General features: G+C 33.7%; 2 protein-coding genes across 2 annotated transcripts; one reads left to right on the plus strand and one right to left on the minus strand.

Annotated features, from left to right (window-relative positions):
• Window positions 1-15430: 15430 nt before the first annotated feature.
• Window positions 15431-54876, minus strand: LOC129219774 (deubiquitinating protein VCPIP1-like). Its single transcript, XM_054854073.1, has 13 exons — window positions 53905-54876; window positions 49169-49364; window positions 46854-46985; window positions 44940-45173; window positions 43914-44123; window positions 43084-43198; window positions 41149-41265; window positions 39618-39751; window positions 32327-32487; window positions 28214-28291; window positions 26385-26610; window positions 23975-24177; window positions 15431-17124 (listed from the first exon to the last, which is right to left on the minus strand). Exons 1-13 carry the CDS (start codon window positions 54556-54558, stop codon window positions 16816-16818), a joined length of 2769 nt encoding a protein of 922 aa, XP_054710048.1. The 5' UTR covers window positions 54559-54876; the 3' UTR covers window positions 15431-16815.
• A 7341-nt stretch (window positions 54877-62217) lies between these two features.
• On the plus strand, window positions 62218-105013 carry LOC129221173 (uncharacterized protein CG3556-like). Its single transcript, XM_054855625.1, has 11 exons — window positions 62218-62325; window positions 65183-65355; window positions 67802-67980; window positions 80898-81017; window positions 83041-83260; window positions 85959-86221; window positions 89022-89200; window positions 95056-95242; window positions 99940-100111; window positions 101858-101997; window positions 104905-105013. Exons 3-11 carry the CDS (start codon window positions 67911-67913, stop codon window positions 104970-104972), a joined length of 1419 nt encoding a protein of 472 aa, XP_054711600.1. The 5' UTR covers window positions 62218-62325; window positions 65183-65355; window positions 67802-67910; the 3' UTR covers window positions 104973-105013.
• Window positions 105014-144179: the final 39166 nt, after the last annotated feature.

The raw sequence follows: 144179 nt of genomic DNA on the forward strand, positions 1-144179 counted from the left end.
GTTGAAATTTCGAGTTGTGGAAAAATATATACATACAAGTTTTTTAAAGCATACCAAATACTTTTAGGCACTTATAAACACCCCTCAAACAGCTCTAAAGCATTCCTTAACCATTACAGTTTCTTCCATAAAGAACTGAACTTTTACTGTATTTAAAAAATAAAAAACTGTTATTCAACATGAAATACTTAAGATGCACAAAATGAATGACCAATGGGAATAAAAGGTATAGAATAAAATAACACGGTACGCACTGCATGCAGTAAAATTAAAATGATGCACAAAATAGTGCTGTACAGGAGATACAATAGCAATATTTACGAGTTAAAAAAAAGGATACTAGTGATGATTTATGCTCCAAGATTAAATCGTTATTCTTATCTAATACATTTTTAAATACGCTTCACCTTTTATTCGCAACTCCAACGAACTATAGGGGGCACTGAAGTTACTGTCTAATGGCGGACTTAAAAACTAAAACAAACGCACATGGTAACGAAGAAAATGCTAAATGTGTTGTGATTTTTGTTCGTACGTATGATTTTTTCGCTTTATTCTTTTTAAATTAATTTTCAAAGTCTTGTGGATATTCTGGCCCACGTAGAAAGAAATGAGAATTCAAGAAGCATTACTAAACGTCAAAGATTAATGCAAACTACGTAGTTCGTAGTTCTAAGCAGCTATTTCCACGATGTTCAATTCGATATTTATCAATTCTTGATAAAACTAAATAATAATTGTGGCCTGACAAGAATAACAATTAATTCTAGAAAATTCAATATGACATTACAAATTGTTATCGAAAGAAGATGATACTTTTTTGCTTTGCTTGGCTAGCGCTTATTGTTTCCATTTGTAGCTGAGTTATTTCTCTCGAATTCCCAAATCGGTTAATTTAAAAATTTTCTGTTTCGATTTTTCTAATTTCTGAGTTACGATTTAATTGTGTCATGTTATGCAAATCATCAACAAAATTCTCACGGATATATGGTGGTAGTTTTCTTTTCAGTTGATTGACCATTATTTCTTTTTACTTATCGAATTCTGTAATCTTACTACCATTTTATTCCATTCATGATAAAAATTAAAAATGGTTTAACTAAAAACGCGAAATCTCGCCAAGGCTACTTTGCTTGCACAATACTAAAGCTATAACCCTAAACAAATTTGGCGAAACCTTTCAGCTGAGAATAAAAGGAATAAAGTAAATTCTTTCTCGGTGAAACATTTTTCATTTTGTTCTACGATAATATATTCAAGAAAATATTTTGCATACCGTCCATTTCAACTAAATGCTGCTGTAAAAGATGGTTAATTAAATTAATTTAAGATTAAAAAAAACTCATATTCTTACAAATTCATACAAAACAATAAAATTTTTTACCTTGTATAACGTTATCCAAGTTTGTTAATCCAGTTTTCGCTTTCACCATTTTCAATCAACTCATATTTTAGAAGGAAATAAGGAAAACTAACATTATTTTGAGAAGCTCGAGAACACTACTAAGGGCAGTGGCGGATCATGTGATTGTGAGGCCCCAGGCGCAGCCTGAGCCTGAGGCCCTCACAACAAAAACGATAGAGTCTTACTAATATTAACAATGCTGGAAATCATAACTTTTTTTATTTTTTGAATAAACGAACAAGCTTGGGGGGGGGGGACAGTTACATTCTTATTTAAAAGGGAAAAAAACGACATTTCTGACCAAAAAAAAAAAAAAAAAACACACATTACAGTGAAAAATTTTGCCTCCTATCGTAATTTAGTCAGCACAGGGGGAGAGATCCTCCGAGCCCCGCTTTCTGGCATTTACAGGGGTCAGAGTGGTGATTTCAAAAATTTTAGGATACAATTTTGATAAAATTTTAGGACAACAGATATCAAGTTTTTTTTAACTTAAACGTAATGTATAAGCTTGATTTTCGCAGTGGATGATAAAACGTTTCAAATTCAATCTTGAAATTACAATACAAGGCATTCAATCTTTTATTCTTTACCACAGTGATCAGTAAAATAAATGTACATATTTCCAATTGCGTCTGTCAACTCGCTTTGTTGTTGTTGAAAAAATGTCCTTAAGAAGGAGGGATTTAAAGTAGAGTGCAAGGTGCAAGTCAAAAATTTATTGCATTTTTCTTTTTATCAGATAATCTGATACTCTTTGGTATCTCAGAATCATCAAAAATACCCCTGTAAATTCCAGATAAATCATTTAAAGACGCAAATGAATAATTGTTTTTTATGGCAACTAAAACTATAAGAAAACCTCCGCTTACGAAATTTTATCTTGGAGTGAATTTGAAACAAAAGCTTTGGATTGCTTCATTATAACCAATATGTTTTCAGTAAAAGACAAAGAACATGGAATTAAAAATACAGCTTGATTTTTCAAGCTACTTGTCAACCTCTTTGTCTCGCCGCATCAGCATGAGACAATACCTGTGAAAATAAAATGCTTTAAATTCATCCCTGTCTGCATGGCACCATGTGCTAATTTTGCATCTATTTCTCTCTGCCTTTTCAACTACAGGGAAGAGAATTTCGTTTCCCATGGCATTTAAATAAAACAAACTGTTATTCACATTTTTAAAACAAAAAGTTAGTGACTAAATTTAAAAATTATATGTGCAAGAAATAATCCAACTTCACTGAACAAAAACACAAATAAAAGAAACTTTGTATTGGAAGAACAAACTAATGCTCAGACTACAACGCAAGATAAGCATTATAAAAATAAATATTACTTCCCACCTGGGGACAAACCATTTAACTTTTGTTCTAAATAAGCTTTTTGAACCAAGTGCTTACATTTGGGTTCTTATTTTGTTGTATAGCTTTTTTGTAGAAGAGGAATGACTGCAAGATTTAGAAAGTATAGATAAAACAGTTTTATATTGAGCATTTGTTTTTGTTAACTGTCCCCCCCCCCTTCTTTAGAAAAAAAGTAGCAGCAGGATAGGTTTTTCTCTTTCTTAAAAAAAAAAAAAAATCTTAAGGTCTACGAAGTTCATTTTGTCTTAAAATACAGGCATATCAACATGAAAAGTTTCATTTTTCTGCACAAGTTGGGAACATAGTGTGAACATTATAGAAATTTTAGGACAATTCCTAACCTTGGGCATTTAGTAAAATCCCAGCTTTCCTCAGTTTACCAATGCAAGTATAATTCAGTTGTGCAATCAGAAAAAAGTCCAAGGAGAGCGATGCACTTAGCAAAAAGAAGAGAGAGAAAACTTGTGATCTGATACGGAAAGGGAGGTCCGGGGGTTCTCCCCCGGAAAATTTTTGAAACTTGAAAGTTTAAAAACGCCATTTTAGACTTCCTTTGCTGATGTTTATGGACAAAAAGGTGAAGTTGTCTCAGCGGAAAGTGGTAGAAATTGAAACTTTAAAAACGCGATTATAGACTATTTTATTAACGTTAAGATAAAGGGTGGAGCCCAGGGAGTTCCCCCAATATTAAAAAAAAAAAAAAAAATCGAAATCAATTCTCTGCCCCTCCCCCGAAATTGAACTTTTAACGAAAAATTTGGTGACAAAATTTACATGATAAACAGTTTTACGGGACAGAGGTGCTGGGGCTCTTCCATGAAATTTTTTTCTCAAAATTATGGTCCTAAAAACTTCAATAACATTTTATATTCAGGGGCTATACTATTTAAATTTTTTCTAAGTGTAGCTTAAAAAACTTAATTGTTTTATGATATTAAAGAAAGTCTGTTCAGGGACCTTGCTCGAGTATTTTCTGAAATTCAAAGAGTTCATCGGCTTTCGGAGTCCTGGGTGGTAATCCTAAGGCGTACGCTAAGAAGTGGGGTGATGAGGAGAAAAGTATAATGAGTTCGCAACTATGAACGAATCCAAGCGAAATTCTTACTCTCATATTTTTACTTTTCCTGACATTAATTATACACTTATGAAATTCAAAATTCGTAATTTAATTTCCTTTAATATTTGAAAATTCTGATTCTTCAGAAGTTTTCAAGCAAATCTTAAAGCCTATGTTTTTTTTTTATAATCATTACCATCATTTTTTTTTAAAGCAGTAAAACATGTTCTTTAGTACATGGCAAATATTGATGTACACTCCTGAAAATAAAACTGAAACACTTCAATAGTTTGGGGGAAACTAACCTGGCAGCATTAAGAAAGCTACGCAGATCTTAATTATAGCATTACGACGCTGTCAGGTTAGGTCTGCCGTTGTTTTTATATAAAACGTTTGTCTTTAATAAGTAAATCAATCTTGATGAAATTGAAATTGTAAAATATATTACAACAAATGGCACCAGTGAAAGAAGGAGAACACTCAAAATCAACTACTTTCGCAGCAGAGACATTTAAAATTTTTATACTAATTTTATAAAGCGTATTTGTAATGAATTGACAAATGGTTCTTTTCTCTGTAATGGAAATATAATTTAAAGAAGAATTAACAGTATATTCTTTTTTTCAAAAGCAATACCTTTGTACCACTTTAATTGTAGCCTATTATATTTCAAAATTTATCATTTAACACCAAGATTGCAGCATAACTCTAAAAATTAAATAGTTATTAAAACATATTAAACTTATCTCAAAAGGAATGGTCTTGTCGTTGATTGAAGACACAGAGCAAATGCAGCACGAGTAAATCAAAACAGCAAATGACATAACTTCTTCGTTCTTCCTCCAAAAAAAAAAAAAAGAAAGAAAGAAAAAAGAAAAGAAAAAAAATTCCCGCCTTTTCCAAACTGCTTATTTAGTTAAATACGTCATAAAACTACCTTCTTACGGGTTGGTCACTGGCAGGACTAGAGAATACAAGGGCTAGCTCGTTCCTTTGATCTTTTCATCCGCCGCGAAGTGGACAGCGAGAAGAGAAAACTCGTTTTTGACGTCATCGGGTACACTCCGCGGGACAATATCCACAGTGTATGCCCTAAGAACTGTGGTATGCCTTAGCTAAAATACAATTAAAGAATTTTTACTCTGTACAAGGATTGTTGAAGAGGCAGTTGAAGGGGCTGAGGCCGCTTCCAGACAAGGCTAAAAATCATTTATTATGAATAAGGATATGAATATTGTCTTCAAGGTTTGATTTCAATTTTCAAATGTCTCATAACATTTGACTACGGTTTCTTCAGAAATAAGCTCCTGCTCCTGCGCTAAATCTGTTGGCAGGTTATTTTCCCTTCACGTTATGCTAAAGTAAAGGTCACATTTTATAGAATCGAAAATATTTGTGGGTAATTATATTTGAAAGCATTGAAAATGCCTTCACGTGCTGATTTCCTAGTTGCTGAAAAAGTTCTGGAAACTTAAGCTTCCCTTCAAGATTTTCAAAGAGCTCAAAACACACCCAAAAATTTAGGAATACAACTTTTTTTTTTTCTGTTTTGAAATGCTTTTTATTTATTTGTTTATTTTTTTTATTGAATACTAACTTTGAAGCTGCTTCAATAAATAATTGGGGGAAGAATTTTAAAAAGTTAAGATAATGAGCAAGATAAATTTTATAAAATGTGGTGTACGAAGTTATTTTTTAATGTAGGATTTGGTTCAACCCTGTCACAATGCAAATTTATGATATTTAATTAGTTTAGTAACGGCACTGTGAGACCGTAATAAATTTCCTTCAACCGTAAAATTACAATGCATTTATATGTAATGCATGAAATTTCTTTGTAAATATTATTCAATAGATTTAACTCTACAATTTCTTGAACACTGTATCCCCATGCTTAAAATATATAATAATTCGCATTGATGCGACAATGACTTAAAGATGGGAGAAGAGAGATTGAAAATGAGTACTATATCGTGATTATCTCAATCGTGTATCTATTTTTGTAAAGAAGCTTTTTTTTTTTGTGATTATTTAAAGCTTTCAAATAAGATACATTAGTGTTTTTATGATTGTACAAAAGCTAGGCCATTTAATTGGTCTTCTGTATTGAAAGATCAATTGCCTGACCCATATAAAAAGGCTATTGAACTTTTTTCTTGAGTAAGAACATTTGGAAGAATCCGATATTTGAATGAAAAACTTTCTGAGGACAAAAGGTAAGCCGGCAGAAATATTTTTTTTTTTAAATGGATTTTATCACAGAAGAAAACTTTGTAGAATATTGGGAAATATTTCATTTATTACTGTTACGTAATGTTTTGGAGAATTCAGACATGAAGAAATTTTTCAGTCTACAAATAAGTTAGCTTTAGAAATTTGGTGATAATCATTGAAACTTTAAATTTGGTTTACGTTGCTAAATTTCAATATGTTATTTTTAAATTGAAGTGATTGAAATGCTGATTAACAATTTCAGTAAACACCTATTAATCTGGACTTCGCTTTATCCGGACAACCATTTGAATGTACATACGGTATAAAAAAAGAACGCGTTAGCGCAATAATGTATTTTTGTAAGGCTGTAACTTTATTTTTTTAACTTTTTCTAATGCAGTTTGATATTTCATTCTCTTTAATTCAAAATACAATTTTTACTGTGTTCAAGTATTTTACTTATGTACATTGGTTCAATTTATAGGTCATTTTGCTTAATTCGTTTTAAACAATCTAGATGACCTGGATCCTCAATTAGTCCAGGTTAATGAGGTTCTACTTCAGTTTTCAAATACAACGTTTGTTAAGATTCTTGGTCAGAGTTATAGTTACTTCGTGAAAAAAAACTTCCTCTAAAAATATCGGCAGTATTTAGATTCAAATGGGTTATCACGAAATTCCAATATGTTTTAGTTATTTCTTATACTGTTTGACATTTTAAACCGCAACCTTCCTCAAATTTGCGTAATGCGTCAGGTTGCTTCTGATTTTATCAAAATAGGGGAGATATTGATAAGAAAGATAACGAATGTGAGGGGGATTTTTTTTTTTTTTTTCCGTTGGATTCGTTTATTAGAAATGTTGGTTCGAGTTGAGGCTTTTTTTTTTTTTAGCAGAAATGCTACCATGGTGCATTCTCTTCAACAAGCTGTCACCCCTTTTTAAAATAGAACCGTTCAACGGTGCTAGTCGCGGCTTTCGAGATCAGACAGTATCTATCTTATCTCTTTCATTTTCTTTGAGACAAGGTTCAAATAACAATATTATTATTATTTTTTAAAGTCGAAACTGACAAAATTATGTACACACATGAGGAAACTTGACAAGCACAGTAAATTATTTTCATTTCTTTATAAGTTCAATTTTATTGCGCAGAATTTCCGCTTTCTATCCCTTTATAAAACATGCATATTGGATAAAGAATATCGAAAACTACACAATAGGAACTAAAAATTTGTATTGTAGATTTCTATTATGTTTATTGTTTTTGGTATCGCTTATTAACTTGTCGATAAGATTCAAAACATTTACCCTTGTATTTCATTTTTTTGAAGCTTAACCCTCAAGAAACTTTTAAACATAAAAACGGGGAAAGAGAGTGAAGAATTACGCACGCAAGCACTATACAAATGTCCCAGATCGAGTCTACCCAGTGACGTCACTGGCACTTTCCCCCTCGTTCCTACTTTCGCGGCGCTAAGAGCCAGCCCTTCTAACTTCTATAGTCCTGGTCACTGGTGGGAAATTTAGCAAAAAGTAAAGAAAGAAAACACGGGAAAACACAGCTGTGCGCTGTGCCCAGCGTGTGAAAACGACTTAAGTCTGGACCCCCCCACAGATCTGTCTCTTCTCCCTTCAGCATTCTAGATAAGGAAAGGGAATATAATTGTTAGTCAAGAAGAGTGACCATTCCAAGAGGTCGAGTTTTACAACCCATGTTGTAAATCCTGCTGCCTGCTCCCTTATTATTTAGAAAAACACCGATTCGGGCATAATCGCACAAATGACGATTGGTATATTTTGAGGACTGATATAATACTCACACAAAAATGACGACTGGTTATCATTTGTTTGGGAAGGGGGGGGGGGGGTCTCACCCCTCTCGACACTTCCTAGCTATATGGCTATTCCAATTAAAGCGAGTATCTTCATGTGTATATCAATAGTACTTTTTTGCATATTCCTTAATCAGACGAAGGCGACATGTAAGTGCTCAAAGAACTCACTGGAACGGAAAAAGTTCTTCTGGCAAGTAGGCCCGGATGTATAAATTTTGGGGCCCCCTGCCCTGCAAAAACTCTGTAGGGCCACTCCCCAGAGGCCAACAGTGTGTACATTCGTACAGTTAATAAGAACTTAGTGCTAGTGTTTTTTTTTTAAATTTATTACTATTTTTTCAATTTCTTGGGACATTGGGCCCTTTCAAGTCGTGTCCCCCCCCCTGCACTGCGTGGTTTGCGGGTATGCCGATCCGGGCCTGCTGGCAAGACTAACTGTGTATTTTATCAGAATAATTTTGTCGAGTATTTTACAAAGACAATTTTATGCTGAAATTGTAGGAAGAAAAAAGAAAATCCAAACTCTAGGGAAAATCCAAACAAAGGCACCTGAAGCCAGGGGCCCCCTAAGACTCAGGGGGCCCTATTGAAAGCAATCAGCCCGCGCCTAAAATTCATGATTAAATATCAATTTTCATGAGTTTTGAACATTTTCCACTCAAAATTATGGCTTTCCACGACAAATTCTCAAAACAAAAATTTTGGTTTTGAGGATAGACCAGTTCGCAGCTCCGAGGCCCCAGCTAGCGCCTCATGCGCCTATGCGGTGATCCGCCACTGACTAAGGGACGAATTAATTTCGGTAGCTGAAAGCAAACTAAGACTCATCGAATGCGTTAATAAATACTCAGAACAAACTGCCTGTGTTTACGTCAACAGACACATGTGGAACGCAACGTGGCAATGTTTTAGTTTCATCGGCAGTTTTGTAAATCACCGCAAGGTAGCGTATTCGAGCGCTGGAGTTCCGAATTCTTTGTCAACTCGTGTTTTTCTAAGGTTCGATGCATTTTCAAATATACTCGAAAAGCATCACGTTAACGAAATATTAAGGTTCTCGATGCTTCCTAGAAACGAGAGATATACATGTAAACACTTCATCAGCATTATAATCATTTCAGCTATAAGAAGCCAAAATAAAATAAGACGGCCAAGCAATAGTTTTGATTAAAAAAAAAAGCCTTACATCAACTTACATAGTGCGTTTGAATTTGTTTTTAGCCAAGTATGATTGAAATGAGCCAAAAGTGGCTAATATCAGCCAAGCCTGGCAACCCTAAGCAAGTTTAAAATTTTACAGCTAGAAGAAACAAATTTTCATTGTTATGGTTGCAAATCGTCTGCCTTATGTGTCAATTCACCATTTTTTTCAAGGCTTAACTCAATTAGACTTTATATTAAAAAACTCTTTTTTGTAAAAAACCGCGTTTTTACAGAAAAAACACTGATGTAGATGAACTTAAAATGCAAAACTACAATTAAATCCAAAATTTCATCCAAATCGTTAGAGCCGTTTCCGAGATAAGAAATATATATATACCCACAAGAATTTCTCGTTTAAAGATATAAGATATTAAAAAACTCTTTTTTATGAAAAACCACGTTTTTTACAGAAAAAACACTGATGTAGATGAACTTAAAATGCAAAACTACAATTAAATCCAAAATTTCATCCAAATCGTTAGAGCCGTTTCCGAGATAAGAAATATATATATACATACAAGAATTTCTCGTTTAAAGATATAAGATATTAAAAAACTCTTTTTTATAAAAAAAACCACGTTTTTTACAGAAAAAACACTGATGTAGATGAACTTAAAATGCAAAACTACAATTAAATCCAAAATTTCATCCAAATCGTTAGAGCCGTTTCCGAGATAAGAAATATATATATACCCACAAGAATTGCTCGTTTAAAGATATAACATAAAGAGAGAGGGCAGATTTCCGTGTGTTCTGTTCTCCATTTTTTTTTTGAATTAGTTTCACAAATTCATGTGTATATTATTGAAGCGTTTCTTTCCCTATTCCATGTATTTGTTGAATGTTAAAAATAAATTTTAAAAAATAATATTAATTTGAATTTGGCTGCTCGAGTTCGAATTAAGTTATTCACGATCATGAATTGCGATAGGATCCTACTCGTTGGGTTTCTTGTTTCTACAAATGGAATGAAATGGAAATGACCAAGAAATTTGCACCCGTCATAATATGACTGTTCATTTTCTAGAATAGGTAATACGAGGCCGTAAATAAGATAAATATTTTATGGCCGAATCCAATCTTTATCATAAAGATTATTTACTGCGTGAACACTTTATAACAATTGAAAAATATATTGAAGCAATAGCATCCGGGATGCTATAGGTAAGGTGGGAGCCTGGGGGTGGGGATAGAACCTGCACTAAAGTGAATGCTCTCTGATCTGTGTGCTTTCCGATCCGTGTGTGTACACCCAAACCTGTTTTTGTGCGGTCTTTTTTTTATTTCGTGTGAAATTTGCGGCGCTTGATATTTCGAAAAAATGCGGCGCTTGAAATTTCACAATTTACATGTTAGAACATGTAAATTGAAATTTCAAGCATTAACACAAAATTAATTTCAATGAGATTCCTTAACTTCACTGCATAAAAACAATAGTGACGTTACTTCTCTCTTACTATTTTTATGAAGAATACACAGGAAATGTGCCCTTTGATGTGCCGATTCTTACATCTGCAAAAGCTGGCATCCCTCAAATCTATCTTCTTCTTTTTCGGCACTACAGCCTAGGGCAGGCAAAGATCGTCTCAATCAGTTTCATCCATGTGGCCCAGTCAGAAACAGATTTCCTCCATCTACTGAGGCCAACAGTTTTTAAGTCTTTTTCGGCACAGTCAAGCTGTCTGGTTGGTGGGCAGCCCATTTTGCACGCACCATCTGGATTTGTGAAGGTTACTTTATGGGTTGGGTCCCTACTACCTAGTCTAAAGAGGTGCCCCAGTCATCTAATGCGATTGGCTTTAATAAAGTGGATAATATCTGGCTGTTTATAGAATTTTTTATAGATCTCAAAATTATAGAGAGTGTGCCACCTGTTGTTTTCCTGGACAGCACCAAATATTCTTCCCAAAATTTTCCTTTCAAAAACCATCTATCTTCTTCTGCTTTAGTTAAAGCCCAACATTCACTTCCATAAGTCAAGACGGGTCTTAAAAGGGTCTTGTATATGTTTATTTTTGTATTTTGGAGAAGAAATTTACTTTTTTTTCAAACTGTAGCAAGTAGCATATTTGTTTGCCATAGCCAGGTGACAATTGATTTCAACGCTAATATCATTGTTTCTAGTGATGACACTTCCAAGATATTTAAACTCCTCAACGGATTCAAATGAGTAGCCATTAACAAAGAATGGGGTAGAATCAAATGATTTATGGTTTATTTCCATATATTTGGTTTTGTCAGCATTAATGCTAAGGCCCATTTTTTAAAAAGCAGCCTCAATAGCGATGAAAGCATTCGTGACATCTCTTTTGGATCTTCCAATCATGTCGATGTCATCGGCATATGCAAGACTCTGTACTGTTCGTTGAAAAATAGTGCCTCAAGTGTTGATAACAGAAGATCTAATAACTTTCTCAAGGGCAAGGTTGAAAAGGATACATGCAAGAGAGAGTCCCCTTGCCTCAACCCTCTGTCGGTGTAGAAGGGCTCAGAGCATTCGTTCTGCATCTTCACCTGGCATTTGACTCTTCTTCTATCTATCTGACTCTTCTATCTATAAGGGTTGCTCTCGTAAGGTTAACAAGCTTTAATGGGATCCCAAGCTCTTCCATGGCAGCGAAGAGCCTGTCTCTTCTAATGCTGTCATATGTAGCCTTGTAATCGATAAAAAGGTGGGATGTACTGATATTAAATATCTAATCTCTTGTAAAGCTAAAACGTCTAATTTGTAGTCTTTACCAATTTTCAAATCCGTATTCGCTCCCGGTCGTTTCCGTAAGGGCAGTCCGGTTCTTACTTCTTTAGATTTCTGAACAATAGTAATTTTTTACGGGGCTGAGTAGTTAGCCCAGTGCCCAACCCCCCCAACCTGGAGGGTCAGTCCTATTTTAGTCGCCTTTTACGACACGCATAGGCTACGTTGGGACTATTCTGACCCCTTGGTTACGACATGGTAACGGTTGAGGTACCCCGGTCACCACACGGGGACTGAAGAATAATAGATGAGTCTATTTTCGCCTGCAAACCAGATGCTTACTTTGATATCTCATCAATGGTCACATTGTAGTGACGTAAATTTTCATTGTTATCATTTATATTTTAACAGCAATGAGGTGTTAACCCCCTTGCGGTTGAACAGTCCCAGAATTACATGATAAAAGGACGAGATATCTCGTCAAGAACAGCAAGGTGGTTAATAAAATAACTTGTATCGTTACTAAGTTGTATTTGTTTTCCAATTTTACTATACTCGACTGCAAGCTTACTTGGCAATGGAGAAATAAGTTGAGGCCAAGCAAAGAAAATAGTTCCTAGCGTCCTGTCCGATATTCGGGGGAAATTAAACACTTCAATTTAGAAATTGGATTAGTTAGCTAAACCCATTCAAACGTAACCTTTCCTTGTCATAACTTCTGTCAATCGTTAACTATTTTCAATTTTACGAGCAAAGCAGCGCAGAGCATTTCATCCATTTGAATCAAATGTGCCAGACATAAGCAGCTCATAGACAGTGGTGATCTCCTCTTATTCGCGAAGTAGGTAGGGGGTAGATAGCAACAGAAGTGTTATATTTTATCTGTTAACTCGCTTCCTCTTAACAATTAAGTAACTTTGCAAGCAAGTATAGGCTGAAATTGACAGCATTAATTTTCAAATGTTTTTATTCTTAAGGTAAAAATAAACCTTTTGTAATTGCCTATAGCCTAACAACCATTGTCATTATTTTCTACAGAACTTATTATTGAGTAAAGTCAACTGCTTTTCAATGATTGTAAAAAAAAACATTATTCAACAACAAGATCAAAATACTGCACACTTTATTATAAACATTTCAAAATTAATAGAATAATAAATATCGGAAATTCTGTACATATTTGACTAAATAACATTTGAAGATATGTACACTTAAATACAAAAAGCAAAAGAAATAGAATGAAAAATTCAAAATTTGAGTTTGTACGATTAAAAGCATAAAGCAGATTTCTAATATAAAAGATGCCAAAATTTCAAAAAAAAAAAAAAAAAAATCTGCTAAATTATTTTTAGCTGCAAGATCTTTTTCAAACAGCAAGAATGGTGTTCTTTGGTTTCCCTTTCTTACCAGAGCAAACAAAAAACATAGTAAACACACTATCTATTACCATAACATGGGAAGATTAATTTTGAACAATTCAAATATTTATGACTTTCAAAAACAGTATAGCTCACAACACTGGAAAAAATATGAATGATTTTTTTTTATGATGTCAAGTTCAAGCAAAAATAATAAACTAACTACAATATTTTAATTCTGATACTGGCATTTATATTAACAAATCTCCAGTTGGGCTTTGAAGTAATACTTAAGACTATATTTATGCTAAAAAACTACAAAAACATTTTGTTTGACCAGTTTCAGATCCTGTCAAGATGAACAATTATACATTTTAAGTAAATGTTAATATGTAGGGATGCACTGAATACCATAATTTGCCAAATACCAAGTACTTGATTGAAAAATTTCTAATCTTGATCTTTTCATACTAATTTAAAATAGCAAATGTTAATTTATTTTGGGCCTACTATGAAATGCAAATGCATTTTCATGCTTAACATTCTAAATTTACTTACATTAAGTAAAATTATTAATTTAAAATTGAAAAAAAATTAAATCATTCCAAAAGCAGATTAATATACTCAATGGCTAATTTGGCTTTGTTTTTTTTTCTGAAATTCTGTATTAGTTGATAATTAATTTTTTTCCAGACATATGACTTCGTACCCGATAATCATAGTAACATACATAAATATAAATAAAACATCTTGCATACAAATACAAATCCAGAAAATATCATTACAAATTACAATTTATGTAAACAATTTTCTGCTATCATAGACTGTTCAGTAACTGATAAATAATTTAATTAAAATTAAGGGGTCAAATTCAAGCATTACTTTGAATCTGATGTTATAAGTAGGGAACAATTCGAATTAATATTGTACCGTGGCTCTATCCCAGCGGTTCCCAACCTTTTTAGTTGTGCGGCCCACCAGTTTTGTAGAAAACACCATTGAGCTCAACTAACTACTACATACATTGGTGATAAAAAAAAAATGCATCACTCGCGCCGCAAAGGAGAGGAATATCATCCTGACTGCATTCAACTTACAGTCAAGTATCGCGTATCCCAGATGATTCGAGGATGTATTTCTGATCAAGGAGTTGGTGGGCTTCGCTTTGTGCAAGGAACAGTAAACGCTCGGGTTTATATTGGCATTTTGGAGGAGAAATTGCTTCTTACTATCCGGGATCACTTTACTTCAGTTTCAAACGTCATTTTCCAGGATAATTCTGCTCTGTGCCATAGGGCAAAACTGATAAGTAACAATTTAAAAACCTTTATTCTGGCATTAGACTTAAATTGACATGGGGTTAAGTAATCTCCAAACTCACACGCAGGTTCAGAAATGAAAAAATGAGCATGGGGTCAGCAGTTTGCCTTGGCCCGGAAACAACCTTAATCTATATAAACAACTAATTGGATTCCTGCTGTTAAGTGTTTATTTCATAAGTTTTGCAGACTTTCACATACATTTATCGGTAGACCAAAACTTCTCACATAATCCCATTGTTGTGAAAATGCGAGGGTGATGCAATTACTTTTACCAGCACTGTATATTATTTGTGAAGCCAAAATTTATTTACTTTCTGGTTATCTGCTCATATAACTCTCCTTAAGAGTAAAAGTCCTCAAAGTTAAAGCTGCATGAGATTTTTGACGCTGTTTTTCCTCTACGAGGGAGTTGATATCTGGATTGAAACTGGATAGTTTTAGTCTCAAATAACTTGCAACATTCAATGCATTTCTACATTATATAATATAAAAAATGCAATGAAAAGTCTCATTCAAATAGGTAGGTTGTTGAAAAGTCTCTCAAGTGTCTCAATCCACTGGTTAGTCATGCCAGTTCAACAAAAGAGGAGCATTTCTAATTTGAAGCCTAAAGCTAATATGCATTGGTTTCTGCAACAATTTTCTTTAAAGGAGTTTCTTATTCATTAGATTTTATCCTCATTTAAAGGGAAAGTTCATAAGAAATATGAAAAATCTTAACCTTAAAGTTCCTTATTGGCTATGGCTATGAGCCAGGAAGACCTCGAAGGAGAGTGATGGTACATCTAATTAGTGAATTTTTGCAAAAAAAAAAAAAAAAAACCAGAAATTAAGACCCCAAGATTTATTTTTATGTTTCATATCAATAAAAAAAATGTTTTTGTTAATCAATTGTTGAATATTTAAATTTGTTTACTATCTGGTTGTTTAGTATCCTATGTAACCACAATGTAACCCTTATGGAGTGATTCTCAAACAGAGTGCTATAGTTTCCCAGGGAGCCATGAAATCTTCTCTGGGGTGCAGAGAAATTTTGCAGTAACTTTATAATTAGAAACTTATAAAATCATATATTAAAGTTTAGCAATATTTTGCAGTACTTTTACAATTTAAATAAAGGCCATACAATGCAGTTAGTTACACAACTTTTTTACCTTTTTGTCCATATGATTAGCTGTACTTATGCTTACAGAAAGGCATAGAGGGAAAATCTTAAATTTCAAAAACTCGCAGCGAATGAACACTTTTTAAGAACCACTGTTTTAGGGGCTAAATATAAAAAATAGGCCATATACTGTGTCTTGGTGATATTGTAGGCAATCAAGTTTTCATGGTTGTGTACTTTGATGGTGTATAACTCCTTGATTTTTCTTGTAATGCATGTAAGTAAGCAATGATTCTACTAATATAATTTTCACAAAATGTTTCCTAGTAAGATGATTATCTTGAATTAATTACTATTCATCCACCAAGGTGCTCTTTAAATATGAGCCATACCAAAAAAATATGAATTTTACTTCCAACAGCAAACAGTTCCAAGTTTCATTTTTTTCCTTTTTTCTTCCTTTTTTTTTTTTGCTGTATTGCTATGATAATTTATTAGTTAAATGAAAATATAAGGATTGAAATGCACCTTAATGATTTTAATCCAAAGGTATTATTTTGTATATTAGTCTTATTTTACGAAGTAGCATTTTTACATTTACTACTTAGACATGTTAGAGGTTTAAAATCTTATCAATGCACAATTCATCCCTTATAATTCTATCATTTTACTCGTTAAGCAACTTTTTTTTTCCCCACTTTGTGTTTCAAGTGAAAATTACACTTTAATTTATTGGATTCAAATTCCTCATTTAATTGTAGTGAAAAGAAAAACTTCTTCAAATAGGAGCTAAATAGCTAACATTATCATGTTGTTGTTTCGTTGATTTACTTCTCTGCATGCGCATAGAAGTTATTTATCAATGGTTTTTCTCATTCTTTTAGTGAGTGTTTTTGAAGGATATGATTTATAGCTTGATTTTTGGGCTTAAACTAAAGTTAAATTGAGCTTATGAGTTGTCTTTCTAATATCTATTGATTACAAGACAACCCAATAAGTGATTAACTTACAGTCCCTAAAATATTTCTTTTGCAAAAATCTCACGGTTTAGGAGCATAACAATAAATATTAAAAATATCTACAATATATATACTCTATTGAAAAATATCACTAAATCTTTTCCATATAAAAATGAGAAAAACAAAATCAAAAATACGTAAATGTTTGAGATAATAATGAATTTAGCTACAGTCAAAAATATAACAGAAGATTTAAAGCTTTTGTACATATTAACATTTATTACAAAAATACTAATTAATATCCATTTTCTCAACATCAGATGGTTTTGGACTAGTCAAAATGGAGAAACCCGGTCCTTTCCGCAGATATGGAATCTCTTTTGTCTCAGCATTGGGAGATGGTATTGTCCTTCCAGGATTTTTATTTGACTTCTGTTCTTTTTGGCTACTCGTAAGTGGGCACTTGCTGAATCCTTCAACAGAAGTATCATTATGTTTTACTCTATCAATCCTATGTTCCAGATCTGGCACAATACGAAAATGGCCCAAGGACTTGATGCATATTTCAATTCTGTCCCCAACAGGATTGTAACAAAATCTCTGCAATGATAACAATCACAATCATTAGCAATAATCATTATTTTAAAAAACTGAGCCAAAAAAGGAAATACAAAATACACTTTGCATCCTAAGTAACGAAGTTTATATTAGAGTCATTTAGGGCAATAGTTCTGAATTGGCAGTGCACATAAAATTGCTTGGGGCATGCGAAAATCAGTAAGGGATAGCAGTAAACTACCAAAAAGTACACAAGACGACATTGATAAAGCTAGAATGTGACTGAGACAAAAAGTTTGCGAAAAAATTGTGTGATTCTACTTTGAAACAAAAATATTCCAAATAACTTCTGGGCTGGAATCAAAAAAGAACACAAATGAATAGCAGACATAAGCTGTGTTCACAACACGCTTTTCTACCTCATAAATAGTGGCTCGGGCTCTGAAAAAAAACCAGCTGAAAAATTCGTTGTTTACATGTAAAAAAACGTTTTCCAATTGTACCCAAGAAAGCGGTTATTACCCAGCATCCTTAGCGGCTAAACCCAGGAAGTAGACGAACTTGTTTCGCGTAATGCATTCTCGGTAAAAATTCTGCTTTTACTCCAGAAGGAAGCAGGAGCAGAAAAATTCCACATATACCTCGAAAATAACGGGAATGCAGTGAAAAGCAGGTTTTTTTTTCAGGGGTCGAAAGTGCCTATGGAAAATTTACTATTGATGTGAACAACCTTCCAGAGTCAGTCAACAGCTTACTTGCACGGAAAAGGGTTTTTGAGCTTAAAAACAAGCTGGAGACAAACATTTGAGAACTTTTTACACAAAAGCAAGCTTTTTTTTGTAAATTCCTTCAGTTTATGTCCGATCATAGAAATAAAATATCCATAACAAAAAAAAAAAAAAAACTATACTGTTTTAATTTAAACTATCTACAATTAGCCAATATTTAACAATTAACTAGTTTATGTTGAATTAATATAACAAATTTTAAGGAAATGAAAACACTTTTGCTGGGGTAAGCATAGGTATAATAATGCACAAATTAGTTATATCAGTTTAAAAATATAAATAACTTTTGCTTTAGTTGAGACTAGCAAAAATACCCGGCGTTGCCTGGGTTAGCAATAATTATCAGAAACAACCGTTACTTGCATTTGTTTTCTGTTTTAAGTGAAAGAACTTAAAACACACCTTTTTGACGTGACTTAAAATCTAGCTTCTTCCTTACTCATAAAACTAAAGTAGCAGTAAGTAAAAAGAGCAAAATAGTATTCATTTAGAAACGAAAACACGAAATTTAAGCGTATACAAATTTGAAGAATTTCTGAAATATGTGAAATTAAACTTCACGTGTTTAAAAAGATTTATCAGTTAATACTTATTATTATTTTTTTTTACACTGAGTCTTACCTTCTCTGTATGTCTATTGAAGAACGAACTGTTTAAAGAAAATGTAGCCGCGCGCCCGTGATCCCCTTAAACTTGCTTTAGTTATTTTGGAAAATCTTAATTATTGTGGGTTCTAGGTGCGATTTAAAATATTACCGAATTTGCGGGAATCGTTTTGGGATACCTTGGATAATGCTCCCCCTCCTTACTTTGTTAAACGGTATGTTACTAATTTTTGTTAAAGAGATATTGTCGCCATATGCTAAGATACTTTTGGTCACCATAAAATGGCGCTAAACAATTTCATCCGTAATGTTTCCAAAATAAGCAGTAAAATTTGGCGATAGTTTGAATTTGTGCACAAAGTCACATTAATGGAAGTTTTTGTGCTGTTTATGGATTTGCACAATTTAGTTGCTGGATTATTTTACAGTAAAAAAAGTTTTTAAAGATTCTTTGATTGACGATATTTTGTTTACATGGTGAAAGCTGACAAACATTATTACGTAGTCTTTGACTTCAAAAACCGTGACAGTTGAAAAAACTGCCAAATGCATCCGCTACTGAAATCTTTCTGCATAAATTTTGGCGAGGTTTCTGCTGTTAGATTGGATAATGATTAAAAAATCCAATCAGCACAAATAATAAAAAAACCCCATTAATTACACTAAAGTTTTGTTTAATTGGAAAATAATCAACCAAATCTATAGTTCTTATCAGCCAATCTTGGGGAAAAAACGTTACTTTAAGATTTGACTCGAGAAAAGCCTCAAACAGTCAGACGAAACACAAAAGCATTCAACAATTCTAACTATGAACTGGGAGTTGAGATGATACACTAAATAATGAATTGGGTTGAGGAAAGCCTTCGAACATGGAACAAAAAAAGCCCATAACTCGTTTTTCATACAACTTAGAACTTTCTAACAGATGCCATCTTCAGCAGAAAAATAAGCGCTTTCGATGGACACAATTTTAATATGTGCTCGTATTTTTTAACCGTCATATTAGGGCATTTATGCGAAAATTTGGACAGATTAGAATAAAAAAGGAACTATCAATCGGATTTTTATCGAACTGGTCTACAAACCTCCCCAGTACCAAAAAGAACAAACGGTGAAAGTTTCAGCCAAATGTGCCGGGTAGTTTCTGAGATCTTAGGGAACAAATTTACCAAAGTCCATTTTTATATATATAGATAAGCAGGTAGATTTTTAGAACAATTTACAAATTGAAAAACTAGATGGCCTAGTGTTTCACTTTCCAAGAAAAGTTACAAGATAATTTTTTCACTTTTTATCAAACAAAAAGAAAACAATTGGCGATATTGTACACAGCTCATTGCACCATTCAATGATCTTGAAATTACTGTTTGGGCAATTTTGAAGTTGTTGTAATTGCTCTTCTTAAATTATAATCAGGGTCTCCGCTCCTTGCTAGCTTCACTTGCTAACTCACGTAACAATGCAATTTTCTAAATACCTAAATTGGGTAAGTTTTAAGAGCCATATAACCAGGGCTGTGGAGTCGGAGTTTGACTGATTTTGGGGTAAAGGAGTCGGAGTCGGAGTCGTTCGAAAACATGCCGACCCCAACTCCGGGTTTCTTTTTTTTCTCTTTACTTTTCACTGACTCTCCTTGCATTAAAAAATATGACTACCAATTAATTTGATTACATGTATAAATACCTACTAGCATGAAAATCACTCATTGTGGCAACCAGCTGGCTTGATTGTTTATCGAACTTTCTTGTAACAGCTACCTACACTGATGCGCCGTCTCCTAGTTTTTTGTTGCCTACCATTTTCTAAATAATCACTTTCAAATAAAAATATATTTTTTACCTCGATCTCTGCTATAAAATAGTAAAAGGAATGTATGTATCGCTTGAGCAAGTCAGGAAACTTCTCAGGATGCTTGGTAAATTCAAAAGAGTGTTGGCACGAAAGCGCAAATCCAAAAGATCCGATAAAATATGTTTTTTTTTAGTTCTTAAAACTTTATCTAAGAAAGCTTGGTTAACACTGAAAAGTACAAAATAAAATTAGTACATGATTTATTGGTTACAACACTCAATAATTGTAGTTAATCCTAAAATCTTAATAATAAAGTTAATTCTGAAGCTGCCAATAACAAAAATAAAATTAAAAATTGAGACAAGATATGTAGGCCTATTCCTACAAAGCTGTATACCGCCGCATTTTGTGTAAAATTTGCTCCAGACGTACATTTACCCGACCTCTCTCCGCAATATAGTGCAATATTTTTCTTGAAATTTTTAAGATGAAATTTAAGGTTTATTATTGGGGAATTTTTTCAGAATTAAAGTATTTCAATTTTTATTAACTCTGAAATCAAGATGAGGTGTCACCCACCAGATGAGTGTCACCTGGGAGGGGGAGGGGCGCCCCCTCTCGAGAAAAGTTTTTCAAACTAGCAAAAAAGTTTTTTTTTATTCTCTCAAAACTCTTTCTCTCACTCTTCTATGTGCTTTCAAAAATTGAAAACACAGAAATTACCTTACCTTAGAAATCGCACCTATTGGATGATTCAATTTTCTAATTGAATTTCTAACGTTGTATGCACCTTAGGTTTACAATGAAATACAACATGAAAATTTCATAAAAAGGAATACCTATTTCAATCTCTGTTTAGGGGTTCCCCCCCCCCTCCCATGAGGAGGGTGAGTTGAAAAAATAAATTTAAAAAAATAAAAAGCCGGAGTCGGAAATTTCAAAATTCTGGAGTCAGAGTCGACCACTTTCCTTCCGACTCCGCAGCCCTGCATATAACCGATATAATGACTTTGAAAAAAGTATGATATGCACCTCTGAGACAAAACTATGCTATTCTTTTTAAATAAAATTTAGTATTATAAACATTCCTGTTGTAAGTAATTTACATGTATAAAGGTGCCTCCCTCCTCTCCTTAGATTTGTACCTCATATTACTGCAGTATAAACTTTCGCACTCATCAGAAGGAAGTTAAAATACAGATTAAAAAAATCTTTTCAATAATATTTTATATTGGAAATAAGTAAAACATTAAACAAATAAAGGCTTGTTACTTTGAAGTTGAGTACTTAAAAAAATAAATTAATAAAAGTATTAACTATTAATAACTTGATAATTGTTAATTTATAACTATAAAACTTATTTTATTATATTGAAAATAAATAAAAAATTAAACAATGAAATGCTTATTCCTTTGAGGCTTGATAAATGTTCAAATTTAAGATAAATTACAAATTAGTTATTAAACTAACTAATAAAATTAGTTAATCTAACGCAGTAGAAATTGAAATAACTTGAAACATTCAAAACACTTGGTAACATTTTAAGATGCAGAAGATTGAAATTACAACACAAAATGGCTATTTTTGGCTAAGCACATTATCCCGTCATTTCCAAATTTTAGACGGAACAATTGCATTTAAAAAAAAATAGAGTAAAATAAGTATTTTTTTTTAAACTCAAGGATATCAGGACAAAATATCTTTTATCAAGAATATCAGAACAACTACAAAGTCTGCATTGACTGAAAAATTCTAACTTGCCCTCCAAAACAAATTTTGAATAAATCCTGCCAAGTTTTACAAAATTGTATAGTTCAATGAATTTTGTAGTATGAATTCAATAGAATGAATTTTGTTGTTCAGGTATTGTCTAATTCAATTTAATGAGCTTGTTAGGGGCATTTCAAAATGCAGCAGCAGATTTTGAAATATCCTAAACAAGCTCATTAAACAATTTTATGAATTTAAAAAGAGAAGATGCTAATGATTTCAAATTCCAACAGATTGTATGTTACATTGACACATTTTCAGGGATGTGCAGACTGAAACTCGCTTTTCGAGCAAACTTGGGAGCAGGAAAATGTTAAATTTGGAGCAGTTCGATTGTTAACTTAGAACAGCAAAATTGTAAATCTGGAGCAGATTGCAAAAGTAAAAATTTAAATTTTGCATCAATTTGGACAACTATAAATATCTCACACACAGAAACATATCGTCACCTCAGAGCAAAAGTAAGGTATCTAATCCCAGAAATAACACTAAGATATCTTACTGTTGCTCTGAGATGACAATATATGAGACATAAGATAATAAAAAAAAGAGGTAAGAGTGCAAAAACACCATAATTCCAATTAAGAATTGAAGCTCTCTTAATCTCACTTTTTATTATTTTATTTGTCTAATATTCTTAAAAACTGATATGTTCTGTCCTGTTCTACTTTTTTGTAATTTAAATTAAGTTCACACATTTATTTACCTTGCTTAATACATTGCTGTTGTTATTACACTTCTATTTTTATAATTTGTATGCCTTTACACATAAAACTACATTAATCTATAACGTTTTTGGTTGGTGTATGTAATTTACTCCTCTTACCTAATATTTAGGCATATATCTTATACTGAACTACTTGATCAATAAATCTGAAGATCAAGAAAGGACACTATTAAAACCTTTTATTCTAACTCTTTCATATTTAATCATAACAAACAAATAATAATGACAGTACAATGAAAAAAAAATAATTTTAAGGAATGATGTCTCAAGAAAAGGAATTAAAAATTTAAAAAAAAAAGTAAAGTAAAAAAAAATGATGAAATAAAATTTTAAAAAATATTCACAACACAAAAATACTTTTTGAACTAGGTAATAGGAGTATTTTATAATTCAAATAATTGACATGATTGCAAAAATTTTAAGAAAGGCTAAAAATATGGCGAAAATGCTTGAATTTGAGAAATTTGCAATGTTTGCATGTTCATCACCAGAGAACATTAGAATTCCCCAATTTTGTACTCCTATCATATTAATTTTTACAGATGGCTTTGGCAAATTTGGATGCAACTGGATTCACATTTTCGAGTGGGAATGGCAAAAAAAACGAACTTATAAGTCCGCTCCTACCGAAAATAAAATACAAGGATGGTTAAAATAATGGTCAGTACAAAAATATTGATGTCAGAGGAGCAGAATCATACTGTAAATTAAAACAAACAAGTTTGCAAAAGTGGATGCAATTGGATTTTAAATTGCATAAAAAAATTGAAACACAAAAAATTGTAAACAAAAACAGCAATAATGCAAACTTTATGCAAATTTGCAAAAAAAACTGACAAATATGCCGATGGGACTGTAATTTTAAATGTAAAATTGCACTTTTGGGAGCAAGTTTGTTCGATTTGGACCAAAAAAGTAGATTTAGCACTTTGGCGCAGGATTGAGGATTGGAGCAGTTTGGCACAATTGGCACAGCAGGTACATTCGTGATAACTGTCTGACAATACTATAAAACTAAGTATTTAAAACTCGATTTTTCCCAATTCTTTAATATTTCACTTATCCTGAAATCACTGTAATGATAACAAAATCTACAGTTTAAATTCAAAAAGTTAGACCAACCTTGATCAAATCAAAAACTAATGTAAAAGGAAATTACTTTAAATCAGAGAATTTATATTAATACTACAAGACAAACAGTGAAGCTTTACCTTATTAGGAAAATCTTTCAAATCTGCATGTGTTTTAATGTGCAACATTGTAGATTGGGCTATTGTTTCATAATACATTCCACCCTTTTCAAAATCATGTGGATTCATTATTGCATGTGACCAAATCAATCCATACTGGAAATCTTCAATTCGTCCAGAATACCGGGATCCGAATATACTACGATTACTTTCTTGACTCATGCCTAGGAAAAAGGTACATTTAGAAGTATGTACGAAATGCAGTGAAGAATGAAAACAAGCAAAACAAATGCCATGCAATATCAGTAGTTAGTAACTTTGAAACCAGTAAAATTGGCTCATCCAATGGAACATAATACATCAGTTCTCTCCGTTTCATAAAACAGTTCCTTTGCTTATTACAAATGACTTTTCTTACTTATATATAGAAAATTTCAAACAAAAACTTTTAGTGAATCAAATGGTTTTTTGTATATAGCTTTAATCAAATCACCAAAAGTCACTGTTTCATATTTTACATAAATATATACTCTTGGAATAATCCACAGTTTCAAATGTTATTAGCAGTGGTCCGGAAAACTACATATATTTTGCACAACTACTTTATTATTTAACTACAATTACATTTACTTTTTAAAATGCAGTAACTACAAACTACTTTTGAAATGTAGACTCTACTTAACTACTTTTAGGAGATGAATTTGTCTGGAGTATTAAAAAAAAAGAACAAACTTGAAGATTTGAAGTAAAAAAAAGAAAAAAACACACACACACACACAAAACGGTAATAATAATAAATTAAGCTCATTTTAAAAGGGGAAATGATCAAGAATTAGCTACGCATGTTTTTGGAGCCAATTTGTTATCGATTAAAAGGTAATAGAAATTTATCAAATATTTGTGATTTGATTAAGTATTTACAGCTATTTAATTTCTTCAAAGAAGAAACAAACATTGAGAGTCAGAGTAAAATATATTTCGCTCATTAAAGTAATATGCCCATATTTTATCCATATAGATTTTAAATTAAATGTTATTAATAATGCTATAGTTTTACGAGCCTTGTTATTTATCATTGCCATACGGTGTAATACTCACTTAAGATTTACATCAGTAATATTCATTTGAACCTCATTTGTTTACTGAGCATTAAAAGTAGTTGTCAGGAATCACTACCAACTAGGCTCTTTTCTTTTTTCACTACTCACAACACTACTTTTTTTTAAGTAGCTACATTACTTTCGTAGTTGGACACTACAAACTATGGAAAAAATGTAGTGACTAGTTGTTTTAGTACTTGTAGCACCCTACATCCGCCACTGATTATTAGTTTTGTTTAGTGAAACAGAAGAAAACTTCTGTTTCAACAGAAAGGAAGTGGTTCTCAAACACTAAGTTAATGAATTTGAACTATTTAAAGTTTTCTTTAAATATACAATTAAAGAGTAAGAGATAAATTAATCATAGAAGAGCGGGCATCTCCTACTGCACTACTTTGAGCACAAAAATATTTTGTAATACAAGTACAGTAGACCCTTGTTTTACAAGGGTTTATTTTATGCGGTTTCGATTATACACGGTTTAAGATTTGACACCTTTATTTTATTTTACGCGGTTGAGGCAACGCAAACAGTTAACATTTTCCTCTCTTTCAAAATCCAAACTCCTAGAGATTGCAGATTACATGTAATAAACTGCATTTTGGCGTGCTTACAACCGAACTTGGGCCCCTGGAGACATTTTATGCGATTGATTCCAGAGCTATTTCCAGAAGTAAAGTTATAAAACTCACACAGTTCAGAACTCACTGGAAGAAGAGCTTTTAGGAGTGACGCCAAAATTAACGAGGATACCGATTTCAGTGACACACAACCAAAAACGTTCACATTGAAAATTTCGAGCTATTCCTAGACAATAGAAATAATTTTTCTGATTTGTTGGTAAAGGAAAATTTTATAACGGAAATGATGCAAGTGATCATGGATGCGTTTATGCTCTGCAAAGAATTACAGAGAAAGATTCTTAATGACTGCCAAAAGACTATCATAGCCAGCTCTTCTTTATAAACAGAACATGGAATTAGTTTATGTTTTCTTTATGCATGTTGTGCATACAAATCGATATATAAATACACATTAAATTTATTATACAATTAGTTCACTAGAATGAAGTATTTTTTTATCCAGGGAATCTAACCTCTATTTTAACACTATTAGGTCTCAATTTATGCGGTTTCGATTTACGTGGCATTTCCATGGAAGGAAACTCCCGCATAAAACGAGGGTCTACTGTATTTTAAGAATTATTCTTTTTTGACAGAAGGGTCATTAATGTTTTAAGGAGAAAAAAAGAAAGCAAAAAAAAAAAAAAAAAAATCAAAAGATTATGCAAAGACACTCTGCTTCTAAATAGAAAGTCATGTCCGACTTACTGTTTTCAATGTTCAAATCTTCTTCGCCTTTCTGAAGGATTTCAACAGTTAAACGATCTCCATGCTTAAGAGGTAAAGTTTGATTGTTGGAGCCAGAAGGTTGAAGCACCTTGGGCGGAAATCCATGCTTTATTCTCTGTCTTGATACAGGAATTTTGAACTGATTTTTAATCCATTCTTGCAACTGGGGGTAGGAAATGCTTTTTCCATGTAGCGCCAGATTAGCCTAAAACGAATGAAAAGAAAAATCACTGACTAATCAAACAATTTATGCATTTAGAAAAATTTTAAATATAGCGGGGTCGTCAATCTTAGAGCATAAACTTGTGGAGCAATTAGTAGTTTTGCAGAGCAGTTTGATATTTTGCATAAAAATTATAAAAAACTAAAACCCAATACCAAAAATCTGTGTTTGTAGTCAGAATAATTTAAATCATTAGCATAAAAAAAGAATGAGTTTTCATCAATAAACAATTTATAAAACTTCATCATACTTAGAGCTTTAAACACCCACAACCCGAAAGAAACTTGCTAAATTCTCAAGATGGAAATTTTTCAAATAAAAAGGGGGGGGGGCAAAATTAGGTTCTAAGCCAGAAAAAGGATAGAATACAGCACTTAATACTAAAAAACAAAATTTATTCTCTACAAAAATGTTCCAAAAACAGAAAATATCAACAAACACTGAAAAAATATGATTTTTAAGAATAATAATAACATAAGAAGAGTTTCACTTTTTTTAAGAACAATTTATTTTTCATCACTGGATAACAAGTAGCAATTTCTCTTAGATATGATGTTAAAATACAAATTAAATTAAAAACAAAATTCTAGCACAGATTATAAATGTTTAAGAATTGTTTTAAAAAGATGTTCATTTTCTTGAAAAACCTTACACGTTTAAACTGTAATTCTTGAATCCAAAATTGCTAAGTTCTTTCTTTCTTCCTTTTTTTTTTTGAATATGTTTGTGTTTTAAAAAATGTTTGAAGCAACAATTGAAATGTTTCACAACCCACAAAAACTTGAAAACTGCAATTGCAAACAAATATCATAACAAGATAAAAGGTTACACTTGGCAGTTAAAAAGAAAAACTTCTCAGAAAAAAAGCAGGACTTTACAACTGGAGCTTAATATGGTGTTCCTAATAGGAATGCGACTCTCCATCATTTACAAACCTAGGGCATTCCAGAGGGAAAACTGCAATAGTTCTTTTTTAAATTAAGAGGTAATATCTACTAGATATCTGCAAAGCATGAAAGTTAATACCTTAGGACAAATACTTAGTCACTTAGCATTTAAGCTTATGTCATAAATTTTGGACTTTGAAAAAGTTATGTGTCATACAGGTGTTAGGATAGCAAGGTATCAGCTGTATTTAGAGCTAATGCAATCTCCAAGAAATTATTTAAAAAATTAAATCCTGGGACATTGAAAACTAAACAAAACATTCCTCAAGGAGTGAGTGAGGTAGAGGACAGGACAGTAGAGGGCGGAGCTTAGATACTATTTAAAATGATGCTTATCGCAAAGTTAAAAAAAAAACTTATATTTATTTATTTATCATGATTATTACTTTTTTAACGAAAAAAATTCACGAAGATGAGTTTTGACAAATGTATACTGAAAAATTTAACTCTGCTACAATCTGGAAATAAGTTAAATCAAATTTGATAAAAACCTTAAAATGAAGTAAAAATGTAACTAGGTTTTTTTTTTTTTTTTTTTTGAGAGGGGGGGGGGGAGGGAGGTGAAGTTAAATGATAACAGTTTAAATTCATTACTATGCATTGAGCAAATAAAGCCTTAAAATATAAGAAAAGTTTACCTGGTCTCCATGGGAAGTACACACTTTTACATACTGAGGTTCAGTGACAGATATCTGTTCACGCTGAATTTCATTATTCTAGAAGAGAGGAAAAAGAAAAAAAAAACTATGTCAGTGATTTGGTACATAAAATTCAGATGGCTTTAGTGAGTTTCTGCATGAATTTTAGATCATGCAAAAACAAAAATCAAGTTGTACTCCATTATAATTACATTTAGATTCAGCTAAAAACACAAAATGAAAATTTTTTTTTGATGAGGTTGGAAATGAGAAAAAACAACAAAAGACTTTACAGCTGATTTGCAAAGCAAGTTCAATGTACAGAATAGTGGAATATGAATTTGTGAAAAATTGTACTTTGCATATGGACAGTAAAAATAGGGGACACAAACATATGCAGCATTTGAATTCAATATGGTTTGAAAAAAAAATTTTGATCCAAAACATAAAAGAAACACAAAAAAAAAAAAAAATAGACTTAACAGAAAAACATTTACTGATGAAACAATGTTCTTTGGAATACAAGACAAGTATTTTTCCTAATTTTACTTCATAATGCAAAAAAAAAAAAAAAAAAAAGAAAAAAAAGAAAGAAAAAAGGGAAAAAAAAAGAAGAAAAGGAAAGAAAAGAAAAGATAAAAGAAATAATATCAAGTCTATCCGTCAGTTCTTAAGACTCAAACCTGTTTTGTGCATAATGTTATTGCACAGCTGTCAACAATGAAAGATGAAAATTAAAGAGAGATGCATAAAATCAGGGAGACTTTTAAATTTAATGACAAAAGTTAGAGTGTAAGAGGAATTATAACAAAAAATGCAGGAATATCTTATAATAAGACTGCACAAGACGTTGGTGTTCAAAAACCCTGCATGTCTCGAAATTCAGAATCTTACTTTTTTGAAGTTGGTTTTGAAACAAAAATGTTTTAAAAGAGGCTTGCATTTCTTTTCTCTTATAAGTGATTACAAACATTCCTTGCATCAGGTAAAAATTCAGAAAAAAATGAGAAAGATTTACCACATCTTTTGGGAAATAAAAGTTTTAAACAGATTAAAAGTGAAATGAACATGATTAAAAAATGATCAGACATACACAATGTTCATACTCGTGTGGGAAAAGGTTTCGTTTTTACCAACTAGATTGTTTTAATGTAGGGTTCTTTCTCAAAATTCTAATCATTAAAAATTCTTTTTTTAGGGATTTTCATTGCTTTGGTGAAAGTTTGGAAGATATTTACTTCATTGGGAAGTTAGGTATCCAAACTTGGAAGTCTCCTGGAGGAATAATCGAGAGCGTAGGTAGATATGTTATCAAATGATTTCTTTTTAAAATAAAGTAAATAATTAAAGTACATGAATTAGCACATGAAAACTGCAGTTCAATCTAGTCACTAGACAGGGTTCGAAAATATCGGATATTTTGAAATACATCGGATATTTTGATATATATCTGATATTTTCAATAAGCACAAACTAAAGTCTTCCAAATAGTAACTTTATCCTCAAATCACTCTTTATTTTCTTAATTATAATTACAATATGTATACTTAAAATTAAGGCTTCTTTCATTACTTATATCTAATATTTCATTTTAAATTTATTTCAATTTTAATGTAGTTATTTAGCATTAGCTGTTTTATTCATTTTTCTTTCTGTTAGCTACTTTTACAGTTACATGATTCCGAAATAAAATATATATATTAGTCGGTGCACAGTCATAAGACATTTTCTTTTTTTCTGAGCAATGTTTAACATTTAACTAGGCACTTTTAATATGAATTCAAATTGTAGAATTACATAATAATTTTATGAATATAAAATACAAGTAAAATAGGAGTATTATATTACTTTATTACATTAATGATGAATTGATACATCATAAAACTATAGTACATAACTTTTTGGTTATTTTTAATACTAAATGAATACTTTTTATATTGAAAATACCGTAGTTGAAAAAATAAATATCGAAAATATCAAAATATCGTGATATTTTCAAAATAAATATTGGATATATATCGTGATATATATCATGATATCAGGGGTCTGGCCAGAGGATATTTGGGTCCGTTAACGGACCCTTCACAAAAATCCGATCAACCAAAACGGACCTTTCACAAAATCCCGATCAAACAAAACGGACCCTTCACAAAATTCTGATAAACAAGATCGGATCTTTCACAAATTGTTTATTGAAAGAGCAAATCTGAAAGCAAAATAACGCATATTTCTGTGTATAAACCGATAATTTTTGGAACCTTTTTGAAGTCAAATTAGAGGGATCAGCTTATACAAAATCGGCTAATTTTGAAAGAAAAAAATCGGCACTCTTGCGATGCTCCTGCAAGCGATAAATAATTGCTACTTCCAAAAATATAATGGTTGTTTGTTTGTTTTATTACAGCTAATTAGCAGCGGTGTTGTTGTAAACTTTTCTGAAACGGCATTGGTAAGCACTTTTCTCCCCGCTCATGATTTAATAAAAAATAATAACATATCTGCGAAATGAACTTAGAACTGCAAAAGGATAGTAAGGGTGGGGGGAAAAAAAGATCGCTTAAGCTAGATAGGGTTACCAACTTCAAAATTATTATCATTAAGCGTCTGGCGACCTTTATAATGACTTGATTAGATAATATTCTCATAATTTTACTAGCTTGTCAATATTTGCGTTTTTACGGTGCGGTGCGATGTTTAATTGTTATTTTGGGAGAAAATTATATGGGTTTTGATTTTTCGATGCTAACAAGGATGATTAACTTTAAATAAACTCTTTTAATTACCGTTTTTTTTTTTTTTTTTAGATGTCTACATTTTGAAAAATGCAATCTTTTAACATCCGATATGAGAATCATAATTTGTTCTTTTTTCAAGCTAACTTCGCTTTATTAGGATTCAAATAAATGAAAAGTCTCTTTATTTCTGTTAGAACTCTCATTTCAAGTTTTTAAAGCAAAATTCCATTTTCTGTTATGAGTCAAAAATTAAAATGCTGAATAGATGGTTTATTTTATTTATTTATTTATTTTTTTTTTTTTTGCTTCAACTATGTCCACAGATGTTAATGAAATGTTTATCATAGGACTCTAAAATTCAATTTTAAAATAATTTTATCAAAAATATTTCTTTTACAAGTCGTTTTTTGTACTTTTGATGCCTTCACTTTGAGAATTGCGATCTCTTTGCATCCGCTATCTGAATCCGATTTTTCGAATTTTTGATGTTTATTACGCTTTGTTAAGAGGTAAACAATTAAAATAACTTTTTATTTTTGTTAAAATCACGGAATTTATAAGTTTTAAACGAAATTCTGTGCTTCTTAAGAGTGTCTTGGGTCACAAAGTTAAATGCTGAACCCTATTCTGAATTTTATTTATTTATTTTTTTATTACAATTATTTTAAATACTGGACAGAAATATTTGTAGTATAATTTAACATAATGTAGAATGGTAGATAAATATTGATACTTGAGAGAGCGATGCCCCCCCCCCCCCCACCAAATATCAGAAAAACACTCCAGAATGATATTCTCGACATAGAAGAGGAAAACACTCAACTTAAAGTTTAATTGATGCAGTTTGTGCCATCTCTAAATTATAAAATTTCGTTTTAACAAAAAAAAAAATTTTTTTTTCGCGAAATTATTTGATTTTTCACAAAATTTATTCATTTTTCACAAAATTATTTAATTTTTCACAAAAAAACGGACCCTGTGAAAAATCCTGGATAGACCCCTGGATATATATCGACTGCTCGGAAAAAGCATGGAGGAGGAAGGAAACCTTCATTCATATTTCAAATGAATTTCAACTAAATTAACATATCGATTGATTATGTTAGTTTAGTTGAAATTCATTTGAAATATGAATGAAGGTTTCCTTCCTCTTTCAACTAAGGTGTTTTAACCGAACCAAAAGGGGAGGTTAAAAGATTAGTGCACAGCAAGGGTTCAGCAATGCACCAAAATTATGCATGACCATTTTACATGCGCAAGCAAAAGAAAGCGTAAAACCTGGCTACAACACATTTCAATACATAAAAATGACATTAATCAGATGTCATACTTAATAAATGAAAATTATATTATTTTTCACTTAAAACAATCAAATTACTTTAATTTCATTCAGTTTCTTCTTCAGTTTTTCAGAATTGCTTTTATCATAGTTACTGCTGTTAGAAGAACCAGCTTCTGCTGCACTAGCTTCAATTATGCCAATCAAAGAATGAATTTCTTTACACACAACATTCCATAAGTACTTATTTGCTGCTTCATCTACGAGAAATAGAAAACATGTTTACGGAAGAGAAGGTTTTCGGAAGTCAAATTAATATAAAATAGCAAGATCACTCACTGAATTATAAACAAGCATAACATTTCTACAGAAAACAGAAGGTTTAGGGGTCACAGTCAGATTTTTGTAGCAAAGGAAAATCACACTTAGTAGCAGAAAAAAACTTTCATAACAGTGAAAATTAAGTTTTCGAACAGAAAAGACCACTTTTGCAGAAGGAAAGATCAAGATTTTTAACAGAAAAAAACTTTTGCAACAAAGAAAATCAAGTTTTTTCAGTTGAAAAAAAAAAAAAATAAGGGATGTTGAAAAAAAAAACATCCAGCTATTGGCATTCATCTGAACTTTGATGTCATTAATTCAAATTATGTTTTTTGCAATCACGAATTGTGATAGGATCCTATTTGTTGCGTTTCTTGTATCTACAAATGTAATAGACTAGAATGAATATGGAGGAGAAATTCGCACCCATCATTATGACTGGTGATTTTCTAGATTGATTACGTAATCTGAGGCATATTCATAAAAAAAGAAATAGTGATTGGGATGTGGTAATAAAGATGTCGTTATTATGGTCAATTTGCACCTGTACACTTATCATAAATATTATATTCAGTGTATACTGTTACAGTATGTAAATTTAGCATCAATTTTAAATGATAGGAAATAGTAATCAGGAATTTTTGTACTTTGGAAAAGTTCTGCTATTTAAGTTCATCTATATAGGTGTTTTTCTGAAAATTCATAAATTTATGCAAAAAACTCCTGATTTTCAATGTAAACTGCTTAAGTTAAGCCTTGAAGGAACAAAAAATTGCAGATGATTTGTAATTATGATGAAGAAAATCAATCTAGACTTATTATTGTCACCATGGCAATCCAAAAAATCAAAGGAACATCAAAAACTCAAATGAGGATAAATAACGTTTTGTCATTGCTCAAAAAAGAAAAACAAAAAAGAATGAAAGCAAAGAAATTTGAAAAGTTACAAGCTTTGAAATCTGACCAGGCAACAGGGGCGCAACCAGAAAATATTTTTAGGGGGGGGGGGGAGCACAATTTTTTTTTTCACAACACTCTATTAGCGTTCTCTCTCTCTTTTTACATCAATATATATTTATTATTATTATTAATATTATTTAGTAAAATTCCTTAAAATTGTATAAGTTTTGCAATTTATTCAAAAACTATTGCAAAAACATTAATTGTTCTTATGCCAGAATTGAAATCACGTTAAGAATAAACTTTAAAGTAATTGAAACAACAGTATTGCAGTAAGATGTCCAAATTAATAAATGGAAATTAATACTTGCTATTACTTCATTTACTATATTAATGAAATAAATCAAAATGCACACGAATTTTTATCACCAAAAGCTTTAAACTATTCATATTTTTAAGATCACTCAAGGTAAGAAAAAAAAAAGGAACACGTTAAAATTGCATGAAATCACTTAAAAATACAACAAAATAATCAATAAAACTTGACAATGTGGATATTTAGGACACTTGATGAGTCCCAAATATCCGCATTGCATGTGTACACTTATAAAATTGTCTTATTGTCTACAATACAAAGTTTAACCGTCGTTGTTTCTTGGTTAGTTCTTCAATAACTTCATCTGGTTGTACAACTATATCTTTGTTGATACAAAGCTGTGCTAATCCATTTTAGCGTTCTTGCATCATTGTGCTTCTTAAATAGGACTTGAGATGGCGCAATGTTGAAAATGATCGCTCCGCGGTAGCAGAAGAAATAGGCAGTGTTATGAACGATTAGCTCCTAACTACAGAAAAAATAAATGCCGAAAAGGAGAGAGGGGGAAGTTTTAAATGACCTCTCGTCGTCGCTGCTTACTTTGGAACCACTTCGTTTTCTCAATCTTCATTCTAATTAAAAAAAAAAGAGTATTTTTGAAAATTGTTGAAATTAGTGTACTTGGGGGGGGGGGGGGCATAGGCCCTGTGGGCCCCCCTCTGATTGGGCCCCTGCCTGGCAAACAAACCTGATCAACATACATTTCAAATTAAAAGTCATTATTTTTGTTTTGGTTTCTAAACAAACAGGTAACACTAATCATTTAGTAAAATTCATTTAAGAAAAAGAAATGAAGCCTGCAATAACTGGATTTAGTGCAATAAGAACCTTAAAGAACTTTTTTTTTAATGTTAAAAAGTTCCGAATTGAAACAGGAATGAATATCAACGTTTCAAATCCCCCTGTTAAATTTATGTATCTAAAATTAAAAATGAACCAAAATTGATCTCAAAATGCAACCCACACATTTTTTTTTCAACAACAACTAGGGGGCTTCGCCCTGTTCACTGACGCTCAATAGCCACTTAAGTTTGCTTTTAAAAAAAAGCAAAGTTTTTTATTTTGGAGCAGAAAATGCCAAAATAACATTTATTTAGCAGCTTGTAGCAGATTGTTCAGTTTAGCGCTGCTCGGCGCAAGAGTGTGATCCCTGGAAGATTGGAAACCTTTTTAGGTGTGTCAGAGGCAAAAGACCTCAAATTAGAAAATAGTAAAACATAACAGAAATAACACAGCGTCTTGTTTTTCATTTACTTATTTATTTTTTAAACACTTTTATAAGCAACAAGCTTAAAAGACATTTTCTCATTAATTCAAATATTAGTTTCCTAACAGTTAAAACAGTCAACTTCACTCTAACCAAAAACAAAAGAGCAAAATTCTACACTCACCTGTACTTTTACTGAAGTACCAACAGTCAGTACATAGCAATAAAAGTTAATAAATAAATAACTTATCGCCAATCACATTCCTATCCATAAACCCAGGAAAAAAGAAATGTCAGATAATTTGAGAACTTATTCGATGAGAAAATATTTCTCATTCAAGATAATGGAAAATTAACTCATCAACTGGTAGGTTAGACCTACACATTCACTTCATCTTTTCAACAGCTACGGTATAAAATTACACAGTGGATTCCCTCTGTCTGAACACTCTCTAATGTGAACACACCTATATTCTGAACACATTTTGATGGTCCTGGTGAAACTCTATAGACTTAACAGGCTGACCTCTCTGTACTCTGAACACCCTATAATATGAACACCCCAGCATTATGAAAGCTTTTTTTTAACCCGGATCAGTTATTATTTCTCTATATACTGAGCGTGTTCACAATCGGTAAGTAGGAGATCCTATGAATCAAATTAGAAAGCCTGAAATACACTCATGATTTTATCCCAATAGTTGAATGGTATTAAAGACAAAATGAAGAAAGGGAAAAGAAAAATTATTTCCATGGATACTGCATCACATGAAATCATTCAGCTGAGCAATATGAGCCTGAAGTTCCTGCCACTGAACAGATTTCAAGAATCCAACCATTATGTCAAGTGGCATTCATTACCTTCAAAGTATGATTACCTTCAAGCAAAATGCGGCTGAGAATCACCCGGAAACTTTCCACTTGGATTACAACACGTACCATGCATGAGACTACACAACGCAAAAACAGATTAAAAATAACCTCCTTTTATTTTCCAGGTATTGTACCCCATAGCTGTATTGTAATATTTTATTGTTGAATGTATGTTAAACTTTTTAAATTAAAAAAGAAATAAATAAATGCAAGAACTAGCCACCAATCCAAAATTCAGCACCTCTATCTTCACTAACTGGTATAGCTCACTGGGCAACCGACTGAAAATGATCCACTAACACAATAGAATACATAAACATGCATTTTCCAGTCTCCCTCTATAATGAACACCCCCATAGTCTGAACACTTGTTCGGTCCCATGAGTGTTCAGAATAGAGAGAGTCCACTATACTTATATTGCATACCTGAGAAAATCCTACCTGTTTTCTGAAAAGGAGTAATTAATTGCTAATATTTTAAACCATTTATAGCACTCCAAATTCAGTTAATAAATATAACTAATTTAAATTTTACAAAAAAGGTCTCAGTTGCATTCTTTTAACTCTGAACACAATATTTGGATAAAGGAGTGCAACAGCAATCCTCTATAATATTAAAATCTGTTCGCGTCTGTCTGTCTGTCTGTCTGAAGATCTATCTTCTCGAGAACCGCTGCGAATCGAGAGTCAAACGAGATACCGATCAATTAGAAATTTTCCAAAGAAAACAATAGGACCAATCTCGTAATTGTGCGACTTTAATTAGCTGAGATATTAATTAAAACGTCAATTAACAACACGTTCTCGGGAATTCTTATTTCTTTCCTGTTGCCATTTTACTTATGGGTTAGAAAAAAAAAATTCGAATGATCGTTTTAAGAGCGCAGTTTTTTGGCTGTTATCCAAGTCTTAAAACAACTTTTTCGTCTAGAATTTTATTTTAAATTGGTTGGCCGGTTGCTCTATTCGAACTCAAACTTTATTTATCGTCTGCCGTTTTATTTTTTTAGTCAACGCTCTTTAATCTTTTTAGTATATGAAAGTTATTTCTTTCGCCGTGTTTGTTTTAGAAAGTGTGTTATTCCGAATCCCAATCGGCTGCATTATTTTTTCTTTCATTACCAACGCTCATATATTCGTTTTTGTGCGACTCATTATGTTTATTCTGTTGAACTTTTCTATTTTACGTTGTCACTTCTCTAGAATAGGTAAGTTTTCGAATTTAAACTCTTCTTGTCCCTCCTTTTTATACTTATGAAATACATTTTGTACAATTAAAAGAGCACGCTAAATTAAGACAGTTTAGATTTTTTAAAATGATCACGTTATTATTAAGATTGTTTAGATTTCTTTAAATAAACACGTTATTTTAAGACTGTTTAGATTTTTTTAAATAAACACGTTAAATTAAGATTGTTTAGATTTCGTTAAATGAAACAAAAGTTCGAGAACTAAGAAAGTTTACTCTTTTAATGATTTTAACTGAATAATAATCTGTTCAAATTAGTTCCGTGTAAAAGTATTTTTTTCTCTAAACAGTTGTTAATTTCAATAGACAAAATGTTGGTTAATGTTCGAAATAAACAAATTGGAAAATCGAAAATTTTAATAAATAAACATTGCACGGAATAAGAAATAAATTGATACCTTTATGCTTTTGGAGAAACGGAGCCCGAGATTGTGGTACTTTGGTCCGCATTAAGAAAACCTTTTGTTACAATTGCAATGATGAATATTATCAATATTGTAACAAACTTATACTTCATCACCATTTACGCCAGAACCATCTAAATTTTTGCAAGAATCAGCACAAGTCAGAGCTCAATATTTCTATCAACAGACTATTTCTTTTGAAGTCTTTAAAGAGTGGACAACGTACCTGAGTTCTTGGTTTTGAAAAAATGCTAACATATTTTTCTCTTTGTGACAAAAAAATAAAATAAAATAAAATAAATAAAAACATCTGTAATTAATTCTGAACTAAAAGAGCAGAGGAGTTCAATTTACTATACTAATCTTGATGTTAAAACCGGGGGAAAATAAAAGAGTTTTAGACACCTAAAAATTAACTCAGCATCCACTATAATATTAAAATCTGTTCGCGCCTGTCTGTCTGTCTGTCTGTCTGAAGATCTATCTTCTCGAGAACCGCTGCGAATCGAGAGTCAAATGAGGTACCGATCAATTCGAAATTTTCCAAAGATAACAATAGGACTAATCTCGTAATTGTGCGACTTAAATTAGCGGAGACATTAATTACAACGTTAATTAACATAACGTTATTCAGGAATTTTTATTTCTTTCCTGTTGCCATTTTGCATATTGGTGAGCAAGTAAAATTCTAATAATTCTTTTAAAAGAGATTTTTTGGCTGCTGTCCAAATCTTAAAACAACGTTTCCATCTAGAATTTTTATTTTAAATTAGTTTAAAATTGGTTGCACTATTCGGACATAGCCTTTATTTTATCGTCTTTTTTTTTAATTTTTACATTCAACACTCTTAACTTTTTTCAGCATAGGAAAGTTGTTTATTTAGCTATCTTTATTGATTGTAGTGTAAGTTTATTATTCGCCGGCTTCATATTTTGGTACATTTAGGAGATGTGACTAATTATGTTTATTTTGTTGGACCTTTTCCCGTCACATGGGTGAGTTTTCGAATTGTAATAACTCCTTTTCCTTCCTGTTTCTATTTTTGAAATACAGTTTGTATCGTTAAAAGAACATGTTAAATTAAGATTGTTTGGATTTCTTTAAGTGAAACAGAGTTGAACAAAAATATTGTTTTTAAGGATTTTAACTAAAGCTTAATTCGAATCTGATGACTTGGTATTAAATTAATGCTGATTGGTATTTATAAAGTCTTGGTGCTTTAGTTTCACGTAAGCAACCAAAAAGTATGTGTCATTTTATGTAAAAAGCTGATCTTAATTGTACATACAAATGTTTCAGGTATAGTCTATCATATTTCATTCAGTTTAAAGTGAGCACAGATTATAATTGATAATGCATATATTTTCATCTTTTGTGCTAACTGAAAATACTCATAACTTGCTTTATTGATAACTATGATTAACTTTAAAGAGATTTTTGCCAAAAATATGCTCTACTGGTGTTTTGCAAACCTTGCATTACGCGTATTTATTTACTCCTTAGCGCTTTAGAAACTGATGTCAGAGTAATACAAAAACGTCAATTGGACATCTCTTTCACTTTTTAAGTAGCCCGTGCAACGCCGGGCACGCAGCTAGTGTTTTTATTAAAATGTGTCCTCTCACTCTATTTTTAAAGGCACAAATTGTTTGATATTTTTGCATGAAGATTTAAAATGTATTGCTTCAAAAAAAAAAATAATAATAATAATACTGCAGCAATACAGTCAAGACCACTTACTAGAATATCAGTTTTAAGAACATCCAGCTAATGTAATAAAATTTTGCTGTGCAAAACCGTTGTAATTTTAGATTTTGATCTTAGATAATGGAACGATGGGCTTATTAGAATAATTTTTCCCGCAAATTGGCTATTCAATTAAGCAGGTTCGACAGTAGTACCAAGTAGAACTCATCAGTGATGCTAAAAGTTACACAGAAGCATTAATCAGTGAAGACATTGATTGGAGAAAACACTGTGAATGTAAATGGTAAATACTTTTGTCTCTCAATATTATCCAAAATAAATAAATGATATAATAAATAAAAAAATAAAGTACCTGGAAGATGCTTCTGTATTATATTTTCTCCAAGATCAGAAACACGTTTAATTAACTCCTCTCTTTCTGGATTAGCTTCAGGCAAAGGAGTTGTATCTTCCATGCGTTTCGCATCATAATCAAATTTTTTTCTACTAAAAGATGAAAAAAGTACATGAATAACAAGAAATTTGTTAACATAAAGAATATCTTTTTTAAATTATAATTTAAATCAAATTAGTGCATGAAATAAACAAAAGACTAAATTATTTGTATAGATGGCAGTTGGTAGGTAAAGGGTAGTAACTGCAAATTTTTAATTTTTTTCATCAATTGTACATGCGTTTTATTGTACAAGCTTGCTTATTTGGCTCCAGCTGTAAAAAAACTGCATAAAAATGTCTAATTCCAACATTTTCCTATTGTTATTACTAAACCCAAAACAAGTTTTTTTAAACATCCTGAAAACTCATTTATGCAGATACTGCTGTTTACCTGCTCTTTACAGTGAATTTGATCTAATCTGCCAAACAAAAGGGGGTGTCAGAAGAGCTCAAGTCGAGCATTGAAACAACCATTATTCTGTCCAATTCGTAACTATAACCGTATGGTATATGAAGAAAAATGAGCCAAAAAACAAATTTCTGAGTTTAAGGCCAATTTCTAAAATTCCTGGAAAATCTACACACAAAATAAGTACATATTTGAAAAGACAGATAAAATTCTATAAAATGACTTTTTCCATTGAGATAGTTACATTTTTTCAGCGAGCTACAGGCTTTGAGGCATTTGAACACTCAAAGTTGAATTGGCGCTAAAATCTGTAAATGGCATTTTCCGAAACAATCCTTTCAGCTACAATCGGTCAAATATACTAAAAACCTAGTCCACTCCACTAGCTTTTAAATAATATCAAAGCAAATCATTTTTGGGTTCAAGTCGGCAGAAATTAAGCCTTTTGTTTAAAAGATTAAAAATCAGCATTTGTCAAAAAAAAAAAAAAAAGGGGGGACTAGTAAACGTATCACTTCCCTTTAAGTACAAAATTCAAAGCCAAGTTCTTTTGTACATTTATAGCTTTAGATGCTCATACCTTACTTTTGTGTTTCACACACTCATATCACCAAACAATCTATGAAAAAATTGCTCAGGTTTCCACTAAGCAGAATATTGAAACATGCATATTATTGCACTTGAAAGAGATTGCTATGTTGAATTCACTCTGACCTAGGTGGAACTATTCGGAATTGATTGCAGAAAAATAAAATAATAAAAAATAAAGAAAAAACACTGTAAACATGGGAAAATAGCATATGAAAAATAATTTTTTGAAAAAGGAGAGTTGATTAATTAGATACAAATCTGCTGATAGCATCAATGATACTTTTTATACTTTTTCAATCCTTGTCTTGATAATTTATGATATGAACATTTTATTAATGCAGCATGATCAACAATTCAGTACTTTTTAATATTTCAAATCATTGATGACCTTGTCCAGAATAACAAAAAAATAGTTTACAAAAATATTTCATTGCTAAATGAAAATTACCTTTCACTTTGATCAACATAAGATGTAGATACTTCCTCCGCTTTTGAAAGATTACTTGGCTCTTCCTGGATTGCACCACCTACAGTAGATCCATCATACTTCAATCTTTTCAGATAGCTAAAATAAAAAAAAAAGAATTCTATTTCAACAAAATTTAAATATGAATCAAAAATTCAAAGAGACATAACCAGAAAACGCTATTTATAATACATGATTTTTTCGATATATATTTTTTTTCATGGACATTTTTTTTATTTATTTTTGTAATGTCCAAATCTAATGGGATATAGCCAGCCTTTGAGCAAAAATACAGAAAGTTACTCATCTTTTCAAATTAATATCCTTAATTTAACTATTTGTGGTACCATGATTGTTAAACGTCATATTTATTATTACATACATCATTCATAATGTTTGATGGAAATCAAATTCCAAGACAGTGGCATATAGCATGATCTTTTGCTGCAGGCTAGTAATTTAAATCTTATAGGGGAAAAAAAATGATAAAGATTATACCTTCATCAGTTACATAGTTAGTATTATATTTAGCGGGGTCCAACACAAAATACTTTAAGCAAGTATGCTTACAATGCAATACACTGCCTAAAATGTACAGAGGTCTCCTTTTGAAATACAGAAGAGAATGATATGAAAGAACAATATTTATTCTCTTGGTGATGAGGCTTTCTTTCCTACACAGACTCATGTCTTCAAATTGAAAAAAAGAATCCTTCAATTCTAAAACATGTGTGTATGCAATCATTTGCAAATTTTGTACTTTATTAACATTGTTTTTATTACTTTTTCTGGAAAATCACCTGTCAAGGTATGATGGGTGAAAATTATTTCTATTTTGAACAAAGCCTGTTAGGTCATATTTTGATAGTTGAAATTTTAACCCTAACTTCAGTGGATTAACCTATAACTCCAATAGATAGCGCTCATTGTTGAACACTTTTCCGTTTCTTCATTCTCCTAAAATTAGTCTTACCAATAAAACAGTTAAGTTTTCGGATCCAGTTCAGCCTTTACAAAAATAAAGCATTTCTCTGAATGTCAAACATTATCAAATTATCATGCTATGGCGCAAGTTTCATTGTCAGTGACGTCCAGAGTGTTACTCGATCAGTGAATTGGCTATTATAAAAATGAGGATTTGTTTAAGACATCAGACTAGTAGTCGGAGGATCCTGAACTCGATGTTGAACCCACTGAGTACACACAGAGTATAAGCTCGGTGAATCTGTGCGCCTGAAACTGGGGTGGATTGTAATGAAGTTTATTATGGGCTTCAGAGGATGGAGAAAATTTCCATCCCCTTCAACCTCATATCCGTATTGTGGAAACGGCGATGGCTGGTGATGCCATCTTTCAATGTTAAAACAGTTACCATTGAATTGTGTTAAATAAAATGACATACCGACTGGGCTCCCCTTTGTAAATGACTGTGAACTTCTTACTGTGAATGCCAATAAGCTGAAAGTACATCTCAAAAAAAAAAGTGTACAAAAGTTATGTTTTATTTACTATGTTTACAATGGTTTATAGAATTTAGAACTCAAATGAAAGAATAAAGTTTTTAAGAAAATAATTAAAGTAGCATAAAAGTTGGTTTCTACTTCTAGTCATTTACATGATTTATATCCATCACAATACGATGTATGTATGAAATTAATTGGCACATGTGTAACAGTAAGTTAACACACATTTTGATTTTTCTATATATTTCAATAATTTGATGTTTGAAAACAGTAAATACGTTTATCTCATCTTTGTAAAAAGAAACTAATAGAAAGTTAATTTCTTTAAGGGTATTACTTTATAGGGGGAAAAGAACAATGTTAATACTAGGTTGCTAAGTTTTCGAACAGTATAGAGTACTAATTTTTTTTGATCTATTACAAAACTAGGTGCTTGTTTTGAGAGAAAAATTACCTTCCACATTGAGGGCACTGTTCTGGTCTTGTTTCATTCATCTGAAGAACTAGTTTATTTGCAGCAGCATCATACTTGCACTTGATAGTTAAGACCAGATTACAAAGCTGATTTACTGTGAACAAAAAGATAATGTTAATACCAAAGAAAAAAAAATCAGTGAGTTTGTCATGCATAAATGCTACAAAAAATAAAATGTTTATCTTAATAGGATGAAATAATACATTATTAACAATCTTATAAAGCCAAAACTAAAAATTGATCTGCATACATGTAATGAAAGACTAAAGAAATCTTTTTCTCGTTGTTTAAAATGAGAACTCTAAAACAGTCAAAAAGGCATTTAGACAGATCGCAAAAAATTTTAATATGCAATAGCTCAACGTGAACAAATTTAAAAAAAAAAGAATCTTTAGCATTGAAAATCTGAGAAATATCAAGTTGTTACAAAATGGCACCATTCAATGTTTTTCCTCATTTTCTGCTATTTTGAAAAAAAAAAAAAAACATTTTTTCAAAAGTAATTTAAAACAAAATGCGTCTTCTTCGTAAAAACCAAGCATTATAAATCATCAATAATCTTAACACCCAATGCTGCTAGAAAAAATCAGTTTGAAAGTTTCACTTAAAAAAAGTTTTATCATATACTTGGTGGCAACATACATAACACACAACTTAGAAATTTAGCTTTTTAAAGCTGTTTATTTGTGAATCATAATTGGAAAATGGAAAAAAAATTGACCTTCTCTTCACTACAGCTGTTGAGTTATTTTGTTTTAACTGTATTAGAAAAATAGTTTTCAGATAATTTTCAAGCAAAATAAATATACCTTGTGCATTCAATTCATAAGTTTCTCCTGGTCTTAATGTGCCATATTTGCAAAGAGCTTGGTTATAAAGAATTCCACCATATCTAAGCCAATCTTGGGGAATTTGCCATTCACATAATGACTCACAAAATGTGCAGCGGTAGAGACGTCCTTCTTCTACAGCTGATCTCGTCCTTGCTATGATAGCTGACAAATCTGCATTTGGAAAAACTGCAAGAAATATTTTACATCATTAAAGCACTGCATTAAAGTTTACAGACTTTTAAAGACATAGAGTGAGAAAAAATTATTAGAAAAGATAAATAGGATTTATTATACAAAATATATTATAATTTTTACTATCATGAGCCTTCAAGGGTGTGTTTGCAATATTTATATCTTTGCTGTGGTATTATTCTAAATGTGCTTTATGCACCACAGCCAAGACATTCAATAAATATTTAGATAATGAAAAAAAAAAAACATCTGTTTGTCAAAACATTTTTTATATTTTGAGGACTGCAGATACACACTATTTCTTGAGAAAATAAAATCTTTATATAAAATTTTTAAAAAAATCTATTTTACTCAAACATAAATTCCTTCAAAACATCAATGAAACACGGTTGGCAAGGTTTGGACACATTGGAAGAAACTAGAAAATTCTTGGTTATAATTTAATTGTTTAATACTATATTGGCACAATTGCCTAAAACTATATTTTATTGCAAAATTCTGCTCTTTTGGAATTGCTTTTCAATGTTTATAAAAACTAAAGAAAGGGAATTTTAACAGTGAAAAATAAATATTTGATGAGAAGTTTTGACAACTATCAGAACTTTGAAACACTTTGACCTCCGCCACAAAAAGCTCTCAATTTCAGTTCTTATTTTAGACATTTTTTAAAAAAGTAACTTTAAAAAAAATTCATTAAGATAAGTCCTGCTTGCTCCATAAACCAAACTAAGTTTTCATGCTCCTTTTTTTTTCCTCTCTTCTCTCTGTGAAAATAATGTACATTATAAAAATTTAAAAAAAAAAACTTACAATTTTGACATAAATTATGCTTGAAATCATACACTAGGGATGGATGCACTCCACTTTTTTCACAAAACAAAACTTCCATAGCGCCGACTAAACGATGAATATATGCATCACTTAGAGGTCTTCCACCACCTATGGTACAGTTTCCATTTTCAAATTCTATGTACCGGCCACTTAAGTTTTGAGGAAGTCCCCAAACTGTTGGGACCAAAGCAGAAGGAAGGACAGGAAGTGGTCCTAATGTGGAAAAGAATAAATTAAAGCATGTTTAACTTTTAAACGCATAATTAAGCTTACCCAATAAATAATTTCATACATAAATAAATTCAACAAACACTTTAAGTTGGTCAAGGTATTAAAATACAAAAGTGGCAACAAGAAACAGACTCTGGGCTTAGCTAGGCCAGTCAAGTCATGGATACTCAATGCAGATCAAGAGCCCTTTTAAAACTATTTGTAGTAACAGCTGTTTTCATAAACTATTCCAAATGTCTACAACAGTGTTAAAGCAGTATTTTTGGTGGTTTTAAAAATTCATTCAAAATTTGCTTGGCGGCTTGAGATTTGAAAAACTTAAACAATGACCCCAGGTTTAGCTATCTGTGTAGAAATTTAGCTCCTGAACATCTTCCATTTTAATAAATTTAAATACCTGGATCATGTCCCCTCTTACTCCTTTGGGCAAGAAAATACATATTAAACATTCTATATTTTAAGTCTTAGATCACAAGCTAAATTTGATAGCCCCTTACTACCCAAGCAGCCCTTCTTTGAATTCTGTCCAATAAGCCCTTTTTACCCTTCTTAAGTTATGCAGACCAAAAATGAACAGCACACTCTAAAAGATATCTTACCAAAGTTCTGGTTAAAAGTAGAACTTCCTTAGCATATGGTGAAATAGACTAGATCTGTTAATATAACCCAACATTCTGTTGCTTTGTTACTTACAGTACTGCATTGCTGACTAACTGTCTGATAAAATCCTGTCTAATAAAGACAACAAGATCAACACTTGTTTCTTCTCTCATGAGGGATCCCTGTAAATTAATAGGTTGCATGCTTATTCCCAGGGCCGGATTTAGGGGAGGGCAGCTTAGAGGCTACTGCCCAGAGGGCCTCCACAACAAATGGGCCCCCACAATAAAATTTTTTTACAAAATATCCTAACTTTCACGGGTCGAAAATATCGGATATATACATATGTATCAAAATATTCATTGATATATATCAAAGTATCGGATATTTTCGAAAACATGATCTTTTCGAACCCTGATTAGGGGCCTTCACTCCTTCATTTCCCGGGGCCTCCACACATCCAAATACGGCCCTGCTTATTCCCATGACATTTTCCAACAGTGAAGAACTATCCCACTTACGGTCTGTCATTCACGAGAAAAGCTCCCGCTGTTAAATCTGAACCCAGCTACTGCCATACAAACGGACTTCGTTCATTTTCTGCGAAGATTAGCAAGAGGGGTTTTTGGCGGCATTTCCCCACTCCTTCTCTCATACGGGTTTTTCCAACATTAAGCTTGCCTCTGGGAAGATGAGATACACCTCATTGTTATAGCAACAGACAGGCCAAGACATATCGGCGGGGGCTTTTCTTGTGATGACCGGACAGTAACTACCCATTCAGAAATCTGATCTAAATTATTTTGAAGCTTCTTCACTTGCATTTTGCTCCTTTGCTGTCAACAATCCTCATAACCCTATGACATCATTCTGCAAAAATATTAATGCTTTAAGTGTCAAGGGCTTTTAGGGAAATGGGCAGCCCTGAATTATCAGTCTTTTTCATTTTTCAACATATTTACACTGGTTGTTTGTTTCACATTCATGTGTAAACATTAACAATAACTCTCATTTGTTGAAAAGATTGCAGGTTGAAAATTTTAAGTTAAAAAATGAACATACTATTTTTGATTCCAACTAATGGAATGTAATGGTTATGGCTGAAACTGCTCCAGGCTATACAAATTGGCTTGTTCAGCGAACCATCTTTGCTTTTACAATCATCAGGATCGACTAAACATGGAAGAAATATAGCTAAAAAAGAAAACATTTATAAGTACTATAAAGGACAACTAACGCAACTTCCAAACAACTATTGCATAAAAACATATCAAAAAATATTTACACAACTAAATGCACCATAAAAACAGCTATTTCATTGTTTATCTCTTTATAGTAAATAAAAGTAAGGTTTCAAAGAAATTCTGGAAGGAAGTCTGTGGCGGGCCTGCGTCCAGGAGAACCCATATCACCTACAGACTTATTTTGTACAAAATTACTTCGAGCCCCGCAGATGTGCACCTGGGGGTTTTTTTTTTTAATTTAAATTAGTTTTTTCATAATTATATTTTTAAGCTCAAATTCTGTGTAAATTGTCTATTATTGCCTATTAAAGGGGTGAAAAATTACTTGCACATATTAATATTATATATTGTTGGAAACGGTAGAATTTTCCATGTTCTACTCAATTTGTTTCAATGCTCTAACTTAAATATGACAGGAGTTATTTGCGTTTTTAGCTCGAACTTTTTTAGGCTTAGCTAAAATTTAGGCACTACTTTCTTCATTAAAACTATCAGTAAAAAGCAGGGTTTGGGACTTTTTTTAAAAAATCAAAAAAGTTGGATTTTTTTTTATTTAAATCAGATTATTTTTATTTATTTTTTTAATCTTCAAAAATTTGTAGACATTAATTGCTTTTACATTTATAAACATAATATAGTTCACACAATATATGAAAAAGTAACTTTTTAGCTATTTTCACTTCATGGTACGTAGTAGCTTTTTTTTTTTTTTTTTTTTTTTGATATAGAATAGCTGTGATACAAATGCATGAGATTCAAATTAAGTTTAACATTTACCCCCACCCCCAGCTACAACCACAAATCCTTCAATTATAATTTAAGGACACAGTGGTACCTCTACTTCCTAGAATTATATCTTTCGTACTTTTTAAAAGAAAAATTTGGCAGTTTTCTAAGTTTTCAGTGTAGAGCCAAAAAAAGTTCTAAAATGGAAAAGTTCTAAATGGAAGTGTTCAATTGGGATAAAGAAGGCAAAAAACCTTGAAAATAAAGCAATCTGAACTATTGAATCCATTCAGTTTACTCTTAAAATTAGGATAAGTTCTCTAAATATTCAACAAATATTTAAGATTTTTTGTTTTATGCTTTGCTTAATACAAATGGAGATAAGGTTTCCATCATCATGTTTGTTTTTAATGTTAAAATAATATGTTGAATAATTACTTTTCTTAACTTTATTAGTCATGGTGTACATGAAAAACTGCTAATTTATATTTGTTCTGAACTTATTTTGGAATAAAAGCAATATTGCATGAGCCTGAAAAATCTGTTACACACACAGAAGGAGGGCTCTATAAGTTTTGCCAGTTGAAGTTAAGATTGTATAATGCAGTATACTAAAATATAGAGCAACACATTGTAAAAATGCAAAATTCATTTATAAAAAATCTAATTTTAATCAATGATTTTATTTAAAAAATAACTTAATTCAAATCAATTGATTTAAATGAATGACATTTTTTTAAAAAATCACTTGATTTAAATCAAGTTTATTTAAATCAACGAACCCTGGTAAAAAGCGAAGGAATTGCCAGTTTTCTTTTTGACACCACTGAAAAGATCGGCTTTTTTTACTCCAGATCTAACTGTACTTATGGTCGAAAAATTTAGCTTCTATCTCCAAAGAAAAAAGTTACAAGCAGTTTTAATCAAGTTCTTAAAATCTCATTTCTATTAAATTGATATTTTATTTGGCATTGCCATAGTTACGTCTTTTCGATTCTTTTTTTTTTTCTTCTTCTTTCTTATTCACAAATTTGAAGGGTTTCGATTTTAAAGGAAAATCTTAGGCTCAACTCAATTCAAGCTAAAGAGCAAAATACATTACTAGAGACCACGAATATGAAAGCGACTTTTCAAACGTACTAAACTGTAGTTTCGCAATGCCTTACGGCTCTGCAAGTTGGTACCAGTTGTTTTGAAACCCGGGGAAGGGATGCTTTTTGCTCCAAAGGGAGCTCATAATTTGTTTTTAATCTGTTTTTTTTTTTCTAATATACCATTTAAATCTTTGTGAATCAATTAAGATTGCGAAGCCATCTTCGGGGGTTGGTGAGCGACAGCGAGCAGGGGGCAGAGGCCCCTAGTTAAAAAAAAAAATAATGAAATAATAAAGAATTTTGAAATGCTTACCAGAATAATCAGCACTCTTTTTCATGCATTCATATGAATCTAACAGAATAATAGGTCTTCTTAAAATATTAGCAAAACCAAATATATGAATGTTTCTCAAACCATGAAATTCCCCTTCTGGCGGCTTGAAATCAGGATCACATTCATTTATTATTGAATCCCATTCATCACTATCAACAAAATCTTTAAACAGCTCCTAACAAAATATACAGGTATTCAAATAAATTCTACAGACAAAAAGAGAAAAACAAGTAATAAAACAAATTTACAGCTTATCTATATATATAAAAATGGAGTTTGGTAAATTTGTTCCCTAAGATCTCAGAACCTACAAGGCAGATTTGGCTGGAACTGTCACCGTTTGTTCAGTTTGGTACTGGGAAGGTTTATAGACCAGTTCGAAAAAAATCCGATTGATAGTTCCCTTCTATTCCAATTTTTGTCCCAATTTTCGCATAAATGCCCCAATATGGGGGTGGAAAAAAACGTGCACATACTAACATTATATGTCCATCGAAAGCGCCAATTTTTCTGCTGAAGATAGCATCTGTTCGAAGTTTCTAAGTTGTATAAAAAACGAGTTATGAGCTTTTTTGTTCCCTGTTCGAAGGCTTTCATCAACCCAAGTCATTATTTAGTGTGTCATCTCAACTCCCAAGAACTGTTGTATTGTTGAATATTTTTGCGTTTCATCTGACTTTTTGAGGCTTTTCTCAAGTCAAATTTTAAAGTAACGTTTTTCCACAAGATTGGCTAAAAATAAATGGATTTGGCTGATCATTTTACTTTTAAATGGAACTTATGTAATTAATGGTTTATTATTATTATTTATGCTGATTGGACACTTGTTCGCCAGAATTTTTTCAGAAAGATTTCAGTAGCTGATGCATTTGGCAGTTTTTTCTACTGTCGCTGTTTTTGAGCCCACAGACTACGTAATAATATTTCTCAGCTTTCACCATATAAACAAAATATCGCCAATCAAAGATACTTTAACAAAAAAAAAAAAATACTGTGCAAAATAATTCAACAACTAAATTAGCCAAATCCATAAACCGCACAAAAACTTCCATTAATTTTTCTTTTTGCACGATTTCAAACAATCGCCAAATTTTACTACTTATTTTGGAAACATTTCGGATGAAACCATTTAGCGCCATTTTTTTCACCAACAGTATCTCAGCATCTGGCAACAATATTTCTATAATAAAAACTAATAAGGAGGGGGAGTATTATCGAAAGAGTCCCAAAATGATTCTCGCAAATTTGGTAAGATTTTAAACCGCACCAAGTGTTCACAAAAATTGAAATTTCCCAAAATAACTAAAGCAAGTGTAAGGGGAACACGGGCGGCTACATTTTTTAAAACGGTTCGTACATCAATAACCATACAGAGAAGGTTTTAGATTTTAAAAAAAAGTACTAACAGATAAATCTTTTTAAACATGTAAAGTTTAATTTCATATTTCGGAAATTCTTCGAATTTGTATATGCTTAAATGTTGTGCTTTCGTTTCAAATTGAATACTATTTTGTTCTTTATACTTATTGCTATTTTAGTTTAATGAGTAAGGAAGAAGCTCGATTTTTAATCACGTCAAAAAGGTTTGTTTTAAATTCTTTCACTTAAAACAGCAAACAAGGGCAAGTAACGATTGTCTCTCATAATTATTAGAGACCCAGGCAACGCCGGGTATTTTTGCTAGTATTATTATAAATATTGAAAATGTAACTTCTCAAAAGTGATCACTTGCAGTACTGAGGAAAGTCAGTCATTAAGAGGAGTGATTGACAAAAGAAAAGTCAAAATTAAATTTCGTAAACACATAAGGTGAAATTTAGTGATTCAAGTTTAAAAAAGTGAATAATCAACAAAAAGTCATAGATCAAAACCCAATGGATGTTTTGCAGTCTCCCTGCATCCGTTTCAAAAATTGATTTTTTTTTCATTTAAACACTTCATTGCACTCTATTACAAAATAAAAAATAAAATACTTTTATTTTCGTTAAAAATTCATTAAGTTTAACACATTCCCTAAAGTGTTTACAGATGAGCTTTCAAACGCTATAAAATTAAACTTTCAATGTCAAATTTGTTAGCCTTTATTCTGTTAGGTGATACCACACATGATTTTGTTTTACAATAGACTTTTAAACAAAATTATAAGTTTCATGAAAGTAGAAAAGAATCTGTCTAACAATTAAGACATTAAAAGTAAAAAAAAATAAGCTAAATATAATGAATAATCCCATTAAAATAATTCTCCAACTGAATAAATAATAGAGCTTTAAAGCCTCCAGTAAGATGTAAAATACCTAATTAGCAAATTAAATAAATCCAGAGACCAACAAATATTAAAATACCATTGAAATGTATAAAACAAACTTGGGTGAATGATTTTTCTATTTTGGTTTTTCGCCATGGTAGAAATTTAAGTAGCAAAACCAAGTGATATGTGAAAATAGTTAATTTGAACATTAAAAGTTTTGAATTTTGAAACATTTTAGTAAGTTAATGAACTTAGTTTTAAACAAACTTTGAGTTATTATATCAACATAGTAAGTCAAGAAAAAACCAAGAGAGGAATCATTGAGGAATAGTATTTTTAGAACTGCCGAAGTTAAAGTATTAAAATTAAGGAAACTGAGCAAGAATAAATTTAATGCCAAACATTCAAGTGTGATAAAGATTTTCAAAATACAGGTGGAGATTTCTAAAATTGAGCAAATTACCTGAGATTCTGAAATTTAGTCTACTACTATTATTTTTTAAAGTTTAAAAAGAAATTAAAAAAAAAGACTTTTAGGTTTGAAAAGAAGTGTTTCAAAAGAGACATATAGGTTTTTTTTTTCTTTACAACCAGACTAACAGGAAAATTTAAAACTCTCTGTAAACTAAAACACAGTATACTCCCGATTATCCGTGCTAATCACCGGGCGGCGTAGCACGGATAATCCGAAAAATCATTTTAAGAATATGCAGGGTAACTATTTAAGGGGAAATTTGAAAAAACTTACACAAACTAGGAACTTTTCTTCGAAATTTATTGCTTAAAAAAATCGGTGATGCATTTTTGTTTTCTTTGTTTGTCTAAATTGTTGCGTATGTCCGTACGAACTTTTCTTACTGCAATTATTTCTCCGTAATCGTAACCTCTTTCACTCATATAATATAATAAACGTTCCACAGATCGTAGAGCAGTACTTACAGATCCTTCAAAACGTTTCCGTCATTAACGAATGCCTGAATTTTTGGAACTTGCAAAACTTCTGTTTGAGCTGTTTTTTCCCTTAGTTGCACTTATCGGTCACAAATTCCCTCAAACAACTGCTCTCGTGGAAACCCGAGGATTTCATTGAACTCACTTTTGGAATACCTGACGATAAACTGAAATGTTCACTTCGTTTTTGTACACTTTCCGGACATCGACTATCATTTCCAGGCCACTTGAAACGGCATGCCGTGTAGAGGTACAACAAGCAAACGAACTGTCGTTTTACTTGGTTAAACAACTTAAAATAGCAGGTATTTCGCTTAAAATTGTAAGACAACCGAAAAACAATACATAAAATAGGTAATATATTGTAAATTATTTCCTTATAAAGTGAGAAACAAAAATAAATTAGGTACTCATTAAAATAAAACTACCCTCCTTCCATTCTATGATACAATTTTTGTCCGATATTTTTTTATGTGCCGTGCTAAGCAAACAAGGGGACTTCGCAGTTGGGCTCAAGCTGAGATATTGTATTTTAAAGTGTGGCTCTTCCATATATTTGATTCAGATGTCTTTTTTTTTTAAAGAATTTTTCAAAACAATAGCTCCTGATCAAATGAACCTAAAACATTTTTTTACTAAGTAAAATACGGAACAGAGGACAACTTGGTTATAATATCTCAAATTTGTTCAAAAGGGCTGGTATGACTACTTTTACTAATGTGCTTAGCACGGCCATATGAATAAACTCCAGTTTAATTTTGGTTCAGCTTAAGAAAAACCAATTTAGTTTCGATTTGGACTTAGACTTGATTGCAAAAAATCAAAACTCAATAGCTTTCATTTTCAGACAGTAATAACATTGTATTATTTTCTTCCAAAAAAAAAATCAATCATGTTTGAAAGTCGAAAATTTCAGAAGTTTCAAAGGCAATCTAAAATAGAAAATGTAATTGTTATGATTAGACACACATTACCCAATATTATTGGTTGAGTGACGACTTGACTTATTTCTGAGTTTAACCATGAAAGCCCTCCACTCAGTTATAAAACAAAAAGGTTTTTTCTTCTAATTAATCTTATCTTTATGTGTATTTCTGTCAAGCAGAAAAAGAAGATGAGTAGAGAGCATATATTTTTTAATACTTAACCCTTTATATGTTACAAGAAACACAGAGCTATTAAGAAACCCAAATTTTATTCATAAAAAAATCAAATTTTCCATTTTTCCCCGAAAAAAAAACGGTAAAAAAAGTTTTTTTCCACCACTTCAAAATTTCCGGAAATTTTACATCTATATCCAAGACACTAATCACTGAAAACTCCCCTTTTGGGAAATTTCATTGCTTCAATGAAAATTCCAGAAGACATTTTCTTTGCTGAGGAGTTTAGGAGAAGATATCAAAATTCAGGAGTCTTCCATACGAATGGGGAGAGTTGGCTGCTATGGAAAAGGATTCACTATGAATTGTATTTTAAGGTAACGTTTCAGAAAAGTGTAAAAACTGAAGTATATTACCTTGTATTTCATCAAGTTAGCCTGGAAATGTTTCTTCAAACAACATCTTAATGGGTGCCAAAATAACTCCCTTCCAACCAATGCACGAGAAATTGCATGAACAAGACAATGACCATCTCCATCTGTATAAATTGGGACGAGGCGCTCTTCATTTCCATTAGCTGCTTTAATGAGTTTCAATGTTTCAGCCAAATAAATCATGCTGCCAGTATCATCCCTACCATAACCAGAAATGGATACATGCTCTGGTTCGATTAAAAAAGCTCTGTCGCCAAACAAACTGCAATCGAAAATTTCGCCTTGGTTCATCTCCGTTAGAAGTTTCGCTTTCCCAGTTCCTTTGTCCATCCCATATCTTGTTAACAGCGGGGACAACATTTTGCAGTAAAAGTTAGATAATCCCAGGACTTTTAACATCTCCGACCCGCGAGGCCTATTTAACTGAATTCTTTGAACTATAATATTCGTAAGTAACTCTTTCGGAGATGCAGTTTGCTCCATACTTTTCAGAGAACTGCTTTCTTGCTTTCGTCCACATTTTGCGCAGACAACGAATGGGTCGTTTGTGTTGTAGGTAATCACAGAATTGCAATAATTATCACAGCAAAACCCTTGAGAAATAACAGGATTCTGATTTTCATTCGATAACGACATGTTCAATATTTTAACTTTTCAACGTTTTCAAATAAAATAGTTTTATATTGATGAAATAACAGCGGTTGCTAACTGTTAATACTATGTCATTTTGACGAAAGTAGAAGTAAACAAAAGGTAAATAACAAGAAAAACTTTCTGACAAAGGAGTCAAATCATTGTGAACACGATGTTCCGCTATCTTTCGAGGTTAAAACTATTAAATAAAATCTTGATTTTTCGATCACATTAAAATAGTAATATAACAATTTACATTTTCCTAGAGCAATGCAATTTTACACAACACTGGCCGTGACGAGCAGTAATAAATACACAAGTGATCATTTCACTTCAAATCTTATCGCTGAGCTAAGGAAAACATCTTGACTCTGGAGTAGTAAAGACTAAGCGTTCGAGCCACATAACATCTAGTTTCAGTCATCATGGCTACAGTCCATGTATGAAAATGCAGTTTTATACAAATACAAAACTGACGACCAGCAGCAGGCTCTGGTCCTAGTCAATTTACTATTACCAGTGAAGATCAATGGCCCTCTTAAAACTATCTACTCCCTTGCTCATTATCACCTCTTCCGGTAAGCTGTTCCAAGGTTCCACTACCCTGTTAAAATAATAATTTTTCCTAATATCCATGTTAGCCTGAGATTTAAATAGTTTAAAACACTGAAACTTTGTCCTGTTTTCAGTGCTAAACTTTAGCCCGTATCATCTTTCATTTTCATAAATTTAAACAACTGAATCATGTCCCCTCGGTCTCTTACATTCTTTGCTCAAGACTACATTTTTAGCATTCTAAACCTGGAATCATAGTCTAAATAAGAGTCCATTTATTAGCCTTGTAGCCCGCCTTGGAACCTTTGCCAATACATTAATATCTTTCTCAAGATAAGGCGACCAAAACTGAACAAACTTTTATAGGGACTCTAAACATGGCAAGCTCTAGAGTACTTAATTATTATCTGAAATTTTGTGAGGTTTATATTCCCAACTCCAGAGCTCGAATACGCTACCTTGCGGTGATTAATAATACTAAGGAAAAAGGTAAAATATTCCATTCCACGGGTTTCCTTTGGGGTAAATTACAGGCTTCAGACAGTTTGTGGTGTAATGTAATTTCAGAAGAATGGAAAAGAAAACTTCCCACAAACTCGATGAAAAATTACTGTCATTCACTGAGCGTCAAAGCAAGTTATAAGTTCCAGCATTTGTTTGTTTCATCTTTTTCATCCGTCATTAGATAGTGGCTGTAGCGCCCCCTATTCGAGTTGCGAATTGCAATTTTTGAAGTACAATAATTTAAAGTTTCATGCGGTAAGTTCGAAAAGTACTAATTCGAGCAGCAAATGATCCTGAATTAAAGAACTCTTTCCTAATTTTAGGAGAAAAAGTAGTACTTCGTACTTGAAGTTTTTTCGAAAATGTTTAATGGTAAGTAGATTGTTGCTCTTGTTGAAGGTACAAAATTGGATCGTGTTTCTAATAAACTATTTTAGCTCGTACAAAATCCCATAAAACATTATGTAGAATATTTTGGATTGCGAAACTTTCTACGCAACGATTCATTAAAAACGTGCAAGACTTTTTTGCTTTTGATGAGCTAAGCTTTCATCTTGAAAACAAGTGTTACGATTTGTAAAGACATTAAAATCGATCTTCATCCATAAGAGACGAAAAACGGCTCTCTCAAGCTTTCTCAGAGGACACATCTAATCCTCCGCTTTCCAACAGGAGGAAAAACGATTTTCGGAGTGTCATTGGTGCAGTGTCGATCAAGTCTCTCCTTGTCATATACTCAAGTGCTTAAATTTCGCAGTGCATGAGATTTTAAGAAACCTACATTTTTTTTTTCTGGACTTTTCGGAGATTTTTGATTTTGTGGATATGGTATAGCTAAGCTATTCACAACTCCAATAAACTATAGGGGACACTGCAGACACCGTCCAAATGGCGGATGAAAAAGGTAAAACAAACGCATGCTGTAGTGCATAAAATGCTAGTAAGCAAGGTAATTTTTGGTTGTATGCATTTTTTTTTTTAATTCTTTTGAATTCTTTTGTTTAATTCTTAAGTCCTATGGATATTCTGGTTCACGAAGAAAGAAATGAGAAATCAAGAAGTATTACTAAACGTCAGAAATTAATGCAAAACGTAGTTCGTAGTTCACAAGCAGCCATTTCCACGGTGTTAAATCCGATATTTATATCAATTCTTGACGGAACTACATTGTGACCATAAGACTGACAAGAATAACATTTAATACTAGATAATTTAATTATATTGATTATCAAAAGAGGATTCTCTTTTGATAATCAATCATTCGATTAATTATCAAAAGAGGAAGATGGTACTTCTTTGTTTTGTTTGTCTAGCGCTAACTGTTTTACATTTGCAGCTGAGTTGTTTAGATACTTGCCGAATCGGTTAATTTTAATTATTTCTGTTTCACATGTTCCTAATTTTTGAATTAAATGATTTAATTTAGTCATGCTGAGCAAATCATCAATAAAATTCTCACGGATGTGTGGTGGTGGTTTTCTTTTTAATTTATCTTCCATAATTCTTTAAACTTTTAAATTCTGTAATCTTTCTACCTTTTTAATAAGTGAAATCTCGCCTCTTTGCTTGCACAATACTAAAACTATAACCCTAAACAAATTTTTGGCGAAATTCTTCCGCCAAAATGCAAGCAATAAAGTAAAGTTGGAGCACTATTTTGGTGATTAAAATTCTCAGTTTTGTTTTTGCTAGTTTAAAAAAAAAACGTTCTTTCTCGGTTAGAACATTTTTAATTTCGTTCTGCGATAATATTTTCAATAAATATTTTGCTTAGTGTCCATTCGAATTAAATGCTGCAGGGAAATAAGATTAGTTAAATTAATTATTTTTAAATTAGACGGAGATGAAAGTCTTATTCTTCAGCTAATATTTTCAAATCCTCCTTTCGAGCTTTAAATTATTAAAAAAAAAAAAAAAAAAAACTCATACGTACACAAATTCACACAAAACAATAAAAAAAATTATTTGATAACCTTTTTCCTCTTTCAAAAAAAAAAAAAAAAAGCTTTGAACAGACGAGCATATTCGTTGTTAATTTCATGCCGATCCAGCTCCGATTTAATGTTAATCCAGAGTTTTCTTCTTCATATTTATGCTTTCGATATTTAGGACAAATCAACTCACTTTTTAGAGGGAAATAATGGAAACTAACATTATTTTGAGAAACTCGAGAATACCATTATGGGATAAAACAATTTCTGTTGCTGAAAACAATCTAAGAAACATCCAATGCGTAAATAAATACTGATAACAAATTACCTATGTTTACTTCAACAGACACACGTGGAACGCAATGTTTTACCCTTTTCTGTAATTTTGAAAATCACCGCAAGGTAGCGTATTCGAGCGCTGGAGTCACACATACCATCTGCAATTATTAAAAACAACAACTTGATCTTTCAATGGACCAATATCGGCCAGTGGGTCAAACTAATATGTGTAATTTTCCTATTCAAGAGGGGTGCCCATATGACGCACTCCCTAAATATTACGAAGAACCCTCAAAATCGGTGTCCCCCCCCCCCAAAAAAAAAGAAAAAAAAAATCCCTTGAAACAACCTTCCTAAAAATTTCAATGACGCAGTTTTCACCATGATCCCCCCCTCCCCCACCTTCCTATAGATGGCACCCATGACTATTCAACAAGGCCCAAGGAGCATAAAAGTGTATTTGTCAGTTTTTCCCTAAATCGTAAACAAATTACAAACACGATTTTTTTTTTAATTACACTATTATTGCGACGTCCAGTGTTTTTGAATGGACAATTTTTAATGTAGCAAGTAGGATTCGTTCATTTGACTGTTTGGAATTTAATAATTCTAACGGCAGAGGTCAAGGAAACTTACTCAATAATAAGATAAATAAATACCTTTGTGCTGAATAGTAAAGTCAGAACAAACAACGTAAGTAGAAGCAAATTTACAAATTTGTGCTTCTACTTACGTTGTTTGTTCTGACTTTATTACTCAATAATATTAAACTTTTTAAGAGAAATGTGTTCATGCAGAAGTTTTAGGTATAATCTGAGTTTTGCGGCATCATTTCATTCGGGAAGATTTCGACAATTGTTAAATTGGCGGACGCTCTTCATCTATTGGCGTCAAATGTTTGGCACGAATTGCAGCGCGAGAAATGTTTTTACTTTGCATACGAAAACAAAGAGTAGGGAAATGTATATTTGCAAACAATTGCCACAAAATAGGGGCTGTCCAAGGAATGAAGTCCCGGTTTAAGGTGGGGTTCACGAATTAGTAGCAGTTTGTGACAAGGGATATGACAAGAGGAGCATACAAATGGGGTGAAAGTGACAACAAGCCTTTTTTTTAATAGGAACGTTTTTGAAAAACAGCGTGACATGTGACAACGGGAAGAGGGGGTATAGAGAAGTGAAAACTTTGTGACAAAGGGGGGAGAGGGTCGAAAATGTTGAAAAGTGTGACATCAGTTATGCACCGCCCTTAACCATAAACAAATCACAAAGTCGACCTTTTTAAAAAATTGTACTATTTTTACGACGCCCAGTGTTTTTGAATGGACAGTTATATGTTGCACTAGTAGAGTTCGTTCATTTGATACTTGGAAATTTATATTTCTAATGACGAAAAAGCAACTTACTCAATAATAGTAGACGTTTTATAAGTAACATTGTTCACACAGAAGTTTTACGTATAAATTGAGTTTTAATGCTTCATTTCATACGGGAAGATTTCGAAAATTGGATAATTGATTTTTATCCATTGGCGTCAATCTTTTTGTTTCCAATGCCAGCGCGAAAAATGTTTTTCCTTTGCATACGTAAACAAAAAGTAGGGAAATATTTATTTGCATAGGGTTAGCACAAAGCAACATGATATCCAAAATTAAATTATTCAAGCCAGCAATTTGTCGACCGCACCAATTACTCAATGGGGTTGTTTCCTTCAATCAAAAGTACTACTTTTAGTCACTGAAATAGATAGAATAAGAAAAAAAAAATGTTGAGCCAAAAAAAAACTTTTATTTTCTCAACAGTTGTTTTTTAAAACTTTTTGTTTGTCCGATTTTGGAAATAAGAAGTGGTCTTTATGACATTATAATTGATGTACTTTGGTGCGCGACTCCATTGCCACGCTAAATATTTACGGTTTGCTCTCAACCGCATTTTCGGGTTATAATAATTTGCGTTGTGCGCTAATGGCATCAATGAGTGGCATTTTATCGCTTTTAATTTCAATCTGCACACCAATTAAAATAGTTGTTAAAAAATATTATTTTTTTTTCAAATTATTTAAAAATGGTTAAAACCTTTGTTTTTAAGCATCCTCTTTCAGTAAAAAATAATTTGAAAATTTCGGAAACGACCCCATTACCGAAATATCCCCTTGCATCCATTTATTTTGAGATAAACAGATAAAAAGCAAAATTGGAATAAATTATTACTGTGGTATTGTGTGTCCATATAAAAATGGTATGTTTTCAGAAATGCAGTAAACATGAGTAAGAGTAGAAATAAAAATGTTGAAAATAGTTAAATTCATATAAATTTTCTTAAAAATTCATTCATGAATATGGTCGAATTTCGACCACTGGGCGAACACCAGTATACATAAATGGCTACTTCTGTATGTAAAGATGTCCGGGGTAAACTTCAAAACTACTGGACCGATTTTAACAATTTTTTCACCCCAGATAGCTACATTATCAGGAAGCAACATAGACTATAATTTATTTCTAAAAAACTTAGTTTAAAAGAGTTATGATGGAAAAAAGTAAATTTCATGTAATTTCCCCATTAAATTATTAAAAATAAAATCCATTGTTACAAAAATTCGTTGCCTTACAACATCAATATTTATAGTAATCATATTGAAAGTTTTGAATCAAGGCTTCTCCGGAACAAACATGAGTTTAAAGTCATTTAAACATTTGGAAACTACTTTTTGCACACTTGGGAAAACATGGTAGAGTTTTTTTCCTTTTTTTGTGTGTGTGTACTATTTAATTAAATAAAGCGCACGGTATATGAGCGCACGGTTTATGAATGACATCAATGAAAATATTTCTGGAAGCATGAATTGTTTTGCTGACGATGTAAAAGTTATGGGGATTGTCGAAAATGAAGAACAAGTAAAACAGCTGCAAGAGGATTTAGATCATATTACTAAGTGGGCAGATAAATGGGGTATGGCAGTTAATGTAGGGAAATGTCAAGTGCTACACTTAGGTCATGGAAATAAGCGTATGAGATATCGTTTACAGGGTTCAGTCATAAATCAGGCAGAAAATGTTATGGATCTGGGTGTCTTTATAAATCAGGACTTCAAGTTTAGTCAACAGTGCAGTATTGCTAGTAACAAAGCCAACAAAATGCTTGGGTTCATCAATAGATCTATTTCAAACAAATCTAAGAAAGTTCTTCTGCCTTTATATAGGAGTTTAGTAAGACCTCATTTGGAGTATGCTGTTCAGTTTTGGTCGCCTTATCTGAAGAAAGATATTTTTGTATTGGAAAGGGTTCAAAGAAGGGTAACTAAATTAGTAAGGGGACTCTCAGATTTAGATTATGATACCAGACTTAATGGGCTTAACATGTATAGCCTGGAGCAAAGGAGAGTCAGAGGGGACATGATTCAGTTATTTAAATTTATCAAAATGAAAGATGTAAATGGTTTAAATTTTTGCGGGGAAAGCAGGACAAGGGGTCATTGTTTTAAGCTATTTAAATCTCAGGCTAACTTGGAAATCAGGAAAAACTACTACTTTAGCAGGGTCGTGGGCACTTGGAATAGCTTACCGGAAGAGGCGGTAATGAGCAAGGGAGTGGATAGCTTTAAGAGGGCCATTGATCTTCATTGGGGACTAATTAATTGACCAGGACCAGCCTAGCTGGGCCCAGAGCCTGTTGCTGGTCGTCACATTTGTATTTGTATTGTATTTGTATTTGTATTTTTAGTTATCTTTTTTTTTTTTTGTTAGTTCATATTTTAGAAATTCTTCAAATTTTTATACGCTTAAATGTCGTGCTTTCATTTCTAATTGAATAATATTTCGCTCTTTATATTTATTGCTATTTTACTTTTATGGGTAAGGAAGAAGCTCGATTTTTAATCACGTCAAAGCGGTGTGTTTCGACTTCTTTCAGTTAACATAGAAAACGAATGAAAGTAGCGATTGTTTCTCACAATTATTACTGACCCAGGCAACACCGGGTATTTTTGCTAGTTGAATCATAAATTGTTGGCCATGAACTTTTGTGTTGCTTCATTTGGCGCACTTACCTTGCTTGTTTCGTTGTTTCGGCTTCGGATTGACACGATGAATTTGAAATCGGAGCAGAGCTGGGTGAAGTAGCAATTAGTAAATACGAAAGTATGACTAAAATATATAAAACCCCATCTGTTGGCTTTAAAAATAATACCTGTTGATTGATATTTCTTTAATTGAATTGTAAGACTTCTATAGGTTATTCAATTTTATATGGTAGCACATTTTTTAGAGTATCAAAGTTCAAGCAGCAGTGGCTCTTCTGAAATGTATAAATCTCAGTTACAGTACTTCGAATTTCTAATCTTATCAGATTACAAGTTCAGAAGTTCATATAAACATCAGATTGTAGAAATGTATAAAATAAAGAGTATCAAATAACATACGAAACTTTCCCTGAGCATAGAATTACAATAATGCTGCGTTCAGTTTTTCGTGTCGCCATTGTCATAATATGTTTCAAAACATGTAAGTTTAATTCTTTTCCCTTTTCATTTCCTTTCTTTTTCAACAATCACGATTTGCTTATTATTATCCTTACTTAACTAAAGTTGATATCGATCTGATTTTTCAAATTACCATGACAACGAGTATAAGTTAGGTCGTTGTTTTAATATATACTACGAGGACAAATTTTCATCGCCGTGGTTAAAAATCGTTTGCGTTCATTCAACTCTTAACTTAAGCAGATTTTACTTTTGAAAAGAGTGGAGGTGTAAAACTACGTTTTTCCATTAAAAACACCAACATAGATGAACTTAAAACGCAAAACTTCATCCAAAATTTCCAGATTACTGTAGATTGTATGGGAGACTGGTGCTGGTTTGGCAATAGTGGCTAACGAAATGGCGCTACAGTAAAACTGAATATAGACAAACGGTGATGCTACGAACGAACAGGTACGCATCCAGCACCAGTCACACATCACACAAGCACTTTTATGAGGGAAGTCCGCGGAAAGTGCATGTTGGTGACATTTTTAATTTTTTAGTAATACAGTGGCCGCCGCGTATAAAAATCAGATTCATTCTGAGGACATTTGATTTTATACAGTCGCTGATTTTATAAACCGACATTCATGCACTTTGAAAAAAAAAAAAGTTTAAATACTATAACGAAAAAATGAATTATTGTTTATATGCATGTTGACATTTTAACTAAACAGGATTTGGGCAATTCCATGAAACTAGGGACATCATAGTAAAAAAAAAAATTCATTGTATCTGTAATTTTTTTCTTTCATATGAGGTAAGAAAGACTATTTTTATAAAACTATGCGAAGTGTCATTGTTCAGATTGTTACAGAGGATGCCAATGGAACTAAGTAAATAGGAATATCTAACATATAAAAGGACTTGTGTTACTCAATAAAACAATGATATCAAACAGCAGCTACCTTGTTTATTACCCTTTAGTGTTTTCGCCGTAGTCGGGTTTTAGTTTTTTAAACTTTTTTTTTTTTTTTTGTTTTATTTCGAATGAAATATTTTCTCGTTGATTATTTAAAGTATTTTTCTCTAATTTAGTGAATAAATGAACTATTAAATGAATGAATACAAAAATAAATCGACTAATGAGTAGTTAAATAAAGGAATTAATAAGAAATTATTAAAAATTTCCTCTCACCAACAGGGAAATCCTCATCCGTTTATCATTCGTGGGTCATGGCGCTGACTGTGCCAAAGAAATTTTTTTGGGTATTTTGCTCCTTTTTGGGGGTCTTGTTTTTGGATGTATGCTCCGTGGTATTTGAAGAGATGTGTCATCGCTTTTGGGGGTTGGACTCCCCAAGTTATTATGTAAAACTGTATCAAACAAGCTTCAAGAAAAACCTTTTTGCAGATGTTGTAGATGTCACAAATTCATATCTTACTTAATTTTAAACGGTATGTGAACAAAAAAGTATCTTTGTGGTATATCTTTGTCCAATTTCATTTGCAAAATTCCACTAAATTGCTTCTCTCGAGAAGCAAGTTTCAAAGCAAAGCATCACTGGCATGATGAGTCACAGAAAATGCTTCACCTCATTTAGCAAAATAGCGATGAAAGAAGTACAAATAAACGGCTCAGTCATCGTTTTATTTTAAACAAAGAGCTAAGTAAAGAGTTGTTTTCGAAAAAGAAATGATGCGAAAATCGTTGTCCTTCAATTTATTTCTAAATCTGGTGCGATTTGGTGAATAAAGGGAAACCAATGCGGTTTCCTTCCTTTTTTTTTTCCTGTTCGTAACTCCTTGACCGTGAAAAAAGCAGGTTCAGAACAGGTCAAGTTATGTCTTGATTATAGAGCTCTCCTGGGAAACAGTTGGACAGAAAACTCTCATGAAAATTTGAATAGAATTCAATCACCAGATTTCTGAAAGTTTTCTTCTTATTAGCCGTTTTGCTTCAGTTTCGGTAAGGTTGAGAGTTTTAATGCAATCACGAATGGAATCATGTATGAAAAAAAAATTGTTTTCCTATTTACCTCATACGTATTTCGAGAATTCATCTGTAATTATTTAAAGCTGTTTTCCAAATAAATGTGGTAGACAGTGCTTCATGCGTTAACACGTGGCTACCCATAAATGATGTCAAGCTTTGAGGGGGTAGGGGGTTGATGAATCTTGACAGAAAGTGACTAGAGGGGGAGTGGTAACAAGAAGTGCGATAAATATACAATCTTATTGCAAAAAATATGTGCTTTGCTTAGTGTATTGAAGTGATTGAGAAGTGTAATAATCAGAAAAGTAATTTATTATTTGTTTGAGTGAATCAAGAGCATGCACAGAAGTTTTGGCGCCCGTAACAAATGATTTTTACGGACCCCTCCACATTGTTTAGCCCTACGTTGTCACATACATTTCTACCCTCATTAAACAAATCTCGGGTCCCCTTCTGGCTCGGTCCCGGGACAACAAGTGTACCTTCTCCCCTCCTGTGCACGCCCCTGGTTAGTAATAATCCTCAAATATACCAGTAATGTTAAAAAGATGCACCAATACTGGGACATTTGGTTCATTACTCGATCTGATGACAAATTGAAATTAAGACATGAGAAAAGTTTAACCAAAGCAGAATGTAAACAGCAAATCAAAATAAGTTTGCCTTCTGGTAATGACCTAACCATCAGTGGAAACTATACATGTCAACAAAATCAGTCACCATTTAAGTACTATAACAAGGCTATGGATAGCTGTTCAAAAAATGACAAGAAGAAATGAGATTTTATTTATTTATTTATTTATTTTTTTGTTGGTTTGGGATCTTTTTATATTTACATTGATACTTTAAGACAATAAATAATAACAGTGCTAATCTAAATGCAGTGAATTTTTTTTCAAAGGTTTCTGTGAAAATTGTGAACTGCTGAAAAAGGGTCCTGCAAAATTAACATTTCAAGAACGAAGGAGCCAATACTCATACTACAGAGAAGAAAAAAACCTCTGTTGGATGCTACAAGTTCCACCAAATTCAGTTGCAATTTTGAGATTCGACAGACTTGAATTTTCTTCCAGCGTAAGTTTGTTCATATTCTTTATTTTGCGCAGGCCCGGATCAAAACATTTTTGGGCCCCCTGCAAAAAATCATCTGGACCCTAAATGCATATTGCATTGCCCCCTCCCCATGTTACTAAAATTTGAAACGAGTGATTTTTGCTTGTTTTTAACTGCTTCAATATTTTTACATTTATTTTGAAATCATTTACTTAAATGTTTTTATTTATATATTTGTTATTATTCCTTCTGAGGTTTTTATTAGTGATTTGCGGTTTTAAATCCTGATTTTCGGGTACTCATTTTATTTATATCAGCAAATAGACAAGTTTTTCAGGACTTAACACGAGCAACGCCATTCAATCTTTTAATTCAATTCAATTTAAGTTTTAAAGAAATTCAAAACTGTTCTCTGCTATACATCTTGGTTTTGAAAAGGGTTTTCCAATTACACGGAATCGGCGTAATTTTGAAAATAATTCAGCTTTTCTTTTGTATTCCCTAAAAGTTTAGGTCATGTTTTTGTGTATTAGGGTTGTTCTTTTTATATTCTTAGTTTTGACTGCTTTTTAACTTTTTACACTTTTTTACGAATACCAATTTTTGCTTCATTTTAATTTTATTTCATTTGTGTTGCTGTTAAAGCCATTTTAGATTTTGTTCTGTGATGAACTAAAATTCGCAGGATTTCTTTTGGAACTGAACTGGTCAAAACATTTTCTCGGAAAATGCTTTTGACCAATTTTCATAGCGTTTCTGGTTAATTTTTTGAATGCTTTGAATGTCATGTTATTCCTCTATTAACCGTTGTTAATTTTTAGGTGTAGCATGCTTTTAAAAATTGCTTTATTTGCTATTTGTGCTATAATTTAGATACAGTACATGAACTTCAATCTTTTGTTCAAGTTAAATTATTGTTTTCACACTTCAAATGTTTATAATTGATGTAAATTTCCTTTATATATTTTAAAACTTTGAGGATTTTTCATGCGTTTCGTATATATATATATATAATATATATATTATATATATATATATATATATAGTATATATTATATATATATATATATACCCTATTATTCATTAATTCCAATACATCCCATGTTTTTCAGTTTTTCATGAAATACATAAAGAAGTAAACAATCGCATAAATATAATCTTTTATTAGAGGCATACTTCACTACATATTTAAGCATAAGTATCATAAATTTGTCTTCTTCCTTTCACTTTAGAAGCGATCACCGCCATATATACGGTGGACATTATATTATTTAGTACAGTTCATGCACATACGTGCAGTATATGCAGTATTTGATCATATCCTCCACCTGACCCTTCGGTGATTTAATGAAGACACCGGAGTCCTAATTATGCCAATCATTGCCTTATTAAGTTACAATCTACTTTTACAGAGCTATCAAATCACAGGAAAACATTACGATTATCAGCTGCATTTCTTTTTGAATTCGTCAACTACATAAATTAGGCTTTCTAGAACAACTAACAACTTTTTTATACTAGTAAGCTACTGTAAAACACGATGATGCTAAATTTACTAAAAAATAAGATTGTGCAATTTTGACAAGATATCTTTTGTTGCAACATTTTTGCCTGTTGTTTAACAAATTGCTTGTTCAAAACGCTGTATCACCAGATAGATTTTTCTGATGACGACAAAATCACGATCTATAAAACTTTTGCTGTTCTGCATTGAAAAAAAAGGGGGGGGGGGCAACTTTTTTGGTTTGTATGGTCTTGTTTGACGCATCCACCCTACAATTTGTGCTTAAACTCCCGTAAATGAAGAATATGTCAAAACTACTTGCAACAGCAACATACCAAACATCCGGTTATTATATACAGAGACTGCAGTTTCGGTTTCCTATTGGAACTCGTCAGTGTGGAATAGTGAATATGGCAGATGTTATCTCATTGAAGCAGAGATGCTGAGAGCGCCAATAAACTAGTAGATTTATTTTATCTAGCAGCCTGAAAGGTTGAACACCGCTGCTGTAAACCAATTTTATTTCTATTGATAATAAAATTATATTCTGTTGTTTGCTAAACATAAAAATTCAACTATTTAGTTGGTTGACTATTGTCTATTAGACACATTTAGTATGCCATCGACTTTTTTTACCATTAATAGCAATTTAATTTAAAATATTTGATACCATGTACAATTTTAATGCAGACGTTTTTTTTTTCTTTTTTTTCAGAAATTAAAATTACTCTGTTTATGTACAGTAAAATCCCTCTAATGCGGAACACTAACGGGACAATTTTTTTCGTCCACAATAAAGAGGTGTCCGCAGGAGACGGGTTTGATAATGTTATTTGCATTGGAGCTGGGGAATTAAAAATTGACCGCATAAGAGGGGTGTCCGTTAGGAGGGGTTTTTACTGTATTTTTATAGGGTTGCAGGTGTGCAATGCAATAAATAATGACTATACTTCTATATTTTAGTCTTGTTCCGAATCTTTTGTTAAAGTTTCTGAATGGGGTGTTGCCAAATCCACAAAAGTATCTTCTTTCTGCACTACCACTTCAAATCTACCCGTGATAATCTCTCCTCATGATGTTTTTAATTCAAGTATTTCTTCATGCATCGCATTCAGGAGCATTTACAATCACTTATTACACAGGTAAGAAGAAGGAAAAATCTGATTTTTTTTTCAGTAACATTTTTTATATATACATCAGATATGTACATATAAGTGCAATATTAAAGTCAAGGAATTGCTTCCATGGAGTCAATATTACTCTCTTGAATACATAGTAATTATAGAGAGGTGGATCACCTCTCCGGCTGTTCCGCAGTGTCAATGTACGAGTGCTGTCCTTGGGAGAAATCTGGACTAGGTAACAAGAAATTTCATCATAAATTTAATACGCCGATATTATCTTTAAAAGGCATTTACTTATAAAATCTTACATTAAACAATGTTGCTTGTTTAGAGCCCAGTAGCATAATTTTTTTCTGCACTTTGAGATCAAAAATCAAAATCTGAGGTTAAAAATCAAAAATAGTCAGCAAGATTGATCGGCATTAGATTTAGGATAAAGCCTACATAAATAGGCACCAAAAAATGCTGAAAACTAAGATGCTAATACAAGTTCATTCTTAACTTTATTTTATTCATTAAGAATTAATCCCAGAAAACACGATACAAATCTTGGTTAGCTAAAAATTTAAAGATTTTCTCTTCCTTTAAAAATTTTCGTTCCTTCCCCGAGCCCAAAATACTAAGAAATAGTCTGCAGACTTTCTCAAGAGTCAACGATGCACGTCGTAGTTTTTCGCTGTTTCTGCAACTGGGATTTAATACTTTGCATGGTTCTGTCGGAGTTATTATTCTTTAGAAATTGATATGTCTTTTGTTCATACATTTTTATGCATCAATTGACGTTAATTGCTTACTTTCTAGGTAGCTATAAGTAATTATTCTTTGAATCATATCTATCTTTAGAATTTCTTTGTATCAAATACATTTCGTAGATTCCTTTATAATTAGAACTTTTCCTTTTCCTCGCTTAAAATAATTTGTGTTTAAAATTAATTTTACAGTTTTGGCTAATGTTTAACATTGATATTGTAAACATAACAGAGGGTGGTTTGCCAGTGGTTGACCACAAGCAGTAATTGACCACTCGAGAACTAAAATGTACAAAACAAGAATAAAAAAGTAGATATTTTTTATCTGATTGCTGGAACTAATTTCTAGCATCCCGTGAACTGCTCGGTTATAATTTATAGTTGTAACTCAAGTTTTAATTGGAGGTTAGGACGGTACACTTACAAAGATATCTGCATTTCAAGAAAGTCACTTTTCTCTCTACTGAGAATTGTCACGAGATGAAATGTTTAATCTCATTTTCGGAAGTTAAATTTAACTCTGTAGACTTTTGCTGAGATATGCTGATCATCCACGTGTGTTCTAAGTAGGGGTGCGACATCGATGTCGATGTTTTGGAAACATTGATGTTTTTGTTAAAACATCGATGTTTGCTTGTTTTACTTTCGATGTTTTTGAACCATCGATGTTTTTTCGATGTTGATGTTTTTGCATTTTAATTGAAAATTATCATAAAATTTGCTCCAATTTTCTCGCTAGATAAAGTTTACTTATGGAGTTGCAAAAAAAAAAAAAAAAAAAAATCATTTTTTGCACCCACTTTATAAGATTAATTTTCCTGTGTAGAGGATCATTTTTGGGAAGATTACTACAAGATAGTAGAAGATTAACTAGAGAGTGAGGAAGAGGTCTCAAAGCTATTGGAAGAACCTGACACTGGTAGTCTGGTGCCAAAACTTGCAGTCTATTTCAAGGCTCCAGTTCCTAAACCAATGGAAAATCCTATATGTTACTAGGGTGAAAATTATAGCTTTAAAATTTCAAAGCTGATAAAAGTTGCTTTAAAGTATTTGATAGTGATGGCAACTTATGTTCCATCGGACAGAGATGTCCGATTGGTGGGACAGTCTGCAATAAGAGAAATGCGCTTCTGGGGGACAAAGTTAACAAACTTCTTTTTCTCCAAACTTTCAGCACCAATATTTGGGGTTACTTATTGAATTCCCCCAACAAGTCATCCCTCTACTACTGGAAATTTGTGTTTAATTATTAGCAAACAGTGCAGCACATACTGTCCACCTCTGGCAAGTTGAGCTCCGCTGCCCGTCCGATTCATCGATTCCATTACTTGAAATAGGGGTGAGAAAAAACAGTATATAAATTTGTGGATTTAGTTGGTAGTGTATTGCCCATTTGGCGAACAATATTAATATACCTAACTATTAGCAAGCGGTACAGGATTTTCTCGCCAATAAAAGGGTTACAATGGTTGCCCAACCACGCCTTAACAATGCCTCTTCCTACCGATTGCTCTCCCTTGAAAGAAGCGATGTTGACAGGTGCCGCCCCTGGTCTATATGTATTTTTATCTTAAATCATCGAGCATACTCTCATGTACTGCTGATTTTGAGCTACAGGGAAAAAAAGGAACTAATTTGAATTTTTCACTTTCCCCCTTATTTTTTTGCCTCTTTACATTTTGCCATTATGAAATTGGTCGCATCTAAACTCTGCCGCCCTAGGCGGTGGCATAGGTCGACAACCCCAAGAGCCGGCCCTGGTTAGAATTAATTTTATATTTTTAAAATAATTAACACAACTTTTTCTCATCATTAAACTGACGGTAAGTGCTATGATACATTTTTTCTTAGATTCTTTTATGATGTAAATTTACTTTTAGTTTCATTTAGTTTGAAAATATTTCCCTATTACTATAGCTAGTTTGTATTAATCAGCGCTTGTCTTATATTATCAGTTTTTGTCCTGCTATAATACCAAGATGTTGCGAATTTATTCTTATTAAATTATATTCATGGTTTGAGATTCAGTATTTTCAATATATTCGCCAGGTACGTATTCTGTATTGCTTAAATTAGTGTAGTATACTCAAAAATGTATGTTATATATTAATAAAAAGATCGATGTTTTAAAACATCGATGTTTTGCCATCGATGTCGCACCACTAGTTCTAAGTAAATAAAAAAAATGCATTTAATAACTAACCTCTTATGCTGCGATTAAAGGGTGATCAATTACTGGTTGTCTAAAATGCTATCAATGCCTGTAATTGACAAGAACGGTGAAGTAATGAACTTATATGATTTTAATATGTTTTTCTCAAAACCAAAGTGATTACAAACATACTTGTGCTTAAGATAAAATATAACAGGTCTTTATCCAGAAAGAAAGTATTTTTACCAGTAAGTGGGGCTCGCCCTGTGTAGAGGCTCTGCTCGGAATTGGAGTAGTGTGGATTCGAGAGGATAAGGTTATGGAAAAGGGGTTTGGCGTTAAAACTGACATGTTATGACCTGTGCATCACTACTGTTAAATATTATATGTATAAAAAAATGTTGATATGTATATATATATATATACGGGGTGCTAAATGAGGAAGTTTTCATACTTACGAAGCCCTAGAGACAATCCTTCGAATCAATCGAACTATAATTTTAGATACGGTATCTGAACATATGAACTCGATACTGGGATGATTTTAAACAGCGATGTACTCAAGGTTACGTTACAGTAATAGAGTTTCGATGTGCATCACCCACTTTTTTGGCGCAAATTGATCAGCGGATTGAAAAACCTCGAAGGGCGTTGGAACGAGTGGCGTGTGACGAAAATTTCAAGCTTAAAGCATTTGCAAAGATGATAAATTTCAGTCCTAGTTACAATATAAAAAAGGAGGATTTTCGACATACTTTTCATAGCTCACGCAGTTAGACAGCAGTAGAAGTATAACCAATCACTAAACACAACGGGCAAATCATTGCTTGAGGAAAAAAGAATTGAAAATACAGAGTGAAAAGAGTTTCTTCAGTGGGTGCTCGAATTTGCTAACGCGCAAATTTTGTCACACGCCAATAGCTCCATTGCCATTTGTGGGACTTCAATACGATGATCAGTTTGCGTAAGTTGATTGTGGGTGTTGTCTTTTGAAAATGTGGGTATTAGTTCTTTGTAACCGTAAACTTGAATACTGTGTTGTTTAAAATCATCATAAACTCGAGCGCTTACTTTCAAATAACCACAGCTAAAATATTTGCTCAATTGCTTCAGCGGATAGGCCATAGCGCTACGTACATAGGGAAAGTTACTTGTTGGCCCCCTTGTCTATGTTATCAAATATTCTATTTATAATTAGTATTTAAAAGTGATATTTCAAAATTTAGGCATTATTCTTTCACCTATGATAACTAGATTCGGGTCCTGTGGCGGCTCACATAGTGATAACGTCATATCTGTTAGAAGTCTATAGGCTAGGCAAGAAGTTGAAGAGATCGCTGAGTTTTTGGCGAAAATTTGTTAAATGTCGCCAAATTTGGCGACATTTGGCAATTTGTTTTTATCACTGTCATGTAATCATCATAATCAAGGTCACGTGACGTTTGTGATGACACCACACAACAGACAATCAGAGGCGGCTTTTAGGTGAACCTTACATAGATACATGCATACAGTCGGGTTTTAATAGCATAGATTTTAGCTTTTATTCTGTTTAAAAAAATGGTCAATTACTGGCGGGCGCTGGTTAATTACTGGAGGTAAGTATTCAGTTACTGGCGAAATCTCCCTTTTAAACTACTATTGAAAATAATTTGAGAAATAGTAACTAAAACAGAAAAATAACAAGCAATCGTTTATCCTGATAATTTTATTAACACGTAGAAAAATTTCCAAATGTTTTCCTGGTTTCCTTCCTGTGAAATTATTTACAACTTGTAGAGACTTCCACTAAATGGTCAATTACTGGCGAATCACCCTGCTACAGATAAGGAAAAAAAGATCGTATTATTGTGACTTAACTTTTAACCAACCCAAAATGCAGAAAATGTTTTTCAGGGTTGTAAGTAGGGATTGCAGTACCGGACAAAAAAAATTCAGTACCGGTATTCGGTATTTTTAAAACGTGATACCGGTATTAATACCGGTATTTGAAATTTCTCAAAAAATGCTTGAAAACATATTGTTTCATAGCTACTCTTTTTGTATAAAAATTATATTAGTATTTATGAAAACGTATTGTGAACATGTATAAAATGAAGGAATAAATATCATAATAAAAAATCAATAATAGTAAAAAATATAATGCATCTATTCAATTGTATCTAAGCCGGGAACTCATTTCAGTGCTCAACTTTCCTACAGTTGAAAGTACTCTTTCTGAATTGACGCAGATCAGTGGTACTGTCAACAATGCGCGATACACCTCCTTTAAGTGTCTGGAAGTCTTTCATCTTCAAATAATTCGGTCTCTTGCGTGTTATTTTTGGATACATCCTTTTTTGTGTGTGTTTGTTTTGTATTGTGTATTGTTGTTATTATTATTATTATTTTTATACACTCCTGTTTGTGAAAATTGACACTACGAAGGACTTACGCGAGTGAGTTGAAAATTGCAGGAGATGTAAAGTAGGGCATGATATGCAAATGATTAGAATTGCATACCGGTAGCGCATGCGTATGCTGAGCAGACGGAACGGTGGATCGAACCGAAAATAAATAGAGGGCTGTAGCGAGGCGTGTATGATTATCGGTGGTTATATGTAGTGATGTTCCGGATATCCATATCCGTATCCGCGGATATCCGAGGGAAAATAATGATCCGTATCCGCTACTTTTTTGGCGGATCTTTTCTACTCTAAAAATTCTAAAATATTTGAATTAAACACTCTTAAATTCCGTTTTAGTTAGGTTTTATTCCCTATCTAAATTATAAGTTATAATTTTCGAAGCCAATTTACCCCCCGTCGCAAAAAGGAAGGAGTAATAAGTTTTAAAAGTGTGCATGTGTGTGTCTATTTGTTGCATCGTAGCTCCTAAACAGATGAACCGATTTTGATAGTTATTTTTTTCGTTCAAAGGTGACTTGATCAAAAGTGTTCTTAGCTTGACCTCGTTTTTGTAGAACTTTAACTACCGGAGATATCCTATTCCTATTCAGAGTCACAACTGACTACAACTGTATTTATGTCGAGGACTGCATACTAAGTGCCTTGCCTCCATTATTTTATATACCGATAGATGGCAGCACCATCACCGAAACGAACAGTTAATGAGAATTTAGAACTAGTCCAGGAGCTAATAGCTGCCTAGTACTAGCATCCCCAGAGGTATCGTTTCACTTGGAGGACATTGAGACCACGAGCATATTTAACGTCGCCCAGTCCCCTTTAATGACGACGGTGGGTCTTCGACCATCAAGGTTCGAACCCAGGACCCTCCGGCCCCGAATCCGACACTCTACCGATCGGGCTATCACGACCCGTACCAGAGATATCAATTAAAAACCGTCTTAATGTTTTTACAATTATGGTAGTAAAAAATGACCCGTAGTTTAAAAATATTGGCCCTAATTGAAAGAACGAAGTTTTCTGTGCTTGTGTTTGATATTTATTTGGAACTTCCAAGTTATACACAGTAGGAGCTATAATCTTGTTAAGTAAATTTTAATGCTATTCTAAGCCTTTATACGCGTGATTGGTAGCGATTTCATAGTCGGAAGATAAAGAGAAAAAGCTCGACGATTTAAAATTTCTATCTCTAATGTTGTGTTTTTTTTTTTTTTTAATTTAATATTGGTTTTTGTGATTGACCTGGGGTTTGTGTAATTCTTCATTTTGGTTTTTCTCGGCATCCTTCAAAGAAAGTGAGACTAAATTATCTATTTACTAGTTATAAAAGTGTTCTCGGCTCTGTTATTTCGTCGGTTGGGGTAAGTTGGGTGGAATGGGTCAGCGCTGCATATACATTGAAATAAAATGCGAAAAATTATTTCTAGCCTGTCCAGAAGCAGCTTTACACTCTTGCTCCTGTATCCTACATCTACCAGTCTATCTAGAATTATTTTTTCATATTCTATCTAAGCTTTAATGTAGCGCTGACCCATTCCTTTCAATTCCACCTCAATTTTAACGGAGATTTAAAGAGTAAATAATTGAGTCTTGTTTATATTTTCGCCGTAAGTGACATTTTTTGAAGAAACTGCCATTACCCTAACGGGAATACTTTCCGTGGCAAATTTTACACTTGAATAGTTAATTTGGGTTAAAAAAAATTTCGAGATCCGTATCCGTATCCGCGGATCTTGACACTAATGATCCGGGTCCGTATCCGTATCCGCGGATCTACTTTTTTAACGATCCGGCACATCACTAGTTATATGCTACAGTAAACGTTAACTGAATCTTTATTACGCCTCTTCGACGAAAGAAAACGAAATTTGAGCAAATTTCGGAGTTTGAACGGGGCAGAATCGTCGGCCTTCGTGAAGCTGGATTGTCTTATCGTGCAGTAGCCGCTCTTGTGCAGCGTAACAGTAGCACAATCACGCGTGTTTGGAAGCAGTGGACGGACGAGAGTCGGACAGCTCGGAAATCCGGGAGTGGACTCCGAAATGTGACGTCAGCTCGCGATGATAGACACCTGGTGCGTATGGTGCTGACGGATCGCACAGCTTCTTCTAGACAATTGGCAGCACAGTGGTCAACAGCTACAGGTGTTTCATTGTGTGCTTCATCAATTCGGAGACGTCTGCTGCAGCGTGGGCTGCGGTCAAGGATTCCTTTATACAGGATTCTTCTCTGGCAAAACCATCGCCGCCTGCGGCTACAGTGGGCCAATGTGCATAGGAGCTTGCGTGCTGATTGGCAGCAGGTCGTCTTTTCTGACGAATCCCTCATTAATTTGTGCAACCATGATGGCCGAATTCGTGTCAGGCGCTATGCCGGTGAACGGCACATTCCGGAGTGCATTATCGAACGCCACAGTGGACGAACACCCGGAGGTGACATAGCATATCATGGACGATCACAATTGCTACGAATTGTGGGCAATTTGAACAGTACCCGATACATAAACGAAGTTTTACAGCTCCAAACTATTCCTTTCCTGCAAGGATTCCCAGGGGCTGTATTCCAGCAAGATAATGCCCGTCCACATGTCGCCAGGACTGTCAAATCCTACCTTGATTCGCAGCAAGTACAGCTTTTTTCTTAGCCTGCCTATTCCCCGGATATGTCACCGATTGAACATGTGTGGGATTTCGTTGGGCGGCGTCTCGCTCGTGATCCTCGTCCTGTTGCTTCGACAGAAGAACTTTTGGTTGGTTTACAAACAATATGGAATACTCTTCCGCAGGCAGATATTCAAACTTCGTTTCACTCCATGCCAACGTTTATCGCACATTTTGAAGCACAAAAAATGCTAAGTGATGCAGACACGTGTTTCGGTGTTACAAGGAACACCTTTTTCAGTGCAAAGAAGTATGAGCTTCTGGATGAAAAGTCATCGGAGAAAAGCAACACGGTGGAACAGAAGACAACATAAATACCAAAATATAGAAATTGAACAAAACAAAAAAGACAAAATGCCGCCTAAAGACGATATTTATTCTATAATTCCATCAGGAAAAAAACTGTTAAGTAATAAACATCCAAGAAAACCCATAAACAATGCAAACAGTCAAAAAAATGAAACCACTCTGAATAAATTAGCAATAAATTTACGAGCGGGAAAAACTATGTATGGAAGCGATGTACCAAATGGAGAAATGCAGGAAAAAACAGAGTGAATGATTAACAAATTGGAATTAGTTGATCACAAAACGAAATAAGAAAGCAAAAAATTAAAGTAAGAAATGTACGACAATTTTTACATAAAAATAATAGAAAAACTAAACCAATTTTAATAAAGAAGTCCACACAGAAGAAAAATATACGGAATTGCAGTAGATCGTTAACTAAATTAAACCGGTTCCTCAGGATGTGGAAATATTCCCCAAAATCTTTCCACACTTTTTGTACTTTTTCAGCACAAAGGTATTTATTTTTTATTTAATTGGCTTAAACGGACAGTACGTTTGCATTCTATTTTCTTTTTTCATACTTCTTGCTTTGAATTTTGGTTTTATTTGTTGCATCTGAAATTTTGAATTTTGCTTTATTTTTCTTATTTTGCCTTGTTATTGTTTTAATTTGATTTCTATTTTTAATAATAATTTGTTCTTATGTGCTTCGATTTTTTTTTTTGTAATGTCTCAAATTAATAGGTTTTGCAATCTTCGTATTAAGAAGTCTCGCTTTCTGAATCATTTAAAATTTCTTCAAGAATGTAGGCGCTGGAAAATTATTCCGAATTTTATTTTTTTGAAATGTAACTTACCATTTCTGTAAAAATTGATAAATTTATCTTTCAATTGAAATTGGCTCTACTTAGAGCTTAGATCCAAGAAACTAGGAAACGCCTCTCGTTCATTGAACGTGAGCTATATGATTTGCATCTCTCTATTTCAAATTCTATATCTGACTTTGATTATGTTGATAGAACTTCTTGGTCTAGAATCCTTCGTTTGTCGGAGAATCATCAAGTTGTTTTGAAAAAGAAATTAGCTAAACTTTGTAAAAATTTGAAAGTTGTTCCTTCGGAAAATCTACCAGTGGTAAATAAAAATGTTGTCGTTAATATGTTTAGTGTTCCTTTAAACAGCTCTCAAATTAATGCTCTAAAATTCAATGATAATTTTGCTCTGGCCAGCAAACTTTCTTTTTCTAAGCTTATTGCTCCTATGAAGAAAGCCTTTAAATTTTATGCCTTATCATCCACTCAAAAAGATTGCGTTATGCATCTTATTTCTTCTAATGTGGACTTTAATTCTAGAATTTCCAATCCCGTCTTTACTAATACTCTTAGTCGTACTGCAAAGAATTTAACTTCTAATTCTTATCTGGTTGTTACCAAAGCTGACAAGGGTGGTCAAATTGTTGATCTTGACAAATCATCTTATGTTGACAAAACTAATTATTTGATTTCTTCTGGTTTATACTTAGAGATTTCTAAATATCCTAGTGATATTGAGTTAAAGACTATTTCTTCTGCTGTCAAGTCTGTCCAGTTCATTCCATTTAGTATTAAACGCTCTGTTATTCCTTCTATTGCTAATTGTGCTAGATTTTATGCTTTACCCAAGGTACATAAAGCTGGCATTCCTTTCAGGCCGAATGTTTCCAATATTGGTACGACTTCTTATAAACTTGCTAAATATTTAGTCTCTGTGTTTCACCTCTTATGAGTCATAATGTATTTACTGTAAAAAATTCAATCGATTTTGTGAAAACAATTCAGAATAGCGTTCCAAATAATTCTTTTATGGCTTCTTTTCATGTGAAATCATTATTTACGAACGTTCCGGTCGATTGTTCATTGTTATCCCTTCAGAGCAGACTTTCTTAATTTCTTTTACCTCTAAGGAAATTGAGGCATTAGTTTTCCTCACACATACTTGTCTAAAACAATGTTCCTTTGTTTTTAATGATAAATTTTATACTATATCATATGGTCTGGCTATGGGAAACACACTTAGCCCAATACTTAGTGATATTTATTAGCATTACTTTGAGGCCAAGTTGTTTCAAAAACTATAGTTTCAGTTCTATGTTCGCTATGTTGACGACTGTTTTGTTCTTATGAACACGATCAACTTAATATTGATGAAGCTTTATCTATTTTAAATTCCATTGATCCTCATATTCAATTCTCTAGTGAAAAAGAACAGAATAATTGCCTTCCATTTCTGGATGTTCTCGTTTCTCGAACTGAGTCTGGTTTTGAAACCACGGTTTAACGCAAACCTTTTGTTGTTTCCTTACCCCCACATCGATCACCCTCCTGATCAAAAATACTCAGCTTTCAACACATTTGTGTATCGTGTAATGAATATTTGTTCTTCACCTGGGCTTCTTAATGCGGAACTTAACTATTTAAGAGCTGTGACTGTTGATAGAGACTATCCGCCCACCTTTCCATTAATAAAAAACTTTGCAAAAAATCTCAAAATATTGTTCTTAATAACACTTTGACCACTACGAATTTAGTTGTTCTGCCTTTCTTCCCTGGTATTGGTTCTCAGGTTGCTAAGATTCTGAAGCGATTCCAATTCCAAGTGGTGTTTTCTACCATTAATAAACTTTCGTTCGCTTCTCTTAAAGATTCTATTCACCCTCTTAATTGTTGTGGGATTTATAAAATTGTTTGCAATTGTGGTCTCGGATACATCGGGCAGACCCGCCGTTCTTTGAAATTTCGCTTAAAAGAACATCAAAACTATGTGAAAAAACAACAGCTGAATAAATCCAGTATTGCTCAACACTGTTGGGATTCTAATCGCTCTTTTGATTTTAACTCTTAGGAAATTATCCAAAAATGCCCGAAATTTATTATATAATTCCTGATGGAATTATGTAATAAATTTCTGCTCCAAGCGACATTTTGTCTGTCGAAGCAACAGGACGGAGATCACGAGCCAGACGCCGCCCAACGAAATCCCACACATGTTCAATCGGTGACATATCCGGGGAATATGCAGGCCAAGGAAGAAGCTATACCTGCTACGAATCAAGGTAGGATTTGACAGTCCTGGCGACATGTGGACGGGCATTATCCTGCTGTAATACAGCCCCTGGCAATCCTTGCAGGAAAGGAATAGCTTGGGGCTGTAAAACTTCGTTTATGTATCGAGTACTTCTCAAATTGCCCACAATTCGTAGCAATTGTGATCTTCCATGATATGCTATGGCACCCTAGACCCTTAATCCGAGTGTTCGTCCACTGTGGCGTTCGATAATGCACTCCGGAATGTGCTGTTCACTGGCATAGCGCCTGACACGAATTCGGCCATCATGGGGGCACAAAGTGAAGCGAGATACGTCAGAAAAGACGACCTGCTGTCAATCAGAACGCCAGCTCCTATGCACATTGGCCCATTGTATCCGCAGACGGCGATGGTTTTGCGTGAGAGGAATCCTGTATAAAGGAATCCTTGCGTGCAGCCTACGCTGCAGCAGACGTCTCCGAATTGATGGAGCACACAATGAAACACCTGTAGCTGTTGACCACTGTGCTGCCAATTGTCTAGAAGAAGCTGTGCGGTCCGTCAGCGCCATACGCATCAGGTGTCTGTCATCACGAGCTGACGTCACATTTCGGGGTCCACTCCCGGATTTCCGAGCTGTCCGACCCTCGTCCGTCCACTGCTTCCAAACACGCATGATTGTGCTGCTGTTACGCTGCACACGAGCGACCACTGCACGATAACACAATCCAGCTTCACGAAGGCCGACGATTCTGCCCCGTTCGAACTCCGAAATTTGCTCAAATTTCGCTCTCTTTCGTCGAAGAGGCATATTAAAGATTCAGTTAACGTTAACTCTAGCATATAACCACCGATAATCATACACGCCCCGCTACAGCCGTCTATTTATATTTGGTTCGATCCGCCCTTCAGAGAGCGCTGCTCAGCGTAAGCATGCGCTAGCGGTCTGCAATTCTAATCATTTGCAAACCATGCCCTACTTTACATTTCCTGCAATTTCCATCTCACTCGCGTAAGTCCTTCGTGGTGTTGCAATTTTTACAAACATGAGTGTATATTACTAGAGACCACGAATATGAAAGCTACTTTTCAAACGTAAAAAACTGCAGTTTTGCAATGCTCAGGAGCCCCTTAGCTCTTACGGCTCTGCAAGTTGGTAGAAGTTATTTTGAAACCCGGGGAGGGGTCGCTTTTTGATCCAAAGGGAGTTCATAATGCGCTTTTAATCTGTTTCTTTCTAATTGACGATTTAAATCTTTGCGAATCAAACAAGATTGCGAAGCAATCTTCAGGGGTTGGTGAGAGTCAGCGAGCAGGGGGCAAAGCCCCCTAGTGTAATAAAAGATATTTTTGATCTGCCTCACAATATTACTATAACTGTGTCCAATATTGAAAATGATTTGTTTTATGGTATACTTTGATCTTCTGATGTAACTATTTCCTGACTAGAATCCACTAATTGTTCATTAACATAGTTCACTTATTGCCAGATAAGTGGTGCCACAATCAGTAAAAAAAAATTCCATTTCACTTTGGCCCACATTTGCCTATTTTTTCAAAAATGCATCAGAAAATTCCTAATATTTTTTCTTATAGTTTATGTGTTTTACAGAAAGCTCTGCGTGCTTTAAGGAAGATGTGTTTTATTGCTCGAATACAGTTTGCATACCAAGTCATAAAGTTTGTGATGGCATCAAGGATTGTGAAAATGGATCGGATGAAAAGTCATGCAGTAAGATACTAAGCTGTTTTTACTGCTCTAAAGCTACGAAGTAAAATTTTAGTGTGTCGGCAAACCTTTCAAAACTAATCACTTCCACTTGAATAAGTTTTACTAAATATTGAAGTTAATCAATGTTTTTGGAGAAAGAATAAAAATATGAACATTATTTTAATGACTCAAAACTGCTGAACGGATTATTTCCTTAATTACTTCCTTTTACAAGAAAGGAAGTATTGTATTCGCGAAAAAAATTTCACTCAAAAATCGACCCTAATTTCCATTTCACTCACCCCTGAATGAATGTTGAGGTTTTTTTTTCCGACTCGACCAGACGTGGATAAGTGCCTAAGAACGTATAGACACGCGAAATATCCGTAATGACGATTCCCGAGGAAAAACAACGAATTTTCTCGTGACGTCTGTATGTACGTATGTGCGGATGTATGTTGCATAACTCAAGAACGGTAAGTCCTAGAAAGTGTAAATTTGGTAGTAGACTCCTGGTGGGGTCTAGTTGTGCACCTCCCCTTTTGGTTGCATTCGGGTGTTTCTAAAGGGGTCTTTTCCCCTTTTTGGGTGGAAATCATTGTTACTTTTGATGTAAACTCAAGGGTTGTTATAATTTGGCGGACACTTAGCGATATATCGCTAACATATACATCGCCTGTCTTTTGGTCGCCAAGTTTTGCAGCCAAAAAAAATTCCATTTCACTTTGCCCCACATTTGCCTATTTTTCCAAAAATGCATCAAAAAATTCCTAATATTTTTTCTATAGTTTATGTATTTTACAGAAAGCTCTACGTGCTTTAAAGAAAAAAAAAAAAAAAAATTGGCGATTTTTTTAAAAAATCTGTTTTAATTTGGCCACTGTTGGTGATATTTAGAGAGTAAACTATTGAATCACAATAAAATTGCCAGTAATGGGGAAATGAAATTAAATTGGAGTAAAAGGAAGTCATGTGATGCACACATCAGCTTGTTTTATTTCGTAAACTACCCGGAAACCTAAAAGTAAGTTGTGGATTCGCAATTTTTAACATGATACATTAAAAAACCCGCGGTTGGTGCTTTAACGAAACCATAAAGTATTAGGGAAAATTAATAAGTCGGTTAGATTACCGAAAGCAACACATTCGAATGGCCCAACTTTCGGAGTTTAATTTTAAATGTATCTCTATTTGTATTTCAAATTCAGTTTCTTAAACTAATTGCAAACGAAAAAAGAGGGTTCTCTAATAATTCACATCAAACTAATAAAAATATCATTGACGATTGTTTTACACTTCGTAATGCATGAGCTGCGATGTGGGAAAGATTTCTTAACTATCCATACTTTTATGGAAATTGCACATTTTTCTGTTTTTTATTCCATAAATCCTACAAAATCTATAATGAAATTTCATCAACGTTTACTTTGAACACTATAGTGAGTTCATTACGATGTGTACAATAATCTCTATTGCCAATATAATCAGAGCTTTTATCAAAATTACATATTTTCGACATTCTTTCAAACCAAAAATCCTATAAAATTTCCATTGAGATGTGGTTAACAATTATTTTTTTGTACATCATAATCAGTGAGATGCTATTTCTTAAAACGAAGTTTAATCTCTTTTTTTTTTTTTTTAAATTTTATCAAAGATAAATTAGCTGTCAAATGTCTGTTGACTTTTTGCTATTCATTGAGAAAATAATCTCTGTTTTTAGTAATTTTATCATACCTTGTAACTTGAAATGCTTTTGAGCAGCTGTGATGCTTGACATTTAACTTTAATTCTGAGTTCCGATGACAGTTTATCGTTTAAAATGGTTTAATTACTGTTAAGTTCAGTCTATATCGTAGAATGGACGTTACAAGCTGAAAGTGTTGACTATGCATTAGAGAGAAATAAAAAGCGGTCAAAAAATTTTTTTTTAATTGAAAATAAAGAATCATATATATTTTCAAGTTGTGTTCAAATTAAATAAATAGGTTATCAATATGCTCATTTAGCTAAAATTTCACAATGTTTTTTTTTTTTTTTTCAGAGACAGGAATTTTTTCCGTTGAAGGTTTTGATGTGAGCCGTGATAAAGCTGCTGCTTGGTTGGAGAAAAACCTGACTGATGGTTCTGGTTGGGAAAGCAATCTTCATCGAGGAATAGTGGCATTATATTTATCGGGTAAAATAAACCTCTCCAAGAACTACTCTAATCATGAGTTAATGGTGAAACAGTTGCAAGTTCAAACAACAATGGCATTATTGAGGTAAATTCAAATTTCTTCACTAACTCCACTTGCAGATTCATTATTGAATATTCCTTAGTCCTCCCTTTTTTGGAACACCATTGCACCAACCAATGCCCAGAATCTTTTTTTTTTTCGCTTTTGCTTCACATAGTAAAATCTAACAACGAAAGAATTGGTCGACTCAATTAAATTTTTTATATAGGAGTTTAGTAAGACCCCATTTGGAGTATGTTGTTCAGTTTTGGTTGCCTTATCTGAGGAAAGATATTTTTGTATTGGAAAGGGTTCAAAGAAGGGTAACTAGACTATAGTAGGGGGACTTTCAGATTTAGATTATGATACCAGACTTAATAGGCTTAATATGCATAGCCTGAAGCAAAAGAGGATCAGAGGAGACAAGATTCAGTTTAAATTTATCAAAATGAATGATGTTAATGGATTAAATTTTTGCACCGAAAGCAGGACGCGGGGTCATTGTTTTAAGCTATTCAAATCTCAGGCTAACCTGGAAATAAGGAAAAACTACTACTTTAGTAGGGTTGTGGACACTTCGAACAGCTTACTAGAAGAGGTGGTAATGAGCAAGGGGTTGGATAGCTTTAAGAGGGCCATTAATCTTCATTGGGGACCAATAAATTGACGAGGACTAGCCCAGCTGGGCCAAGAGCCTGTTGCTGGTCGTCACATTTGTATTTGTATTTGTAAATGTGCCACAGTCTCAGCAGAGAAACCGCCATCTGTGGAGTGTCTCTCCTAACTCAGCAGCTTCAGCTATTGAAAACTGAAAAACTACTATATTACTTAAAACATATTGTATTTTTGTTTTAACGTTACTTTCTCATATTTTTGAAAGAATGTTGCCGGAAAGTGAGAAAACACTGGCAATGAACACACTTTTGAAAATGTGATACTGTAAAACCTGTGAAGTTGACCACCCTTGTAAGTTGGCCACCTGTCTAAGTTGACCGCTATTTTCATGCACGTAATCAGATCTATATCACACAATTCAACCTCTATAAGTTGCGCACCTGTTTAAGTTGATCATTAAAGTAGTGCACCACAAGTGGTCAACTTACACAGGTTTCTCCGTAATGTGTTTCACACTGAATCCCTTTCATCAATGTTTAGGTTTTTTACAAACCTTTCAGTCTGCTTCGATTCTTTTTCCTTCATTCCTTTATAGTTAATGAAAAATGCAAAGTAAGAAACCCAAATTTCTTAAAACAGCTCCAACAGAAAACCAGCAACAGTTGCTTGTGATTAATCTCACTAAGAATCTTGGTAGATTCTTAAATAATAAAAAGAGCTAAAACCTGTTTTAATGAGGAAAGAGACAGTGAGTAAGTTGGCAATGAACAAATTGTTTAAAACGTAATAATGTGTTTCATACTGTATCCCTTTCATCCTTGTTCAGGTGACCTACAAACCCATCAGTTTGATTCTTTTTCCTTCATTCGTCTGTAGTTAATGAAAAATGCAAAGTGAACTAAGTTTCTTAAAACAGTTTCAACAGAAAACCATTAACATTTGCTTGCAATTTAATTTACTAAGAATCCTTTAAGATTCATGAATATTTAAAAGAGCTAAGACTTGGTATGGATAGAGAGAGACAACAAGAGTAAGAAAGTTGGCAATGAATAATCTGTTGCAAACGTAATAACGTGTTTCACACTGAATCCCTTTCATCTTTGTTTAGGTGACCTGTAAACCTTTCAGTCTGCTTCAATTCTTTTTCAATTCTTCCAATTCTTTCTTCAACAGAAAAACCAGTAGCATTTGCTTGAAATTAAATTCACTAAGAATCTTTTAAGATTCATGACTATTTAAAAGAGCTAAGACTTAGTATGGAAGGAGAGAGACAGACAGAGAGAGTGAGAAAGTTGGCAATGAATAATCTGTTGGAAACGTAATAACGTGTTTCACACTGAATCCCTTTCATCTTTGTTTAGGTGACCTACAAACCTTTCAGTCTGCTTCGATTCTTTTTCCTTCATTCCTTTATAGTCAATGAAAAATGTAAAGTAAGTAAATCAAGTTTCTTAAAATAGCTCCAACAGATAACCAGCAACAATTGCTTGCGATTAATCTCACTAAGAATCATAGAAGACCTAGGACCCGTTTTAGTGAGGGAAGAGAGAGACAGAGAGTGAGAAAGCTAGCAATGAACAAACTGCTGAAAACGTAATAATGTGTTTCACGCTGAATCCCATTCGTCGTTGTTTTGGTGATCTACAAACCTATCAATCTGCTTTGATTATTTTTCCTTCATTTCTTTCTCGCCCGGATCAATAAATTTTGGGCCTCCCTGCAGCAAAATCTGTTGGGCATCTCCTCAGAGGCCAGTAATGTATATTTGCAACGTTAATAAGTCTTAGTGCTAGTATTTTTCTCAACTTGTTTCCGACTTCTTGGGTCATTTGGCCCCTTAAGGACGTGCCTCCCTCCCCGCGATGCGGGGTCGGATTCCTTTGTACTTGCAAAATATAAAGTAAGTGAACCAAGTTTCTTAAAACAGCTTCAATAGAAAACCAGTAACATTTGCTTGCGATTAAACTCACTAAGAATCTTGGAAAATTCATAAACATCAAAAAGAACCGAGATCCGTTTTAGTGAGGACAGAGACAAAGTGAGGAGAGAAACAAAGTGATAGTGAATGCGACAGACGGAGCGAGAGAGATAGATTGCCATGTTTATATTATGTTTTTTTCTCTTTCAGAAATTCTACGGAACCATTATCTATTAACAAACTAAGCATGATTGTGAACGCTCTTCTGGTAGTCTGCCACAATCCAAGGAACTTTTATGGGTTTGATTTGGTGCAACTTTTGATGGATGCCATAAAAAACTCCGAAGATCTCATCAGCCCAGTTGCCTATCTTGCGCTTTGCAACGCTCATGAACCTTTGCCTCAAGATGGAATTGCTCAACTTATACAAGTATTGGAGAACGCTACAGATGCGGAATATCTTTTTGTTTCTGGTAATGTTTTAAGTTTATTACTTTGGAATGAAATTTCGAAAAGCATTTTGAATATGTGTAAACGTATTGCCACATGAATCGCGCTTTCTGAATAAGAGTGAGAATTTTGCCAAGAACTTTAAAGTGAGAAAGAAACATCAATTTTACACTAACTCCAGATTTTCTTAATACACGAAGAGTCATTTTTTGCAAGCGAGGTACACTTCTTCTGAGGATGTTATAGTTGAAATACATTGACCTATTGATCTTCATGAAATTTACCCAAGATATCGTCCTTAGAGTCTAGCAAAAAGTCAATCAGTTTTTTGAAAATATTTTTTGACGACGTTACGTTGGGGGGAAATACAGACTACCATTTTAAGGGAGGGGGTCATGCAAAAGAATGACACGCCCCTCTCCCCAACGTGGGGTGCGGAACAATTCTGAAACTGCTCTTATATGTCCATAAAAAGCATCACATCGGCCAGGAACAATGCACCTAATAGGTGTAAACGTTAGTAATTAGTTTTATAAGCAAAGAAAAGAAGTTGTGTTTTAAACCTTTACTTTTAAAATTAATTAAAAATTGAAATTATTATTGCATTTGTTTTCATTCTATTCATAAGTTATTTGTACACAATAATGGATTCATAATATTGTAGACGCTATAGGGGAGGGGGGGTCATGACCCCCATGACCCTCTTCATGAATCCGCACCTTACGTTACGGTTACTTTTTGTTAGGTAAAATGAATGTTTTTGTGTTGCAGTCAAAATACCGTTGTCGCAAATTTGAATTATCAATTTCTAAAAAACTTGAGACTAAAGTGTGTGCGTGGGTGTGTTTTTTTTTTTTAGTTTTGGTGTGCGGAATGCTACAAGGAAGTTTTAGACATGATAAATTCTTGGCACCTTTCTAAAATTGTTTTTGAATCCTTAAATGAAGGTTTCATGAGCAATTTTCTGGAGTTTGAGGCTAAACTTTTTCTGTCTTCAGATAAGTGCCAAATTTTTACGGTACAGTATTTTAAAGAGCATGTAAAGATTATTAATACAAAAAAAAAAAAAAAAATATGGCACTCTGAGCATTCAGAAATAGTAAGAAAGAACCTAGTTTTCACAAGAATTGCCATTTTGGAAGTAAATTATCTCAAAACTTCAGAGTCCAACATTAATCTTTAAGTGCCATTAAACAAGCATCCATGTATCAGTTCTTCGACAATCTTCAGAATAATTGAACTTCAGGACTAATAATTATTTCAGTTTGTTCACCGGTTATGAAAGCACAATTCAGAAACTTATTTTGTGTTAAAGATAAATTTCTGTTATTTTTCCTCTTCTTTAAAAAGCCTAACCCACGAAAGCGTAGATTATATCTGAAGCAGAAGTAATAAGTTGTATGGACTCTTTGTGCGAAAATGTTGGTGGTAAAAATGAGTTTCCATTATTCAGCCTCTTGACACACATCATATCGTCGCCTTAGAGCAACAGTAAGACATCTAATCCCAGAAATAACACTAAGGTATCTTATGGTTGCTCTGAGTCGACGATATGTACAGTGGTAGTAAAAAAAAAAATGCATCACCCGCGCCGCAAAGGAGAGGAATATCATCCCGACTGCATTCAACACACAGTCAAGCATCCCGTATCCCAGATGATTTAGGGATGTATTTCTGATCAAGGAGTTGGTAGGCTTCACTTTGTGCAAGGAACGGTAAACGCTCAGGTGTATATTGGCATTTTGGAGGAGAAATTGCTTCCTACTATCCGGGATCACTTTATTTCAGTTCCAAACGTCATTTTTCAGGACGATTCTGCTCCGTGCCATAGGGCAAAACTGATAAGTAACAATTTAGAAACCTTTATCCTGCCATTAGACTTAAATTGATATGGGGTTAAGTAATTTTTTTTTTCTCTAAACTCACATGCAGGTTCAGAAATGGAAAAATGAGCATGGGGTCAGCAGTTTGTCTTGGCCCGGAAACAGCCCCGATCTACGTAAACAAATATCGGATTTCTGCTGTTAAATGTTTATTTCATAAGTTTTGCAGAATTTCACATACATTCGTCGTTAATCGGTCGACCAAAACTTCTCACATAATCCCATTGTTGTGAAAATGCGAAGTTGATGCAATTTTTTTTAACCAGCACTGATCTTATGCAATAGTGTGCTTTCCGTCAAACTTTTCAAATGTCTTGAATAATGATGTACACAGGGGTCGATTAACTTCTGAAGTTAGGGGAAGCTTAAGACTTATTTCATGACCCCACCTTTTGTTTCCGGTATATATTTTCTAAAAATTCTACGTTCTTTGAAATCAAACTCACTAATGCTATCTGTATTACATGTATTTCTAAAAACGGCCAAGTAGACTTCCAATTAAAGTTTCACCCCCCCCCCCCACAGACATATTGAACTTTTGTACATTACATATTTTCGTACAACCATTCGCAGCAGATAAGGATGGTTAGTTGTTGTGTGAGATTTATCATTTCGTAAAATTTATCAAGTGTGATAAAAGTATATTGTAGCACGTTGGGGTAAATTCCACAAATGAAAATAGCTTGCCACTACATTTCATGAACTGTGTCCTCTCTTTTTAAAATTCTTCCAAATTTTTTATTTAGCGATTTCTAATGTTTGAATACTTTAAAAAAATACATTCAAAAGCAGAAACTAAACATTTTAAGTCATTTTTTGGGCCCCCTGTTAATTCTCAGGCCCTCGATGTACGATCCATTTGGGACAGAAAAGAGTTGGCACTTGTGTTGATCCTGAGGATGATAGTATAAAATACTTTTTTTTTTTCTTCTCTTTCTAGAAATTAAAGCCATAGCTGTTATGACTTTGTCTTGTGTTTTGAATAATGGACAGAAAGCTGCGTTGAATGAAAGCGATTTAGAAATTTATGATGATGCTGTCGAGCAACTGAAACAGCTTCAGCGTCAGCGTCAAGACGGAAGTTTTGGAAACGTTTATACGACAGCTCTGATTATTCAGGTACATTTTTTGCATGAATAATGGTATAAAAATAATCTGGTAAAAATATTATTGAATCACTTGGTTACGTCACTTGTTTTAAAAAATGTGGAAGCATATTGATTAAATAATGAGTTAAATATGAAGAAAAATTTTCATTTTAAAACGACTTTACACGAACATAATAAATATGCAGTCACATTTTTCTGTAACGTAAGAGGTGAGGTGTTTGTAGAGCTGCACGTTATATTTCCTTTGTACTTTACAAAAGTTAGAATTTAAAGTAGGAAATTTTGAAAGGATTTGCGTGTATTATTTGTTTTAGGAATGCGTCGATATGCATCATAATGATTAATACTACGAATTTCTTCCTTATAAATTCGACTTTAGAAATAGTTAATAGTTTATTTCTGGCAGATGATTTATTTTCTAAATTTTCTTAACTTTCCCAAAGTAATTTTAAAATTTAATCCAATTTCTTTGCACCAATTTTCATTTTATTGTTAAAAAAATAACTTTATGTTAACTGGATATGAAAAATTAAAATTATTACGGGGTAGCCTGTGGTCAGCAGGCCAGTTTAGGAGAACTTTCAATTTAAGTTTATTTTTTAATTATTAGTAGCCATTTAATCCCAGACTTTTATTCTTTGTAAAAGTTATAACGTTATCTAAAAGCACTATGTCAAAGATAAAATGTATCGATACATGAAAATTTTACAATGTTGTATACATGTGCATATTTATTTCAAATATAAAAAATAAATTAAAAAAAAAAACATTACTTTAACCATCAGTTTGTAAAAAAAATAATAAAGTGCAGGTATACATATTTTTTTTTTCAACTAAATGGTATTGAAAAATAATTAATTCTTTATTGTTAACAAATGTATTCATCATAGTTTTTTGTTGAAGGAGTGCTTAAAACAATTACTTTGGAAATTATTTTTTCTTACAATATATAATCGGCAAATTGGTCGATTAATTATACTGCCGATTAATTGGCGCATCCCTAATTTCTTTACATAAATATTGTAAGCAGTCCTCTAAGTGACATAGATATATATGCATAAAGATAAATATGTAAGCATTAGGGGAGAGTGTTGTACCTTGGGACGTTTGTACCTAGGGACACTGCTAGTTTGTAAGAATCTATTTTTGGCAACCATGTTTTTGCAATCTCTAATGGTAACCTTCACCCCTAAATGGTGCTATTGTAAAAATCAGCACCAAATGAGTAAAATTGACGATTTTGTGAGAGAAAGAAAATTTCATGGCTCCAAAGTATGTATTTTTTCCATTTTTATTTCATTTTCTGCCTTTGTATTTGTAAAACCAATCAACAGAATTCATTTTGTTGTGAAAGAGAAGTGCTTTAAATATTTTGGTTATGAAAAAATACTGATAGTGCATCTAGAATTACCACCATTACGTTTTTTTTTTTTGAGCAATCACGATTGCTTATTGTTCTCACTTGACTGTTTTTGGTGTCCTCTATCATTTTATTTTCCCACCGCCACCCGCTGCACCATCACCGTCGACCGGGTCCTCACGATGCTGCTCCTATAGCGAAAGCAGTCTCCAAGTTGCATCCATATGCTACACACACGCGCATACATACACAACTACACACACATAAACACATATACACACGCATACATACAGACACCTACACATACACATACATACACCTACACACATACACACACGCAAACATATACACACATACACACAACTATCCACACATTCATGCCTGCACACAGACGCAAACACATGTGCCTACACACACATACACATGCCCCCCACACACACATACACATGCCCCCCATACACACACATTCATACACACAACTACCCACACACTTATGCCAGCACACAGACACAAACACACATGCCTACACGCACATACACATACCCCCCCCCCCCCACATACACACACACAACTACTCACACATTTATGCCTCCACACAGACACAAACACACATGCCTACACACACATACACATATCCCTACACGCGACACACATATCCAGGGGCGGCATTTCAACATTTCATTTGGGGGGTCGAGTTTTTTAAACATGAATTTTCTCAGTGTGGAATAAAATGCGAGTACATTTTTTTTAAAGTAAAGTCATTAAAGAAATTCAAATTTTAATATCCACATTTTTAATTTATTTTATAGTCAGCTATAACAGAAAAGATCTTGATACTACCGTCTCTAAAGTAAATTTTTAATGCACGATTTTCGGAATCCAGAAGAAGAGGAAATCTTGGTACTATATTCCGTCAATATCCAGCGGCATGCTCTTGGCAGTATAGCTGAAGATGAAAGTCTCGCTTGTCCCATCACGCACCAAAAAAAAAAAAAAAAATTCTCTAACCTTCTGAGACACGAAAATGATCTTTCACAGTTAGCTGAGTTGATTGGAATCGGTGAAAAAATAATTGAAGCTACAAAGTTATGTTAGAAAACGCGTCTTTAAAATTTTTCTCTTTAAAAAAAAAATCATGCAAGTTTAAAATTTGTGTTCTAGTCTTCATTTTTCATCATTGAAGTACACTGGCTCTTCGCAAAACAATTCTTTTTGATTCGTTCAACAACTTTTACTTGTAACTGAAATATTTTATTTATCTTGTTCACTAACCTGCACATATAATATTGAACTTAGATTTATCACTAAATCTTGTGTTAATTTCATTAGAAACTGAATGAATCTATTATTTGATACAAAATATTGAGTCAATCATTTGACTTTGCATCATCATCATGTGGATTTTTGTCACTTTTTTATCTATTTATTTTTTAATATGTCCAATAAATCCAAATTAACAAGAATTTCTTAATAGGAGCTCGATCAAGAGTTCTAGCTTCAACTTTTGAAGACCATTTTGTACCTCATCCAGCAAAAGTATCTGTTGATGCACGAATTGTTTTCAAAAATAGCGTGTCTTTTGTAAGAAGTTTCCATGAAAGTATACAATATATTGAACTGCTCAAATATGCCTCTTAACAGAAGGAATCAATGTTCACTCACTAACTAAACGTATATTTAAAATATAAGCTCAACAATGAACTCAAAATACCAAGAAACTTCTCGTAAAAATCGGGCCAGTCACACTGCACTGCCCTTTCACATTAGAAGCAGAAGCATCATCTTAACACTGCACTTACAAGTAGTATGAGGCATTTAAACCATATGAGGAAATTTCTTCTTTAGTTGAAACAAACTTATTCTCCATCTATTTTTTTATTATGAAAGTTCTGAAAATGATTCATGAATTTCAAAGTTTTATCCAAATAGCGAAAAACACTTGCTCGTGGCTGGACAGGTCTCGAGTTTCATCAACTTTTACTAAAGATCATCTGCAGATTTTTTTTTTTTTTAACTTCCTATTGCATATGATCACTGATTTGCGCGTTAGGTAAATTGAATTTCCTGATTTCTTAATATTCTGCGCAAAATATTTGGGGGTGCAACCGCCCCCTCTTGCTCCCCTTATTTGCCGCCCCTGCACATACCCCTACACACAACACACATACCCCCCACACACACAAACACACACGCCTACATACACACACTCGTGATTGAGAAAAACATAATTTAAATTCAAGATGTCAAAATTCAAATTATTTTTTTTTTTAAACAACGTGATGATTGTACCTTGGTACAGCCAAACATATTGTACCTTAAGATACTTTTCAAGCTACAACATATGCATGGTTCTTCATAATCAAGATATGTTTATGACTTTTGTTGAAAAGCAAGAAGATAGATTTTGTTTTAAAAACTAAGTGTGGTTATTGTGAATTCTCACCTCCGTGAACCTGAATTTCAGGGATGTATATTAATGTGAAAAAAGAAGTGGATATGATTTCATATGCTTAACATGTGCAGATTGTAGCAACGAAGAAAAACAATATTTTCCTGAAAAATGTATCCATAAGGCCAATATTATTGGAAAATTCATTACCTCCGTGACAGACCTGACTCCGTGAAATACATCAATTTTAGGCAGTCTACCAAAATTATAAATTGCCAGTATATTCTCAAATTTACTAATTTGGAAAAATATTAATATTATACTATTTGTAAGACACGTTTGAACTAAAAGGATAACTAAAAACAAACCCACACTTTAATTAAGAGAGCTTACTATTAGATTCACACTAATCATTAAAATAGATCATTGTTTGCCCAATTAACAAAATTGCTACTTTAATATTAAATTGGCCTCGGTTTTCAAACAATTACAGTTTTTTTTTTTAACATTTCCGTGAATAGGCATTTTTTTAATTATTATTTTTATTTATGAGTAAAATAATTGGTATTTAGCTGGGCCATTGTTTATGGTTACTTTTAGTAGGTAACACTTTCATGTAAGAATGAAAAGAAAAAAAAAACAAAAGATTTAGAAATTGAAAAATATTTTCTTTCAAAAGTTACACTTTCTGGAGAATGACCCATTAGATAAATATACCAGCTATTTGATATCCACTGAAATTTACGTTATGAATCCACTAAAATATATCAGTGCATGGCTTCCTTCTTTGCAAAGTTTTACTGTGGCAAATATTATTAAGGGAGTTTGACTGAAAAATTGCATGGAAGAAGGAAAAGTCTGACACATTCATTGGATTGTAAAAATGAAAAAAGAAAATGGTAGAAACAACAGAAAATCTTAAACATTACAATAGCTTCGTCATCTCGGGCGATTATTGCTCGTCTGGAGAAAGACTGATGGTTGATGAGCAACAAAAAGGACGACAGAAGGTTTTATTTATTTTTTCAACATTTTGACAAAATCGATAATGTAGTAAAGCATATAAATTATCCATTTTTCAGAAACGCAAAGGCATTACTTGATAAAAGATTAAGCATTTTACCCCATTTTAAAAAAGCCAAGAACATAAATTGGAAATTTGGATGAAAATATCATAAACGGTGTTACAGATTTACCCGGAACTAATTTGGGGGTCCAAATAATGAATCTGTGCAGGAAACAAAACTTTTCCTCGGTCAAAGGTTCATCAGCACTTGCGAGTGCTTTCCGAGTTTGTGACATAAGGCCTTTTAACACATTGCCTGCTAGGAACGAGATAACTCGTCCTCCAGAATTATGGTGTATGCGCTAGGGACGAGATAACTCGTCCTCCAGTCAACACGTTGCTATATTTTTTCAGCGGGTTCCATTGGCTTTCCTGGCTGTTCTGCCGCGCATAGACGAACATTTAGACAAGGTTCAAAAAGAGAACACAAGACGTTGCCACTACTGCATTTGCTGTGAAAACATTTTCTGATGAAAGCAGGCGTGTGCGCGATCAAATGAGATAGCGCGTGAGTTTTTTGTGCTGTAGTCTGTGAGTAAATAAAAACGTAAAATGAGCAAACGTAAGTATATATCGCTCAAAGATGCAGTGAAATATGTTACTTTATCGGATGATGAACTAGTTGACGATGATGACAGTGACAGGGACAGTTGCAACTTAAGCGACAGGGAGATCGACAACGAAGAGACTAATTTCACCAATCCTAAACCTGCTCTTGTAGACCTTCATTATATGCTGTATTATTCATGAAAAAGTCCAATAAAACTTTTCTTTCAAATTGTTTCAAATAATTAGCTTAGCGCAGGGAGTCCATATATAGGCTGTCGACGACGCAGTCAATGTGTTAAGACGCTTCGTGAAATTATTGGTAGTATTACTGTCAATTTCAAAGTACCAGAGGCAAAGCATTGATGCTTTTCCGATTGTTAAAGCCGAAGAACAAACAAAATGGTTTATGCGCAGAAAGAAAAGCAATTTTTATACCAGAAATAAACAGCACTTTTGCATCATATGAACCTTTATAAAAGGTTTTTTTTTTTTTTTTCCTAGGCATTGTTTTCAAGAGGAGAAGAAAGTGCTTCTGACTGGAATTTAAAAGATGCTGTCAAATATTTAATGAAGAATTTGGATTCACAGGATTTCCTTTCTACCTATATGATATTACCAGTTCTCAACAGGAAAAGCTTAGCAGATATTGCTAGCATAAACTGTACTGGATATCCAGGATATAAGAAAGGTAAAAATGTTACAGTCCATCAGTTAACATTAAGTATTCAACTAGTATTTTAACTATGCTTCCAAAATTGTATCATTTAAATAATAGTATTAAGTCCTTTGTTTAAATACTTTTTATGTGTTAAACTAGTCGACTTGGTGTCTTTGAACACGTTATTTTGAATTTCACTTGGCACCCTCCGCTCACACTTGGTGTCTTTGAACACGTTATTTTGAATTTTTTACTTCCGGGTTTCCCTCCCTATTTTGATAAAATCACAGCACACCTGACGCATGCGCAAATTGGTGCTAAGTCTCGGCTTAGGAAAACGAACAGTACTTTTAACTTTTCTATAAACTTAAACAAAGCAAGGAAAGTAAAAGAGAAATTATTCGAAAGTTGAACCTGAGGTCCGAACTCGGAACCTCTTTGTCCGCAGCCCAGCGCTTTAACCGTTTTATTGAATGGATCTTGAAGACAGAGTTGTATATGTAAGAAACAATGCAAGTCACTTCTAGTTTTGCATTAAATGGAAGTTGAAAGTTTTTCAATGTTAATGAACCTGCATTGTGAATTAAGAATTTATCCAAGTATTGAGTATTCTGATTAAGTGATGAAATGAGAAGTAAATGTAAGGGGCAATTTTGTGTTTTATGTTCGTGGTATAAAATATCAACAATAGTTTCGAAAGTGCTTACTTATAAGAAAAATCTGATTTGCCAGAAGCTTTGGTTAAGTGACTTCTTGGTGGATATTTTTGGTTATAATGAAGCATCCTTAAAGCCTTCTTTATTATAAGTTTTTTATCATACGTTCTGATTCGTTGTCGTTATAATTTCCCAGATAGGCTGCTTGAACAGTTATTTCATAGATGGCAGCACTTGTTCTTCTTTAAGGCGAATGTGTAAAATGTAAAAGCAGTTGAACCGAATCCGTTTTTAAGCGTTGTTTTTCCAACATAGCCCAAATGTGACTGCTGTATATTTTTCGTCGAAAGTAGAAGGAAAAAAAAGTGATATCTAACTTATGAAGTTGATAGTAATTTTTATGCTTTCCTGGGTAAAAAGTGTAATTTCAATTTGCGATAGTAATTTTTTATTTATACAAAAGGTAAAAGCTTGTCTTTAGGGAAAAAAAACTACATTTCAGTATTCAAAGGAAAATATTTTTTCTGCACAAAAAGGATTCTCGTAAAGAAATAGAATTTTTTGACCTGATGCTTCTTCTCCTGAATTCTGCTGAAGAAAAAGATACATTAAAACAAAAGTTTCCAAACGGAATCGAACTTGCACCCTTCGCGTTATAAGCACTACGCTCCAACCAACTGAGCAGTTGTATCGTTAGTTTCCAATGCTTTTCATGGATGTGATGTGCAATATAAAAAACAGAAAAGCTAATTTTTAGACCGTGGGTCTATTTTTTGTCATTAGACGATCCGATATGCTTTAAAAGGAGGGTTTAATCATGAAATTTGATTAAGAACAGGCAGTGATTTCGCGTAGCGACAAAAAACTGGCTACAGAAATAAAACAGAAGATAAGGTATTGAAGAGAATTGTTTTATTTTTGAAAACTTATACAATTTGCCATAGCAGGCTGCTTGAACCGTTACGGCTTAGAAGGCAGCACGTGCTTACCCTTTAACCGAACGGTTAAATACAAAATCAATTGAATTAAGTGCTATTTTAATCGTAATTTTTCGAATGCAGTCAAAATGTGACTTTTTCTTTGTGATGTGTTTTTTTCTTTGCTTTCCTACGTATTGTAATAAATATTCATAGGTTAACTAAATGAATAGCGGAATTTCAATTAGGGGTAGTAATTTTTTTATTATTACAAAAGGTCGAAAACCATCATTAGAAGAATCTGCATTTAAGCATGTAAAGAAAAATGTTTTTCATTGCAAAACAGGATTCCCATGAAGTCTGAAATGCTAAACCTGAACCCTTCATCTAAAACCTTTACTTTTTTTATGCTGACATTATGCTTTGGTTTTCTGAGCGGCACCAATGCTAAAAAAAATTTTAAAAAACTTACAATTTAGAGTCAATTTAGCTACAGGTTGCATCAAGCTTTCGTAACAGCGAGGAGCGCTCCCGTCTGATTGATTTTATTGCCTTACTTTTGTTATTTATAGTATGTGAAGTGTACATGTCATGCATGATAAATTGGTCCAATTTTTCGATTCCTGCAGATCGTCCGGGGCAGACTCGAACACTCTACCAATTGAGCTATTGAGATCTATCGATCACAGCGCAAGTTAAACTTATAAATTTAACCGGAAAACCCAGTCTGGTGCTTTCAACAGGGGTTTTCTGACAAAAAAAAAAAAAAAAAAAATAGAACGTGGGTATATATATGTCGTTATTAGTCTGCACGATAAGTTTTAAAATGAGGGGTAAATCAAGGAAATTGATATAGAATTGAGGAAGAATTAGCGTAGCGACAGAAAAACATGCTACATAAATAATATATAAAGATAGATTAACTAAATAAAAAGCATAATTTCAATTTGGGGTAGTGATTTCTTATTTGTACAAAGGTCAAAAACTCGTTAGAAGAATCTACATTTCAGTATAGATGATTTTTTTTCTGAACAAAAAGCTATTCCATTTTGGTCTGAAATCTTAAAACGGATACTTATATTTTCGCTTACATTATGCTTTAGTTTTCTGACCGGGGTCAGAGCTTTAAAAACAAACAAAAAGAACCATACAACTTAGCTACAGGTTGCGTCAAGTTTTCGTTCTAGCAAGGAGCGTTTCAACCGCATTTCTTTTATTACCTCACTTGGGTTATTTGTTATTTTCACGTGTTGATGCTATGCGCGATATTCGTCTAATTTTTTTTTCTTTGATGCAGACCGTCCGGGCCGAGGCCCGAACACTCATTCTTGTGGTTACCATTCGAACGCTCTGCCGATCAAGCTTTTCAGCTCTGTCGGTCTCAGCGCAAGTTAAACTTATAATTTTAACCGAAAACCTCAGTCCGGTGCTTTAAAACAGGTTTTTTTGACAGAATTTTTTTTTTAGACCGGGTGGGTCTATTTTTCGTCATTAGCCAGCAGGATAAACTTTAAAATGAGGGGTAATACAAAGAAATCGATCAAAAAATGAGGAAGATCTCGCGTAGAAACAAAGAGGCTACAGAAATAATATAAGATTTTAAGGATAAAAAAATAAATAAAAGAGTCCTTTTCTTCTGCTGGGAATCGATCGACATAAGTTCTACTCATGGTGGTACACGCTGAATAGCTACATACATAGCCTCAACTGAGCAGCAACTATAACGTACTGATAAGACATATCCTTTGGAAAATCGCTGTCTGCAGAGCGAGAACCTTATTCATTTTTAACCGACTTCAAAAAGGAGGCGGTTATCAGTTCATACCGTATGTATGTTTTTTTTTTTTTTTTTGTATGTCCACTCACAGCGTCTCACCTAGTGAACCGGTTTTGATGATTCTTTTTTTAATGGATAGGGGATGGCTCAACTTAGGTCCCATTACTTTGTTTGACCATATTTGTTCCTTAGAAAAAAAGTTATGGGCAAGAAACAGTAAATTTTATGCAATTTCCCTATTAAATGATTAAAATAATATTGTAGCGAAGTTTGCAATTTTCATCCGTGGATAATGGTGGCACAGTGGTAGAATTCTCGCCTCCTACACGAGCGACCCGGGTTCAAATCCCAACTAGGACAAAGTGAATTTTACTAAAATTTCGTTTCTACTTTTTCCCGTATTTTCTCGAATATTCTATTAATTTCTGTATCTTTCAAAGTCTGGAAAGTTCCAGCACTTTCTCAAGTTGTATATAAGGAGATGTAACGTTCATTCGTGGTTCTGAATAAAGATCTCGAGTTGAGACTAACGAGTATTCGCTTCATTTGGCTTTTACATTGTCTTCGCTATCTTCATCTACGCGACAATATTAAACTCATTGTTATAAAAGTTTGGTGCCATATAACAGTAACATTAATAGTAATTGAAATGATAATTTTGAATAAAGGCTTTTCTAAAGCAATACAGTGATATAGAGCCGAACTTCTTACTAGGTAACTTCTTACTTTTACTGAAATATCTACATTTACACTAAAAAGAATGAAATAAAAAATTTTTGAAAAGAAAATAGAACCGACTTCAAAATTACTCTAAAGAGTGAAAAATAATTTATTCTTTAAACACCATCGATAATACATTTAAACATAATTTTTGAAGTTGGCGCAAAAACGATAGATAAGATCATTCACAGCCAATACTCAACTACAACTATAAGTTTAACCAGACCTAGTTTCTTCACTACCACATACATAATGCTTTGATAACAGCACATTTGAGTAACGATATAAATGTTTCGTTCCTAACTTTGGATGATTTTCTGAAAAAAATATGAACGAAGCATCGTTACTCTGGATTTTACTTTTTGTTTTTGCGCCAACTTCAAAAATTATGTTTAAAAGTATTATCGATGGTGTTTAAAGAATAAATTATTTTTCATTTTTTAGAGCAATTTTGAAGTCGGTTCTATTTTCTTTTCAAAAATTTTTTATTATTTCATTACTGTTATTATGTCCTACTGCTTCTGTTACACATACTAATAAGACCTATCCTGTTTTTGTTAGAAATGTATTGTAACAAAAATTTGAACAGTTTTTTACGTTTAACTTTTTTTAGTATCAAGAACATTCTTCTCATGTTTTTTTAATCTTCTTGTTTAGGGAATGCAGTGTCAGACGTAGCCTTCAATCGTGGACCGAAAGTGAGAGTTCAGTACTCACTGTATTTAGGAAAAAACAGAGATATTATCCATACAATTTATTTAACAGTTCCTGTAAACAGTTCAGCCTATGAAATAATGGAAATTGCTGCAGTTGCTGATTCAAAGTATAAGTAAGCTTACACTTATATATTGTATTTCTGCTTTAGCCCTGGCTACTGGGCGGTAATTTACTGAATATACCTGCCTCGCGTTCAATCTTCGAGTTGAACCGAACCATTGCTTCGGTCACTCGTCTGGTCTGCTAGTTCTATATTAGCTACCAGTTTGTTTCGCACTCTTGGCTTCCTTAAGAGGTTTTCCATCTCCAGCTCAGTCACTTTCTTATGCCGGGCTGATGAGTGCTAATAAGCACGAAACTGCAGTCCTCGGCTGGAAATGACTGAGCTGGCGGTGTATTTCCCGTATTTCTGCTTTAGCCCTGGCTACTGGGCGGTAATTTACTGAATATATAAGTAAGCTTGTTTTATATTTCATGATTATTTAAATTTTCAATCAAAATCCATTTCCTATGAATTCTATGTTTTCTTTACCCCGATAAAAAAACGAACAGTAATGGAAAAATTTCCAATTTCTTTTTAAAAACTTTATGATAGTTATAGTAAGGGAACCGAAAGAATGGAAATATCAAAAAAAGAAAAAGTAGTAACATATACAAAAGAACTAGTAAAACAATGAAAGAGGAATGGCTGCATTTATTGCCTTAAAAGTTCTCTCGCATGCCAGTAAAACGCCGTATCTGAATCACCAATTGCTGGTGTCCAGGCTTATCACTTCAAGTTTTTCTATGGAAGGGGGGAGGGGGTCAAAGGGTGTATATTCAATACACATTTTATCGGGAAACAACAAAACCTGTGTCCAATTATATGTAGGAACATAAATTTTTCAATACCAGAGGGATTTGAACGACGGGCCTGGTGGTCTATTTATTAGATCATCCAAATCACTCAGTAGATAGCTAGGGACTGTAAAAATTGCTGTTATGGAGATACTCTGCCAGTCATGTCACGAATTGTCAGAAGATGGAACTGAGAGACACTCTTTTATGGAGAACTATTAGGAATTTCTGGAAAATCTGCAGCTCTCCAAAGAGTCGTCCACAAATGATGTTATGATTTGAGCAGGAGAGGGGTTGTTACAGTTTGTGACAAGGGGGAGTAAGGAGGTACCAAAAAGTGTGACAGTACACATTTCTTAATAACAATACGCTTATGAAAAACAGCGTGGCTGGTGACAAAGGGAGGGGAGAGGGTAAGGAGAAGTGTGACACTTAGTTCCACAGGGAGAGCAGAGTCAAATTTGTTGAAAAAAAAGTGTTATTCATGATCAGTTTCCAATACTTCGATATTAGATCATCTAGAATTTGTAACTTATACTTCTTATTTATTATTTGTAAGAAATATAACTTTTTGAACAGAGTGAAAGTGACAAAGATCTCAATTAAAACAGAAAGCAATGTCGTGTAATTAAAATATGCGTATGTATTAAAAAGCAGGGACGAATCTAGGGCAAATGTCAGGGCCAGTGCCCCACGGGGAAACCGCTGAGGTATGGTAAATCCTAGTATAGGGCTCTAGCGCAGTTCCAAAAGGGGATCATGACGAACCAATGAGTTTAAATCTGGGTTTTTTTTAGTCTTTAATTTCGGTAAATTTCTAAGAGATAGCTTCTGATCTCCACCGCACCCAAACTCTGCGCTTATGGATATCAATCACTAAGGATGATTTGAAATCGCATCTTTAGGACTTAAATTTCGACAAATTTCGGGAGGAGAGCAGCTTTCTTCCGGAAAAAATTACTTCATGAAATATGATGAAACTTTTCAATTGCTTTTTAAAAACTTTTTGTATTTTTTCTAGATTTCATTGGAAATCCATGTCGGGGAAAATTTATGTGTTTGAAATAAATGGCTATGTTAACGATCCAGAAGCTGGTTTTTTCTGGCTGACGTATCTCACTGGACCACGCTTCAACAACACTTTCATTAATTACAAAGCCAGTAAGTATTTTTCGCTGCTCTAATGTAAAAATAAAACACTAGTCATATTAAAATTCAAAAACTTTCCTTCCTGGCATCTATAAATTTTACGTTAACATAGTTTAATTCCAGTTCTTCACACCTTTTATGCAATAGCGAACATTTTCGGTTTTAATTTTCTTGCACGGGAAAAGTACTATAAGATCAATATTTGCATATACATATTTTCTTGCATTGTGAAAAAGAATCAAGGATAACTTAATGCACACTTATGTGTTAATTTATGACTTAAATTCTGCAAAGTAAGGTCCAAAAATTAAGATTTCTCAAATTAATTAGTATTAAGATGCCCCAATGAACCAAAAATATAATCAAATGTTCCAATGAAGACAAAACTTATATGATAAGGATACACAGAGTCAGTATTTCAACTCGATTAAGGTTTTAGGATGACCATTATTTTGGTGCTCTTTCAATAAAATAGTCCAAGCTAAATAACACATAAGTCATGTAAATTTGTTGTTTCTCAAATTAATTAGTATTAAGATGCCCCAATGAACCAAAAATATAATCAAATGTTCCAATGAAGACAAAACTTATATGATAAGGATACACAGAGTCAGTATTTCAACTCGATTAAGGTTTTAGGATGACCATTATTTTGGTGCTCTTTCAATAAAATAGACCAAGCTAAATAACACATAAGTCATGTAAATTTGTTGTTTCTCAAATTAATTAGTATTAAGATGCCCCAATGAACCAAAAATATAATCAAATGTTCCAATGAAGACAAAACTTATATGATAAGGATACACAGAGTCAGTATTTCAACTCGATTAAGGTTTTAGGATGACCATTATTTTGGTGCTCTTTCAATAAAATAGTCCAAGCTAAATAACACATAAGTCATGTAAATTTGTTGTAAAAAAGCAGTCGAAAACTTTGTGCTATGGAATGAGTAAAAACGACAACAACGTGCATAAAGTACAAATAAAGTAATAAAATAGAGTTAAAAATTCAGCAAACAGCTGTTTCGGGGCTGTCATATGCAAGTCCCTTCATCAGTGCATAAAAGAAGAAGGAAAAGTCCACACAATGTAGACCGAACAGCAAAAGAACAAAAATGGAAGGAAGCAAAGTAAATAGACATGGAAACCGGAAATACATGCGTCATAGAACAGCAACGACACCTAAGTGCGGAAAAACGTCACAAACAGAAAAAAGTTTTTAAAGACTATATTTCCAAACACTGGGGAAAGGGGGAGTACTCGACAAATCATTAACTATTGAAGCAGAATTTTTCCAAATGTAATAGGATTCCCAAAAATCTAAATCATAAATCGAGGAACACCCATGAACATCATTGGCAGAAGAAAAATCGAAAATATGATTGAAATACCAACAGTGCTGTGCAATCGAGGAACGTTTTAAATCTTGCTTCTTGACATAATTTTCATGTTCCTTAATACGGAATTTAAGAGAACGTCGGGGTCTGTCCTATGTATGTCATTTCACACTGACAAGAAATACCATAAATGCCCCATCGGTCAAGTTCCGGAACCGGGTGTTTTAGTTGCGAAAACTTAAGTTTGTTGATAGGGGAAAATGCAACTGAAAAATTAAACTTTTTTAAAATTCTTGCGATTTGAAGACTGATTCTTGGAAAAAAGGGCAAAACAACCAATTTAGAAAAATTCATCTTAGACAGTGCTTGATTTTTATTAGTTGAATTGATAAGTTTCCTGTGTAAGGTGTCAATGATGTCAATTGTAAACCCCCGATCCAATACAACACTTTTTAAATAATTCAGTTCTGCAGCGAGTAAATTGGAATTAGAACAAATCGTTAAAGCCCGGAAAACAAAAGTTCTGAATGCCGCTAATTTTTGTTGAGGAGGATGAACATATAATTTTTGTGGGGGAAGAGCGACTGCAAAGGGTTTACGGAAAACAGTAGCGATAAAATTATTGTCTGAACGAGTGACGGAAACATCCAAGAAAGAGAAGTGATTGTTAGATTCCATTTCAACGGTGAATTGAATATGTGGATCAATACAGTTTAAAACCGACAAAAGACTATCATAAGCACGGAAAGACGAGTCCAAAAGAGCAAAAATATCATCAACGTACCTGACGTAAAATTGAAACTGTAAAATTTTAAATAATTTAACCTCAAAATAGTGCATACAAAAGTCGCTTAAGATTGGACTTAACGGGTTACCCATCGCGAGACCCTCGGTCAATCGGAAAAAAAATGTCGAAAATAAAAGTATTTTGTTCTAAGCAGGGCCTAATTTTTTCCGGTTTCCATGTCTATTTACTTTGCTTCCTTCCAGTTTTGTTCATTTGCTGTTCGGTCTACATTGTGTGGACTTTTCGTTCTTCTTTTATGCACTGATGAAGGGGCTTGCATATGACAGCCCCGAAACAGCTGTTTTTCTGAGTTTTTAACTCTATTTTATTACTTTATTTGTACTTTATATCTTCTTTTAGTTATAAATTCATTTCTGACATAGACCTGCGATTAAAACGAAATGACTAATAGGAATAGAAAATGTATTGAAAAACACCTTTTATTTTCTAACTGCCTTGAATGTTTTCCCGCGAAAAGTGAAGAAAATAATAATGAAAATTCGGAATATCAAGAACAGAGCATTATGAATGGAGTAAGTGAAAGTAATTAAAGGTTTTTTTAAGAAATATCATTTGTGAAAAATAAAATAAATATTAGATTAATGCATCGTATCAAATAAATAACAATGAATTAGCTTACTGTACTTCCCTCTAACATTAATGCAAAAAAAAAAAAAAAAAAAAAAAACAGATTTGCTGTCTTTTTGAAAGTGAAGAATGAACTAAATGCAATATTTCTTTTTTTTTTTTTTTTTTTTTCACGTAAAATAACTGAGCATTGCTTTCTTTGTTTCAGGTCCAGATGAAATAAAAATTCAAGAAAACGATCATCTAATTATGTGGTATAAATCAGCTCATTTGTAATTTCACTTTTTATGCATTCTAATAATAAAAATAAAACTAAAGTAATTTCAACTTTGTTTATTTTTTCCCTTTAAGTAATTCATTTTCTTGTAATACAGTTAAAACATAAATTTCTATCTCAGCGCTAAATTATGCAGTGCATTTTTTTTTCACAAGAAAAAAAAATGCTGTATCTCTAAACAGACCGTTTGTTTGATATCGCATTGACTGATTAGCATGGAACAAGTTTACTTTACCAACTTAGTACTTATTATTTTACCAACTATTATTTCACTCCGAGCTGTTTTGAAATATGTATGTTTCGAATATATTACATGTAAAGCATTCCACTAAGTCTAAAAATCCTTTTTAAACTGGTGTGAATGGGAGTCAGAACTAATAGACTCGTGGTAATTTATTCAGAAATACACTCCTGTTTGTGAAAATTGCAACACCACGAAGGACTTACGCGTATGAGCTGAAAATTGCAGGAAATGTAACGTAGGGCATGATATGCAAATGTTTAGAATTGCAGACCGGTAGCGCATGCGTATGCTGAGCAGCGCCCTCTGAACGGCAGATCGAACCGAATATAAATATACGGCTGTAGCGAGACGTGTATGATTATCGGTGGTTATATGCTAGAGTAAACGTTAACTGAATCTTTATTATGCCTCTTCCACCAAAGAAAGCGAAATTTGAGCAAATTTCGAAGTTTGAACGGGGCAGAATCGTCGGCCTTCGTGAATCTGGATTGTGTTATCGTGCAGTAGCCGCTCGTGTGCAGCGTAACAGCAGCAAAATCATGCGTGTTTGGAAGTAGTGGACGGACGACGGTCGGACAGCTCGGAAATCCGGGAGGGGAGCCCGAAATGTGACGTCAACTCGCGATGACAGACACTTGGTGCGTATGGCGCTGACGAACCGCACAGCTTCTTCTAGACAATTGGCAGCACAGTGGTCAACAGCTACAGGTGTTTCATTGTGTGCTTCATTAATTCGGAAACGTCTGCTGCAGCGTGGGCTGCGCGCAAGGATTCCTTTATACAGGATTCCTCTCACGCAAAACCATCGCCGCCTGCGGCTACAATGGGTCAATGTGCATATGAGCTGGCGTGCTGATTGGCAGCAGATCGTCTTTTCTGACGAATCTCGCTTAAATTTGTGGCACCATGATCAGTGGCGGATCACCGAATAGGCGCATGAGGCGCTAGCTGGGGCCTCCAGCAAACAAGGGGCCTCGGAGCCGCGTCACTTCCTAAAAGATGGAAAGTCAAAATTTTGAGTGGAAAATGCTCAAAACTCCTGGAAATTGACAGTTAGTCATGGATTTTAGGCGCGGGTTGATTGCTCCCTATAGGGCCACCTGCGTCTAAAGGGGCCCCAGGCTTCAGCTGTCTTCGTTTGAATTTTTCCGGGAAAAAACTTTCTTTTGAGAATTTGCCATGGAAAGTCATAATTTTGAGTGGAAAATGCTCAAAACTCATGGAAATTGACAGTTAGTCATGGATTTAAGGCGTGGGCTGATTGCTCCCAATATAGGGCCCCCTGCGTCTAAAGGGGCCCCAGACTTCAGCTGCCTTCGTTTGAATTTTTCTGGGACAAAATCTTTCTTTTGAGAATTTGCCATGGAAAGTCAAAATTTTGAGTGGAAAATGCTCAAAAGTCCTGTAAATTGACAGTTTGTCATGGATTTTAGGCGCGGGCTGGTTGCTCTTAATAGGGCCCCCTGCGTCTAAAGGGCCCCCAGACTTCAGTTGTCTTCGTTTAGATTTTTCTGGAAGAAAAAACTTTTTTTTTTTTGTGGATATGCCTTGGAAAATCATAATTTTGAGTGGGAAATGCTCAAAACTATTGGAAATTGAGTTAGTCATGGATTTTAGGTGCTGGCTGATTGCTCCCAATAATTCCCCCTGCATCTAAAGGGGCCCCAGGCTTCTGGTGGTTTTGTTTGAATTTTTCCAGAAGAGAATTTTTGGACATTTTTTTTTGTATGTGTATAAGGTTTAAAGTTTCAAAATATATATTTGTTTCTTTCCTCTGGAAAACTTCATCTAGCATATTTCGCACTGTACCGTAACTCAGCACTTTTTCTGAGATCGGAGAATTCCCGCATTTTTCTTCAAGGTCGTATTTTGTCCCTGAGAAAGTGGGGTGTTAGATAAGAAGTAACAAAAGGAAAGGTATTTTTATGGCACTAAGACAGGGGTGTTGGGTTGGGTTGACCTTGGAAAATCGCCGCGAGAACTTTTCTGTCCAGTACATTTCAATCCAATTCAGTAGTTCAGTCAGTGAGTGTTGTCTTGTAACAGTATTCAGAATCTTGCTAGTTTAATGAAAGAAAAAAGCATTTACAAAAATAAAACAGCCCTGGGATTTAGTTGAGCAATCACACTTTTTTTTCTTCAATGCGTTTTCCTTTTTGGTCATAAGTTTAAAAACGAAATTGTTCCAAAAGAGTCGGGAAAAGTTCTTTTTGAGGCAATGCTCCTACGCAACATTCTTTTTACGATGCTGAATTTTTCCTGCTGCCGAGCAGGGCTGCGGAGTCGGAAGGAAAATGGTTGACTCCGACTGCAGCTTTTTTATTTTTTTAAATTTATTTTTTCAAATCCCCCCTTATGGGAAGGGGGGAAAACTCCTAAATAAAGATTCAAATATTAATTCCTTTTTAATGAAATTTTCGCGTTGTATTTTATTGTAAACCTAAGATGCATACAACGTTAGAAATTCAATATGAAAATCAAATTATCCGATAGGTGCGATTTCTAAAGTAAGATTACTAAAAAGTCCCATTTTTTAAAAAAATGAAAAAGATTAATTTGCTCCCCTTTAATGTTTAACAGATGCTGATCAAATCATGTGCTTTCAATTTTTGAAAGCACTGAGAAGAGTGAGAGAAAGAGTTTTGAAAGAAAAAAAAACTTTTTTGCTAAGTCAAAAACTTTTCTTGAGAGGTGGCGCCCCTCCCCCTCCCTCCCGGGTGGCACTCATCTGGTGGGTGACCCCTCGACTTAATTTCAGAGTTTATAAAAATTGAGATTCTTTAATTCTGAAAAAATTCCCCAATAATAAATCTTAAATTTCATCTTAAAAATTTCAACAAAAATATTGCACTATATTGCGGAGAGAGGTCGTGTACATGTACGTCTGGAGCAAATTTTACACAAAATGCTGCGGTATACAGCTTTGTACGAATAGCTTTAACTATACCTACATTTCTAGGCTCAATTTTTAATTTTAATTTTTTAATTGACGACTCCAGAATGAACCTTAATATGAAGATTTTAGGATTAATTATAATTATTGAGTGTTGTAAGCAATAAATCATATACTAATTTTATTTTGTACTTTTCAGTGTTAACCAAGCTTTCTTAGATAAAATTTTTAGAATAAAAAAAATATTTAGGGGGGAATGTTGTACCTTGGGGCACTGCTAATTTCTAAGAATCTATTTTTAGCAGCCATGTTTTTATAATCTCTAATAGTAACCTTCCACCCTAAATGGTGCCATAGTAAAAATCAGCATCAAATGAGTAAAATTGGCGATTTTGTGAGAGAAAGAAAATTTCATGACTCAAAAGTAAATATTTTCTTCCTTTTCATTTCATTTTTCGTCTTTGTATATATTTGTAAATTTAGTCAACTGAATTTTATTCTGTTATAAAAGAGAAGTACTTTCATTATTTTCTCATAAGCAAATTATTTATAGTGCTTCGAGATTGACCATCATTTTGGTTTTCATTAAACCACGTGGTGATTGTACCTTGGGAAAGCCAAACATTTTGTACCTTAGGACACGTTCCAAGGTACAACATATGCATGGCTCTTAATATTTAAGATATGTTTAGGAACATGGAACAATGTTCCAATCTTATATGTAGTCTTTTAAACAACTTTTTCTTTTCTGGTGCAAAATTGGTTCAAGTATAATAAGACTGTTTCCTGAATCATGAAGACTTTCCCATAGAACAACAGGATGTGCCCCAAGGTACAATAGGATGTTGAACCTTGGGGTAGCTTGGAACTTATACTTTAAATGGCTGGCAACATTTTATTTTCAAATTGTCTGAATTAAAAAATATATATTCTATAGAAGTATGTTGGGCTATTTTAATGTGACTTTTAGATTTTAAATTTGATTCAAATAATTGACGTTAAAAATTAAAATATGAAAAGTGTTCCAAGGTACAACATTAACCCCTATATTTTATCGGATCTTTTGTATTTGTGCTTTCGTACCAACACTCTTTTGAATTTACCAAGCACCCTGAGAAGTTTCTCGACTTACTCAAGCGATACATGCATTCCTTTTACTATTTTATAACAGAGATCGAGGTAAAAATTATATTATTTTTATTTCAAAGTGATTATTTAGAAATTGTTTGCTGACAGTTGCTATCAGTTAAATTAAGTTAGAAAATAAGCAAACTAGGAGACGGCGTAGGTAGCTGTTACAGAAAATTCGATAAACAATCAAGCCAGCTGGTTGCCACAATGAGTTATTTTCTTATTAGTAGGTATTTATACATGTAATCAAATTAATTGGTAGTTAATTTTTCAAAAAATGCAAGGAGAGTCAGGGAAAATTAAAGAAAAAAAATGAAACCCGGAGTCGGAGTCGACATGTTTTCGAACGACTCCGACTCCTTTACCCTAAAATGAGCCCGACTCCGACTCCACAGCCCTGCCGCCGAGTAATGATTATTCCACAGCTGTTTTTTTTGTTTGCAAGTTTTCCGTTAAAAAAAATGCTTTCTTGCGCACAAAAGTAAATTTTTATAGTTTGTTTTCAACTGCCGCGTAGGGTGTTTAAGTAGTTATATCATATTAAACCAAGATTTGTGTTCCTTGAATAGAAGACATGATTTTTCCTAACAGAAGTTTCTGATATTCGCTGATGTTTTTTTCCCATGTTTCTGAGTTAACGTAATGGTGTTATTTCGGTCAAGTTGATACATTGCGTTTAGATCTAGTTGAAACCGAATTATACTTAGGCTCACAAATTTTAATGGTTATTTTCTTTTTCCAGAAAGGCTTAGAAATGACCCCCCCCCCCTATACACACACACACACCCACACACACACACACACACACACACACACACACAAAAAAAAAAAGAGCATCCAGGATTCGCATTTGAATTTCGACTTCTTGAATTCAAATTACGCTTTTTACAATCATGAATTGCGATAAGTACCTACACGTTGGGTTTCTTGTTTCTACAAATGGAAGAGAATGGAAATGGTAAAGAACGTTACACCCGTCATATTATGACTTTGGATTTTCTAGAATTGGTAATACGCATTAGCGGAGTACACGGGGGGGGGGGAGAAGGGACACTTGTTGACCCGGGCCCGAGTCTGATGGGGGCCCAAATAGTGGGGGTAAATAATATGGAGGGGGTCCGTAAAAGTTTTATTTGTTTTATTTGTGATGGGTCCTAAAATTTCTGTACACCCTCCTGGTAATACAAGACATATCCGCAAAAAAGAAATGGTGATTCGGATGCGGTAATACAGATGAAGAATTAATAGCCCATATCTGAGATGGGAATTAGTAATCTTTAAATTTTGTATTTAGATGAATTTTTGCTGTTTAATTTCATCTAGATAAGTTTTTTGTTCTGAAATTTTACGCAAAAAAAGCCTTTTTTAAATGTCAAGTCTGCTTGAGCTAAGCCTCAGACAGGGGCGGTATTTTCAGCATTTCGTTTGGGGGGTCGATTTTCTTGAACAGGATTTTCCTCAATATGGTATAAAATACATATTGGTTAACAGGAAGTGATAATAAAATGGTTTTATTGTTAAGAATAATAAGGCAATTTTGATGTTGAGAGCGAGACACAAAAGTCATCTTTCAAATGACTGACCTGATTGAAACAGTCAAAAAACAATGGAAGCAAGAAAGTTATGTAAAAAAAAACACATTTCCTTCAGATTCCTCTCTGTAAAATAACCAACAAAACTTTTTAAATTGGATTAGTATTTATTTTGCGTCATTAAAAAGTATAGTCGCACAATTCACAAAACAGTTCTTCTTCCCTCATGCTATAAATTTAACTTATAAGTGTAATATTTTCTTTTTTGTTTTCTGTAACCGATCTACGTAATATTGAACTTAAGACCAATGATAAATGTATCTCATCAAATCCTGTCTCAATTTCTTGAGAAACTGAATTGATCATTTTGTTTGAAAATTACTAAATTTCAATTGTCAATCCAAGAATTATGATTAACGGATTGAAAGTTTTGTGATAGAGTGTAGCATTGTTCAAAAAACGCTCCGCAGTATAAGTACAGTAAACAAAAATTCAAACAAAGTCATACCTATCAAAATGACATCAGATTTCCTATCATTGAAAAGGTCGCTTTCCAGTAATTCGTCCAGGGGACTTATATAGATTTAACTCTTGAATACCATCGTGTGTCACTCAGATATTGTCAAGTAAAGAGCATCAAGATATATTTGTAGACGTGAAAGTATTTTTTGATATAGGATGTTTTTCAAAAAGAGCATAGCTTTACAAAGAGTTTCTAAGAAAGCATATAATACATCGAGTTACTAAAATGTGTTTCTAGTACAAGGAGTCAATGAATACTTACTAGTTAAACATTAAAATATAACATGAGCATTAAAATTTATGTAAAATATCATGGAGTTTACGTGTAAAAATTGCGCAGTCTCAACACTGTACCGCATAACATAGACTACGCATTTTTGACATATTTAACTCATATGAAGAGACTACTTCTTTAGTTAAGGAAAATAATTATTCTAAATCAGTTTTTTCTGTTCTGAAAATGCAGGCAAATGATTTTATAAGTTATCTTAAATGAATTGACCATTTTTTATTATTCTGAGTGAAAGATTTGGGAGTGCAACCGCCCCTCTCACCCCCCTCCCTATTTGCCGCCCCTGGCCTCAGACGATTTGTAACTGTGACTACGAAAATTTTGCTCTCTAAATAAATAATAAAAACAGCCACCGCCATGGTAATCTGAAAAATCAGAGCAACATCAACTTTGGTCAAGTAAATAATCAATAAGCAATTCGTGATTGCTCAAAAAAAAAAAAAATATTAATTTGAATTTTTGGCATCTTGAATTCAAATTATGTTTTTCGCAATCACGAGCATGTATGTTTGTGTAGGCGCATGTGTGTGGGTGCGTGTGTGTGTATGTATGCATGAGTGTGCGTGTTGTGTCTGCAGTGCTGTGTGTGTAGGCGCTCGTGTGTGTTTATGTAGACATATGTGTTTGTGTGCAGGCATGAGTGTGTGTGTATGTGTGTAGGAGTGTGTGTTTGTGTCTGTGCGCAGGCATGAGTGTGTATGCGTGTGTGTGTGTGTGTGTGTGTAGGACATGGACGCAACCTGGAGACGGTTTTCGCAAAAGGAGCAGCATCGTGAGGCCGGTCGACGCGACGGTGGTGCTGGCGGGATAATAAAATCAGCGTAACGCCAAAAACAGTCAAATGAGAACAATAAGCAATCGTGATTGCTCAAAAAAAAAAAAAAAAAAAAAACCCTCAAATGAATGAAATTACTCTAGAAATATTTAAAAGAGAAGATAGAATAGAAGAAGAAGAAATATATTCGGTGGAAGATAGTCATACTTTATTTACATTAACTAAATCAAATTTACTTTTAGCATCTCACTCGAACAAAATATTTTGTGAGAATCTTCTTTCAAAACAACCCTAAAAGACTTCATTTCGCTTATTACTTCAGCGCAACAGTTTATTCTTTTGTGTATCTACTTGACTCACGTTAAGTATAGTTAATAAATTTCGAGACGAAATTTAAGATATTATTGTTGCAAATACATTATCTCTACAAAGATTTGAAATCATTATTTAATAAGAAAATGGTGCTTGCATCCGATGAAATTTTGATTTGGTATGTAACCCTCGTAACGAAAAATATAAAATAACAAATATAACAAAAATCAAAAGGCAAAATGTGTATAAACTATAACCGGTCTAGCCTATTTAGTTATCCTTTAAGTATGGATTTCATTATACTGTACAATTTTCAAGAAAGAAACAAAAGCAAATCTCTCACGAAGGTTTTCATCAGATTTTAAATATCCCGTAAAGTTTGTCTACTGTTGTATTTTTGAAACTATACAGTTTCGAAAATTGGGAAGGAGGGGGGGGGGGGGGGAGGAGGAATTGATCTCTATCTATTGTTTTTAAAAAAAATCGATTAAAGGCAATCCCTGAGCTCCATCCCTTACCCTAACGTCAATAAATATAACCTATAATCGTGTTTTTAGGACTTCAATTTCAACATCTTTCCGCTGAGACCCCTGCACCCAGGACCGGATCTATAAATTTCGGACCCCCTACAACAAAATTTGTAGGGCCTCAGAGGCCAGCAGTGTATATTTGTAACGTTAATAGTCTTAGAGTGCTAGATTTTTTCAGTTTTTTCTTCAATTTCTTGGGCAGTAAAAAGACCAGGTGCCCCCCCCGCACTACGGGGTCTGCGGGTGCGCAGATCCGGACCTGCCTGCAGCTGCACCTTTGTGCCCCCTAACATCATCAAAGAAAGTCTAAAACTGCGTTTTTAAAACTACGAGTTTAAATTTTTTCCCGGGGGAGAACCTTCCCCCGGACCCCCCTCTCTCCTTATTTTTCCTATCCAATTAAAGGTTCTCTTTCTCCTCTCTTTTTTTCTGGGCCAAATGAAAAAAAACCTCCCGCCCCTGAGATTTTTTTTTCTCCGTGGTTGCACCACTGAATGATGCGCATTGAAAAACAGGGGAAAGCTGCGATTTTGCTAGATGGTCTGAAATCGGGGTTCGGATCTCACACACTGCACTACCTAAATGACCAAAAAACAAAGACAAAATTTTTCGCAGTAAACTTTTTTTTGTCAGAAATATCGTTGTTTTTCCTTTTTAAATAAGAATACCCCCCCCCCCCCAAAGCTTGTTGATTCAAAAAAATATGATTTTTTGCATTGTAAATATAGGAAAACATATCACTTTTGTTGTGTCAATTAAAGGGGGCCTCCGGATAGGTTAGCCTGGGGCCCCAAAATAGCATGATCCGCCACTGCAGCAGGTCGTCTTTTCCGACGAATCCCGCTTCAATGTCTGGCACCATGATGACCGAATTCGGGTCAAGCGCTATGCCGGTGAACGACACATTCCGGAGTGCATTATCGAACGCCACAGTGGACGAACACCCAGAGTTATAGTCTGGGGTGCCATAGCATATCAAGGACGATCACAATTGCTACGAATTGTGGGCAATTTGAACAGTACCCGATACATAAACGATGTTTTACAGCCCCAAGCTATTCCTTTCCTGCAAGGATTGCCAGGGGTTGTATTCCAGCAGGATAATGCCCGTCCACATGTCGCCAGGACTGTCAAATCCTACCTTGATTCCCAGCAGGTACAGCTTCTTCCTTGGCCTGCATATTCCCCGGATATGTCACCGATTGAACATGTGTGGGATTTCTTTGGGCGGCGTCCCGCTCGTCCTGTTGCTTCGACGGACGAACTTTGGTTGCGCATACAAACAATATGGAATACTCTTCCGCAGGCAGATATTCAAACTTTGTTTCACTTCGTGCCGGGTCGTGTAGCAGCTTTTATTGCGGAGCGTGGTGGCCACACAAAATACTAATTTCTATCTCTTTTTATTGATTGGTTTGAAAATGTAATCATTTATTTCTACCATTACCACTCAACTGTGTATTAAATTTCATTCAGCCATGATGCTTCCTTCATGGTGTTGCAATTTTCAATGAAATGTGACTTTTTATGAAAATTTGAGGGAATATGATCCATGGTACCAGTTACGGCATTGAACGTTTTTGGAAGAAGGAGAGGGATAGCAATTTGAAATGATTTTTGTCTCATTTGAGGAAGAAGTGCTCCGCAGCATATGAGGGGTGTTCCAAAACCCTTGGAGGGATGGTCACATCTGCTTAAGTGATACATTTTTACGATGGAGATCTGCCCATTGAAACTTGACCCCCCCTCACAAAAATTTCTGGATCCGCCACTGATCCTGAACCAATTGCGCCACACTAGCATTTCTCGTACTATAGTGTAGGAAATTTAATTTGAAATATGAGGAACAAAAAAAAAAATTCTAAGATAGAGCAAGTCTTGTATTTTTTATGAATTTTTGAAAACACCTTTATTTTGCATTTTTTTCTATGTTACGTTTTTTCGAAACTCATCCTGCAAAATGTACAAAAGCCTCTTTTCTAAAATTTAAATATGTGATAGTGAGAACATTTCACCCTCTTCAGAAAAAAAAGTTTTCAAAAAAACGCAATAGGTTTTTTTAAAACATTTTTTTAAATGTAGAACACCCCGCTCGTTTTTAAATGCCCGCAGATCGGTCGAAAAAAATTCTTCCTTTCTGCTGTAACGTCACAACCTGGATTTCGATTCGGTATTGAAGAATCGAATCTTAATCGCTACAATTATTATTATTTTTCTTTTTTACTATTGCTTGCTTCTATATTTTAACGGTAGCGCTCACTTTTTTTCTTTACTTTTTTTTAGTTTAGGGGATCTGTCTTTTTTCGATCCCCCCTCCTCCCTCGCCAGACATTTTGCTGTATCTATTTTACGTAACATATTTTCACACATTTAATTCGCTAAGAGCAGTGAGTTTTTTTTTTTTTTTGGAAACGCTACTTTTTGCACTCTACGGAGAACAAAAGATTGAGCTTTTTTTGTGTGTGTCTGTGTATGTATGTGCTGTTTAATTAAATAAATAATAAAATGCACGTTTTTTTTTTGAGTGATCATTTTGTTTGTTTGTTTGTTTGTTTGTTTGTTGGGGAATAGGCGGTTAGGTAAAATAAATAGAGATCGACCGTATAGGTAGATAGAAACCGCAGAAGGCGGCAATCTTAGCATAAAACGGTGTAGAGCACAAAACGCAACTGGAGATAGATGCAGAAAATATTTTGTTTTGAATTATAGATATAGATTGATAAAAAACGTCGCAGAATTTATTAAACAGTCGCCGAAGACGGTAATCTTAGCGTAAAAGGGTGAATGACAAGTAAGCCAAACAGCCATCATAGGCAGCTGTTTGCATAAAAAGGCGAATGGCGGAAAAAGGCGAACCACCTGGTCGCCGCAAGCGGCTAGTATAATTAATAAATTCTCTCCAGTTCTCTACAACACTTTTATCATCCTTGACTTCTAAAAATTTCAAAAACGCTCTTGGAAATTTTTATCGAGACTTTTTGAGTGGAAGAAATGAGCAGGGGCGTGTACACACACACAAACACGCACACACAGAAATTTCGGGTCCCGTCACAAGTGACTTTTATATAGGCCCCCTCCATATTGTTTACCCTTATTTACCTACACATATTGCACCCCTCATTTTAAAAATATGGGGCCCTTTCAGGTTCGGACCCGTGCCGAGAGATGTACCTTATCCAGGGGTGCCGACATAGGGAGGGGTGTCATGGCGCAGACTGCGCTATTGAAGTTTTTAGAGAGGAGGTGAGGGGTATTTTTCTCATTTCGGTGGGATTATCTGGCTCTTGGAATTCTTTGCAATATTTAGGGGGGGATGCGCGTGCGCCCTTGCTCTTAGGATGGTGGGCAGCCTCCCCCCTGCCTTATCCCTCCCCCCCTCTTGGAAATGAGTTCTTGCTTGTTTCGATATTGAATGTCATTTTTTTTGCATGCTTCGTGTGCCACAATACCTCAGAATTTTTCCATTGAATCCTATCTGAGGGGCTGTAGTCAAATGTTTCCATGAAATTAACATTAATCCATGATTTCGAAGTTTGAGAAACATGTAAAGTAATGAGGAAGTATCCTGATAGAACAAAGTAGCTCCACTCTAATGCTGCCTGTCGGAACAGATAATCCCCCAGTGTATCAAAATAACTCTCAGAATCAGGAGTGCCCACAGGGAAGCATCAAAATGGGGGGGGGGGGATTTTTTTAGAAAGGGGTTTTTTTTTTTTGGAACTTGGAGAATTTTTGGAAGAAAAAATATTTAGACTTATTCAACAAGAAATAGATGAATAAATACTATTATTATTTTATTTTGACATACTATTTCCAAAGTTCGATAGTCGTGTCTCTTTTATGATAAATGGAACATTAGCCACGGGATGAAGTCGGTGTCTGTAGCAATTATGAATTTTTAGGAAGTATGTTTTCTGTATGATGAATACGTGTGACAGTGATGAAGAGGGACGTCAAAAGCGGCTGAAATCAATTTTTTTTTTGTTTAGTGTTTTTCCCTTCTTTATTTATTGTTTTTTATGATTTTGACCACTATGCTTCTATGAATCTTTGCATCGAGAAAACAGTTAAGAACTAGTTTTGAAGTTTGAACAACATCCTTTTTAACCCTTCACTTGGCAATTAATATATATTTCTTCATAAATTTGCTTAGTTTGGGTTAAAATTTTCATCTCACTTTACTTCCATCTTTTCTACCATTTTTAAAATAATTGTTCTTTCAATTGATCATTACATGGTTTTTATAAAACTTTCAATGATGGTTTACTTCACTGATGAAAGTAAAGCAGTCTGTTCCTAAGTTATTTCAATTATCTTTTTTAAATCATTTTTACTTTTTTTTTTTTTTACATCTGATGTACGTAGAAAAAAATGCTACATTTGGCAAAATCCTCGAGTTTTGAATTTTGGTGTGTGCTGAATGGCTGAATCCATTTTGACGATTCCCAAAAAATCTTTGTGTGACCCGTGTTTTTTTGATTATGTGACTTCAACTTTGAAAAACTTCCAGGAGAGCACCTCCACCGTAACGCCCGCAAAATGCCCTCCCTATCATTAAGATCAATCAAAAAGTGTGTTTTTAAAAGAGCTATTTTGAAAAAGTTATGGGGGAGAGTTCCTAAACTTCCCCTCTCCCAAACATGACCAAAAACTGTCTACAAATAAGTTTTTGGAGTTTAATTTCGAAAAATTGCCGGGAGAATGCCACTGAACCTCTTTTTCCATTATCATAACCAAATATCTACTCAAACTTCATTTTTAAAGCTACAAGTTTGAAAATTTTCGGAGGAACGTCCCCCCTCCCCTTTTTCCCTCACTCTCGTCATCATTAAAGATCGTCTTAAATTTAGTTTTCATTGCTTCAATTTCGAAAAACTTTCAAAGGAGAACTTCCAAAAACTCCTTTCAATATCCAAGACTACCTACAGTTGCAATATTGGAGCTTGAAATTCGGAAAACTGCCTGTTCCTCATTCAAACATAACCTACAATTGCGTTTTTAAGTCTTCAATCTCGAAAATTTTCCGGGGGAGAACCCTGAGTTTCTTCTTCACCGGAGTTTCTTTACATTACCAAACATGGTCAAAAACTGCTCCTTTAGAACTACAATTTCGAAAAAGTTTCGGAAAAAAAACTTCCGAACCCGCCTCTTCCTAACATTGTGGAAGACTATTGCCTTTTTGAAGTTTAAGTTTCGAAAAATTGCCGTGGATGGTCAAAGAACCTTTCCTCAACCTGACATTATCAAAGATTGTCTAAAACTGTGCTTTTAAAAGTAGAATTTCGAAAATTTTACGGGGGAGAAACCCCCGGACGCCCTTTTCCCTATTTGAGAAAATTTTAATCTTCGAACAAGGATAATATAACTTACATCTACATTAATTTCCATCCTGAACACAGAAAAGTTGAATACACCCTCTCTGTATTGATTCATTCGTTTGAAAAAAAAAAAAAAAAGTGTGGCAAAACTGAGGGGTGTCCAAACTTTTTTACTCAAGGGTCACATTGTAAAAATTTGGAAGGCGAGGCAGTTCAACAATTAAAACAATGTTTCTTTTCAGATAGTAGTAGTTAGCGCTACCCCTCCCCCGTTCTCCCCCTCCCTGTACACCAGTTACTTTTTTAGTGGTGTTTTTTTGAGATTCTCTGGGCTCACTATTTTTCAAAAATGCTCCAAAGGAAAGATCAAATTTGGTTGGAATTCATACATAAATTACAAATCCCGCCGGCTTAGTAAACCGCACGAATCTGGTAGCTGTAACACTCAAATTTTAAAATCCCCAGAAAACGGCAAATTTTGATACTTACGATTATATGTTAAGTCGCAAATTTATTGCTTGATTTTATTAATTTTTGCCCCATTATTAGGACTCGACCGATGCATCGGCCTGGCCGATGCATCGGAGCCGATGGTTCAACAATTTATCCATCGGCATCGGCATCGGCGGCCGATGCTAACTTGCAGGAAACATCGGCCCATCGGCCTTAAAAAACATCGAAAAGCCGATGGAATTGGCCGATGTTTTCGGGAAAAAAAAAGCCCTTTGATGATTTACTTTTTAATGCAAAGTAAAGGGAGTTATTTTTTTCATATAAAATTATTTACTTAAATTTCAGTATGACTTTCTATTTTAGTCCCCTTTGAAAGAGTTTTTAATACTGCATTCAGGTACCAAACAAGTTAATTATTGCTTTGTTTCTTGCAGCTGGATGTACGTATGTATCTCTCATAAGTCATAACTCAAAAATGCTAAGCTGTAGAAGGATAAATTTTCGCATGTGGGTTGTGTGCGTACGTTCCAGTTGTGCACTTCCCTTTTTGTTTTCGATCGGGTATTCTGAAAAGCCTCTTTATTCATTTTTTGTGGCTATTAATTACTTATTTCAATGCAAAACTAATAAAGCGTCTCAGACTGACGATCATTTGGTGATACATTGCCGAATTGGAGACCATGGAAACAAATATGAGATGGCAAAACCGGTTTTTGAGTCATTTTTTTAGATTCCCGTTGAGCCGACGGTAATTTTTAATTTTTCGATATTTGTAATATGAATCACAGTAATGCAGTCTTTTCTGTATCGCTTCGGCGGAGTTACAAGTTTGAGGCCCGTCGAAATACATTATGGGGCCCTATTTCTCTATCACACAAGTTGTAAAACATATATCATAAGCAGTTTTGTAACTCCTACGGTGCCCCTATGGTTATTTGGCCTCTCGCGCAATTGCAACATTTGCTATATTTTAAATCCGCCACTGCAGGTCAAAACAAACTCGGGTGCAAGTTTTGAAAGGGTTTTTCCGTTCAATGTTTATGATTATTTTGAAGTCTTATTTTTTGAATTTCCGAGAACACTTGCGTGCTCCTCCTTCTACTCCCTCAATTTCTGAAATTAAACTCTAGTTGTACTTCTGAGTTGTTTAAAACTAACACCATTCATAAAATTAGAGATTTTTTTAAAAAAAACTTTGTCTATTGTTTACAAGGAATTTAGAGCATTAATGTAAGAAATTGTTTAAACACGTTTTGAATGGTGACATAATTCGGAAATCGAAGGGACTATTTAATTTTTTCTTCGGAAGTGCTGAAATAGATTCAGAAACTCTTCAGAGGCGTTGGTTTTAGCGGTTCTTTACTAAAAAATTTAGGCCGAGGTTGGAGCCGATGTGTGAATTACTCCAAAACCAGAGAGTGACCCCTTCCCTAACCCTCTCTCGAGGTTTCAAGCATTTCTTAAATATTAAGCAATTATTTATTTTAGTCAAGAAATGTCATTTTGCATATTTCTCATACTTGTTTCACCTATATTTCGTAATGCGCCATCATTTTTGCATCATTAATAGCGATCGATTTTTTTTTGTTGTAAGTAACTATTTTTATGTATTTATATAAAATCAATGAATAAGTTATTTTCGTTTTTTATGGAAAAGTTTCAAGGATTTTCTTTTATGCAATTTTTTAAATTTCAGAAAACTATTGTTAAATTCAAAAATTTAATTTGAACTTATTTGTAAAGCTTCATAAAAGATTAAACAATCAAATTTTCAATATTATGTGTGCAAACATCAGATCAAGTAGTATATGTATTCAGTTATTAACTTGGTGTAAATATTGAGTTTGTTTATTGTAGCTGCGTTTTAAAAACATCGCTCTTTTCATGGCTATTTTTTTCAGCAAAATTTATGTCACCGTTATGGCTTTTATGAAAAATGCCAACTTTTCTATTCATAAATTTTAAATAAGTATAAAAATATTCCTATTATGATTAAATATTGAACTTTATCTGTTACTTTTTTTGTTTAATTTGATGAGTAAAAAATGTCTACGTGCAATCTTTCCACTTTAATTGCGTAATTTGTTAACGGTTTCATAGTTTTATTCTTATTTTTTTTAATGATTAATCAACATAATTTAATATTTTTTAACTATGTTTAATGTACCTAAATCCATACGTTAGTACAATATTACTGAAATCTTAGTAAATATTCAATTAAAAAACAAACAAACAAATCAATTGGTTATTAAACAATCTCTTTGTTTTTCTTCCTTTTTTTCTTTTTTTTTTTTTTAGCTGTTGTTCTTTCTCTTTCATCATACAGCAGTAAAAAAGGAGAAGCATAGCTACACCCTATAAAGTATAAAGATTGTACGTAGTACGATCCAAAAGTTCGGGGACAAGCTGTATAAAACCTTACCCAGAATAGTTCACATTACCGAAGCACATCCACCTTAAAAGGTTACCTTGAGGGACGATGTACTTCTGCCAGTGTTCATATAACTTTTGGAAGCACTCCTGGAAGCCATTTTTCGATGAGCCTTCTATAATGCAGCTTTATCTTCTCCTGACGGAAGAAAGCGGCGTCCATGCAAATGTTTTTTTGCTGAGAACCGGTAAAAGTCACACGGAGCTGAGTCCGACGAAACGTTATTTGTTTGTCATATCAGAGTATTGACCAATCGAACCGTGCATCCTCGACATGAAAGTCGCCTTCTTCCCCACGATGAAGTTAAAGCAGCAGCGCAAGATGCCTTACAGGAGGTTGCGAAAAATGTCTTTCAGGAGTGCTTCTAAAAGCTATACGAACGTTGGCAGAAGTGCATAGTCGTTCGAGGCGACTATTTTGTAGATAGATGTGCTTCGGTAATGTGAACTATTCAGGGTAAGGTTTTATACAACTTGTCCTCGAACTTTAGATCATACTACGTACGTATGAGTTTTCAACTTACTATTTCATAACGTTTTTGAGTGACACCAGGGACGTGTCGAGCCCCTCACCTTTGGGGGGGGGGGGGGTGCAGAATTCTGAAATTGCCGACTCGAATGATGAGATTTGCCGACTGTGTGTGTATATATATACAGGGCCGGATTCAGACTTAACCCCACATCCAAAACTGTTTTAGGCATGGGAGGTGCTTTTTGTAGTTTAGAAAATTTTTATAAAGGTGGAAAAGGCAGGCATTTTTAAAGTTTTTCTTCTCTCAATCAATGCTTTTCTTTCCACTGGTACATGTGTTTTTTTTTCCCCTTGTCTTTTCCCGAATGATCTTGTCAGAGGAAGGATATAAGGAGAATGAGGCAGGGATATCCAGTGGCGGATCACCGAATAGGCGCACGAGGCGCTAGCTGGGGCCTCCAGCAAAGCAAGGGGCCTCGGAGCCGCGTCACTTCCTCAAAAATGGAAAGTAAAAATTTTGAGTGGAAAATGCTCAAAACTCCTGGAAATTGACAGTTAGCCATGGATTTTAGGCGCGGGTGGATTGCTCCCTACAGGGCCCCCTGCGTCTAAAGGGCCCCAGGCTTCAGCTGTCTTCGTTTGAATTTTTCCGGGAGAAAAAATTTTCTTTTGAGAATTTGCCATGGAAAGTCATAATTTTGAGTGGAAAATGCTAAAAAGTCATGGAAATTGACAGTTAGTCATGGATTTCAGGCTCGGGTTGATTGCTCTCAATAGGGCCCCCCTGCGTCTGAAGGGGCCCCAGAATTCAGCTGCCTTCGTTTGATTTTTTTTTTTTGGGGAGAAAAACTCTCTTTTGAGAATTTGCCATGGAAAGTCAAAATTTTGAGTGGAAAAAGCTCAAAAGTCCTGTAAATTCACAGTTTGTCATGGATTTCAGGCGCGGGCTGGTTGCTCCCAATAGGGCCCTCTGCGTCTAAAGGGGCCCCAGGCTTCAGTTGTCTCCGTTTGGATTTTTCTGAAAGAAAAAACTTTTTTTTTTTTTTGTGGATATGCTTTGGAAAATCATAATTTTGAGTGGAAAATGCTCAAAACTCCTGGAAATTGACAGTTAGTCATGGATTTTAGGTGCGGGCTGATTGCTCCCAATAATTCCCCCTGCATCTAAAGGGGCCCCAGGCTTCTGGTGGTTTTGTTTGAATTTGCCCAGAAGAGAAATTTTGGACTTTTTTTTTTTTTTTTTGTATGTGTATAAGGTTTAAAGTTTCAAAATATATATTTGTTTCTTTCCTCCGGAAAACTTCATCTAGCATATTTCGCACTGTACCGTAACTCAGCACTTTTTCTGAGATAGGAGAATTCCCGCTTTTTTCTTCAAGGTCGTATTTTGTCCCTGAGAAAGTGGGGTGTTAGATAAGAAGTAACAAAAGGAAAGGCATTTTTATGGCACTAAGACAGGGGGGTTGGGTTGACCTTGGAAAATCGCCGGGAGAACTGTTCTGTCCGGTACATTTCAATCCAATTCAGTAGTTCAGTCAGTGAGTGCTGTCTTTAACAGTGTTCAAAATCTTGCTAGTTTAATGAAAGAAAAAAGCATTTACAAAAATAAAACAGCCCTGGGATTTAGGTGAGCAATCACACTTTTTTTTTCTCCAATGCGTTTTCCTTTTTGGTCATAAGTTTAAAAACGAAATTGTTTCAAAAGAGTCGGGAAAAGTTCTTTTTGAATGCTCCTACGTAACATTCTTTTTACGATGCTGAATTTTTCCTGCTGCCGAGCAGGGCTGCGGAGTCGGAAGGAAAATGGTTGACTCCGACTCCAAGATTTTGAAACATCCGACTCCGACTGCGACTTTTTTATTTTTTTAAATTTATTTTTTCAAATCCCCCCTTATGGGAAGGGGGAAAAACTCCTAAATAGAGATTCAAATATTAATTCCCTTTTATGAAATTTTCGCGTTGTATTTTATTGTAAACCTAAGATGCATACAACGTTAGAAATTCAATATGAAAATCAAATGATCCGGTAGGTGCGATTTCTAAAGTAAGATTACCAAAATGTCACATTTTTTTAAAAAATGAAAAAGATTAATTTGCGCCCCTTTAATGTTTAACAGATGCTGATCAAATCATGTGCTTTCCATTTTTGAAAGCACTGAGAAGAGTGAGAGAAAGAGTTTTGAAAGAAAAAAAAACTTTTTTGCTAAGTCAAAAACTTTTCTTGAGAGGTGGCGCCCCTCCCCCTCCCTCCCGGGTGGCACTCATCTGGTGGGTGACACCTCAACTTAATTTCAGAGTTTATAAAAATTGAGATTCTTTAATTCTGAAAAAATTCCCCAATAATAAATCTTAAATTTCATCTTTAAAATTTCAACAAAAATATTGCACTATATTGCGGAGAGAGGTCGTGTACATGTACGTCTGGAGCAAATTTTACACAAAATGCGGCGGCATACAGCTTTGTACGAATAGCTTTAACTATACCTACATTTCTTGGCTCAATTTTTAATTTTAATTTTTTAATTGACGACTCCAGAATGAACCTTAATATGAAGATTTTAGGATTAATTATAATTATTGAGTGTTATAAGCAATAAATCATATACTAATTTTATTTTGTACTTTTCAGTGTTAATCAAGCTTTCTTAGATAAAATTTTTAGAATTAAAAAAACATTTAGGGGAGAGTGTTGTACCTTGGGGCACTGCTAATTTCTAAGAATCTATTTTTAGCAGCCATGTTTTTATAATCTCTAATAGTAACCTTCCACCCTAAATGGTGCCATAGTAAAAATCAGCATCAAATGAGTAAAATTGACGATTTTGTGAGAGAAAGAGAATTTCATGACTCAAAAGTAAATATTTTCTTCCTTTTCATTTCATTTTCCGTCTTTGTATGTATTTGTAAATTTAGTCAACTGAATTTTATTCTGTTATAAAAGAGAAGTACTTTCATTATTTTCTCATAAGCAAATTATTTATAGTGCTTCTAGATTGACCATCATTTTGGTTTTCATTAAACCACGTGGTGATTGTACCTTGGGAAAGCCAAACATTTTGTACCTTAGGACACGTTCCAAGGTACATGGTTCTTAATAATTAAGATATGTTTAGGAACATGGAACAATGTTCCAATCTTATATGTAGTCTTTTAAACAACTTTTTCTTTTCTGGTGCAAAATTGGTTCAAGTATAATAAGACTGTTTCCTGAATCATGAAGACTTTCCCATAGAACAACAGGATGTGCCCCAAGGTACAATAGGATGTTGAACCTTGGGGTAGCTTGGAACTTATACTTTAAATGGCTGGCAACATTTTATTTTCAAATTGTCTGAATTAAAAAATATATATTCTATAGAAGTATGTTGGGCTATTTTAATGTGACTTTTAGATTTTAAATTTGATTCAAATAATTGACGTTAAAAATTAAAATATAAAAAGTGTTCCAAGGTACAACATTATCCCCTATATTTTATCGGATCTTTTGTATTTGTGCTCATAGGCGTCGGAACCGGGGGAGCTGAGGGAGCTTGAGCTACCCCTGGAATATATCAGACCGGCTTAGCTCCCCCGGAAAATTCTTGCACTGCTGCTTTTTGCAGTACATTGTTTATCTCAAACCTGATTTCAAAAATGTGATCTGCCTTCTTTGGGAATTTCGGAATTTCTACCCAATGAGCAACAAAAGCAGTGAGCAGACGGAGTGGTCAGTGCACTTGAATTCACCTTCACCTTTTTTTTCACTGTTTAAACACTCTTGATTGCCGAAATGCGGGAAAGTGGACTCTACTCCGCGACCTGCGAAAATCAGTACCAGTCAGAGGCGTAGCATAACTAAACATTTTTTTTTGGGGGGGGGAGGGCACCAGAGTCATCACCAAGAAGGGCTTTGCTACCCCCCCCCCCGCCCAGTTTTTCAGAAATGGCGTCACCAATTTCATATTAGTAATGAAAAAAAAAAAAAAAAAAAAAGCAGAAAGGAAACCTTTACGATCTTAAGGACATGTAATAGAAATGATAAGTGAACAAATAGAATAAAAGTGTCAAAAAGAGTTTTTTATGCAAAATTTGAAAGCGAATGCAATCTCTGAATATTATTTAGAAACATCCAAGCAAGGTTATGCATTATGATTTACCTCTGAGGAGCGCTGAAACGAACGTTTCAAACATTTTTTAACGAGAAGAAAGTATTCAGTGTTTAGTACAAATCTATGACAAGCGTCAGTCAAGTAAAAAATGAATACGTAAATAAACATAACTTCATAGGGGCTGCCGGCATTTTTAAATTTCTTTTTTTCTTTTCTTTTCTTTTTTTTTTTTTGTAAAAATATCATCATGAAAATAGTGATTAAGTAGAGAAAAATTTATGTGCCACCAAAATACATTTTAATTAGAGAAAAAGTTGAAACAGAGTAAGGTGAGATTTAAAAATGTCATGACTAGTCACACCACTGCTAGTGTGCTAGTTCTAAGTGTTTAAATACAAAAGGCGAAATTAAACAAAAGTTTTATAGCGATGTTCTGGAGACGTTACATCTAAAACAAAAGAAAGTGTAAAAACTAAGATAAGTCTGAACTACCAAAAAATTCAAAATGTTAAAAGTTTTTTTTTTTTTTTTTGACGAGGGCCGCAAACGCTTGTATTTCAAACAAATAAAAATATAAGGCTAGAAATTGAAAAATTCATTATGGAAAACCAAACCACTCAAATAATTTTGGAAATGAATAGCAGCTGAGAGCGGAGACACATTGGCTTGGTTGGATAAAGTAGCGTACTAATGAGGGAAAGGGTGGGAGTTCAAATCTGGGCCGAAAAATATCGTTTTAATGGGTTTTTGTTTTTCAGCAGAATTTTATTCCAAGTTTCCACTAATATGCAAAATTCTAAGCTGTATATCTGTTGTTGTTAAAATCAGGAAACAAAACATTGATTTTAAGAGGGTAAATCAAAGTTTGACTTAGCAGAAGGATAAATTTCAATTTATTTTGCTGCTTTACTACGCATTGCTTTGGTCTATAGCATCTCGAGGTTGCATTGAAATCAGAAAATTCTTCCTTTGAACTCGAATGCTTCGCCTGGGTCAACTAGTCATCTAAAATTGCGTTTCTGGAATTTCACTATCAGAAAATTGCTGAAGACGGATCCCGCACCTCTCCTCCCAGTAACATAGCCAACTATCATCTAAAACTGCGTTTTGACAACTAACTTGGAGAATTTTATTAATGAGCTTCAGCCCCCCTCCACCCCCCCCCCCCCCCACCCAATATAATTTAAAATAATCTTAAATTCCGTTTAAGTCCTTACCTTTCAAATAATTACTGGGGTAAAGCACCCGAAAACTCACCCCTAACATCATTAAAAGTCAAATAAAATTGTTTTTGGAGCTCCAATTTGGAAAAATTTCCAGTCTTCATAACGATATCAAAGAAGGCACACAGCTGCGTTTCTTAGATTGTTCATTTTCGACAAATTTCTGGGAGGGGTCCCCGGATTTCTCCTCTAATTAACATTTCCGAATAATGTCTAAAACTGCGTTTTCAGAACAACAATTTTGAAAAACTTTCCAGGAAGAACCCTAAAATACCAACCTCCTTAACGTAATTAGAGAAAAAATATAAATTTTTTCAAGTTTCAATTTCGAAAAATGCCGAGGAAAACGCTCCCAGGCCACTTTTCCACCCTAGCATTAACAAATATCATCTAGAATACATTTTTAAGACCACACAAATTATAAAAAACGTCCTATTTTTGATTTTTGGGCTAATTTCTTTATAATTCTGGAACAAAAGATTAAGTGTCTAGCAAGCTGGGGGTGATGAGTCAGTTTGGCATTTAAATGTGAATAACATGGGTGCTCCAGACATAACTAGAAAAGATTGCTAAGGTTGTTTGTACTTGTTCAAATAATTTCAACTTTCCAAAAACTTATCTCATTTTAAGTTATCTGACCCTTCAGATTATACTTTACGAAGTTACAGTCATTCTTGTTTTTTTTGCTTTCTAAATTACGATTTTTTCGTCACTTACAGATATATTTTCATGACAAAATTGTTACTTTTCATCTACTATTGCAGAAAAAAAAAACCCAACAATATTATTATATTAATATTTTATAGTTTCTATCAAAGACTTTTAGAAAAACTTATCTGAACAAATATAATATATAACGAACACTTCATTTTAACACATTTCCAACGTTCTGTTTCACCGCCCTCCTGTATCACCTATTCGTCTTTTTCTAGTTCTCAGAAAATAAGAAATTCTTCTAAATGCTACACTGTCGAAGCCTCCCCTTTCCTCCAAAATTAATACAGAGCACCTCAAATTTTGTTTTCAAGGCTACGATTCCTTGAAAATTACCGAAGGAGAGTCCCTGGATACCTTGTCCTCCAACAACATGGGAGATTATGTAATGTTCCGTTTTTGGGACTTCAATTTAAAAAAAATACTGGGCCTCTAACGCCAACAAATATGATCCACAGTCGCGTGTTTTAGCGACTACAATTTCGAAAAAAATAACGAGAAGGAACCTCTGATCCTTTTCTGATAACATCATTGAAAAACCCTCTCTAGTAAGACGTCAAGTTTAAAAGTTTCCAAAGTAGAGCCCTAATACAGTTTTTCCCTCTGACATCATTGAAGGTTGGCTACAATTACGTTTAAGACTTCAAAATCGAGAAATATTGGGCGGGAGATGTAAATCAATTCGAAAAATCGATCGAGGACAATCCTTCGAGTCATATTTTCACTAAAGTCAACAAATATGGTATACAATCGCGTTTTTAAGACATTAATTTCGAAAAATTTTCAGGGAAGGTATTCAAACCTTTTCTCCCCTTAACCTTACCAAAGATCGCCTAAAAATTCGTTTTTAGAACAAGTATTCTGAAAATTTTCCGGGGGAGGATCCCCGAAACTCCTCTATTTCTACGTGCTCATCATCGAGTACTGACTGACCTTCTTTCAAAACCAGAAGTTTTATCACCTCATTCTCTCCACAAACAATTGATACAAGATAAAAAAGAGATGGAAGCTTCGAAGCAAATTTCATATGTAGAAAAGAATTTTAAGTCCCCTCTCCCACCAATTCTTTTAAGGGGCCACTGCTTCTGCCCCTTACATACCAGACACTTCTCATAATGTGTCCCCAGCTCCCCCTATTTCTACAAAAGTTCCTACGCCTCTGTTTGTGCTTTCGTACCAACACTCTTTTGAATTTACTAAGCACCCTGAGAAGTTTTCTCGACTTGCTCAAGCGATACATGCATTCCTTTTACTATTTTATAGCAGAGATCGAGGTAAAAAATATATTTTTATTTCAAAGTGATTATTTAGGAAATGTTAGGCACCAAAATTGTTTGCTGACAGTTGCTATCAGTTAAATTAAGTTAGAAAATAAGCAAACTAGGAGACGGCGTAGGTAGCTGTTACAGAAAATTCGATAAACAATCAAGCCAGCTGGTTGCCACAATGAGTTATTTTCTTATTAGTAGGTATTTATACATGTAATCAAATTAATTGGTAGTTAATTTTTCAAAAAATGCAAGGAGAGTCAGGGAAAATTAAAGAAAAAAAATGAAACCCGGAGTCGGAGTCGACATGTTTTCGAACGACTCCGACTCCTTTACCCTAAAATGAGCCCGACTCCGACTCCACAGCCCTGCCGCCGAGTAATGATTATTCCACAGCTGTTTTTTTTGTTTGCAAGTTTTCCGTTAAAAAAAATGCTTTCTTGCGCACAAAAGTAAATTTTTATAGTTTGTTTTCAACTGCCGCGTAGGGTGTTTAAGTAGTTATATCATATTAAACCAAGATTTGTGTTCCTTGAATAGAAGACATGATTTTTACTAACAGAAGTTTCTGATATTCGCTGATGTTTTTTTCCACGTTTCTGAGTTAACGTAATGGTGTTTCGGTCAAGTTGATACATTGCGTTTAGATCTAGTTGAAACCGAATAATACTTAGGCTCACAAATTTTAATGGTTATTTTCTTTTTTCAGAAAGGCTTAGAAATGACCCCCCCCCCCCCCCTTATACACACACACACACACAAAAAAAAAAAAAAAAAAAAGAGAGCATCCAGGATTCGCATTTGAATTTCGACTTCTTTAATTCAAATTACGCTTTTTACAATCATGAATTGCGATAAGTACCTACACGTTGGGTTTCTTGTTTCTACAAATGGAAGAGAATGGAAATATTCAAGAACGTTACACCCGTCATATTATCACTTTGGATTTTCTAGAATAATACGCGTTAGCGGAGTACACGGGGGGGGGGGGGGGAGAAGGGACACTTGTTGACCCGGGCCCGAGCCTGATGGGGGCCCAAATAGTTGGGGTAAATAATATGGGGGGGGGCCTGTAAGAGTTTTATTTGTGATGAGTCTCAAAATTTCTGTACACCCTCCTGGTAATACGAGACATATCCACAAAAAAGAAATGGTGATTCTGATGCGGTAATATACAGATGAAGAATTAGTAGCCCATATCGACCAGTAGGTGCACTTATAATAAAGATTATTTGCAGCGTATAACGTTATGTATTTTTATTTCTAATCAATTTCATAAGATGGGAATTAGTAATTTTTTGTTCTGAAAAACTTAATTTTACGCAAAAAAAGCCTTTTTTAAATGCCAAGTCTACTTGAGCTAAGCCTCAGTCAGGGGCGGTATTTTCAGCATTTCGTTTGGGGGGTCGATTTTCTTGAACAGGATTTTCCTCAGTATGGTATAAAATACATATTGGTTAACAGGAAGTGATAATAAAATGGTTTTAATGTTAAGAATAATAAGGCAATTTTGATTTTGAGAGCGAGACGTGAGAATTCGTGATTGCTCAAAAAAAAAAAAAAAAATATTAATTTGAATTTTTGGCATCTTGAATTCAAATTATGTTTTTCGCAATCACGAGCGTGTATGTTTGTGTAGGCGCATGTGTGTGGGTGCGTGTTTGTGTATGTATGCATGTGTGTGCGTGTTGTGTCTGCAGTGCTGTGTGTGTAGGCGTTCGTGTGTGTGTATGTAGACATATGTGTTTGTGTCTGTGTGCAGGCATGAGTGTGCGTATGTGTGTATGTAGACATATGTGTTTGTGTGCAGGCATGAGTGTGTGTATGTGTGTAGGAGTGTGTGTTTGTGTCTGTTCGCAGGCATGAGTGTGTAGGCGTGTGTGTGTATGCGTGTGTGTGTAGGACATGGACGCAACCTGGAGACGGTTTTCGCAAGAGGAGCAGCATCGTGAGGCCGGTCGATGCGACGGTGGTGCTGGCAGAGGGTGCTGGCGGAAAAATAAAATCAGCGTAACGCCAAAAACAGTCAAATAAGAACAATAAGCAATCGTGATTGCTCAAAAAAACCCCCTCAAATGAATGAAATTACTCTAGAAATATTTAAAAGAGCGTAATTCGGAGAAGATAGCCATACTTTATTTACATTAACTAAATCAAATTTACTTTTAGCATCTCACTCGAACAAAATATTTTGTGAGAATCTTCTTTCAAAACAACCCTTAAAAACTTCATTTCGCTTATTACTTCAGCGCAACAGTTTATTCTTTTGTGTATCTACTTGACTCACGTTGAGTATAGTTAATAAATTTCGATAAGATATTATTGTTGCGAATACATTATCTCTACAAAGGTTTGAAATCATTATTTAATAGGAAAATAGTGCTTGCATCCGATGAAATTTTGATTTGGTACGTAACCCTCGTAACGAAAAATATAAAATAACAAATATAACAAAAATCAAAATGTAAAATGTGCCTAAACTATAACCGGTCTAGCCTATTAAGTTTTCCTTTAAGTATGGATTTCATTATACTGTACAATTTTCAAGAAAGAAGCAAAAGCAATTCTCTCACGAAGGTTTTCATCAGATTTTAAATATCCCGTAAAGTTTGTCTACTGTTGTATTTTTGAGACTATACAGTTTCGAAAATTGGGAAGGGGGGGGGGGGAGGAGGAATTGATCTCTATCTATTGTTTTGAAAAAAAAATCGATTAAAGGCAGTCCCTGAGCTCCATCCCTTACCCTAATGTCAATAAATATAACCTATAATCGTGTTTTTAGGACTTCAATTTCAACAACTTTCCGCTGAGACCCCTACACCCAGGACCGGATCTATGAATTTCGGAACCCCTACAACAAAACTTGTAGGGCCTCAGAGGCCAGCACACTGTTAAAAACTACAGGATGCATTCGGCACCTTTCTGGAGAGAAACGCTTGTTCACCAGCGACACCCAATACGGAGCCGAAATCGCACCTCTAAATAGGGTGAAAAACAGGCACGTTTTAAAAAATAGACAGCCGGAGTGAAAAAAAGGAACCTTTGGAGAGAGAAATGGCACCCTTACTATAGATCCTCCTCCCCCCCTCCCCCGTATTGTGTGCGTTTTCGAATACAGTTGTGGTTTTTTTTTTAAGTTTTGTTTTGATTTATGATATTCTTCGTTTTGGACATTTTTCTCATTGAACTCGATACTGGAAATGATTAAAACATGTAATTACAGCATTTGATCATATTTCAGAGTTTTTCAACATAGTTAAGAAGTGCTCATTGCTCTAACTCAGTGTTTTCTCAACCTCTTTTGACTCACGGGCGCGGTAAAAGCAAATGAAAAACTTTGCGAACCAGTGAAATCTTTATCGTTTTCTTAAAATTCATAAAATAAATAATATTAATAATAACTCTGGGGCCGTTAAAAACATGTGAAAAATTCAGAGTTCTGACGAGTTTTTTTTTTGCAAAAAGTAATGTTAAGAATTAATAAAACAATAAATATCTACCCCTTTACTTGGTATCAAAGATCTGTCACAAATCGTTATAATTTCAAGACGAGTAATTATTTAAATAATGTGAGAAATTATACATTTACTAAAACCTTGACGCATTCCGAAAATGAAGCATAGCTGTACTTATGGATTATTTACATGAAGAGCCAAAAATAGTCAGGGATATTACAGTTACGGAAAAACAAAATCGTTTCATAAACGTTAATCAAGAGTAACAAAATAAAATGCACATGAAGTTTTTCGATAGTTAAAAAACCAAAAGAAATTTATAACGCTATCCAGACATTAACCGTTAACAGGAAATGATTCTAACACTTGAATGAAAAAGCCAAAAAAAAAAAAAAAACCTAGACTGAGAGAGATTTTTTTTTCGCTAGCTTTCTGTTATAATCTACGTAGCACAAGAATCATTTTTATTAAGATTCTCACTTGTTGATTATTGATATCTCATAGCTTTTTTTTTTTTTTGGTGATTTAATAAAAGCTGCTTATCGAGTACTCAAGAAAATAATGACAGATATTTTTAGTAGCGTTTTGAATGATGGAAATTTCACGATAGTAACGGTTAACGGAAACTAAAAGACAGTAACGGTAACTGAAAAGTAATAAATGCACTTTTAACCACTTAACTATGTTTGAAAGCCCTAAAAGCTACAAAGTGATCAAAAGCTGTACTTACTTGTAATTTAGGATAATTAATCCAAGAAAAATTGTGTTTAAATCCAATAGTGTACTTCATTCAATGTGAAAGACACACAAACGCAATCATCATTTGTCCGCCATATTGAGGTGGTTGAATGTATGTCTAAGGCAAAAGCGCATGCGCAATGAGTCTTTTTTGTGATTGCATGCTGTTTCGGCTCCTCTGCTCTATTTTCTAGCTTGCATTTCACCTTCAGGCACTATGCTTTCACATTAGAGGGGAATATTTTCACTCGTCTGGAACCCCTGGTTATAACAGTGCAGTGTATATTTGTAACGTTAATAAGTCTTAGAGTGCTAGATTTTTTTCAGTTTTTTTCTTCAATTTCTTGGGCCGTAAAAAGACCAGGTGCAGCCCCGCACTACGGGGTCTGCGGGTGCGCAGATCCGGACCTGCCTGCAGCTACACCTGTGTGCCCCCTAACATCATCAAAGAAAGCCTAAAACTGCGTTTTTAAAACTACGAGTTTAAAATTTTTTCCCGGGGGAGAACCCCCGGGACCCCCCCTCTCTCCTTATTTTGCCTATCCAATTAAAGGTTCTCTTTCTCCTCTCTCTTTTTTTTCTGGCCAAATGAAAAAAAACTCCCGCCTCTAAGATTTTTTTTTTCTCTCTGGTTGCGCCCCTGAATGATGCGCATTGAAAAACAGGGGAAAGCTGGGATTTTGCTAGATGGTCTGAAATTGGGGTTCGGATCTCACACCCTGCACTACCTAAATTACCAAAAAACAAAGACAAAATTTTTCGCAGTAAACTTTTTTTTGTCAGAAATGTCGTTGTTTTTCCTTTTTAAATAAGAATAATTCCCCCCCCCCCCCCCCCAAGCTTGTTGATTCAAAAAAATATAATTTTTTGCATTGTAAATATAGGAAACCATATCACTTTCGTTGTGTCAATTAAAGGGGGCCTCCGGATAGGTTGCGCCTGGGGCCCCAAAATCGCATGATCCGCCACTGACCATGATAGCCGTATTCGTGTCAGGCGCTGTGCCGGTGAACGGCACAATCCGGAGTGCATTATCAAACGCCACAGTGAACGAACACCCAGAGTTATGGTCTGGGGTGCTATAGCATATCATGGACGTTCACAATTGCTACGAGTTGTGGGCAATTTGAACAGTACCCGATACATAAACGAAGTTTTACAGCCCCAAGCTATTCTTTTCCTGCAAGGATTGCCAGGGGCTGTATTCCAGCAGGATAATGCCCGTCCACATGTTGCCAGGACTGTCAAATCCTACCTTGATTCGCAGCAGGTACAGCTTCTCCCTTGGCCTGCATATTCTCCGGATATGTCACCGATTGAACATGTGTGGGATTTCGTTGGGCGGCGTCTCGCTCATGATCCTCGTCCTGTTGTTTCGATAGACGAACTTTGGTTGCGCATACAAACAATATGGAATACTCTTCCACAGGCAGATATTCAAACTTTGTTTCACTCCATGCCGTGTTGTGTAGCAGCTCTTATCGCGGCGCGTGGTGGCCACACAAAATACTAATTTCTATCTCTTTTTGTTGTTTGTTTCGTTTGAAAATGTAATCATTTATTTGTACCATTACTACTCAACTGTGTATTAAATTTCATTCAACTATGTTGCTTCCTTCATGGTGTTGCAATTTTCACAAACAGGAGGGTAGTTAATCACTCCAAAAAAAAAAAAAAAAAAGTCCAGCTTTGTTTTAACTGAATTCTAGGTTATCTTGACACTGATTGCCGGCAATTACTATGTTTGTGAATTTATTTCCAATTTCTTAGAGAAAGAAGTGCTTTGACACAAATTTAGAAAAAACCGACTCAGACCAGTGGTTGGAAAAAACTACATTTCTTTTGTAGCGAACTACAACTACAACTACTTTGTTTACAAATGTAGTTAACTACAGCTACAACTACTTTTTTTCAAAATGTAGTAACTACAAACTACTTTTGAAATGTAGTCGCTACTTCGCTACTTTCCAAAAAATAAGCAAATAAAAAGCATACACAATAGGCTGTCCCTCAAAAAATGAAAGTCAATTTTTCAAGTCGCATACACTCTTGTATTTTTCCTCTTGTGTCAAAACAATCGTGAAAAAAAGTTTCATATAATTTGCACAAGGGCAACCAGTGCCGACTTGCACCTGAAACTGTAAAACAGTACCTGTATGCTAGGCCAAATCGCAAAAAAAAAAAAAAATTTTAGAAACTCGAAATTTTTGTTGGGAAACGTTGCCCCTGTACCCAACACCCCACATGTACCGCAAGAACATTTATTCAAATTAAAAAACATTTAGATATGCCACACTTGACCTAAAATTTATAATTTTACTTAAAAAATTGATTTTTTTTCAGTTATCTTTTAAAAAATTACATATAAATTTAAATAGAATATCAAGTTTAAAAATTAATAACGAACACATTTACAGATCAAATTACAAACGAATAATAAAAAAATAATATATTTTAAATGAAAAATTTAACTCAGCCTGGAAGCAAACCAGATCTTTGAGTACTATGTGGGAGACTTAAAAATTGCAGGAAAACAAACATTTCTATTTAACGCTAATTACCTACTTTTCCACTTTACTGTTTATATTTTCCAGCTTAATAATTTCGTAAAATCTTACATTTCTGAAAATATGTACAGTGAAACCTGTGTAAATTGACCACTTGCGGTGCAGTACTTTGGTGGTCAACTTAGACAGGTGGTCAACTTATAAAGGGGGGTAGTGATTTTTTTTTTTTTGTCATTTCTTGCTCCATATACAGTAAAACCTGTAAAGTTGACCACCTTTGTAAGTTGACCACCTGTCTATGTTGACCGCTTTTGTCAGGAACGGAATTAGTCCTATCTTGTATAATGAAGGAAGACCTCTGTAACTTGACCACCTCTCTATCTTGACCATTAATGTACCCCAAATTTGGTTTGGAGTAATGTAAAAAACCCTTTGTAAGTTGACCACTTGGTTTATTTTTTAAAACTTAATTTAGCAAATGATTTTATTTATTTTTTATTTTCCAAGAATATTTTTGATGCCAGACCAACATTTTACCAACTAAATAAAACAGCAGCATAACTAAATTCCTTGTAAGTTTAACCACATTGGAAAACTGCTAAGAATCCTTTAATTCTCCAAACTTGTTTTTCTTTTGTTGTTCTATTTGAGAATACCTTTTGTACTCTCTGTTCAATGAAAACATGTGTCAGTAGAAAAGTACAAAGTATTTTTTTACAGTTGCAATATTTTGTGGCAACACTGGAATTGTGCTAGAGTAAAAGTTACTTGCATTGCAGTATTTCTGGTGCAAGGGATTAAGAAATAGGACATTTTCATTTTCAACTGCCTTTTATAACTATGAGAGTCCAGCTTGTTGCTCTTTGTGTTATAGTTTTCCATAAAATGGCTTCAAAAAGAAAGTTAGTTTAACTTGAGATTGATAAAAAGTATGAAATATTAAAATTAACTGAAAAGGGAGAAATCCAGAGAAAATTAGCTGACACATATGGAATTTCCAAAACTGGTGTCTAATAAGTGCGCCAAACTTCAATAAGGAGTTATTTTGTTGGAAAGTAGATCATCATGGTTATAAATGTATTAAATGTATATGAGAAAAAGAAATAAGTGCGAAAAATTTGTTATTTTTTGATTAGCTATGAATTTTTAGTAACTATTAATATCAAATAACTTTTTATAAACAATGATTTTTTTGATCAATTTACTGAAATATTAAATTTACATGACACATTATACGTCATTCTGAGAAAAAAACCTCTAAAAATATTTGATAAACATTTTAAATTATTGTTTCAAAGTAATGTTAAACAATGAAATTGAATAGAATGGAAACGGTAAATGAATACATGGTGCAAGAAATGACAAAAAAAAAAAAAAAAAAAATCATTACCCCCCTTTATAAGTTGACCACCTGTCTAAGTTGACCACCGAAGTACTGCACCGCAAGTGGTCAACTTACACAGGTTTCACTGTATTCATTTTTTGATTGATTGACACTTACTCTTTCTGTTCAACTCACTTTCATTGTTTAGCATTACTTTGAAACAATTATTTAAAATGTTATTCAAATATTTTTAGAGATTATTTTCCCAGAATGACGTATGATGTGTCATGCAAATTTTAAAATTTCAGTAAATTGATCCAAAAAAAAAAAAAAAAAAAAAAATCTTATTATTTATGAAAAGTTACTCATTTGATATTAATAGTTCCTAACAATTCATAGCTTCTCAAAAATTACAAATTTTTCTCATATACATTTATACCCCATGATAATCTACTTTTCAACAAAATAACTCCTTATTGAAGTTGGCGCACTTATTAGACACTAGTTTTAGAAATTCCATTTGTGTCAGCTAATTTTCTCTGGCTTTCTCCCTTTTCAATTAATTTTAATATTTTATACTTTTTATTGATCTCAAGCTCAACTAACTTTCTTTTTGAAGCCATTTTATGTAAAACTATAACACAAAGAGCAACAAGCTAGACTCTCATAGTTCAAAGAAGCAGTTGAAAATGAAAATGTGTGTTGTGTCCTATCTCTTAATCACTTGCACCAGAAATACTGCAATGCAAGTAACTTGACTCTTTAGCACAATTCCATTGTTGCCACAAAATAATGCAACTTTAAAAAAATGGTTTGTATTTTTCTATTGACACATGTTTTCATTGAACAGAGAGTACAAAGGACAATCTCAAATAGATCAACAAAAGAAAATCAAGTTTGAGAAATAAAAGGGTTCATAGTAGTTTTCCCATGTGGTTAAACTCAAAAGGAGGTTTAGTTATGCTGCTGTTTCATTTAGTTAGTAAAATGCTGTTCTGGTATCAAAAATATTCTTGGAAAGCTATAAAAGAAATAATAAAATAAAATAATTTGCTAAGTAAAATTTTAAAAACTAAACCAAGTGGTCAACTTACAAAGGGTTTTTTACAGTACTCCAAACCAAATTTGGTGTTCATTAGTGGTCAAGATAGACAGGTGGTCAAGTTACAGAGGTTTTCCTTCATTATATAAGATAGGACTAATTCCGTTCCTGACAAAAGCGGTCAACATAGACAGGTGGTCAACTTACAAAGGTGGTCAACTTTACAGGTTTTACTGTATCAAAAACTTAATTTTTTGAAGAAAATTATAAATGTTAGGCACGTGTGGGATTTCTAAATGGTTTTTAATTTGAATAAATGTTTTTGTGGTGCATATGTGGGTATAGGAGGAACGTTTTATCAACAGAAATTTTGAGTTTCTAAAAAAACATTTTATTTCAATTTGGCCTAGCATTACACAAATGCTGATTCACACTTTCAGACATAATCGGCACTTGCTGCCGTTGTTCAAATTATATGATTTTTTACTTTCTTCTATATCTAAGATATAGAAGAAAGTATATAATATATCTAATATAAGAAGAAAGTATTGGATTCGTGCAAATTTTCGAATTTCGAATTTTGACGGATTCGAACGTTTTGAGGTGTACTGAGTCCATTTCGACTATTTTTGGAAAATGTCTGTCTGTCTGTGTGTATGTGTGTGTGTGTGTCACGTCTGTGTGTGACCAGTTTTTTGTGGCCGCTCTACAGCAAAAACTACAATCACCCGTTCTTTTTTTCCATTGTGAGTGCCCTATCTCAAGAAGTAATGCTACGTTCTGGTTGAAATTTGGAATATATGTGAATCCATATGTAAACCGGCTTTGGTTCAATTTTGACGCCAATCGCTCCAAGAGGTGTTTATTTATTTATTTATTTTTTTTTATTTTTATTCTTATTTTTTTTTTTTTTTTTTTTTTTTTGCGAATAAAAATAGCTTTATAATTGCAACAATAAGAAAGATAAATCGTAATAGACTGTCGTCTGCGTATTTCTCGTGATTTTAATTGTATGGAAATGATCGGAAAAATTATCTCAATGATTTAAAATTTTTAACTGTTGCCATCCTGTGTTTGTTAACAAATAAATGTTTGTAATTCAAGAAAGGCTTTTAAAATAACTTTCAATTTTCGCTCTTTGCTTTGCTTTTGCAACAATTCAGACATTGGAATGGTCGTCAACTTTTTGCATGTGTAATTTTGTTTTTGTTGGGAATATTGCTTCCTCATCAAGCATGGGGAGGGATCAGAAAAAAAAAAAAAAGAAAAATATAGAAAAAAGTTTCGTGATGGCCACAACATACTAGTAATTGTATGGAAATGATCGGAAATATTATCTCAATGATTTAAAATTTTTAACTGTTGCCATCTTATGTTTGTTAACAAATAAAATATTTGTAATTAATTCATGCAAGGCTTTTAAAATAACTTTCAATTTTTGCTCTTTGCTTTGCTTTTGCAATAATTCAGACATTGGGATGGTCGTCAAGTTTTTGCATGTGTAATTTTGTTTTTGTTGGAAATATTGCTTCCTCATCAAGCATGGGGAGGGATCAGAAAAAAAATGTATATATATAGAAGAAAGTTTCGTAATGGCCACAACATACTAGTTTTTTTTTATATAAAAGGATAAAATATAAGAGAGTGTGCGACTTGAAAAATCAACTTTCGATTTTTTTTTTGGGGGGGGGGGATCCTGATACATACACACACACACACACAGTAAGAGAATTGAACAAAAAAGATTGATAAATTAGCTCATCAGAAGACATTAAGAAAAATGTCCGTTATCATACTCTCACACCCTGTAATGCTCGTATTTATTGTAAGTCCTCCAGAACAGTTCAATTTCATCCTTTTCTATGATATTTTAAGTAGCTTCTTTTTATTTGGTGAATACTGTCAAAAATTTAAGCCTCGCTAAAATATTTTTGTTTTTTAATCTTCGGTCAGTTCATATAAAATTCACCCAATTTTCAACTCACGAAATCACCAATATCTTTATTTTCGCGAAAATAAGTGCTTTTTGCAATATGAATATTGGTGAAATATGAAACTTACAACGGCAAAAAAACTAATGGCGTCAAACAGATAGAACGTATGGCGTCAAAATGAAATGCCTGAGGTCAGCTCGTATTTTTATGAGTCTTATTTCTCATTGCATCCGCTGATGTACTTGTGTAAAATTTGAGCCAATCAAATTCGTTTGAACCTTTTTTTTTTTTTTTTTCAGTTTATTTAAAAGTAGTTTCCAGAAATCGCAACAAACTACTATTTTTTTGTAGTTAACTACTCACTACACTACTTTTTTAAAAAAGTAGTCCGCTACACCACAAACTACTCAAAAATGTAGCTACTACAGTAGCGTCGCTACTTGTAGCGCGCTACTTCCAACCACTGACTCAGACTCGTCTTTACGGGTTAAAAGTTGTTCAAGAAATCACGTGCATAAAATTAAGAAAACCGTCCTTACGTGTTGACCATTACGAACTGTTTGGTTAAAAAACAAACAAAAGTCTACGCCATCATCTTAATGAGTGAAAATTCTTGTCCCTCAAAGCAGTTTTCTAATCTTATCAAGGAGGTAAAGCTCAATAGTTCAAGTGAACATCCGGTTGTCAAGAAGATATTTGAAAATTTAACATAGTGTATCGTGTGTTCACTACAGTGACAAAATGCTTCAGTGTTCATGTATTTTTATTATAATTTTAACATTATTCATCCAGACATGTGAGTTTAAGTTTTATTTATTCTTTTCAATTTATAATTTGTGGAGGAAATCATACAGCGAAACAGTTAGATGATCTTGTAATGTGCAACTTGTCATGTGTTCACTTCTCTCGCTCACTTTCTGTTACTTTTTAACCGGCTTCAAAAGGGAGGCGGTTTATCAGTTCATACCGTATGTATGTTTTTTTTTTTGCTTGTTTGTTTGTTCACTCACAGCGTCTCACCTAGTGAACCGATTTTGATGATTGATTTTTTAATGGATAGGGGATGTTTCAACTTAGGTCCCATTACTTTGTTTAACGATATTTGTTAATCAGAAAAAAAGTTAGGGGTAAAAAACAGTTAATTTCATGATTTTTTTTTCGTCCACTCACAGTGTCTCACCTAGTGAGATGATATTGATGATTGATTTTTTAATGGATAGGGGATGGTTCAACTTAGGTCCCATTACTTTGTTTGACGATATTTGTTAATCAGAAAAAAAGTTAGGGGTAAAAAAAGTCAGTTTCATGCTTTTTTGTTTAAAGTGTCCACTCACAGCGTCTCACCTAGTGAACCGATTTTGATGATTCTTTTTTTAATGGATAGCGGATAGTTCAACTTAGGTCCCAATACTTTGGCGATATTTGTTCATTAGAAAAATGTTATGGATGAAAATCAGTCAATTTCAGCAATTTGCCTATTAAAAATGATTAAATACTATAAACAATTGCGGATCCAGACTATGGATTTGGGAGGGGAACTTTTTTTGAAATTGTGTTCATCGAGGGTATATGAAATGCATTATGTTTTGGAAATTACAGTAGAATCTTGTTTATCCGACCCTCTTTCGTCCGGATCAAATTTTCTGAAAAAACATTTTTATCGTTACAATTTTAAATTACGCTAGCAATAACATAGCTACAATACGCCAAACATTCGCTTTTTCTTTCATTAAATGAAAAGCTCATGTACACATTTTACAAGTGGGAGATGGAGCGCAGAAAAGTGACTCTTTTGGAAATGATTCAGAAATGTCTTCTCTTTAAAAATTCATTTTTGAAAGTTATTCGTGGCGATATTAGGAAAGGGTGTGGGAATCGGAGTTTCCTTTCAGAAATTTTGCAGTGAAAACGAACGAAAAGTAAAGTTTTAATATTTTTTTGGTCTCTTAAGGAGGTCATGACACCCTTTATCATCCCGCTTGGGCTCTGATCCAGAGCCGTCCGGTGAGCTGGCGGCACCCGGGACGAAAGTTTCCTGACGCCCCCCCCCCCCATACACACAGAAAAATCAAGTTAGTTATAACATCAATGCATAATATATACTTATTATTATTATTATTTCATTTACATTTTTACATATTAATGAACAGAACAATCAGAGGACTCTGCATGATACAATTTGAAACGCAAGCTATGAATCTGTTTCGAATAAAACATTAATGCCCTAAAAACTTTTTAAAAATGGAAATGTTGAAAACCCAAATATTTATGTAGCAAAATGTTCTTCCACTAGATAAAAAACAAGCACTTAAAACTAATACTTAACACTGAAACCGCCGCAAGGCGCCCTTAATGTTATGCAATCGGGGCATTTTATACGATGCCTCGTGAAAAAGCCGTTTTCGTGTGAATGACGTCGTGTTCCTTCAAAACGAGGGGCACCTTGCGGCGCCCCCTCCTTTCGTGGCACCCGGTTTTCATTGCCCCGCTCGCCCCCTCCCCTCCCCCTTTGGGACGGCCCTGCTATGATCTATACACTTGACTTAGGCTCCCGGAACAAGGATCTTGACTGGCTTACCCCTGATCCGCAGTGACTCAGACTCAAGGTACTTTAGAATATTTTTGTATAAAGGTTCCCCTGGCAGTGATAATTCACACTTTTGGTCATTTACTGAACCGTCTTTGATAGGGTGATTTACCTGGGACATCAATTACACAGTCATCTGAGACAAAATACTTAGAATCATCTAGGATTTTGGCAAAGGGAACATTCTTCTAGTTTCCGCTTCCTGGATATCCCCCCCCCCCCCTCGATAATAAAAACCCATTGTTGCAAAATTTTGTTACCATATACAGTGAAACCTGTGTAAGTTGCGGTGCAGTACTTTGGTGGTCAACTTAGACAGGTGGTCAACTTATAAAGGGGGTATTTTTTTTTTTTTGTCATTTCTTGCACCATGTATTCATTTTTTGACTAATTGACACTTATTCTTTCTGTTCAACTCACTTTCATTGTTTAGCATTACTTTGAAACAATAATTTAAAACGTTATTTAAATATTTTTAGAGATTATTTTCCCAGAATGACATATAATGTGTCATGCAAATTTAAAATTTCAGTAAATTGATCACAAAAAAGTCTTATTGTTTATGAAGAGTTGCTCATTTGATATAAATGGTTCCTAAAAATTCATAGCTAATCAAAAATTACAAATTTTTCGCTTTATTTTTTTCTCATATACATTTATAACCCCATGATGATCTACTCAAACTCAAAAGGAGGTTTAGTTATGCTGCTGTTTCATTTAGTTGGTAAAATGCTGGTCTGACATCAAAAATATTATTGGAAAGCTAAAAAAAAAAAATAATAATAATAATAATAATAAATAATTTGCTAAATAAAATTTTAAAAAATAAACCAAGTGTTCAACTTACAAAGGGTTTTTTATAATACTCCAAATTTGGTGTTCATTACTGGTCAAGATAGACAGGTAGGTGGTCAAGATAGAGAGGTGGTCAAGTTACAGAGGTTTTCCTTCATTATATAAGATAGGACTAATTCCGTTCCTGACAAAAGCGGTCAACATAGACAGGTGGTCAACTTACAAAGGTGGTCAACTTTACAGGTTTTACTGTAACAGTAATATTAATAGTGATTGTTATGAGAATGTTGAATGAAGGCTTCTCTGAAGCATGCATCAAGTTTATTCCGCGTGATTGCTCTATAGTGGGGGCAAACTTTACCTGGAAGAGAAGAGAATCACCTATGCCAATAATAGATATTGAGGCTATGTAAAGAGATATGGGATTGCGTCATGAGCAACTTGTATGTTGTGAAAAAAAAAAAATAGTTTGGGAAATCGTTTATACTTAAAAGGTAAAAATTGAATTAGCACACAAATGAATCCCAGAGAGGAATAAGGGCACATTTTTAGTGCCTATCGCTTAAAGTTTAAGGCATGTTTACATTTTTTTTTAGTATGGAGCATTTTTATGGAAAAATAAGGTGA

Source organism: Uloborus diversus, chromosome 4 (assembly GCF_026930045.1).
Source record: "Uloborus diversus isolate 005 chromosome 4, Udiv.v.3.1, whole genome shotgun sequence".
In the NCBI taxonomy this organism is placed as follows: domain Eukaryota; kingdom Metazoa; phylum Arthropoda; class Arachnida; order Araneae; family Uloboridae; genus Uloborus; species Uloborus diversus.

Excerpts from the sequence above, each read along its gene's own strand:
- LOC129219774 (XM_054854073.1), bottom strand. The coding sequence starts at position 54,558 with ATGTCGTTATCGAATGAAAATCAGAATCCTGTTATTTCTCAAGGGTTT. Across the intron at positions 39,752-41,148 it reads TATGTTGATCAAAGTGAAAG|TAGAAAAAAATTTGATTATG; the intron begins GTAATTTTCATT and ends TTCATCTTTTAG. Across the intron at positions 28,292-32,326 it reads AGAAACTGAATGAAATTAAA|AATAATGAAATTCAGCGTGA; the intron begins GTAATTTGATTG and ends CCTCTCTTCTAG.
- LOC129221173 (XM_054855625.1), top strand. The coding sequence starts at position 67,911 with ATGATGTTTTTAATTCAAGTATTTCTTCATGCATCGCATTCAGGAGCA. Across the intron at positions 86,222-89,021 it reads GGAATATCTTTTTGTTTCTG|AAATTAAAGCCATAGCTGTT; the intron begins GTAATGTTTTAA and ends TTCTCTTTCTAG. Across the intron at positions 95,243-99,939 it reads ATATCCAGGATATAAGAAAG|GGAATGCAGTGTCAGACGTA; the intron begins GTAAAAATGTTA and ends CTTCTTGTTTAG.